This window comes from Juglans microcarpa x Juglans regia, chromosome 3D (assembly GCF_004785595.1).
Source record: "Juglans microcarpa x Juglans regia isolate MS1-56 chromosome 3D, Jm3101_v1.0, whole genome shotgun sequence".
Taxonomy (NCBI): domain Eukaryota; kingdom Viridiplantae; phylum Streptophyta; class Magnoliopsida; order Fagales; family Juglandaceae; genus Juglans; species Juglans microcarpa x Juglans regia.
Genome location: NC_054598.1, coordinates 24664028 through 24808206, shown reverse-complemented (window position 1 = coordinate 24808206; position 144179 = coordinate 24664028). Strand labels below are relative to the sequence as shown.

At 36.5% G+C, this 144179-nt stretch overlaps 9 protein-coding genes and 1 long non-coding RNA gene across 11 annotated transcripts; 5 read left to right on the top strand and 5 right to left on the bottom strand.

Annotated features, from left to right (window-relative positions):
• Window positions 1-11299: 11299 nt before the first annotated feature.
• On the bottom strand, window positions 11300-16181 carry LOC121256432 (AP-1 complex subunit mu-2). Its single transcript, XM_041157226.1, has 11 exons — window positions 15707-16181; window positions 15164-15310; window positions 14959-15021; window positions 14647-14823; window positions 14457-14560; window positions 13288-13395; window positions 12996-13092; window positions 12802-12899; window positions 12517-12658; window positions 12224-12346; window positions 11300-11634 (listed from the first exon to the last, which is right to left on the bottom strand). The coding sequence occupies exons 1-11, from the start codon at window positions 15830-15832 to the stop codon at window positions 11536-11538; spliced, it is 1284 nt and encodes a 427-aa protein (XP_041013160.1). The 5' UTR covers window positions 15833-16181; the 3' UTR covers window positions 11300-11535.
• Window positions 16182-27933: 11752 nt separating this feature from the next.
• On the bottom strand, window positions 27934-32284 carry LOC121256431 (lysM domain receptor-like kinase 3). The gene is made up of 10 exons (XM_041157224.1): window positions 31481-32284; window positions 30956-31159; window positions 30620-30759; window positions 30398-30487; window positions 30194-30299; window positions 29737-29888; window positions 29275-29372; window positions 29014-29152; window positions 28614-28712; window positions 27934-28337 (listed from the first exon to the last, which is right to left on the bottom strand). Exons 1-10 carry the CDS (start codon window positions 32136-32138, stop codon window positions 28173-28175), a joined length of 1851 nt encoding a protein of 616 aa, XP_041013158.1. The 5' UTR covers window positions 32139-32284; the 3' UTR covers window positions 27934-28172.
• Window positions 32285-54178: 21894 nt separating this feature from the next.
• Window positions 54179-55380, top strand: LOC121255172 (peroxidase 5-like). Its single transcript, XM_041155446.1, has 2 exons — window positions 54179-54421; window positions 54595-55380. The coding sequence occupies exons 1-2, from the start codon at window positions 54179-54181 to the stop codon at window positions 55378-55380; spliced, it is 1029 nt and encodes a 342-aa protein (XP_041011380.1).
• A 19-nt stretch (window positions 55381-55399) lies between these two features.
• LOC121255171 (protein POOR HOMOLOGOUS SYNAPSIS 1) lies at window positions 55400-58894 on the bottom strand. The gene is made up of 8 exons (XM_041155445.1): window positions 58499-58894; window positions 57497-57607; window positions 56832-56897; window positions 56582-56685; window positions 56263-56465; window positions 56128-56174; window positions 55906-55933; window positions 55400-55761 (listed from the first exon to the last, which is right to left on the bottom strand). Exons 1-8 carry the CDS (start codon window positions 58769-58771, stop codon window positions 55703-55705), a joined length of 891 nt encoding a protein of 296 aa, XP_041011379.1. The 5' UTR covers window positions 58772-58894; the 3' UTR covers window positions 55400-55702.
• Window positions 58895-63314: 4420 nt separating this feature from the next.
• Window positions 63315-68040, bottom strand: LOC121256430 (anthranilate phosphoribosyltransferase). The gene is given in 11 exon segments (XM_041157223.1): window positions 63315-63679; window positions 64098-64183; window positions 64315-64438; window positions 64649-64756; window positions 65046-65127; window positions 65889-65941; window positions 66058-66141; window positions 66427-66584; window positions 66690-67052; window positions 67055-67168; window positions 67508-68040. Coding segments are annotated over 11 exon segments (1770 nt in total). The 5' UTR covers window positions 67884-68040; the 3' UTR covers window positions 63315-63457.
• A 9061-nt stretch (window positions 68041-77101) lies between these two features.
• LOC121256429 lies at window positions 77102-82958 on the top strand. The gene is made up of 3 exons (XR_005938989.1): window positions 77102-77112; window positions 82283-82288; window positions 82782-82958. It is a non-coding gene; the product is annotated as an uncharacterized LOC121256429 (long non-coding RNA).
• Window positions 82959-87770: 4812 nt separating this feature from the next.
• LOC121256427 (glutamate--glyoxylate aminotransferase 2) lies at window positions 87771-93553 on the top strand. The gene is made up of 14 exons (XM_041157222.1): window positions 87771-88039; window positions 88835-89010; window positions 89658-89723; window positions 89860-89977; window positions 90372-90453; window positions 90571-90658; window positions 90853-91011; window positions 91376-91549; window positions 91645-91776; window positions 92063-92128; window positions 92270-92334; window positions 92603-92694; window positions 92781-92937; window positions 93292-93553. Exons 2-14 carry the CDS (start codon window positions 88894-88896, stop codon window positions 93419-93421), a joined length of 1446 nt encoding a protein of 481 aa, XP_041013156.1. The 5' UTR covers window positions 87771-88039; window positions 88835-88893; the 3' UTR covers window positions 93422-93553.
• Window positions 93554-96346: 2793 nt separating this feature from the next.
• LOC121256426 (cyclin-dependent protein kinase inhibitor SMR6-like) lies at window positions 96347-97197 on the top strand. Its single transcript, XM_041157221.1, has one exon. It carries the CDS (start codon window positions 96693-96695, stop codon window positions 97014-97016), a length of 324 nt encoding a protein of 107 aa, XP_041013155.1. The 5' UTR covers window positions 96347-96692; the 3' UTR covers window positions 97017-97197.
• Window positions 97198-115392: 18195 nt separating this feature from the next.
• Window positions 115393-117457, top strand: LOC121256425 (F-box protein At1g70590). Its single transcript, XM_041157220.1, has 4 exons — window positions 115393-115918; window positions 116042-116175; window positions 116378-116560; window positions 117290-117457. The coding sequence occupies exons 1-4, from the start codon at window positions 115393-115395 to the stop codon at window positions 117455-117457; spliced, it is 1011 nt and encodes a 336-aa protein (XP_041013154.1).
• A 3412-nt stretch (window positions 117458-120869) lies between these two features.
• On the bottom strand, window positions 120870-134468 carry LOC121256424 (copper methylamine oxidase-like). Of its 2 annotated transcripts, none has more exons than XM_041157218.1 (12): window positions 133891-134468; window positions 133149-133258; window positions 132703-133008; window positions 131889-132001; window positions 131432-131762; window positions 131133-131348; window positions 130777-131013; window positions 130263-130448; window positions 128249-128389; window positions 121837-122105; window positions 121401-121482; window positions 120870-121233 (listed from the first exon to the last, which is right to left on the bottom strand). In XM_041157218.1, exons 1-12 carry the CDS (start codon window positions 134120-134122, stop codon window positions 121111-121113), a joined length of 2346 nt encoding a protein of 781 aa, XP_041013152.1. In that variant the 5' UTR covers window positions 134123-134468; the 3' UTR covers window positions 120870-121110. The 2 variants fall into 2 exon arrangements, with proteins under 2 accessions (XP_041013152.1, XP_041013153.1); XM_041157219.1 differs by lacking the exon at window positions 133891-134468 and adding an exon at window positions 133496-133612.
• Between the last annotated feature and the right edge of the window lie 9711 nt (window positions 134469-144179).

Below are 144179 nucleotides of genomic sequence, written 5' to 3'. Positions count from 1 at the left end.
TGGAGGTGCATTTGCATCCAGTAGAAAGGCACATGCGTGAAGGGCAAGGCACGAGGAGATTTTTAGCATTGGAAGACCAATGAAACAAGTCTAGATAGAGAAGACGATGGCCACCTCCTTGAATGAAAGCAACCGAGACAAGGTGATCTACCCGCACGACAACACCCTGGTAGTGATGATGTTGGTCGCCAACTTCACCATTAGGAGGATGGTGAAAGAAAATGGAAGCTTAGTTGTCATTCTTATTTGGGAAGCGTTCGCCAAGATGGGCATCGACTATAACAGATTGCTTCAATCACAAACCTTGCTAAAGGGATTTTAGGGGAAAGAGTACATCCATTGGGTTACATAACATTACCCGTGATGATCAGATCTGGGATGCAAACAACCAACACAATAACATACTTCCTCGTGGTCAAGACCCCTTCCACACACAACACGATAATTAGGCGGCCAATGCTGAATAGCTTGAAGGCCACCATAACCTCTACCTACCATCTAAAAATGAAATTTCCAACATGAATAGGTGTAGGCAAAGTGCATGGTGAGCAGTTGGTAGCAAGAAAATGCTATGTGCAAGAATTATAGGGCGGAGAAAAGGATGTGCGCATGATAGGGATCGAGAACCAAGCCTCTTCCTCGCCACTTGAGTTCGTAGGCAAGGCCTAAAGCCGAGAAGGTCTATAGGTGCAGTAGAGGAAGATGAATGCCTGCTTGCTACGGGTTTGACAGGGAAGCACATCGCTTAGAGTTCATTGGCTTAAGAGTGCCAAAGGAAAATGAATAAATCAACTCAAGAAATATCTTTACTTCAGTAACACTCATGCATGAAAACATCCCGTCAACTCAATAGAATTGCTTTACATTTCATGACTCTCCTTTGTGTTTCACTTCTTACTGTCAAGTATTTATTACTGCACAAACATCACGGGAGCTACCCAGGGGAGTCGAGCACATCTCCCATTTGGTTCTCTAAGCCAATGCTCCCCTCTCGCACCCGGCAAACAAAGGAGGGAACACCTCTCCTAAGAGTTCCATCCCTCCTCGCCATCCAACGTGATTGAGCACATCTCTTGCATGGTTCTCTAAATCGATGCTCTGCATTTGCACTCGGCGAAAAAAGGAGGGAACACCTCTCTTAAGTGTTCCATTCCTCATTGCCACCCAGCGTGGCTGAGCCCACCTCCAACCTGGTTATTTAAGCATAAGTGTTTCTGCATCTAGACAATGACAATAGCCTTTTCATTCAAATCAAAGGGCATAACCCTCGAATGTACACAACAAGGGACGTTGGCCGTCACAATAAGTGGGCGCCCAAAAAAAGCAAGGGGAAAGAAGATGAATGAGTCAAAAGTATGTATAATTAGCAAATGCCAACAAAAATCTAAAACAAAATAGATGCATATCACTTAAAGCAATGGGAGCCAAAAACTTATGTACAATGCATGTATTGTCAAAAAACTAATCGTGGGCAGCAGGACGAGGGAAGGCGTTGGGCATAAGGTCTCTGCCAAGAGAGTCGAGGAACTCAACAGCCTCCTCATCAGGCTTGAATATCATAGGGCCCTCAATTCGACATGGGGTTTGATAGTAAGTAATCCTGCATCTTCTTTAGACCCAGAACGTGCCCATAACCCCATGCTTGATTACGGACCCTCTTGGCCTCCATAAGTTGAGGGGAGAGTTTTGCAAGATCCTCACTGATGGAGGTGAGCTTGGACTTCAGTTCCTTCACCCGCCTCTTATGCGACCTCACCATTTTCTTAGCCATGGCGCACCTGGTATCCACATCGACCTTGTCTTTCATAAGCGCAGTGTAACTCACCTCAAGCTCTTCTTTCTTAGCCTTGACACGGTCAAGCTCCAAGCACATATCCAGTCAAGCATCCTTGGCTTCCGAAAAAAAGGTGATATAGTTAAGGCAAGACTACTGGGTCTCCTCTAACTCCTTATCTGAACAGGACGCTCAAATATGCTCTAGATTCTACTCCTATGTTAGGGCTTCAACCTCAAGGCATTTTCAGAACACCTCTTCCCTGGATTGGCCTAAGTCCTTTTGCAGGGAGAGCAACATCTCCTTCCAAAGACTTGTTATAGTTGTCAACCATAATGAAAGCCCACTTAGTATGGTCTCTCTCGACCCTGAGCTTAAGTATCTCATGATAAGCCTGCTCAACATAGATCCATAGAACGCGAGCCTCCTCCTCCAACTCTACCTGATCATCCACGATCCAAGCCACCAGATCATTGACCCCCTATTTGAGAAAAGCCAACAAATCAATGATAGCAAAAATATAAGAGCCTGATGAGAGATGGCAAGAAAACCTACTAAAGAAAGAATGTCCTTGAGTTGGTTGGCCACCTCGCACATAGACTCGGCCCTGGCTTTGTCAGTACTAGGTCAGGAGTTGCGAGATCTAGAAGGGCCAGAGCGTCCAGAGAAGTATGCTCATCACCTTGATTACGCACAAAATAGTACACGGTGTTATAGTATAGTTCAAGATGTTGATTCACAGGGAGTCGGAAGAAACACAACAAGACGCAACCGTAAAAGAAAAGATCAAATTATAATATAACAAGAATCTGAAAATTCTACCTAAAGCATGTAATTAAAATGAGATTGGGGCACATATAAGAAGACAAGTAAGGCTTTGAGCTTCCATCAATCAGATCTAATACTCTGACTTTTTTAATCCAAATGATATGCACAGTTAATAATTATAGCACCAAATTCCAAATTGGAAGATATGACATTATATTTATTTACTTTCTCAACTTAAATTCTAGATCTATTCTCCATTTACAAACCATGGTTTTCGTATATAAAAATGAATATTAGATCTAGAGATAACGCTATGTTCACATATAATAATGTAGCAAAAGATCACATCAATAGCATGAAAAGTCTGTTTAAGTCACAATCATATATTCACAATCATATAGCTCAACAAAATCAAATCATAACAAGATTTAATATAATTGTCTCAAATTTATAATATCCAAAACAAATAGAGAATTGAATCCTAAAATCATAAATAATAAACTTTAATTTATTAATTAAAATAAAGTCAAAGTATTTTCACCGATCAATTTCTGCCCTAAGCTTTACCCAAGATTAAGTTCTCCATGAACAAACTAAAAGTAAATAAAAATAGTATTTTTCTCTTCTCTAGATCTGTGTCTCCTCCCTACAAAAAACTCTCAATTTCGTGTTAATGACATACTTATATAGGATAGGAAAGAAATCCTAATGTCTTCATGATTCCCACATAAAAAATCGCCTAGATTTTATGACTCATCTTCGCAGCCATGTATGTACTATAGGAGTTCGAATTTAGAAATCCTTATTATAGACAAATTTGTATCCATTTAGCATAGCTTTCCAACACATCAAGAATCGTATCAATCTAATATGTGAGTGAAAAGTTACGATAAAAATACTAAAGTATATCCAGCTATCTCCTAGATCATTTTGGACTCTAACTTTTTCTCTTGATCCAAATTACTCTCAAACCCCATCATTATCCTTATTTGAAGAGTTCTACACTCGTTGAAAGTTCTTAAATTGTTCCAACGTCTTGCCCACTTGAAAGTCTTTTAAATTTGAGTGGAGTTTAACTTGCTCAGACCCTAAAATTAAATATAAAAATCTGTTTATGAGTATCCCAATGTAAATAGAAATTCAATTCAAGAATACACATTAATTTCTATGATTTCTATTCACATTTAGCATTTTATTCCAATAATAGAGTATTTATAGTGCACTTTCGTACACTCATCACACCTTGACCAGCCGACCCCAAGCCCTAGAGTGGCCCAAGGGAAAACAGTCGAGGTGAGGGAGGTGGCGATGCTACCAAGGCTGCTTCAGGCCTTGGGTCACCAGCCTATGCTACACTTGTTTGGGACGAAGGTCCTATGCTTGTAAGGTCGACAAGACTTGGCTCATCCACTTTCTCCTTACTACCTTTAGAAGGAATCGAGGAAGATACCTCCTTAAAGACAATAGGTGAAGAAGCCCCCTACCGATAGAGGCACTAAAGGTTGAAGAAAGAATCTAAACCCTTTAGTTGAAGAGGGTGACGGGGTCATCAAGAGAGAGACCCTTGCAATTAACAAGAGTAACGGGCACCTCACTGCCAAGAACCGTGGAAGGCGCCTTGAAAATTGAGGTGCCCGAGTGAGTGATATTGCTTGAACAAACAAGGGTGTCACCTGCTTCATCAAGGCGCTTCGTGGGGGTTGGGCCTCAAGAAATCCCAAGAATTGGATTGAGTAGGACTTCGAAGAACACCATCTCTAAATCATCCTGGTCCTAGTCGAGAGCCCTCGTTGATCTTTGGTAACCAGGCGGGAGAAGAGAATCCAGAGATGGAGAAACGACCTGAGCATCTGGCACCGGAAACTCAAATTCTAGTGCCGCTTGTGCTATAATAGCATCGAAGACATCAAAGTAAGGAGAGTTCCCTCTAACCAAGACTTAGGTGACTGGTGATGGCAAAGCCTGTCGCGTGCAAGAAGTCCCTTGCTCGGACTCAGCGATCGTGTGTTTCCCTTGGTCTTCAAGTCCTCTCGCCCCCGCGGCGTGGTTTCTTTTCTCCACCTCCCAACGTGGCGATGAAAGGCATTTTCTTGTCCCAAGAACTGACAGGGTCCCTAAACAAGCGAAGACCAATCACAAGAGATCAATCCGAAATCACTAAGAACTGATCAATGTTTCTCTGGTCAAAAGGACGTTAGTCCATACCTTCTCTTGGTGATGCTCAACCCAGGAGTGAACCGTTTGTATACAAGCCTCCTTCTACTCTGAAAGAGTCACAAAAATCATCTTGTCATTTGGAGTGACCCCCTACGCAGCCCGAACGAGAAACTCTTGCTTATCAACTTCACTACCAAGGGACTCCCACCCCTCAATGGACAAAGAAGAATTTGCGTTGCCAATTTTTGGCATTGGAGTGACGACCCTTAAATCAAGCAACACGGTATTTGGACCAGGAACGGAAATTGCAGATATTGCCCCAAGGATTGGATCTCGTGCATGAAAACAAATTATCTGGCTATCAAATTCAGGTATTCCTTGCAAGCAAGCTCCAAGACCATGCGCCATACTACGCAGCACGACATTAGGATCATCCATGCATTAGAGTGCAGTTGAGCAAGGGCCATCCCTAGGAAATCTAGAACATCACATATGGGGTGTCAAAAAGGGAGTCTCAGCTTGTGCAAAAAAGTGCTAGGGTGCAGAGTGACCTTCTCAACAAGCCTCTCAGAGTCGACGGTCCCGTGATGGGAATCAAGGACCTCCAGGACAACCGAGTCTGGAACCCCATATGTGTCCCTCAATGCCCTTAGGTCCGCCGATTTGGTGGTAGAGGATTATTACATACAGGCCCTAAACTAGGATTTAGAATTAAGATTATTATTATTATTACTATTGTTATTATTATTGTTATTATTATTATTATTATTATTATTATTATTATTATTACTACTACTACTACTTTTAGTAATGTTATTATTTTTTTAAGATCTATTTTGAGATAGTGATTGTTTTTTAGTGAGATTCTTCCACCCTTCACGCCCATATGCCTCTCAGCATTTATTTCCTAGTTGGAGTAGTTTCATAATTTGTAGCCAAATTCAAGCTTCAAAACCGTAGCCTAAATCTTCTCTTTTAATTCACATTATTCCTCCCTCACGCCAACAACAACCATGGCTAGAACCCAGTAGAGTCAAAGTTTGCTGCATAGCAAAACCTCACAGCACCACCGTAGCCTTCCTCACAGCAACCAGGCAGCCATCTCACTGGAAACACCACAGAACACGCTGACGGTAAGCCTTCTTCTCTCCTCCGTCACTTTCCTCTCTCCCTCTACCGTGAATAACCAAAGAATTTTCGCGTGTTTCGTTCTGCCATCGTCGATCACCACAAAGAAGTATAGACACCTCTCGATAGCCCCAAAAACTACCAGCTAGTCACCCTCTGTCAGTTCCACACTTTTTTGGTAAGCCCTGACCGTCAATCACTTCTTTCTTTCTATGTTGTCCTTGGTCAGAGACCACAAACTATTTTTTCTCTCTCTAAATTCTCTCTCTCTCTCTCTCTCTCTCTCTCTCTATTGCACCACTATTCTGAGAGATCATCCAGTTGCCACCATCGAACTTGACTCACCAGCCACCACCGTCACAGTTAGTTCTTCTACTCACTTTCGGTGAGCATTGCACGACCCTCCTCTGCCATAAGCATGTGTTTCTCCTTTTATTTCTTTTGTTTAGGCATTTTCCAAAAAGCCATGCATTATTACTGGTGTTACACAAATGCCCTTAAAACCCTTGTATTGATAAGCTTCCGTAAATCTTCTTGAAGGAACTTTTGGTAATTACGTCTTTACCCTTAAATGTCTATGACCAACTTTATAGTTTAAATTTGATCATTTACATGGGTTGATTTCCCTTTGTGGGTTGTGCTTGAGGTTCATTAGACATGTATCATTAAGTTGGACTTGAGTTTTATATTGTACTTGTCTTAATTGTGGGCTATGTTTTAAGTGTTAGAATTAGCTATTACTCTAGGGTCACAATATAATAATGAGTGTAAAGTTTACAAACCATTGTGGAGCAGTAAGTTCTAATTAAAGGATTTAAAACATATATTATTGGGTATTAAATTATGGTTAGCCTACAGTATTATAAACCTATTTTAAGAAATTATTAATTATACTGTTATTTTATAGAATAGATAATCTATATATTTCCTATTAAATTATACTTAAAGGACTAGACCTGATATTATTATTTTAATAGCTATATGATATTAGTATTTATTGAATTCAATATGTAGCCAAATATTTGAGTAGATTAAAGTTCATGATATGTGTTCAATTGGGTAGAATGCTACAACACGTTTTCTAAAAAAAAAAATTAGTAACTACTAGTACCTCGTATAAGTAACGCGCTACAAAGTAAGAACAAAAAATGAGTGCTAAGAGGTAAGTAACATGATTATAACTTTACATGTGTGGTAAATTATTTTGTCTTCTTTTATGAACATGTGAGGTTTACCGTAACCTATACTACGTTACAAGTCAGTTCAAGGTTAGTCCCTATTCATGAACCTTTATGAATTTCAATGATACATGGTGAATGAATGAAACTCTGTCTACCATGCTGACATGGATTGCCGTTAGAATGGATGATACGTTATAATAACCACATGTATGCCATGTCATATTCATATAAAGTTTAGATCATATTATGCTATATCATGTAAGATAAAAAATAATATGCCATGTTATGTGTTATACCATGCACCGAGAGTATGTCATGTCATGTAAATTCATGAAGACAAATATGTTCACATGCATTGTGGAAGCAAGTAAAGAAACACATGAATAACAAATAAACTATAAATGGGCCTCATGTTAAGGGTTATGATGTGCGGTGCCACAGACTTAAGCATGGTTCACCCTATTTCTAGTGATATCATGGACCCAAGTGTGTATCACTACATGATATGACACGTTACACGGTGCCACGAGCTCAAGTATGGTTCACCTTATTCTTAGTGATAATATGGACTCAAATGTGTATCACTATATGATATGACACATTACATAGTGCCATAGACTCAAGCATGGTTCACTCTATTTTAAGTGATATCACAGACCCAAATGTGCATCAATACATGATATGACATGTTGCACGGTGCCACGAACCCAAGCGTAGTTCACCTCTTGTTACATTATGTATGCACAGTCAACGAAAATTGGACCGATGCTCACAGGTAATAGTGGTCACTAAATAAGTGAAAGATAAGATGAACAAGTCATGCATGATTAATAGGAAATACATAGGGCCAGTCACTCATGCATCATGCTACATGAAATTCCATGATTTTGTTAATTCTGCATATGTTATGAAACATTGAAGTTTTGCTAAAGATAAATTAAGTTACATTATGATATACTATTACTGAGTCTTCGACTCATTTGTTCTTGTTTTTATGTTTTAATGCCTCAAATGTTGATTATGTGGACACAAAGCTGGAATGTCAGAAGTAGATTAATTTCATAAACTTAGACTGGAATAAGTGTTATTTCCACAAGGATTTAGTTTATGATTAAAAGATTTGAATAAGTGATCACCACATAGAACTAATTATTCATTTTCATTATCTTCTAGCTTTATGTTATGAAAGACTGTTATGTTAAGTTAGTTGACGATTCAATAAATGAGGTATTTTCATAACTTTGAATATCTTTACTTGGTATTATGTTATGAATGTACGTAACTCTCCTAACCTACGAGAATGAGTTTTACAAGGATCAGCCATGCCCATCATAGCAAGGGAGCTCTCTTCGGAGACCCACCATGGCAAGGGGAGCGTGAACCCTATGAAGAGAGCCTAGACGCGTTTTTAGAAGCCATTGAAGACAAGTAAAGATGCAAGGAGGAAATGATAAAGAGTAAAGCTCCCAGGGAAGGGACAAATGGGGGAGGAAAGTGAAAACTAAAGAAGGTGAAAGACATTCAAAAGATAGGGAGGAAGGTTTAAATAAGGTGTAGACAATGATCGATTGTAACCCCAATAGGGGCTAACAGCTGTCGACGAACAAAAAGGCCTATGAATTCCCAGAATCCACGCTATGCAAGGTGACGTGGGTACAAAATTGTCATGATCAGTCTCAACATGTGGGAATGTGTAACGCTGAGATAATTAATGAGGATAATGACAAAATGATTGTGGGCATTGAAAATTCCCGCTACACCTATGTGACAAGAATGTGCAGGATAACTTGAAGGACATATTAGTCCCTCGTAGGGCTAGGCCTGTTCCAATTATTAAAGCTCAAGGCCCAGTGGTATAAAGAACTCAATGTGTGGTGAGGAAGAAGGCCGAGGCTAACACAAAAAAGACGAGACAGCCCCTACTTGGGCATGTCTCCAGCAGCACCACATTAATGACTAGATGTTGGTTGATATCTCATCGCTGACAAGGAGTGTCACATTAAATGCGACACGATGCCACCCCCAGGCGTAGAGGCCCGAAGTGGGTCGAGAACCCCGAACAAAGCGTATCGCATTAAATGCGATAAGATGCTGCCTCCAGGCACAAAGGCTTGGCGTGGGTCCATAAGTCCTAATAGAGGATGCCGCATTAAATGCGCAACATGCCATCCAAAGTAAAGGCAAACACCCTAGGTGCAGGGAAAACAGTGACCCCACCAAAGAGGGAAGTATAAAAGCCTTGGCACATGTATGATTTAAGGAGGATTCTTACTATCGTCTCTCTCTCTCTCTCTCTCTCTCTCTCTTAAGCATAAACTGACTTACGTATCAAATGTGTTTTTTGACACTCAAAGCCATCAAGACTTCTTGTCTCAGGTGATCGGAGGAGGATGACGGGGTGTGAAACGTCCTTCACACAGAAATATTTTGGGTGCCAAATAGAGAGAAACCATTGTCTAATCCATCATCTTCAAAACTCGAATTCTTCAGAGATGACACTTTGGTCCTGCTCGAAAGTTCCTCCAAGATATAATTTTGGTCCACGAACACCAGTCAAATTCAACTGAAGCAGTACTTCGCGATGACGGAAATTTTGTTTTAAGGGATATATCGAACCTGATTACTATTTGTGCAACATTTCGGGCGCAAGAGATCGCACTGTTTTAATACTAAAATGGCGAGATACCAATACTTGGTGAAAGGGCTTAATACCAAAAAATTGAAAGTGCATGTTTTAAAATCGAAGGACACGGAATGAATGACACATCCGAAAAGTCAAACTTGGCTTTTACACATAGTAATAGATATTTTTTTAAGATAAGTGTTATAACTACAAAAAAATTTATAAACTGACATAATCTTATATGATGTGTTAGATCTATTTTATAATAAAAATAATTTTATAATTTAACAAACCGTATCAAATCATGTCAATTTAAAGAAGACATGTCAGTTAAGTTGAATCAACCACTTTTTTTATTATTAATTTTTTCTTATACGTTTTTATCCCAATCATATTTACTGATTTGACATCCCACGTAATTTTAATACCATTCTGGTTGTTGTCTTTATATTTAGGCTTGGTTTTGGTAGTAATAATACTTGAGAAGTGTTGAGAATGTTTGTGAATAGTAATGAAAAAGTAATGAAAAAATAATAATAAAATATTGAATAGTAGTAAAAAGTAGGTAAAAAGTAATGAATAGTAAAAAAATAGGTAAAAAATAATAATAAAGTAAAAAATAGTAATGAGAATATCTCAACTACTCTCACTACCCAAACACACCCGACTCTTCCTTTTTAGAATAAATTTATCCAGCCCAAAATCTTGCTTGTTCTTTTGAGGTAATTTTTGTAGAACTTTTTCCTAAATAGAAGAACACACTTAATAAAATATTTATATGACAATTTATTTTATAAAAGAAAATTAAAATTAAAATCTCACAAATCAAATGTTACCATTTAAAAGATTTGAATGACGTACTCTACACACTGACGTGAGTTCATCAATGTTGTATTTCATAAAAGAGAATAGTTATAAATATGTTATTCCAAGAATAAATCTTCACAACCTCCTTACACTCCACACTCCACATTTTTTTTAATTTTTATTATTTTTTTCTTTTATCAAATATTTATTATATGAATAATAAATAGAAAATTTAAAATAATTTAAAAAGAATAAACTCAAAAAAAAATTAAAAAAAATGTAGAGTGCAGAGAAGATTGTGTAACAAAACTCAAATCTAATCTCGATTTTCAACTTTCACAAAATTAATATTTGAATTTCAAAAAGCTCGCAATTAGTAACCTTTCCCAATTTTGTTAAAAACCTAACAATGGATTGGTGCATGTCATACGAATACCATGTGTCATTCCTTGATTGGCTGACACATGCAACCAATCAAAGACTGACACGTTACATTAGTATGTCACTAGATCCCATTAATTTTCTGACGAGAGATTAACGAAAATGCCTAATTTAGAGTATTTAAAATTTGGGTATTAATTTTCAAAAGTTAAAAACCTAGGCCTCAATTTGTAAAAACATAAAAGCCCATGTACTAATTTTGCAATTACCCATAGATTTACCGCCGGTAACCACTAACCAGAAATATTTAGTGATTAACGTGCAAACTAAACGGGCCACAGATTGAAAGGTAACGTACGAAACAACATCAACCTAAGAATTGTATATATAATGCAGAGCACGACAAAGGGCCGAGGATTATAATCAGATGAAATAGATTAAGAATTTTCTCATGCAGAAATATTTGAAAAAAAAAAAAAAAAAAACACAAAAACAGTTTTTGAGTTAGAATATATGCTCTTTAATTCCAAACAAAAGAAAAGGAGAATAAAATGAGCTTTCTGGATATCGACCAACTAACAATCCTGTTAAAATAATGATCGATGCGCAACACCAAAATAGTGACACGAAAAAAAAAAAAAATTCTCAATGAATACTACTAACTCAATGAAGAAATATACATGATGGATGGGGAACACCAACATGTGAAACAGCTTTCATACAAGCCTTAGTTCATATTCACCGGCCATGGTTATGTACCTCACCCATGGAAGAGCTTGGTATCCACTTTTCTCAATAATCTTCAGGTAACGAACCTGCAAAATCACAAGATTTACATCATTTAAATGATATTAATTCTAATACGCTATATTCTGCCATGATTCCTGCTAATTTTACAACACTGTCTTAATAGGCAGTTAATCTCAACAATGTTATAATCTTTGGTGGTCCCTATTGCATATTAAGCCTTTCTACATATCTACCTTCAGCTTTATATTTTACTCAAGAAAGAAATGAAGCAAGAGCACCGAGAGAAAGTTCAATGTTGCAGAGAACGAAATTTATAAAAATCACATCTCTCTTTAGTCCGATCCATTTCATGAGGAGTTCTTTTAGCCTACTGTTTCTTTTTGGTCAATTTCTAGACTACCACATCAACCCTATGAATCTAGATTCTTTGACACCAAATATAGTAACACACAGTGTCCACCAATTAGCAATCGATTCATATAGTTGATAGAAAAATGCTTAACCATCAACTGGCACCCACTAATAAACAAGGTAACATTGCATTGCATTGATGAAAATGAGTACAAAGCATCTTAATCTTGGGGGGGGGGGGGGGGGGGGGGGGGGGGGGGGGGGGGGGGGGGGGGATATAGCCATATTCTGTAAAAAGCATACCTGTATTCCAGAAACCGTAAAATACGGTATCTCAAACTTCACACGTATAGGGGCTTTTCTCTCAGGAGCTGCTTCTTCTGCCGTTATACTTGGAAGACGAAACTCTGCTCTCAACATATACTCCTACAAATTTAAATTTGAAAAAAAAAAACTGAATGGCTAAATTGTAAAGGAACATGGACAATAGAATAATTCCTTTAAATTATGGCTATCAATGAAAATTATTTTTTGAATGGGTGTCAATGACACAATGTTAACACTGAAAAGGAGTGGAGATTAATGCGAACTAATACCTTGCCACCTGGAAAAGATCTAATTTTCCAGACCATAGCATCTTTTTCAGGTGCATATGTTGCAGAACCCATTGATGTACGAACATTTGGATTCATAGCATCTGCTGGCACAGGCAACTCAATCTCAACATTTGTGGCAGTGCTGTACAAGTTAATTTTCATTAATACTGAAGAAAAACAACAGACTGTGCAAAATCCAGAGCAATTGACTAAACTAGAGATATGACTAAGCAGCAATGACCCCTCCCCTCTCCCTAAAGAAAACAGAAAAGAAAATCTGAATACCTGCGCTCCTTGAACTGGCTCCGAGCTTTTACCATAATCTCAATACGACTTTTTGAATGCTTTTCAACTTGAGCTTCCACCCAAATCAAAGGCTTTACCTGATAGCCAAAATGTTATAATTTAGCTCAACAAAAGGCATCAAATAAGCAACTCAAACACAGAAAGGGGAAATGGCATTTGTAAACACAAGGTACCTGAGTACTAAGTCTATACGTCATGAGATCAAAAGATCCATCTGGTGGTATGAAGGATATTGTCCGATCATTTTCAAATCGGGCCAAACGCACACACCTAAACCAAAATTTGGATTTTAATTAAAAGAATTCGCGGGAAAAAAAATAGTAATCTTGAATCTTTTTTTTTTTTTTGATAATTAATAGTAATCTTAAATCTTAATTTATAAAAATGCATCATTTTCACTGAATGCTCATGAACACATGAATAACCAACACCAGAATTCAAGTAGACTAAAGTTAAGCTACATACTGATGGAATTTAATGTCTTCCAAGTCAATGGCCTTTCCCTTAGTTGACCGACCTTGTGCCTCCAATAATACTCGATCATTTAGGCCAAGCTTACACTCGGGCATGCCACTGCAACAGATAATAGAAGAATATTTTTAGGATCCAGCTAAAACTGACCAGAACATATAGATAAGTAGCAAAGCACAGATGTTCCTTTTAGGAGGACAGAGTCAAAGTACAGTATTGAAACTGTGGAGTTCTGTGGTGGTGAATTGACTGGAGTCGGCTATAGAGATCCTGCTAGTGTGAAGGAATATGCTAGATGAGCTCAATTGGGAGAAATTCTTCAACTAGATCATCCTCTTTTAAAATCCAATGGTTCTGTTCATGGTGATCCAAACACATGCTATGCTATCTCGACTCCTACTCGTTGGACACATTTCGCATGACACTCGATCTTGTTTAGAGATATGTTTTGCCACTACTGACCCAGATTTGATGCTGATGTAGAATTTGGAGCATACCAAAAACTTGGAAATCCAACTACAAGCAAAGTAGTTTACAAGATTGATTTCACTTTTCACCTTTATTTTTGTGATTTAAACATGAGACTAACATGAATCGAACCCTGATGCACTTATAACAGTTCAAACAGTTAGAGAAATTTTTTTCACTAAAGTACAAATAAAATTATAGACTTTCCTGGAAAGTAAAACTCTTGACAAGGCAGTTGAAGCTTGGTTCAATAAAATGTTATTTCCACAAAATAAGGCAGACGGAGAGAATGGCAGATCAATTAGCACCATTTGGTTGCTTGTCAACCCAAAAATCTGTACATAAATGTGAACCCTGATGCAAAACTGAAGAATAGCACTACTTGCTAGTTCTTATACTGCAGAGTTTAAAAATAAATTTCCCAATAGAATTAGAATCTCTCTATCGCGATAAAATACCTAAATCTGTCATTTCAATGCGATAAATCGTGCATTCAGTTGGCAAAAATGTCAATCCTCAGGCACAAGTTTGTTGGGAAAATGATGAGTTAACCACTAAAATACATATCAAGTCAAATAAAAATAGTAGCTATTATCTCTTGATGGCACTAAATATGAACTAAGCCACAATCTATATGAAGTTGAATAAATGTAGCAGCTATATCTCTTGATGAAACTAAAACTCAAATGACACACCTCAAATAGGTTCTCATCTTCAATGCCCCAACAACATCGGACCTAATTATTTGGCCATTGCTGTTGACAAGTATATTAACACTCTCCACCACATCCAAGAAAACCTGGCAAACAAAAAGAAAGGAATATCATCCAGAAGCTTACACAATCAATATACAAAAGCAAGTGTGTGTGTGTGAAAAAAACCTACTTCATTCTTCTTGTATTGTATCCCTTCACTGCGCCAAGACACTGCATTTGTTACAGCCATGGGAGGCCTCTGTGTAACTTCCATCCTGTAAGCATCGGTCTTGATGAATTCACTAAGAATCTTAGCCTCTGTGTACTGAGGGTAACCAAAGTCCATAATCTCATCAAGTAACTCATACTGCCAAACACAAGGTATTAACATAATGCCAAATCTTGCCTTTCATAAATCAAGTTTTCATAGCACCAATATGTGAATGAACACCACCAGATCAAGCTAAGAATAATATGCAACCAAAGAATAACATCCACCTACCACTACAACAAAGTTGTCTCTAAGTGATTCCTCTTCTAGCTCTTCAAAATAATGCTTAAACACCTGAACAAGGAGAAACCAATGAGAATGAACAATCTTGATCTTGCAACTCATTATAACAGTGGAAATAAATGTCAATATATTTTATATAGGCATTAATTATAAATCATTCAGGCATGGACCTATAATTACCAATAGCGCTTACATCAACGACACGGTGTAGGAAGAAAAGAAGGCTGGCTGCATTGCAATTCTGCCTCGATGCCGTCATCAGGAACACATTGTTATGCTGTACAAACATGTAGGATACACCACTATCATACACAACTGGATCTTGAGTCTCGGGATCCCCCTGAAGCATAACCGGGATCAGCTAAACTTATTCCGATAAAGATCATTTGTATTGTAAATAAACAGCTTAAGATGAAAAACGGATATAAAAAGCTTCTCAAAAGCTAGATTCCGTAAAATCGCTCAATTCAAGTTGAATTGAGTCTCTTGGAATTCAGGACCTCCACTCAACTGGCAATTCATAATTTTATCACTTTGTACCAAGTACTCGGTAACATAAACAACCAGAAACCAGCATGCAACCAAGTCAATTAGAAGAGAAATCTTGCAAATCGGAGAAAAACCTCTGCAATTAACACATAGGCGAATCGGCACAAAGAGAAACAAGGAAGATTTTGGAATGCAAGCATAAAAACAATAAAACAAAAGAACCAGAAAATAAGAGGGAGGGGATCACTTTCTCTATGAGTTTGGTGAAGAAGCGCTCGGCCTGGACGGCGGAGACGTCGCCACGGTAGTCGCGCCAAATCAGAACGCGCCCCTTGATGTCCAAGAGGAACAGTGCAGACACTGCCCCTGCCATTCTTTCTTTCCTTTTTTTTCCTTTGTCGCCTTTTCTTCTAAATATTTTCTAGGGTCTCGCAGATCGGATCAGTGTTTAGCGAGGATTACCGATGAGATCTGCTGTTCGATTAATCACGACCAGCCGATGGATCTAAATGCTGAGAGAAATTTTGGGCACGGCTTGCAATCCGCTCATTTCTCTTCGACGCAGAACCACTTGAAGCGTTTTCGAACGAAGTGTCAGAGTAGTGGAAACAAAAGGCTCCTTCCCGGCTCCTTTCTTTCTAACGAGTCTGTGTCTGAACAGTGAACTCTCCGAGGACTGAATGAAATGGCAATGGAGCTCCGCACGTGTAAACCCTTGAGGTCATGACATTGACTTCTCTAAACGGTGTCGCATATAATTATAGGATTTGGTCCCGGGGTTATGTTTTGGAAAAGATAAATCTAACGTGACTTAAATTGTGTTTGAGTAATAAGGTGATTTTAGATATTTTATAAATAATATTAAAAAGTAATAAAAAAAGTAATAATATAATATTAAATAGTTGTGAATAGTAAATAAAAAGTAATAACCCATACTAGCCCTTAATCTTCTGGTCGGTCGGACTGTTATTCTTCAAATTACAACTCTCCAATGGATGAGTACCACGTGAGCTTCTTAACTTAGCTACCGTGTGCCCCCATTTCAGGAGATCGCGCACGGTGACCCATCCCACATCCCCTCTATTCTCTATCATTAAACAAATTATCTACCCAAAGAACATTTCTCAGACTTTTCAACGAAGCAACCGATGAAGGAATCTCTCCATAAAGAAAATTAAGCTAACATTTAGCACTTCAAGAGACTAGAACCATTTGATCTTGGCTGGCAAAGGACCCCACAAGCCCAAGGAAAGAAGTGACAACACTTTCAAGTTTGAAAGCTTTGTTAGAACAATGAAGAAAGGATCAATGGAGAACCTTGCAGATAGAGTTTGTTGAGAAACAACAAATTCCCTAGGATCAGGTTTTGGGTTGTGAGAATGAGAGCTTTTGCTTTCAACAATAGACAATTCAGTTAGGCAATTGTTTAAGCAGACAATCCTGAGAGAAGATGAGGGAGGGAGGAAACAAAAATTGGTCCAATTTGTCCACCCTTGAAGAGCTTCAGGGTACTCAAGGAGTTTTTGAACTAGGGAAAGAACTTGAGTTTCACTTCAAGTCAATTGTATAATTGAAATAGGAGCAAGCATGGCAAGAATGAGTGTAGGAAAGAAGAAACGAAAAGAAATCCATAAAATCTCCATTCTTTGGGCAAAGCTAAGCTTCAAATTCCAATCCTAGAGCAAGAGAAACTAAGGCCATCATTGAAATGATGTAATTCTAACATAAAGAACCATAACATTTATTGTAAAGTTGAATGGGCTTTATCTCAAAGTTCTGTAAAGCAGAAATGATTACAAGAAAAGTAGGGAGTAAAAGGATCATTGAGGCCAATATTTATTATTTAATGAAGCGAGAATGAGTTTAATGTTAGCCATGAACAAACCCAGCAAACAACGAAGAGGATGGTGGAAGTCGGAGATGGTGGGCGAATGCGAAATTACTGGAGGGTGATGGAGTAGCGGTGGGCGACGACTGCAAGAGAAGATTGAGGTGATGAGGTTGAGGTCGAGGAATGCGAGGAACACGAGGAACGACTGGGGCTTATGGGTTTTGTTTATGCAGAATTCATTAATCGAGTGTGATGTGCCTCTTCTGGTTTATGTGGAATATGTGACGTGGCGAAATGCTATTGGTGTTTGTTAAAGCCTCAACAACAGCACGACTAGTTCAAATCGAAACTGGTATTGCGTAGTAATAGATTATACCAGAGGAAATTTTATATTTAATGTAACCACTTGGTTATTAAAGTACTTTTATTTCAAAAAATGATATTCCCAAACTTAAGAATCTCATTTTCATCATTTCAGCGTAAGAGAATTGGTTACTAAAATAATAAATAAATATTTTTTTAAAGAAAAATGATATTTACAATCTTGGAGTGTGCAATCTAGCGTACTCCATTTGTAAAAGTGAATAAATATGAAACTCAAATAAAAAATTATTTTTTTAATTATGGCACCTATTTTATAAAAAAAAAATACTCAGAGACTGGTATATAACATTAAAAATATTTATTGTCATATTAAAGAATATTTTGAGAATCATGGAAACTTTCAGAGACAAGAAATCAAACTTTCTCATCCCTGACATACAAAAAAGAAAGAGTAATTTCACTCTTTGAGGCTTTTCCCATGAGATCCAACGGGTTTTTCAATGTTAAATAGGATTTGGTTTTCTTTTCATTTCTCACAGCTTTGTTAGTGTAAACGAGGAGATGCCTAGTATTGGCAATGTGGCATGTGTCGTTGAACGGGCACTCTGCTCCATTTTTACTGTTAAGGACATGTTTCGTACTCCAGTTAACTGAGTCAATCAACCTGCAATACAAGAAACGTGAAGGCTCGGTAGATAGGTGACATCATTCATGCCTAAGTTAATATATCTCTTAGAGAGACCTTTTTTATCTCATCCTTGAGTCCAAATTTTACTTGTATTTAGGCTTTTATATCCCCCCCCTTCCTGGTCGGGCCCCTGTTTCCTTTGTGACAAGGGTGTATGTCGACTGTTCTAGGTGTCGTGCTATCGTATTTAATCCGACTGGTCCCATTAGTTGTCTCCCATGACAACTGGCGAAATGTGGCCTTTCTCTAGGTACCCTGCCAGGGACAAAATCTCCCTTTGGGATCTCCTGCTTGTGATCCATTTCAGGTCATCTAATGTGGTCTGGCTCCCCACGAGTTATCTGGGTAGAGGCAGTGCCGATGTGAATGCTATCTCATCTTCTTATCCTGGTCTGGGTTGCTCCTTGGGCCTTGGTGGGCCCAGTGGGAGATGAATATGTCAATCCAGTTACTCTGCAAATTCTTACCGTACAAGTTCAGTGAGAATTTCCTTTTTTATCCCGCAATGGTACACGTTCTCATGCCTAGGGTAACGTGTGACAGCTTAACTTCCATGATTTGTTTTCCATGCAGTAGGGACCACATGATTTGTTCCCGATGTTTCCTTCTTGGAAATACTTGTCACTTTTTTACTAGGAGTCGTCCAATCAACACTGCCTGCCTATTTAAACCCCACGACCTGGCTTCTATCACTTCTTCCCTATTGCTCTCTACTCATTCTTGCATTTTCTTTGAAAAACCCTAGCTTTTCTTCCTCCAACCTTTTCTTCCGCTGCTAATGGCACCCAAGAATTATTCCTATTTTTCATCATGCGACTCATACTCATCATGCCGTAAGGGGTCTTCCTGAAACCCTGGGGCTTCCGCCCAAGATAGACCTTAGTATTTTGAGGGATACCACTGGACTGTTGTCACCACCTTGTTGGATCTAGACTCGGTGAGGAGTTCCTATGGAGTGCCTGACTCTTTTTTCTTGGAAGTTTCGGGAGTTCGCTGTGGGGTCGTCGATTGGAGAGGTTTCTTGAGAAGGTCGCATTATATACCGTCATGTTTTCTAATGGTCTTCGGCTTCCCTTTTGTCGTCTTGTACGGGATTTCTTGGATTACCTTGTGTTGGTCCCATACCAACTTTATCCCAATGCATGGAGGATTCTATTATCGTGCTGCATCATTTGGCGCATGGTCTTGGGAGCCGAGGATGAAGATTATCCCAACCTGAGGGCAAGGGAGTTCTCTTTCACGCATGGGGTTTGGTGTCACAATGTAAACTTATGTAGCTTCTATTCCTATACCAAGTGTCGGGTTGCCCATCTGGAACCCCACTTTTCCTATGTTAAAGAGGCCGTCCTTTAGGAGTTTTCCATTCGAGCCGCATGGGGTATTGTTTCAGATGACAAGAAGTTTTCTTTAAACTTGTCCAACTGGGAACATGTTCGTTTGAAGATGGCCTACTCTTGGGTTGAGGGGCACCAAGAGGAATTTTGGACTGATGCTCTATTGACCAATGCCAACATTGACCAATTTTTGGTGATGCCGGACTAATCACATTTTAGTGGCCGCCACTTCTTAAAGGAGCCCTTCCAACACTTTAGTGGAGGGAAGTGGAAGAAGCCTCACATTAAGGATGAGGCGGTCTGTGAAACGATGGGAGCTTGCAGTAGCTGGAAGTTTGAGTTCGAGTTTGAGTTCGAGCAGGAAGTCCCCCTCTCATTCGGTGGCTCCAGCCACCTTCCAAGGGCTCAGCCTTCATCAGGGCCTGTAGATCGTCTCGTGGTGAATAACCAAGCGAAGATAATATTGATCAGATCCTAAAGCAGGCAGATACTGACTTGGTGACGACAATGGCTCTTGAATACCCTTTGACGGACCTACATACTGCTCCGTCTCCTTCGTTGGATTTGCATTCCATCTAGTCGGGAGACTGAGGGCTGGTTGAGGCTCTCAGCCCGGACGAGGAGGAACTCGAGATGGTTTTTTACTCAGCCTTCCTCGGATCATTCCTGGGGGGAGGAGGTTCTCATGAGCTCACTTTGGGAGTGCCTTTCAAGGACATTGCGGAGGTCCCTGCCCCTTGTGACGACGATGCCGAGGCATGAACTACTATCTTTAGGGTGTTAACTTTTAAGGACGTGTTTCGCATCCCGACTGATGGACTCAATCAACTTGCAATACAAGAAACGTGAGGGCTTGGTGGGTGGGTGACGCTCTAATGCCTAAGTTAGTATATCTCTTGGAGAGGATTTTTTTATGTCATCCTTGAGACTGAATTTTACTTGTATTTAGGTTTTATATCCCCCTCCCCTAGTTGGGCCTCTGTTTCCTCTGTGTCTGGGGTGTCGGGTGACTGTTTTGGATGTCGTGCTGTCATATTTAATTCCGCTACTCCTATTAGTCCCTTGGGTCACGTCTCCTGTGACAGGTGGTGGAGTGTGGGTTATCTCTGGGGCCTTTGCCAGGGATAAAATCTCTCGTCGAGATCTCCTGCATGCGATCCATACTGGGTCATTTAATAAGGAGTGGCTTCCTGGCAATTATCCAAGTAGAGGCGTTGCCGGTGTGAACGTTGTCCCATCTTTTTATCCTAGTCCAAGACTTCCTCTCCCTTGCCATTTGCTGGGCTAGTAGTATTTAGTCCTTAAACCTTGGTGATGTGGATTGGCCCAGCCCGATGGCGAATGAATATGCCCCTCCATCTACCTTCATTTTTATCATTTTTTTATTTTTTTGTCCAACATGAAAATATCTCGAATTTCTGACAGTTGTACCATCCCTAATGTTGGATTAAAAATCCACCAATCAACTATCTACAGCGACGAGACAAACCCAACAATATGACAGATAAAGGGGACCCATGGGGCACCAATATGCCTCCCGAACAAGCATTTGTTCTTGGGTTTATCCCATGTTCTACTCTACTCTCTCTTATTGAAAGTAGGCATGACTTCTTCTTTTTCTCTAAGAATGTGAAAAAAGTTTTACCAAATATTTTAATGCAATCAATTTTTATGCATTGTTATCTAATGGAGAAATGCTACAAGGTTCCATGTAAAATTTCTCTATTTAATGAGGATTTTATCCGCAAAAATACATGATGAAAACTTTACTGGTTTGCATCAAAAACCATTTCTTGGTAGTATTTTCCTCAATCTACTGGAGGAAACATGTGCTCGAACCAAAATTTTATCTCTATTGTTTGTTTTTAATTATTTTCGATGTATTGTTTATAACATATTTTGTTAGTGTTTCATATTCCTTTTATATCTCTCTATTTAGTTTAACGAAAGCGTATTCATAAAATTGAAAAAAGGAACAATTATGTTTGATACATTTTAGGCCGAGATCATCATTTCATGTGTCAAATCTCCTAAAGTTATAACAATACTTGTAAGGGGTTTTCCCCCCTTTCTTAGTGGGCCTGAGAGGAACAACTAAGGGAATAAGAAACAAAGGCCCAGTCTAGAACAAATAGACTCCTTGGCCAGGCCCACATGTAGACTCCCCTGGACGCAACCCCATGTGGGAGCATATTGCAGGGGAATGAGACTCGTCTTCCTGGAGATCCCTCGAATAGCATCTAGCCCTTGAATAACTGTCCACAAAAACGAGCGGGAAGTAAGGGGAACCACTAATCTTCTGACAAGGTGCTATCGACAGACGACTGAAGTCACCAGCAGGGTAAGGCAAATCGGGCAACCACGTTGCATTAATGATACCATTATCCAAGCTACACACTACATTAATGACGTTGTCGTAGAGGCACGCTGCATTAAAGGACTTTGACAAAAGGAACAGTAAAAAGGGCATGGACTCCATAGGGGTAGGCATGATCTATCCCCCCTAGGCTCCCGATATAAATAGAAATTTGCAGGTACGAGAAAGCTCTGGTCTCTAGACTCTCTCATTATTTACAAACCTCTAAAATACTTTACTAACTTTGGCATCAGAGACTCCCCGGTCCTAAGGTCGTCTTCTCCTAGCTGCTTTCTACTTCATTTTTGCAAACCCAATTCTGAAGACCTGAGTTGCTTAAACCTGGCTCAAAAGCTTACAAAACACGACGTTAACAGTGGCACCTTCTGTGAGATCCTTGTAGATCTGGCGTGTACTTCGTATGCTTGCGACAACCCATTCCAAACAACATGGAAGCTCACCGATAGTGCTAACAAATAAGGAAGCTCAGCAATAAGGAAGCAAAACTCCCGAGATTGGAGGAAAAGGCGTTGCGGAAGAGGGGCAAAAACATATCCAAGAAGGGGTGCCTCTGAGTGGTAGGGTGAATGCGGTATGCCCTACGGTGGATGGCTACACCTTACCACTGTCGCTCGTCTGTGCCCGAGCTCAAGGCAAAATCCGAGATGAGCAGAGACTTAGAAAGGTGGAACCAAACGAGCCGTTGGCGTTCGTTCCCTTAAACTCAAATAGACCAGAAGCCACTACAAGTATTGGAAGCGAGATGACGCCTGAGGTGTAGAGCACCATGCAACAACTCCTCCCCTAGTACCAGGACGTATTCGCTTGGAGCGACGAGGATATGCCCAAAATAGCCACCGAAGTCACACAACACAGCCTTAGCGTGGACCAAAAGGCCAAATGGGTGAGACAGAAATGCCGAAGTGTCAGCGTAAAAAAGAACGTTGGCTCCATGGGTGTCTGTGGCACCTGTTAGCCGCTAATTCAATTGAGAAGCCCACTATCCAGAATGGTTGTCCAACATGGTGCTTGTGAAAAAGTCGAACTGCAAATGGAGAATGTGTATCGACTTCACGACCTCAACAAAGCCTGCCCGAAGGACAACTTCCCACTTCCCCGTATCGATCTGATCATCGACTCCACGGCAGGCCATTGTATGCTCAGTTTCATAGATGCTTACTCTGGGTATAACCAGATTCGCATGAACCTGGAGGCAAGGAGAAGACCTTATTCATCATCGATTGAGGCATGTACTGTTACACAGTAATATCTTTTGAGCTGAAGAGCACGAGGGCCACCTACCAACAGCTGGTCAACCGTATGTTCAAAAATCAGGTAGGAAGAAACATAAAGCTCTACATGGATGACCCGTTGGTTAAGAGCGGGACTCTCGAACAATACTTGAACGATCTGAGGGAGGCTTTTGCAATATTGAGGCAGTACCAAATGAAGTTGAACTCGGCGAAATGCACATTTGACGTCGAATCAGGAAAGTTTCTGGGATTCATGGTGTCAGAACGTGGGATCAAAGCCATCCTCAACATGACCTGACCCCGTAGCATAAACAAGGTGCAGAGATTGGCTGGGCGAGTGGCGGCTCTCAGCAGGTTCGTGTCAAGATCCACTGACAAGTGCTTGCCTTTCTTCAAGGTTTAGCAAAAGGCACAGATATGGGACGACGAGTGCGACCTAGAGTTCGAGGCTCTCTAGAAGTACCTCTCAAGCCCACCGCTCTTTAGCCAGCCCAAGTGTGGGAAAACACTAACCTTGTACTTGTCGATCTCCCCCTAGGCAGTCTATTCGACATTAATGCATGAATAGGATGGAGTCCAAAGGTCGGTCTACTACACCAGTCGAGCATATTATGAGGTTGAAACCAAGTACTCCCGTATTGAGCAACACGCCTTCGCACTAGTGGTAACCGTACTTCCAAGCTCATCAAATAAAGATCCTCACAGAGACCCCTCTGAAAAAGATCCTGCAAAGGCCAGACGCTTAAGGCCGGCTCATGAACTGGGCAGTATAACTGAGCGAGTTTGACATTGACTACGCATCGCAGAATACCATCAAGGGGCAAGTGCTGGTAGACTTCGTGGCTGAATTTACTGGTTTCCCAACAAAGAGCGAATATGCACCTCTCGTGAAGCCTTGACAAGTTTTTGTGGATGACTCGTTTTGCCAGGCTAGAGGGAGAATGGTAGTGCATATCGTTACATCTGAGGGAGAGGAGTACATTAAGCCATCAAGTTGGTTCTCAAGACCACGAACAGCAAGGCGGAGTATGAAGCACTACTTTCAGGATTGGCGATAGCCAAGTCTCTGGGTGCCGCAAAAATTGAAGTGCGAGCCGACTTGCAAGTGGTGGTCCATCAAGTACGAGGGGAATTCGCTGTGAAGAGTAAAAAATTAAAAAAAATACTTAGCACTAGTAGAAGCCGAGTGTCCCCACTGCCATAGTAGACTGTGATCCTAACCGTCGAACGCCATAGGGATTGAGGTGATGGAGATACAACCTGAAGCCCCAGTTGATGCGAGGGACATCCTTAAGTACCCGGATGCCAACGAGGTGTCCGATAATAGGCAAGAAGCCAGAAAGATTAGGAACTGAGCAGCACGCTACACTCTGATCGAGGGAATTATGTACCGTAGGGGCCACTCGACACCTCTCTTAAGGTGCATCTTTCCTGAAGAAGCCCAGTACATGTTGGCAAAAATACACGAAGGAATTTGGGGCAGTAACTTAAGAGGAAAGGTGCTAGCCGGAAAGGTGATAAGGGTGGGGTATTACTGGCCATGTGCCTTATGAGAGGCCTAGGACTATGCGTGAAAATGACAAAAGTGCTAAAAGTATGCCAAAGTGCCCCACTTCCCGCTGGAAGAATTGACGTCGATCACTTAACCTTGGCCCTTCGCCCAGTGGAGAATTGACCTCGTTAACCCATTCCCCCTGCAAGGGAGGAGTAAAATTTGTGGTGGTAGCTGTGGATTATTTCACTAAGTGGGTTGAGGCCGAGACACTAGCAACCATCACAGCGAACAACATCACACAGTTCCTGTGGAAGATGGTGGTTGCAGGTTTGGCATCACGAGCACTATCATATCGGACAATGGGAGGCAATTTGATTCCAATCACTACCGTAACTGGTGCCGAGAGCTGAGGATCGAGTTCCGGTACTCATCTCTTGGCCACACCCAGTCTAACGGGCAGGTGGAGGGGACCAACAAGATATTGATGAGAATGCTCAAGAAACGACTAGACGACAGGAAGGGTGCGTGGGCATAGGAATTTCCTGGTGTCCTGTGGGCCTACCAGATCATAGTAAAGACACCAACTGGGGAAACTCCTTTCACCCTCACTTAAGGCCACGAGGCGATGCTGCCAGTGGAAATCGAGATCCCCACCTACAGAGTTTAGCACTTCGAGCAAGACTCTAATGACAAGCAGTTAGAAGAACAACTTGATTTGCTGGAAGAAGTCAGACTGGAGGCAAAGGTAAGGATCGCCGCCAACAAAAGGAGGGCTGAGCGATGTTTCAACAAACGAGTACCTCCAATAGCATTCAAGGTCAGAGACCTCGTACTCAAAGAAACAGGAACAACAATGCGAGACAAGCAAAAGCTGGTCTCTCGATGGGAAGGCACTTACATGGTCACCGCCACAATCTCTCGAGCTCTTACAAACTCTGGGACTCCTAAAGAAACGAGCTGCCGCACCCATGAATTGCCGAATACCTACAAAAATTTTATTACTAAAGCTAGCTTAATTATTGTAAATCTATGTTTTCATGCATACACTACAAATTCTAATGAAATAGGAGTTGTGTTTCAATGTCGAGTTTCAGGAACATAATAGAATCTTCATCAATATAATCTCCATCAACAAAGTCTTCATCCACTGTTTACCTCCGCACGGGACACCAAAGGGACGAGTCACACCAGAGGCTGCTCTGTCCCTCCTGTGGAGGAGTGCAGGTTGACCCTCAGCCACCCGAAAACAAAAACTTACCTTCCTCGTGAGTATCAACAGGCGGAAGCGAGTCCAGTTATAGACTGCTCGAACAACGTACCTCCCAAGATGCCTAAAGGGTGGAATGAGCCAAAGGCCACCTTGTCCCTCTCGTGACAGAGAGCAGGTCCAGCCCTGAGGCTACCTGAAAAAACTTACCCCAATTTTCTCCACGATGAAGTGTGAGATCAGAACCAGCCTAACCCAAACTTACCATTTCCTACGATGTCAACAGGTGGAAGTGGGTCTAATTCCAAACTGCTCGAACAGCCTACCTCCCCACAAAGGATGATATGTGAGCAGGAGGCTCAACCTCTTCGTCAGAGAGAGCGGGACTAGCCCCCCGGTGGCCCGAAAAACTTACCTCGTAAGTGTCAACGGATGGGAGCAGATCCAGTAGCAGACTGCTCGAACAACCTATCTGCCTCGGGGAACGAAGGGACGGGTTGAGCTAAAGGCTGCCTTTTCCCTCCCATGATAGAAGCTGCCTGGATACTTACCCCAACTCTTTGTCACATCATTGTCCGAATTATCTCCTCGGGGGGTAAATGGTCAGTTTGGCTTGAGGCATTTCGACCCTTGGAGTGCGGGCCAAGTCCTTAGACGGCCCGAATGCTGCACCAAGGAATGTGGAAATCAACAACATGGTAAAAAGAGGCAAGCACATCTCATCATAGGTCAAAGGGCCCAATTACATATCAAAATAAAGCACGGCAACACAAAATGGAAGAACTAAAGGACTAAGTGGGTTAAAGCGCACCCGAGAGATCAATAACTAAAAATGAGGAAATTGGCTTAAAGAAGAAGTAGAGAGAGATCGACCTCGTCAAACAATATCGCTAAAAGCCCTAAGGGGACAGCTGCCTAACAAAGGTGAATGAAGACAGCATAAGTAGAGAGTCGTTAGCCAGCGGGGTTGTCAGGAATATGGGGTGGATCGTAAAGCTCTAGATGCCCGCCTAACGCAAAACCCATAATTTTCTACGACAAAACCCCCAGGCCGGCCATAAAAGAAAAAAAGGGAAGAAAGAAAAGGAAACATCAGGGAAGAATACACAAAAACAAACAGCCTGACACAACTGAAAAGGCTCCATCAAATACAAGCATAGTAATCGGAGATGTACCAACAAAGGCAAGTTGAAGATTAAAAAGAATTCTTACCGTACGAGTCCGATGAGAATTAGCGGGGTAACTGTAAAGGGTTCCCCCCGTCCTTAGTTGGTCTGAGAGGAGCAACTATGAGAATAAGAAACGAAGGCCAAGCCTAGAACAAATAGACTCTTTGGCCCGGCCCACAGGTAGACTACCCTGGACGCAACCCCTATGTGGGAGAATACTACAGGGGAATGGGAATCCCCGTCCTGAGATCCCTCAAACACCATCCAGCCCTTGAGTTCTTGTCCACGTAAACGAGTGGGAAGTAAGAGTGACTATCGATCCTGTGACAAGGTGACATCGACGGACCATTGAGGACACCAGCAGGGTAAGGCAAATCGGGGAACCACGCTGCATTAATGACACCACTACCTGAGCTACACGCCACATTAATGACGTTGCGATAGAGGCACGCCGCATTAAAAGACTCTAGCAAAAGGAATAGTAAAAAGGGCATAGACTCCATGGGGGCAAGCACAATCTGTCCACTCCTAGACTCTCAGTATAAATAGCAATTTGCAGATACGAGAAAGCATTGGTCTCTAGACTTTCTCATTATTTACAAACCTCTAAAATACTCTACTAACTTTGGCATCGGAGACTCCCCGGCCCCAAGACCGCCTTCTCCTACCTGTTTTTTACTTCATTTTCACAAGCCCAATTCTGAAGACTTGAGTTGCCGGAACTTGACTTAAAGGCGTTCGAATCACGACGTTATCAGTACTAACAAACACAACAAATTAATTTGAACCTGTTTTATGTGTTAAAATTCAGTCATGATTACGAAATATTAAAAATAATACAGTTATGCGTACGTACATGATTTCCATCTTCACGCTCTTGAAAATTTCAACATGAAATTCGGAAAATAACAACTAAAAACACTCTGGATCAGCTGTTATGTTATGCTATGAAACATCAAAACAGCAATTGATTTTAAACTACTAAAAACACTCTCGATCACACCATAATTACATGAAAGCTCTGTTTTTTTATTTTTTTTTTGGCTTAATTTGTATTCATCTTCCATTAAACAGCCCACTGAAAACCTGGCTGTTCCCTCCTAGCGATGCTTCCCACTCTACGGAGGACATAACTATTTGAGACAACGTCATAACTATGTCACGCATCTCTGGTCTGTTACCTGCATCTTCACTCATACACCACTCTGCTATTTCTGCCATCTGCAACACCGCATGCATTTATAACATGATCAGAAACTTAAGTCGACGTACCTCAAAAATTTTATCCGAGAGATCAATCATTATTAAGTCTCAAACTCAGTTCAATTTCCAATCTTCCCATGATTTTATTTTTTGTTTTACTCTTGATTTGTTCTTTTTATAACCATTATTCCTTCCCGCAGGTCTGTCTATTTCTCCATTAAATATACTTTTAAACGGCCTACGGGAGATGGGGAGGAGCCATGCATGATCATAGGATCCTCAAATGTTGCAAACCTTGAATACGTCCTCAAAAGGGTAGCTGCTGTGAAGATTCCCATCTATGACAGCTTCCAAAGCAATCTCTGGGTCATCATCTTGGAATACTTTACTAATCTGCTCACAAGATCATGGAAATTAATTAAGAAAACTTAGCTTGTTCATCATATTAAGATTGCATGAAGTACGTACTGGCTTGCACGGATTTAATCATGGCAAAGTTACAAAAAATATATATAGCTACGAAACAAAATGGAGAAATAACATATGATTACATTATTGTTCAGTGTGACTCATTTTGCTAGCTAGCTATCACTTCTACCTTTATGTGGAATGATGTTTCTTATCAACGTTGATTGAATGCAGCTTAATATATAATTAGTTTATCTTTCTATAAAGATCGAATTTGTTGACTTACAATGCTAATTAGTGATTTCATCTTGCTGGGCTCCCCATTGTCACAGATAAGTGCTCGCAGCCCCGTTATCAGTTCTGCTAGAACCACCCCAAATGCGAATACATCAGTTTTTGGGGTCACCTGGAACTCCTTCACAGATCTTCGATTCAAAATTTAGTAGGTCAGAAATACGATAAATTGCCCTTGAAAAAAAATTCAGTACTAACGGCCGTTGCTTTATGGTTGTACGTACTACATAAAGAGAAACATGATAGTACTCACTCGGGAGGAAGGTAGCCTGGCGTTCCAACAAGTCTTGTCGCTAGGAAATCTTCGTCATTGGTTCGTCCAACTAGCTTTGCCAATCCAAAATCTGCTACCTTTGGATCAGCACATGCTAAGTTGGTTTTAGTTCTTTTTATTTTCAGTTCGGAAGGGTACTAAGTTATGCTTTGAGTTCTGCATGATCAGGGTTATATAACACTAGGAAGATAGATAATATTGGCACAGATTCTTGGAAGTGACACCCATGATATATATATCCAAAGAAAATATGATGTTTTTTTCTCGTATCAAGCACGTACGTAATCTTGTCATGATGAGGACCAAGAGAAGTACTAATTCATATCATGCGACATGTGTATGGTAAAGAAATTGGCAAACTATGTATGCAATATAATTTTGGAAGTAGATAAATTGATCATGAAACTGTCATTAAAGGGAGTACTAGCTTGGTTTTGGTACCTTTGCCCTGAGCCCTTCATCAAGTAGAATGTTACTTGTCTTGATATCTCGGTGCACATACCGTGCTTTTGTGTGGTCATGAATGTATTCAATACCCTTTGCAGCATCCAGTGCAATCTGTGCTCTTGCAGTCCAAGAGAGAGGCTGATGACCTGATTCCATACCCATTTTTGTGAGGACCTCATTGTTCATCCCAAGTAACCCTATGTTCCTAGTTTACAATTAAATAATTTAATTCCAACATGTCTAAGTACTCCTTGGTACCCATTGAAATTATTGTCTGAGTGCTGCTGCTGCTGCTGACTCCAAGTAGATGGGATTAAGGTTTTCTTAAATCTCACTCACTTTAGTTTCATTGAAGTTCAATTCCCGGCCGTGTAGACAGAAAATAATCTCAATCTATATATGCCTCAACTGAAGTAAGCGATATGTGTGCACCGAAGCAGTAGTAAAGTACCTTTTTGGAGTGGATCATGCAGATGACCGCTGAGTGACCCGTTCCGAACAAATTCGTAGACCAAATAGAGATGGTCATCTCCGCTGGCGTACCCCAAGAGCTCTACCTACACCAGAGAATTTGCTAGTGTGAATATGCTCAAACCCTTTATTTCAAGCGAAGCTAGGAGCTAGCTGTAAGTTCTTAGTACTGATAATTACTCACCACATTTATGTGATGGATCTTGCATAAGATCTTTAGCTCTGCAAAGAACTCTTTGGATTTACTAGATCTCATCTTCTTTATTGCAACTTCCTGAAAGTTGAAGAGGCAAGCTGTTACCTTTCTAAGTTTCATTAGTGATGTGAATATAGATACTAGGTAACCATGCATGTTGAAGTAGAAGGAAGAAAAAGTGATGGAGACCCAGGCCCCTCGTTCCCATACCTGGCCCCCAAGTATTCCTAAGTACACGCTCCCATATCCACCCTCTCCAATTTTCTTAGTTTCATTAAAATGACCGGTAGCCTTTTCAATCTCCTCAAGACTAAATATTACTGGCCTTTCTGATTCAAAACCTGTCACATCTGCACATTAATGTAAATTTACTATGAGGGCCTCTGTTCGTGTTTTGGTCCATGGAGAAAACGACAAGAAATACACTCTTTCTTATCACTTGAAACAATCTAAGTTACATATACTTTCCCAGAGATGTAGAACTAAGAGAATAGTAGGTATGTGTCTTCTGTTTTTTTTTTTCACGTTTTGGAATCTTTTTCTGACCTTCCATGTTATCCTTATCCTGGTACTGACTCTGCAAGTGAAAGATTGTGTTGGCACTCGAGATTTTGGCCACAGCTTTTGGATCTTCCACGTTCTGTTGGGATCTCTTTCTCCTGACAAGAACAGCAATCAATGCGCTCATTGAAATTAATGTCACAGCCGATAGAGTGACAATGATTATTGTCCATATATGTGTCCTGCTTCCTGATGACAAAGGGCAAATAGAACGCAAATTAACTAGCAAGAAAATATATGATCACATTGATCAGCTTTTACTGAACCATATGTTTTTCTCATTCATTTGAGCATGTATATATATGTATATTCGCGATTAAATTCACAATCTGAGGTTGAGATCAGCGCAGCACACCTAATGAAACTCGTTGCAAAAAATATATAACAAAAACCATGTATTCTAATTCTATTCAATTTTCAGGGTGGGTGGGGGGAAGCTGCGAAGATGAAAAGTCATGGCGCCCCTGGGGTTGGAATACGTGAAAATCACATAGTTCCAAAGGATCTCACCTGATGATCTATCTTGTGATGGAAACCCGTTCTTCTCCATGGGTACGAACAACACCCAACCCACGTCTATAAACGTGGGGTTTTCAACCAGTTGTCTGTTCAAGCCCTGAATGCCACTCTGCTGAGCAGACAGCAGCTCAGCAATACCTGATAATGTGTCGTGCTCCTGAACCGTGTATGTGACGACAGTTTGAGCGTCACTCTCTACGCACCCACATGGAAGCTGCACAGATAAATTTGTACCTGGGGTTAAATTTAGGTACTTTCCTTCGACCTTCCAAGCTTGCCCGCTGTAGATCTTAGCAGAGACATCATCAAATGTGTCACCTAGTTTGACAGGGTAGGATGTATTGTAGAAATATCCGGAAGTTACATTTACATCCATGCAAGAACAAGGTACACTGATGAGGTAATCCGTTTTGCCATGCGTTATAGTTTTCATCTGGGATAAATCGACAGAGTAAAAAGAGGCAATTTCTTCTTCTTTCAGATCGTTGCCTATGTGGTAGAGCGAGGCATTACATGTCTTGATCTGAGCAGAGCAATCAAAAGGTTTTATAAGGGTTGATTTGATGGATGTGTTGAACGCAAGAATCGTAGCAAATAGAATTGCCAATAGGGGGAGGAGATGGGTAAGAAAACTACGATGAGAAGCCATGGTTGTGGAGTTGTGGTCATGGGAATTTAATTCCCTAGTCTAAGAAATGAAGGAGAAATGTTGAAATCCAGAAGTTGCAGACATTCCTTTCCTTGTGTTCTCTTCGTCATTGGTTGTTTGTCCTTTAAGAGACACGAACACTTCGTCTACACTGACAGTTTTCATATGGAAACTGCCAACCTTCGTATTGGTTTTGACAAAGGGACGTGATAGTTATTCACTATAAAGATTACTTTTATAGTTAATTATTTACTATCTCACGCCTTCTACTCTATATCTTATTAAAAAACATCTTTATATCCTACGAAAAATATATCTACACCTTATAAAAAAATTATAAATATGAAATGTGAGTGTGAACAGTAACTTATGTAGAGTAAATCTCTATTCAATAACTTCAAATCTCGAATTAATGGGTTTTCACCATAGAGATCAATTTTCCTTGATTTTCACGATTTACTGGTTTATCTAAGGTTCACCTGAAGGTCGGCTCAAAATGACGCATAGGATCTCAAAAGAAACATGAGGTATCGGTTAATAAGTCCTAATATTTAATTAAATAAATAAAATACAGAGTCAAATTAAGATTCAAGATTTCTTAAATTATTATTAATTTAAAAATTTTAAATTAATAAAAAGAAGTAAATTTTAATATTTATATTTATGAGACAAATCATCCAAATATAATAGTTAATTTTTATCATCAAATATTGAGTATGAGTAGGGTCAGTAATATTATTCATTTGTGAGAATAATCGGCAATAATTAATATTGGATCATGAAGTGGGGAAAAGGTGAGTCCTACACTTGGCACAAGCGTATGAGAGTCTAGTTTTCATTTTTCAATCATATGTCTGATAGGCTAAGCTCATTGAACATAACGGAATCTGCCAGTCACTTTTATATAATGTAATGCAAAGCTATGGATGTAGTATTTGGAGCACATACAAACGCAGTCTATAAGGTAGACATTTTTATTTTATTAGGTTTCCTTGTTTTCTTCGTCTGCTCGGTTCGGTATGGATGGGCGTTTTGTGCAATAGGTAACTGTCTCTTTGGACTGTTTGAGAGTTGTTATCCTACGTTTGCTAGGTGTCTCATCTTACCTTGCACGCCTACGCCTATGCCTACGCCTATTTGTTTAGTGTTGTACAGAATATATGTAATTATTTTGTAGAAAGGATAGCCCTACTACAGCCTGGGCGTGTGCGACCCAGCCAGCAAGAGAGCGCCCAGCCCAGTCACTTGGTGGGTTTCGAATCCGTGTGAGATGGTTGGTAGGAAACCAGCATGACCGTTGGACTAAGTCCAACTTATGTGTTGGTTGGCAGCAGGTGTAATTCATATACCTGTTTACATCAGATTACAGAAAAATGAAAAATTATAATTTTTTATTCATATCATTTGGCCTTCTATAAATAGATCCATTGGCCTACGAAATATAATATACAAAATGAAAAAAATGTAAGTTTTCTTTTCTTCAAAACTTGTTATTAAGATCTGTTCATTCTGTAGAGAACAGATTTCTAATCTTTTGGTTGAATAGCAAAATTTGAGGGTATTCGGAGTCTAATTTCGTGTGTGCATAATGCAGTTAGACAAATAGACTTGTTCTGGGCTTCATTGTATCTTGGAGGCAAATTCGCTTGAAACCGTGTGCATACCGTTATTGGTGGGGGCGAATATTATCTTAAGGAAAGCAATATTCGTAACGCGCCTTGAAACAAACTTTTCTCTCACTATTTTATGTTTTGCAGCCCCTTTGCTCCAACACATCCACCCAACCCTTCGTTCCCAATCTGGCCTTTAGTCGAAAACCGTTCTCACAGATGTTACAAAATGCACAACTTCAAGGCAGGTATAGAGCACCCTTGAACATATGTTTACCTCCTCCTCTTGCGCTCGTTCCATGAATTTGCACAATCAACTTTCCAACCTCAAGAAAGGAAACACTTCATCTTAGAATACTTTCATAAATTCACCAGTCTAGCCAATACTCTCACAACTATAAATCATCCCTTAAATGATTTCGAAGTTGTTTCCTTCTTGCGGGTGGGTCTTGGATCTAAATATGACTCGTTTGTTACCTCGGTCACCACCAGAGTTGATTCGATTTCATTGGAATATTTTTATGGCCATATGCTCGCTCATGAGCTTTGCTTGGAACATCATCAACCATCTGTTGATCTGTCTCTTGCCAGTGCCAACATTGTTGCCCACACCAGTGGTTCTCGGGGTGGTCGTGGCGGTTGATTTCCCAACTATGGTGGTCGTGGCTCTGGCTTTGGCTCTAGTTCCAAATGTTCTTCTTAAGCCTAATGGCATGGTCGTGGACCACCCTCATCCTCTAGACAAAAGCCTGTCTTCCAGGTGTGAAACCAAACAAGGCACACTGCCATTCAGTGCTATCATCGCTTCAATGAATCCTATCAAAGCGATTCTCTTTCCAAAGTGCAAGCCTATTTTACACAAGACTCAAAAAAAGGGGTTAGATTCAGGCCGATTTTGCCGATTCAAATTGAGTCGATAAGAAACCAAATCGATATTAGTGAGATTTTTTAATCGTTTATTGAACCACTTCAATCGAAAGATTGAAGCCATTTCTAGCTGATTTTAGACGGATACCAACCGATTCAAAACTTTATTTATTTTTATGTTGTCTGACAACTAAGTTTTTTTGTTAATTTCTTGCACAAAAATATGATAGAACTAATCATTTATTAACTTTTTTTTCATCATTGTACTCAATAAGAATCGTACGAAAATTGAAAGATAAAACATGTGGTTTATTATTTTCTTGAGTTGAACAAAAAATTAAGAGATGAATGAGTATATTATATTAAATTTGTGGTTGTGCATAAAATACTATATTTCTATGTACTTATAATTTAATAGTCTTTATCTTCTTCGTACATGAGGTAAAAAGATGTGGACAATTGATGTTAAATACATAAATTACATATTTACTAAAACTATTTAGATTCATATAATATTTTATAGAAACTAGTAAATGAATTTATATTTTATAATATTTTTTACATGATATAAAAAGCTTGAATTTCATTTTTAATACTTTTTATCGACCATGATATAACCGATTCAAAATTGTCATGAGTCAGACGATTTAATTTGTTGAGTCACCTGGTTCATTGAATTGGTTCTTACCTGATTTTAAACCCAATTCCAATTTGATAGCTTCCTCGCAACAGTCAGACAACAACTGGTATCCTAACTTGGGTGCAACTCACCACCTTACATCCGATTTGGCCAATTTAAGTGTCAACTCTGATGAATACAATGGATTTGAGCAGATCTGCATTGTTAAGGGTACTGATTTACCAATCAAAACACTTTGGCACAATCTGGTTAACCATGCCTATTTCTTTTCTTCTCCACAATATTCTTCATGTGCCATACTTTAAGAAAAACACAAACCAACTTGCTACACAACAGCAACTAGATCATCGGAGTGGCGTGTTGCCATGAACAAGGAATTCCATGCACTTTTAAATAATGGAACATATTATCTAGTTCCACCCTATGTCGCCTGTTATGTCATTGGTTCCAAATGGGTTTAATGCATCAAACACAAGGCCAACAGTGAGAATGAATAGTACAAAAGCAAGGTTAGTGGCCAAGGGCTTTAGGCAACAATCAGGTATTGACTACTTGGAAAAATATAGTTCAGTGATCAAGCTGACAAAGATATGCCAAATTCTCTCGATTGTTGTTTCTTTTGGTTGGATTTTTTATCTTTTTACACGCATCCGTCTGAAGAGGTTTACATGGCCCAACCATTTTTTACATGGATCTGTTTGAAGAGGTTTACATGACCCAACCCCTGGATTTGCTCATCCTCAATTTCCTCATCATATATGTAAATTACACAAAGCCTTGTATGGCTTAAAACAAGCTCAAGCCTGGTTTTCCCAACTAAACAATAGATTTATGGACCTTCGTTTTCATTATTGTCAGTCTAATTCATCTCTATTTATTCATGTTTCGCGTAGCATTACCATATATATTGTAATCTATGTCGACGACGTTTTCATTATCGAGTTAGATAAGAACGCCATTTATAGTTTGTTGCAAGCCTTACATTTTTAAATTTGCAATTAAAGATATGGGATCTCTGAATTTATTTTTGGGCATTGAGGCTATTCATGGCCTAGCAGTATACTTTTTATCATAGCAACACTATATTATAGGTATTCTCCAACAAATTAAAATGGTTGAGGCAAAGCCGATTGAGAATCCCATGGCCACATCCACAAGTCTCACAGCCTTTGATGGTGAGGATTTTACATATCCTAGCCTTTTCAGAAGCACCGTTGATGCCCTACAATATCTTTCAATTACCAAGTCAGATAGTGGATTCACAGTCAACAAGATTTCTCAATTCATACACAATTCAAAGCTCACTAATTGGCAAGCTATGAAATGCCTACTGCGCTATCTCAAGCAAATCATTTACTTTGGTCTTCTGTTACAAAGATCATCATGCATACAATTGCAATTCTTTTTAGATGCAGATTGGGCTGGATCTCGAGATGATCAATGCTCAACTGGTGGTTTTTGTTTTTTTTATTTTTTTATGTAGAATCGTATTTCTTGGAGCTGCAAGAAGCTGGCTACTATGGCCCGCTAAAGCATGAAAGCCAAGTATAAGGTTGTAGTAAATAATGCGGCCGAACTTCAATGCCTACTCTCATTTCTCAAATAGCTTGGCATCTCAATTACTAAAGAACCAATTATGTGGTCTGACAACATTAGCGTTACTTATCTCTCAGCTAATTTCGTGTTTCATGCTCGCACAAAACATGTGGAAATAGACTTTCATTTTGTTCATGACATGGTGGCTCAAAAGGTCATGGAAATTCAGTTTTTGTCCACCAAAGATCAACTAGCTAGCAAACATTTTTACAAAGCCATTGTCTTCAATTCTTTTTTCATTAATCAGAACCAAGCTCAATGTTGTTTCTCCAACGTTGGGTTTGTGGCTGTGTATTAAGGACTTTCTCCAAGATCTTGATCCTAGCTATCAAGAACGAGGCTATATCTCTACAAGATATGGTTGTGCATTATCTATCTTATTAGTATCTATTATACTTAGACTCCTATTCAAACGTTGTAATTTTGTTTTAATAAGTAAGAGATAAATATTATTGATATGAATTAAATAAGCATAGCCCGTGTACACAGAAAGTATACAGAAGAACACCTAAATACATTCTAAGAGTGATAAATTAAAGACAGGAAATCATGAACATTGTCCACATTTAGTACAATAGCTGAAAACCAAAGCAGTAAAGTGTAGAGGAAAAAATTCTTCAATTCCGCCATTATGCGTTCCTTATCTTCAAAGTAAGCACATTCCTTTCCGACCAAATACACTACATAATACACAGCGGGATCATCTTTCACACTATTGTCACTTGATGATAGCATTGCATCTTCCTCCAACAACCCAACAAATCCACTACCCTTAAAGGCATAACCCAAGCAACATCAACCATTTGATAGATCTCATCCCACAACACCCTTGTTATCTCACAATGCAGTAAGAGGTGATCTACAGATTCGCCATTCTTTTTACACAACATCAATCCATCACTACACCTCCCATCTTCCACAGATTGTTCATGGTTAAGATCTTTTCAAGAGTGGCATTCCATACAAAAAATGTTACTTTAGAAGGCACACGAGACCTTCAAATATTCTTCTAAGGGAACGGAGTATGATCTAGTGTTGACAAAATTTTATAGTACGCCTTAACTGTACATTTCTTGTGATTATTAAACTTCCACTTCAATCTATCACATTGTGCCATAAGAGTCACCATAGAGTATAGTAGGCTGAAAAAATCTAATACAGTAGATAATTTCCAATCGTGAAAATCCCTATTAAAAAGTATATTCTACTGATGAGAGCCATGAGAAAATAGCCGCATGTCCGCACTGAAGCCTCCCTATTAGATGCAATACAATAGAGAGCTGAAAAGGCCCTTTCCAATTCATGATCTCCACTCCACACAATCTGCCAAAAACTAATTCGATTGCCCTCTCCAGCTACAAAGCGAATATGTTTTTCAAAGCAAGGTTATCCCCTCCTTATAAACTTCCATAAACCACCCCCCCAACCCCGTCTCATTTTGTTGGAGCACCAACCACCCCAAGCAGTTTCATATTTAGTGTCGATAATTTCCTTCCATAATGATTCCCCTTCCGAGTGATATCTCCATAGCCATTTCTCCAATAAATTTTTATTAAAAGTTCTCAAGTTACACACTCCTAACCTCCCATAAACAACTGGAGCACATAATGTCTTCCAACTAACCAAATAGAACTTCTTCTCTTCCCCCATGCTCTCCATAAGAATGCCCTAAAGAGTTTCTCAATCCTACTCTCTACCCTTGCAAGCATAGGAAACAGAGATAAAAGAAAAAATTGTGAAAAGGTTAGTAAGGGTGCTCTTAATAAGGGTGTGATGACCCCATTTTGATAAATACACCCGTTTCCACCCAACCAACATTGTCTCTATCTTCTCCACCACCCTATCCCATATAGCCCTAGCCTTAAAAGTTGCTCTCAACAAAAGGCCCAAATATTTCATTGTCAAAGAGAACACCCTACAATCCAAAAGGCTTGCTAAACTGAGAATATTTGAGAACACACCAACCGGAACCATCTCGAACTTAACAAGATTCACCTTGAGCTCCAACACTGCTTCGAAGCAAAGTAACATTACTTATAGAGTTTGGATCTAGCTATTATCCGTTTCACAAAAGAGTAAAGTATCATCTACAAATAAAATGTATGAGATGATAATAGAGCCACTAGTGCCATTACCCATCTGGAAACTAGATAAGAAACCTCCACCAACAACGGCCTGCACCATCCGGCTAAGAGCCTCCATAACCATAACAAACAAAAGACGAGATAGAAGATCTCCTTGCCGCAAACCCTGGGAACTATAAAAAAAAATCAGCAGGTGTACTGTTAACTAAAACTGAGAACTGAGCAGTAGAAATACAATGATGCATCCAGGAAATCCACCAATCACTAAAGCCACACCTCCCAAACAGGTATAAAAGGAATTCCCAGTTCACGTGATTATAGGTTTTCTCCATGTCAAGCTCGCAAAGAATACCTGAACCTCCCTCTCACAATCTGTGGTCTAAGCACTCATTTGCAATGAGCATCGAGTCAAGAATTTGTTTCCCATGAATAAATGTGTTCTAAGGCTTGGAAATAATATGTTGCAACACAGGGCTTAACCGGTTGGCAATAACTTTTGAAATAATCTTGTATACACCCCTAACCAGGCTTATAAGGCAAAAATCTTCAATAATCGAAGCCCCATGTTTCTTGGGGATAAGAGCAATGAACGTCGCATTAAGGGATTTTTTAAACTTTTGAAAAGAGTGAAATTCACTAAAGACCTGCAAAACATCACCTTTCACGATGTCCCAACAAGTTTGAAAGAAACCCATTGAAAAACCATTCAGGCCCTGCGCTTTATCCTTAGCCATACCAGATATGACCTTATAGATCTCATCTTCATCAAAAAGTCTCTCCAAAACACTCACACTCTAAGAATCAATTGCCTCAAAGGACAATGCATCAAATTTCGGCCTCCAACTAGCCAGTTCTGTGAGAAGGGTCTCATAATAATGCATAATATGGTTTTCTAGCTCGGGAGAAGAAGATAGCACCTAAGTACCTAAATGTAGCGACTCAATAGCATTATTGTGCCAATGTGAATTAGCCACTTTGTGAAAGTACTTCATACATTTATCATCTTCTTTCAGCCAAAAGGCCCTGAATTTTTGACACCATGAAGTCTCCTCCGACAAGAAAACCCTCTCCATATTTGCTATAATAGTGGCCTTCCTCAATAGCACCTCCTTCGAAGTATCTTCCAATAATTCCTTTCCATCTAGATCCTGCAATTCCTCCAAAAGGGTAGACTTCTGATTGTTAATGTGACAAAAAACTTCCAAGTTCCACTTCTTCAGGTCTTGTTTCAAAACCTTCAGCTTACCTGCAAGAATAAAACTTGGAGTGCCAATAAATTGATATGATGACCACCAAGCACGCACCATATTTACAAACTCATTCGCTGTTAGCCACATGTTTTCAAACTTGAAATACTAGCGACCCCTGTGGATGCCCCCACAATCTAGTAGAATAGGAAAATGATCTAAACTGACTCAAGCTAGCCGTTTCTGACATACCTCCGAATAATGGCCTTCCCGCGAAGGAGAGACAATGAATATATCCAATTTCGACCAAACCCAACCATTTGACCAAGCCCCCTACTAGGGGGAGATCCATGAGGTCCAGATAAAAAATGAACTCGTTGAACTCCTCCAAGGCGACAAAATTCTGATAATGCCCCGATCGCTCCCTAGGGAAGTGGGTAATGTTAAAATCACCCCCCATGCACCATGGCACATCCCATAAGGAGTATAGACCTGGCAACTCCTCCCATAGCCTTCTCCTATCCCTGTCCACATTAAGACCATAGGCGCCTACAAATGCCCATTCCCATCCATCAACAACGTTTCTGAATAGAGTCACTACTGATAAATCACCAATACACTCCTTAATCGCCTCAAACACTCTTTTATCCCACATTAGTAACACTCTGCCTGAGGCTCCCAAAGAGGCCAAGTAAGACCAACCCATATATGAGCACCCCCATAAGCTCCGCACAATTCTTTTTTCAATTTATTGCAACTTTGTTTCTTGAAAACGCATCATATCACCCTTCCACATCCGTAATAATGATTTGATACAAATGTGTTTATTGCGATCATTAAGCCCCTGCACATTCCAAGATATAATCTTCGGCTTCATGTAAACATAGATTGCCCCTCTCTTTTGATCTATCACTTCCGCCATTCCCTTCCTTCACATCATAATTGATGGAGTGGGTTAGCCTTTTTAGTTCCCTATCCCACTTTGTGGCTGACTTCGAACGACTATCTTCAATTGCCACGAGAAATGTGTCAAATTGTTCTCCATAGCCTCCACAAGAAACCCCATTAATAGCTTGTAACTCCTCCACCTTCTTGAAAACCCAGTTTGAGGAACAACTCTCATATCTAGGATTGTGAGGGAGTGTACACAGAGGGTTAGAATAGCCCCCTCCCTACCAGCATGATCATTATCAAACAAGGCCAATTGCATATCTGAATCGAGAACTAAGCCACAAATTAATTCAGATTCATCTCTAGGTGCCACAAAAGTTTCAGAGATCCTCACCCCAGCTTCAGATTCACCTTTGTTGCAATCCCCCAGCTTGTTCCCATCAAAACCACCCATCTCTAGGGGTGGAGTGCCTATCGCAAACCCCAAGATCGAGAGACCACGCTCCGACATTACAGACAGCACAAAAGAGATAACGAAGCCTCCAACCACCACGCACAACTGTTTATGTGCAAACTCTGGCAATGAAATGAAGTTCTTGACACTACACAGGCTCAGATCTGTTCTTCTAAGCTCTACCGGCGCACACTCTAACACCCCAGACCTCGCCGGCAAACCCACCACCATGGCTACTTCTGTACAAACTCCGACGACGAAATGAAACTCTCGACACTATGCAAGCTCGAAACTGTATCTCTGAGCTTTGTTGGCATAAACACCGACACACTAGACCTCGCCGAAGAACCCACCACCATCGACGTAGACCCCTATCCCATTGCTTGCGGTGGGGGTTGAGGCCCACTCAAAGACAATGGGATATCAGCGCTCAAAACCCTACGTCTCCAAACAGGCTTCACAGCCTGGGCCTGAGGGACAGGCTAAGCTTGTTGCTCCACAAGGACACTCAATTGGCCCTACGTGATAGGCCATTAGGACACTTGAGGGAGAGGCCTTTGTTTGAGGCCCGACTGAAACCCAGACCTTCCCCTTCAACCCATGAAGCCTCTTGACCCAACCTTAGGTGCCTGTAACCCAGCTACTTGACCCAGCCCGATGCGAGGGCCTTCTTCCTGGCCCAAACCCAAATTTGTCTTCAACCCCTCCTCAACGCACCGTTTAAAAATCACCATATTAAACTTCAGAGTACCTACTTGCTTCTTGATTTCAACCCGGCGTGAGTAAAGTTTCCATATTCAGCCCCGACACACTCCTGTCATCCCCTTCACAATGTTACGCCTTCACCAAAGAAGAAGAATCACCTGCCCTCTCTGCGTTTTTTGGAGATCGAGACAAAGCCTCTCTGTACGAAGAAAAGGCTTGGTGCCCTTGCAACGACGGAGAAGGCAACTATGGAGGACTCCCTCTGTTATCCCCCCCCCCCCCCACCCACTCAAAAAAAATAATAATAATAAATGAAGTTGTAGAGAGTTCCTTCAGCATATCTCCAAAGTTCCTCCAACCTACCCCTTCCTCCCTTCTAGTATTACTAGCAAACCACACCTCTTCTCTTGACCGAACTCCAATAAGGAGAAAAAAAAACTCTCATAGGAGTTACGCTGCCTCTGGACCATGAAGACCTGAGACCCACTTTTTTCGTGATCTAAGGAAGACAGGAGACCCCCTAGAGGCTACACCTTCCTTCACCATGATAGCTATCCATCCCTAAGATTCTTGATCAATGGAGATGTGTTTCACAGCATGACAACTACTCTCTGTGATTCTCCACCACCTTTCGTTTACCTTCTTAAACTCAATACACTTTTGATCAATGATAACATTCCTACTCGACCCCATCACAACGCAACTACTCATAAAGCAATGAAAAAAATGGGCTAAACACCACTATACTCAACCACCATTAACATAAGAATAGCACCATCGAAATGAAACATCGTTTTTTCTCAGGTGTATGGAGAGACAAAATTAAGAGAAAAAACATTGTAATTAAATGATTCCCAATAATAATATATGTTGCACCACAATTGAGTGTGTTGAAATTATTCAATCAAGAATATACGTTGATTCGGAGTATAGAGGATCGATATGCTAACACTCTCTCATCTGACAAAAATGGAAATCTTCTTTTCTTTTTCTGGTATATATGTATATATGTACAAATGGCGATCACCACTTAGATGAAAAATGAAATCTGGCCGGACTGTTCTTCCAAACTAAGATCCTAAAAAGTCCAATAAGTACTGGTGATTTCAAATTTATACAAGAAGTACCTTCATTTGTTTGTTTTGTCGCAACAAGGGAGGAAATCCTCACCATTAATCTTTCCAAATACATGATCAAAATCACGTGACGTACGTTTCAAACTAAAGGTCAACCTCACCCTGATCACCTCTCTAATGGGGGTGGAAGTATGGAACACTATTCTTCTCCATGGGCACGTACAACACCCAACCCACGTCTATAAACGTGGGGTTTTGAGCCAGTTGTATGTTCAAGCTCTGAATGCCACTCTGTTGGGCAGACAACAGCGTAGCAATACCTGATAATGTGTCGTGCTCCTGAACGGTGTATGTAACAACAGTAGTTTGAGTGTCAGTACTCTCTACGCACCCACATGGAAGATACACAACTAAATTTGTATCCGGGATCAATACCTCCTCTCCTCCAACCTTCCAAGCTTGCCCGCTGTATATCTGAGTAGAGACATTATCAAATGTATCACCTACTTTTACAACGTAGGATGTGTTGTAGAAATATCCGGTAACGCCATTTACATCTTTGCATGAACAAGGTACGTTGATGAGGTAGTCTTGTTTCTCGCCATGCAGTATAGGTTTCATTTGGGATAGATTGACAGAGTAAAAAGAGGCAATCTGTGCTTCCTGTAGATTGTTGTTCATCATGTGATATAGGGAGGCATTACATGTTTCGATTTGATTGGAGCAGTTGAAAGGGTATATGAGGGTTTCAGCTTTGATGGATATTATGTTGGACGCAAGAATTGTTAATGTAAATAGAGTTGCTAGTAAAGGGAGGAGGAGATGTGGAATTAGGAGATCAGTGTGGGGGGAAGCCATAGCTCGTGATTGAAATTTTCGTTGCAAGCATTGCTTAAATCCTAGATACTTTATAACTAGGGGAAGTGACCTTGTGAATTCCGAAAATTATTGATCTAATGATTACGTTAAGAGTTTCATGTCCCATCGTCAAAACCAATAAGAAGGCCATCTGTCCATCGACTAGACGATCGAAACTTATGTTTTGTGACGTTCCTTAAAGAACAATTAAGATCAAGCGAGGACAAAGAGATGATTTTGGTACGGGTTCTCACTATATATTGACAATTTCTCCGATGAATGTTAGGTCGATCCATTAGCATCTTGACAATTCCAATGTGTTGGTATTTAATTTATTCCAATAAAATGATTTATTATTTAAAATTTATTTTTGGGTATAGTTCGCTTTTATTGACCAGCGGATTAACATGGCCCTTGGTTTTATAATTTAATGAAATTCAATGAGATTGATGTGCATCGATCATGATGAGTATATATTTGTTTTGTTCATGGAATTGGATCGAGCTTCCTGATGATCGACATGTATATATGTTCAATGGGAGATTCTTGGGGCACAAACCCAAGCACAAAACAGAACAGTACTGCAGCTAGGAGGGGTAAAAAAATACGACGTTCGGTTCATAACTTCATACAGACTAATGTTCAAAATACTAAACAAGATTTCTACTGCTGACAAGACTATTTTAGAAAGTACATAAGAAATTCAAATAGCAATATATATTATATGTATATATGTGTATATATATATATATATATATATATATATATTTGTGTGTATGTGTGTAACACTTCACGTGGTATGGCATAACTCAAATATAAATACATAAAGAAACTAGTAAGCCTGGTTTGGATAGAAAGATATTTTCATCTTATCTCATCATATCATATTTTATGTTATCTCATCTCAATATCACCACAAACACAAACATTTTTCGATTTCAAATTTTATATTTTTTCATCTAATCATCATAACCTAATTATTACAAATTTTTTGAAACTTCCAAACAAAATATAAAAAACAATACAACAATTTTTCAAATCCTAAAATAAAAATAATATTAAAAAATATATTCTAATAATATTTTAATTTTATAATATTTTTATTCAACTTATTCTTTTTCCTTTTCCAAAATTGCATAAAATATTTTAACTCAAATTATTTCTAATTCATCTCATTTCAACTCAAATATATTATTACTATTTATAAACTATATCAAATCATTTCATCTCAACTCAATATCAAATCAGGCCTTAGAGCACTCCTAATGGCTTTTGTATTATACAAAAAATGTAAATAACTTGAAGAATTATTCTAAAAAGAAGCTTCATCCGATTATGTAAAATGAATTGTAAAATACAATTAGCTAGCTACAGTACCCCGCTACATGTAGGGGTACTGTTCATCCTGTAAAAATTTTTTTAATGTTGATATTTCATTTACTCTGTCATTTTTATTTACTTTATTTTTATCATGTAAGCAAAATCTTTTTATTGTTCATCATTTAAAACACATATATTTCATTTTCTTCTCAAAAATATCTTGGAATTATTTTTAAACCAATTTTTTCATATTTGATCTTATTTTAAATTTTTATTGGCTTATATATTTTTGTTTTACTTGTATAGGACTGAATTATTTTATATTGTATATAAAGATAAATTACAAATAAAAAAATATATGGATATTGTAAATTTATTGGTAAAAATGAAATATTTAAAAAGAATAAAAAAAGAATATTTAAATGATATAGAGAAAAAATAGATAAGCTGGTGGATGATATATTGTAAAAGTCAGTATGTAAAATAGAAAAAGTGAATTTTGATGATATATTTTAAAGGATAAGATAAAGAATCCATTGGTGGTGCTCTTAAATAACTATCAATCCAAGAAGTTGATCGAAAACAAATCAATGCATTTAATTGTGGATGAAAAAGTATTATAATATTTAAATATTTCTTTATGTTTATATTACATTGTGTATAACTAGTTGCATATAATGAGCCGAGCTCGAGCGAGTTGTAGGTGTCAAGGTGATCCAGTCTCATTCGTTTAACGTTTATTTGAACACAATTTGAGTTTCTAGCTTTTCATGGAATTGGATTCGATATTAACGAGCAACTCATTTAATATTTGAGTTCGAATTTATTCACGAGTGAGTTGTTTAATTTAGAAGTAATTATTTATATTGTATTATACTTTATTTAAAAGTTTTGACAAGCAAATTTTGACTTTTTGTTAATATCTTCGTAACGCTTGTACATACATATATCTAATAAATTTAGTATTATGATATTTACTCTAATTTTTTTAATATTTTTAACATTTTCATTATACATACAAAGGTAATATTATAAAAATAATAACACAAAATTATTCTAGCTTATCCGAGTCCCCGAGTTTTGTACGATTTATATTGTTTAATAATCAATCATAATACGTATTCACGAATAGCTTATTTTAATAAACAAATCGAGCCAAACTCGAGTTTGACCAAGCCGATCTCAAACGATTTGTCTAAGTAATATTATTTATTTCCAATCTTATGTATAACACAAACAATATTAAATAAGCATAATTCAAAATATAAAAAAATATTATCAAATATCAATTTAAGATTATAGGATGTACGTTTAACGTTGTAAACATTTTTTTTCTATGTGAGTAGACCTCATTGCGCCTTCGACTTTTAGAGAGAGAACGTCTCCCTTCTCTCTAGAAAACTCAATCATTCTGAGTATTTCTGTCGGAGAGGAGAGTGGAACTGTGTCTTTCACCCTCCTTTTCGTTCCCTTTCTGAAACTGTTTTGTATATATGCTTTTATGGTAGTTCTTTTTCCTCTCCCCTCCACCGGTTCGGTTTTGGTAGATCTACCGTTCATCAGCAACCAACTGTCGACACGCGCACCATCACGCAACCCTACAGCTACTGATCTACTGGAACGACGCGGAACCGTGGTGAAAATGTCGATGCCTTGACTCGCACATGCAGCTTCCTTCTGCACATGGCATTCACGAGCCCCGACGAGCTTGCCAATTACACGTGTCACACCAGCAGATTCCCCACCTCGAGATCTTTCAAATCTGGCCCACCTCACCTCTCAACTATCAGCATATGCCTCCACGTGCCACTACAGTTGCACAGGAATACAGATGATCTGTCGCTGACCAGTCCATCCGATACCATACTTTCTACAATATTAACGCTTTCTTTAACCGATGATCTTGAAAAAGTGAATATGTATCCCTCCAAGAAACATCTCAAGACAAAAAACTGCAATGTACCTACTTCCACAGCCTCCAACGGTGTTGCCACAATTTGCATGGCTATCCAAACTGTAAAAAACGTCTTTAAGATGACACCCTTCTTGTAGGGCAAGGGTGGAGATCAAGAAATTGGTCCCAAAACTCATTTTTTTTCTTCTTTTTTTCTCCACCTTTGCACTATGATTATTGTACTGGAGCGTTTGTTGGGAACCTCACTCCCTCTTCATGTACCATCTTTTCCTTATCTAAATGAAAATCTATTTGCTTAAAAAAAAAGTTTACTTTCTATCTCTCTCCACCAATTAATTGTTAGAAGCTTTCTTTCCTCTTTCATCAAAACTTATACATCCAAATTGAACCAGTTTCGTTTGTATACTAAACATCATGCTAAAGTGGCACTATATTTTAATTTAATTTAAATATATTTTGTGACGCCCTCAGCCCCTGCTTGGGATTGGAATGTGAGTGAAACGGCGAGATATACAACACAAAACTACATACTCCTTGTACATGACATATAAGATGCAATGCACCTATGTATACTAGCAGTATGCAATAAATAATGCAGCAAAAAATATAAAATTCGTATAAGACTAAGCAACGCCTAAAGAAGTTGTCTTAGCACATGGTATCGTAGGACTACATATAACCCAAACATTACCTTAACATAACATCCTTTTCAAAAATATTGGATAATAAATATGTTTATTGTCTCCCAAAACATAAGTACTGAAAACTTTTTTCCAGAACAAAGGGACCAATCACAAAAGGCCTTAAATCTATAGAAATCCAAACATGTTTCCTGGCAAAGGAAAACAGTCCCTTTAGCTCGTCAATGAGCCTCAGTGCCTCAAAAATGTGTCAGTCGGTGTTCTATACCCTATCCAACAAAGAGGGCTCCGACGAGCTCTCATTGCGTTTCACCATGGGGTGATCTTCTATACTTGTCATAACTTCTACCATTCCAAGTAAGGAATGATAGTGAAAATTACCACAATGAGATCTCGAAAAATCTCAGAGTAAACATACAGCATACAACAGTTAACATAAGCATACAAATGGCCAATCATAGAATGCATGCATAAACATGTACTTGACATATGACGTGATCGAAAACCTTATTTGTGCACTTGACCTTTTCGAAAGACATGTAACAGAGATCTTTAAACTTTTCGAAAAATCATCTTTGACATCATTTTTATGTTGATCTCTAAACATTCATATCATATCATATAATTCATATTATGTGATTCATAACATGTAAGCTCATATCATGTGAGCTCATTGCCTAGTTCTTATGACACCTGATGGATATAACACCGCTCTCCCAAGCACTGCATATTCTTGCTAGTTACCGTACCACCAACAATTCATACATCATGGTGAATACGTCTTATTCATATTCATTTTAACACGACAGTATTTCATCAAGTTATTTGCCTTAGTCATGGCACTCACTAGCGTTAGATACTATATCGTTTCGGTATCCTTTTAAAAAAGATCCATTCGAGACACATTGAAGGTTATTTGTCAACCCAGGGGTTACCACTCTATTCTTAAGCACTCTAAAGTGGACAGAGGAGTTCCACCGAGACATTCTCTCATCCTAGCATTTGGGATCATGATAAAATATTTACAAACACTTCGAAAAAATCATTTACCCAAATGCATGTGATATGAGACTTAAAACTTACTCTTTCTTACACTTGACATGTGACGTATGAAATGCCGTACATGTAATAATCAAGCATAACACATTCGAATCATGGCATGGTAATATATGAGCATGGCATAGCATAGTTCATGAACAAAATCTGAAACATATTTCACATGGAATCATCAAAACACTTAATTCAAACATACACAAACATGCTTAGCTGAAACATATGGGGTTCATTAACATGTAAAATTTCATTTTAATCATGGACTAAAGCCGAACTACAATAGACTATAGATCATGGCAAAGATAATCACATAATCCGAAACATGAAAACATAGCAAATCATCACATAAGTTGAAACCCTAATCTCTTCAAATCATGGTGTATCCTCATGCAAACTGAAGCATATAATCATGGCATGTTCTTGTACTAATTACAACAAGATACTTATTCACAGATCACCAAATAACAAACATACACACTATCAAGCAAGATGAAAGATTCACACAAGTATACACATTTGTTAACTGAAAATAGGTTGAGGGTTTACTTACAAAAGTCCTTCAAAGAGAAAGTTAGCAAGTTGTAATGGACAATACAACTTGTTAGAACAAGGGTTTACCCTCATCCGTGTGTGCGTGAGTCAAGGGACAACTAGAGTTGGTTATTTCACCCAAAGTAGCACTTTCCAATGTTCGGTCCATAGATTTTTAGAAGATGAAACCTTTGAGTTACTAAACCCTTGCTAGGTCATGAACTTGTAATAGATGTGCAAGTGATATGGCCGATTGGTTTGAGGATTTGGCTCCTCAAACTTTCGATCTCCCTTCCTTGGAAACCTTAGGTCATTTCAAAGATGAAATAGTCCATTAAAACCATGTGTGTTAGTGTGTTCTTCGGAATCTCAAACTCACTTTAAGATCTTCTACACCTTGGAATAGGAGTGTGTGATTGTGAGAAGAGAGAAAATCGAAGTGTAATGTTCTTATCGTGGAATTTCTCCTAAAGCAGTGGCCTTCCCTTGAGCATAGAAGGTGTATGGTCGTTACTTGGTTGGAAGGAAAGTGTGGAAAAATAGTGTTTGAACTTAGAAAATCCTCTAAGTGGCATGAGAGTGAGAGAGATGGAGTAGAGAGAATGTCTTAGGAATCTGAAAATGAACAAGAAGAAAAACGGGTGGTCGTATGGCATGAGATCTTTATATAGCCTACCTCCTTAAAACCAATTGGTCAAACAAGAGCCAATGCATAATGGGCATGTGGCATGACTCCCTTTTCTTTCCTTGGCCGAAACCCTAATGCCTTCTAAACTCCCCTCCAATCGTCTAGGTTCAATGAATCCCATGTGCATTTGTGTAATTTTTCACAAAACCTTTTCATCTTCTCAAGAAAGTGGGGTGTTGCATGCATGCCAAGTGGCATTGGCATGTGGAGTCCCTCAATGTACCACCCCCTCCTCTCATTTCCCCATGAGGATCTTTCCTCTTCCCCATGGTGTCCCTTACTCTTCCCCACGTGTGACCCTTACTCTCCCCCAAGTAAGAACTTTCTTCTTCTTATGCTCATTCCGTGACTCTTCCACTTCCCTATGCCTCTTAAAAACTCTAAACATGACATGTGGCAAATGATTGGATGTGGTGACCGAAACCCTAGGGTTAAATTGGTAAATTTTGTGTGATACTTCTTCTAGAATCTTTCCTTCTCCAATGTATGAATAAAAAATGGCACAAATTCTGAAAATCCTCTAGAGTGGACGGGTGGCTTAGGGATCCTAAAATCTCTTAGTGTTCCCCATGAAATCCTTAGAAAAAATCAGCCCTTTAGTCTTCCCATGTGCCACTTCCTTATGCAAGATCTCTTAAAACTATATCAAATTGATAAGTGGCGAGTGATGGGGTTCTTGGTGAGTGTGGGGTGTGTTGGGCTGAGTGACTCTTGGCCTCTCTTAGGTGAATCTCATGATTTTCCTTCTAGAAGCCTTCATGCATGAATGTCATGTGGCAAGTCCAATGGCTTGTCACTAGGGTAGGCGTGCAAGCCCTTTGGATTCCCAAAACCCTAAGCTTCTCTCTCCTTTAGTTCACTATCACATCCAGATTTATGGACTACGCATGCACGACAAGTTGCACAAGTCACATGGTGTGGGGCTTGACTAAAATCCATGGGCTTAAATGGCCCTTCTCTTAGGTTTTGGTTGCATAATCCTAAGGCCTAAGGTCTTAATCATTCTATACCTAATCTATGGCCCTTAAGAAAATAAAAACTTAGGTAAAGAAAAGATAAAAGTCTAGCTAAGTTTGGGTTATCACATATTTTCATTTCCATTAAAAAAGAAAAGTGATCTTTGATTAGCTAAAGGCATGTTTACACGTTTTGAATATATCAAAATTTTATAGATAGTATTGAAATTGTTTAAGTGATTATTAGGTTTTTGGAAATTAGTGAGAAAAAGTTAAATAAAAATATTATAAAACAAAAATTATTTGAATATAAGTTTTGTTTTGAAGCTTGTAACAATTGTATTAATTTTTGTGTTTAAATAAAAATTAGGTAATAATTAGATGAAAAAAATTAAAAATTAAAAATTAAAGCTTAAAAGTGTTTTGTATTTGAGTGGGAATAAAATTATGAGAAATTTTGAAAATTCTATACATTCTTATAGAGACATTGTGTAATAGTTATATGAGAAATGTTGGGTTAGAGATCATCTAGAATTCAAAGGACTTTCTACGGGACCGAAAGTTGTACCAAAGTGTTCATGTCATGTTTCGCACGTCTTTGGGCTAAATCCTGACAACTCAAGTCTTTAGAACTAGGCCTCCAAAAGATATGGAAGAAATCAATTAGGAGAGGGTGGTCTTGGGGCTGACGAGTCTCCGATGCCAAAGTTAGTAAATTCTCTTGGAAGTTTGCAAATTCTCTTGGAAGTTTACAAATAAGTGAAAGAGTATAAGGATCAGAGAGCGTTTTCTCATATCTGAGACTTGCTATTTATACCATAAGTTTGGGGAGGACAGATCGTGTCTGCCCCCATAGAGTCTGTGTTCTTTGTACTGTACCCTTTTGTCAGAATCCTTTAATGCAGCATAGCTCTGCGGCGGCATCATTAATGTGGCGTGTAACTCGGGTAGTAGTGACATTAATGCGGCGTGATTTTTCGATTTCCTTCTCCCTGCTAGGATCCTTGGCGGTCCGTTGATACCCCTCCTGTCAGAGGATCGAGGGTCTCCTATACATTACGTCCACTACATGGACAAGCACTCAAGATGTGATACCGCCATGTGATAAGGATAAGGATAGATGGTGTATAGGATCTCACATTGCTTGGGAGGGAGAAGTTCTTGCTCTTTATAAGGTCTCAATAGAGCTCCAATTGTATCATAGACTAGTCCTTTTATAGTATAGGTCATGTGGTTTGGGCCTTTCATTGGAGCGTTACAAATGGTATCTGAACCTATCTCAACCAGAAATATGAGATTTGAGCCGTGCCACCTACGACGGACCGGCCCAACGAGGACATTGGGAATTTAACAGGGGTAGATTGTAATACCTTCATATGATAAGAAGAAGGTAGGTAGTGTATGAGATCTCACATTGTTTAGGAATGAGAAGTTTTTGCTCTTTATAAGATTTCAATGAGGTTTCAATTGTATCATTAACTAGTCCTTTTAAAGTATAGGTCATGTGGTTTGGACATTCTATTGGAGCGCTACAAATGGTATCAGAGCCTATGTCAATAAAAAATGTGGGACTTAAACCATGCCACCTAAGACAAACTGGCCCGACGAGGACGTCAAAAATTTAAGGGGGGTAGATTGTAATACCCCATATGATAAGGATAAGGGTAGGTGGTGTATGGGATCTCACATTGTTTGGGAATGAGAAGTTCTTACTCTTTATAAGGTTTCGATTGAGCTCCAATTGTATCATTTACTAGTCCTTGGTGTATAGGTTATGTGGTTTGAGTCTTCCATTGGAGCGTTATACAAGAGCTGGACACTACTCGAGGGGTTTGTAGGTTAATGAGTCCCACCTGTGGCACGTTTCCTCCTGCAGGTTGCATCCAAAAAAGCCTTCCCATGGGCCGGGTTGGAATCGTTCTATGCTGGGCCTTTGGTTCTTATTTCTTTAGTTGCCATTCTCAAGCCTGCTGGGACCCAGGGGGGGAAAAATCCTCTTACACAAACTTTAGCATTTTTCATTGTTAAAATATTATGCATATAATTCTATAAATAATCATTCATCTAAAATTATATAAAATGTTACGAATGTTGTTGAAAATATGGAGTTTTATAAAAAAAGATTGGTTTTAAGATAGATAAATGATATTCTTCATTTTTTATTTTGTTCATTTTCAGTCTCATTGTTTACGTGGTATATTATAAATTAGTTTATATGTCAACCATGTAAATAAACAGTGGCTTAAAATGTGATACATCAATAATAAATATAACTTAATTAGAATGAAAAAATCTAAAATAAAAGAATACATTCCTCTTAAAATAATTCGAAGGTATGTCGCAGTCAATCAAATATCTGAGAACCCAAATAATTCGAAACTAAAACAGTATTTGCATCCACTTATTTTTGTGGTACAGGAAAAGTCAAAATACAAGCTAGCGTGCAACGTACGGAGGACCTCACATTAATATATCTCATCTGACGTAAAATGGCAACCACCCTTTTTACACTCTGGTATGTTTGAATGGCAATCTAGACATTTCATTCAAACAAGAGCCAAACAAAATCCAACCGCTGTTTATTATAACAAATTATAATCTTCAACTTCGGACTTTTGTTTTTAACCGTAACAAGAATCTCTTCGAGTGGCTTTTCCTGATCTCTTTGAAGAAGCGTCGACTCAATATTCAAATTAGATCCTAATAATTAGAAGATTCCTAACATCTACGTATCATGTTCATGCATGTTTCAGACATATAACCGTCATGATAACCGTCTTCCTGTTGGAAAGCCTACGAAACTCTACCTGGCCGGCCTAGCTCCCTTAATTGTCAAAACCTACAATATACATACAACGTGGTTTTGGCCATGATATATGGATGAGCCTCCACCAGCTGATCTAGTTCTCTCGTTTTAGGAATCTTTGCTACAAACAACAGCCATTAATATAAACAATCTATCATGAAAATGGGAGTTGGCGGCCATGTCTCTATCTCGACAATCTTCGTCTTCGTCTTCTTCTCCATCCTTCTTTCTTCTTCGGAAGCAGCAATTAAGCCTGACGGAAACGACTTCCATGTGGGATTCTACCGCAAAACTTGCCACCGAGCCGAGGAAATTGTGGCTGATGTTGTTTTAAGGGCAATGAGTAGAGATCCAGGCATTGCTGCTGGCCTCATCCGCCTCCTTTTCCACGATTGCTTTGTCAACGTAAGTCTGTTTTCCAGCTTTCTTAGAAAAGAAAAAAAAAAAAAAAATGACCCATACGAAATAAGACTACTTGTTTTCAAAGAGCCTATACTGTCTAGCATTACTCTGTGTTTTTGTTGGGCCCTGAGTAAGTGCAATGATCTTGATAATCATATACATACGTGTGTGTTCAGGGATGCGATGCCTCAATTCTGTTGGACTCAACACTGTCTGGGGCACCTGTAGAAAAGGAATCACCAGCAAATGGTGGCACCCTTCGTGGGCTTGAAGTAATTGACGAGATCAAGGCTCAGGTCGAGCAGGAATGCCCTGGAGTTGTATCTTGTGCTGATATACTGGCATTTGCAAGCCGGGATGCCGCTCTGCTGTCTGGTCTATCCAACCATCGTGTCCCAGCTGGCCGCCGCGATGGTCTCTCTTCCCGGGCGGCTGATGCACTCGGCAATCTCCCTAGTCCATCATCATCTATCAAAGAAATTGCAGGAGTCTTCGCCACAAAAGGATTGAGCCTGGAAGAGATGGTTATCCTCACAGGTGCACATTCGATCGGTGTTTCCCACTGCAGCTCCTTTGATTATAGACTATATAATTTCAGCTCAACTCAAAGGAAAGACCCTGATCTGGACATGCTCCATGCTAGTTATTTGTCAGCAAATTGCCCACGTCCAGAGTCATTGCTTGGAAAAGTGAAGGGTAATCGTGCAGTGAACTTTGATAATTTATCACCACACAGGCTGGACAATGCATTCTATGTACATCTATTGCAGGGAAAGGCACTGCTTCAATCAGATCAGGCAATGGCTAATGATCCCAAGACCAGTCGGATTGTGCAAAGGATGGCATTTCATCCAATATCATGGTCAAGGCAGTTTGCTAAGGCCATGATTCGGCTGGGGAGTGTGGATGTGCTCACTGGAACAGAAGGGGAGATAAGGAAAAACTGTCGGTCTGTTAACTAGTTTTTTTTTTTTTTTTTTGCTTCATTTCTTTTTTGGTGAATAGTGTTTTGTGATTTATTACAAACCATTTTTAAGGGATGATTTTTGATTGAATTCAATCTGAATCTCTCAGTCTAGAACATTAAAGAAAAAAAAACACACAAATTTAAAGCTACTTGATTATCTACCATCATATTAAAAAAACAACAAAGGAAAACAGAAGACTAATACTGCCAGAGAATGAACAAGGGATTTAGCTTTAGCCTGTTTGAGGCAAACACCAGCTCATGGCTGGGGAGTTCAATGAAAGGCGCGTTATGCCCTAGACATCACATGCAAAGCCCTACAGGGTCAAATCACCTCCCATTTCGCTGATAACTTTCTCCACTGTAATCAACATATCTGGTAAAATAGCAAACAAGCCTTCAACAAAATAGCATCTTAAAGAACAAGATGGAGGAAATAAATTTTTTTTAAAAGATAGTAGTGCTTAGCTAGCAATCCGCTTTCTTTCCATATCAGGCCTAAAAAGTACAAAACATTTACCTTGGAAAGCAGAATCCTCCATGTATTTCTGCAGCAAAACAAGCAACATGTATCAAAAAATCAGTGGCAACATAGAGCATCTATCTCGCATGTATGAAAGCAAAAGGTGATTCCAATGTCAAAAGCAGTCCATGTAATATTAGGCACCAAGTTACCACGTATTTTTCTGGTTATTAATCACATGCATTAACAATAACAAACCAAAAGGTTTTGGAAGGATACCACAATTTGGGATTTGAGATCAGTTTCCTTGCAAACAGTTGATTGGGCTGCACCAATACATGTTAATTAAGAAACGTTATCGTCATATGGGATCAGAATAGTCTCGACTGCTAAAAATTAGAGCAATCTACATACCCTGGTTGACTTCAGAGCAACAGTTGGTCAGCAATGATGTAAAGCTGGGCGGTAATGCTGCAACAGTTTCTTCAAAGTCATGACGAAATGCAGTATCCTTTTCATGGTTAGATGAGTGTTGCTCAATTTCATTGTTTAAGCTTGGTGACATTTGTGGAGTATAAGTTTGCTCGGGAGGCATAAAACTCAATTCCTCACAAGCTCTGCATACACAGTCAACTCGTGTCAGAACTTTTTTTCACATTTATATCAGCATACTGAAATAAATCCTAAAGGGAGAGGAAATAACTAATTAACCTACAACAGATCTTCATTTCACCTATTGGAGTGTCGGTTAGAAGACATCAACTCAGTTTGTGATAAGATTTCAGATCCAAGGTCATTATTTAAAGGTGCAATATCGCTGACATCATTCAAGATCTCCTGAAAAAGGAACACGACATAACCTTAGTGCATGGGAAAAGGACAAAGTGCTGTAAAAGTAAGTGTGAGCATCGCCTTCGTGAAGTTTTAATGGTATTTATACTATACGGACCCATTTAAACAATTCAAGCAGCAATGATTTTCACCTTCAAAGCATTTATGAATATCTCTGTTTCACATGTTGTTGAAAATCGCAAAGCAAACTTTTGGATCTGCAAAGAGGTAAAATAATTCAATGGGCTTGAAGCGATAACGAAAAGTCCTAAAATAAATGTTCTGTATTCGACTATAAACATTCATTAGACTTCTTATATGTAGTTGGTAATGTCAGAGCTGTAACGGCTGGCCTATGTGCAGAGTGAGATACAGAGTTATGTCAGCCAAAAAAAATTCGCTTTGAAGTGCTCACAATTTTACCGTGCCAAATTTACAGATATTATGCCAGTCACTGAATTTTCTTAATTGGGAATAAAATTGCGACCTGATCGCATTAAACTAAGTGTACGGGAGCTAGTTCTCCCAAGTCCCTAGTCCTGGTGTAAGCTATAGCATAGATACAAGGGTTTTAATAGAGGTTCCAGTGCATACTTAAATTGATGGCGGTTCGCGTAAGCTAGATTTCTGAGTTGCTATAGGCTGCTTAGTAGGATATTTCATTTTTCTTCACCAATAAATATATTGTTGAGAAATGAAAAGCAAAATATAACTCTCTCTTTCCACCGGTAGCCTGCCTAAACTACCAACTATTGTTTCATTTAGTATTGACAGCCTATGATACACAAAGCAGAGATACACAGAGTAAGCAGCTTGCCTCTTGATCCCTGTAGCTCACAAAAACAGATCTCGTACCCCTGGCAGGAAATCCAGAGACGCATGACACGTGAGGCCAGGAGAAGTGCAGCTTCGATACGTAGTGTTGTTCCTGAGACATGTTTGAACAATAACGGAAGTTAAAATTAGTTCTGTTGACCAGTTTGGAAATAATCTTCGGCGTAACATTCAGTTACTTCAGTATATAAGTTGCAGAAAGAAAGCATGAATAAATAACATATTGCTACTCTTAGAGACAAGGCTTTCCGGATTCTAACCATTTAAATTGGAAAGGAATTCATCTATAGTATCAGTGGACCATTCATCTTGAAGAAATGAATTTTCTGTATATGAAAAAACAATTCAATAGCTAAATAGATATGCATTGCCAATTCACAGAAGTTCCAGAAGCTCGAGTCAATAGACATAGCCACCATAAATCATAGTGTTCGTTTTTTTTTTTTTTTTTTTTTTTTTTTTTTTTTTTGTTGCTTTCTTTTCTCATAATTTCAAGATTTAGATCAGTCCAGCTAAATACACAAATATACCAGCACAAGTCATGAGCAGTGCCTCCAAACCGAGAGACGGAGAGAGTAATTTTTTTTTTGCCAAAAAGAACTGGTGCACCGTAACCATAACTTCTAAAGTAATCATCTGAAATATTAAGAGCAGAATAAGGAGGACAAAGGGATTCGTAAAGTGTAATCTTATAAATCTATGGAAATCAGTATGTAATTCTCACCACAGCAAAGACAGACGAAAACATAGCATGAATTACATAAAATTTGAATGAGCTTATCTAATTATTACTTCAGAATCAGCTGTTTGGTTGCCCGTCTGAATGCAGATAAATTATATTAAACTAAAACTTAGTAGTTTCAAATGACAGCTTGATTTTGAATTTCCTCGATTCTCTCGGAAATCAAACAGAAGCGATGTGTAGCAGTTAGAAGCTATAGAAGGAGAAGCAGCTAGCCAAAAAAATAGAGAATGGAAGACTCACAAGGATCTTTCCTCTCAAAGATACGGTGAGGATGACATCGGAATTGGAGTGATCGTTGACGAGTCGTAGAAAGGCGGAGGAAGAGGAGGAGATCCAAGTGCCGTTGGGACGACGTTTCCGGAATTTGGGAAGGAGAGGAGAGCGATCGGGACAAGTGGAGGAGAGAGGAGGGTAGCCGAAGAAGCGAGCGAATTGAATCTCCCACTGGTCGCTAACGGCGGCCACCACGTCCTGTGCGTCTTCGATCCGTACAATTGCCAGAGATCCCGTCATTGTTTTATCTCTTGGGCTTGGCCTTTACAATTTGAAAATAGCTAGACAATTAAGAAACATTATATATAAACGGCTAGTCACCTCCCGCGCGCTTGAATAACCGTAATGGCCTGTATTTCCCGACTTACCCCCGGTCCTAAAACACGAGCGACTAGTCTTGTATTTACCGACTTTAGGTGGCCGGATCGATTAGGCTGAAAACAGGCTTCTTGATATTATATGTTAGGAAAATGTTGTTAATTTCAAATATGCCGGTGCCGTTTGGATAATATATTGAGATAAAATTTAAAAATTGAATAAAATATTATTTTTTAATATTATTATTATTATTTTAAAATATGAAAAAGTTAAATTATTTATTATATTTTTATGTAAAAATTTAAAAAAATTGTGATGATGAAATGAGATTAAACACCTTCATTATCCAAAAGGGGCAAATGTAATATTTTTTTTATTTTTTCTAAATGGTTAAAGAAGTGATTATTAGGCCTCGTTTGGATAATGAAAGTACTTAATCTCATTTTATCATTACAATTTTTCTAAATTTTCATACAGAATATAATAAAAATTCAACTTTTTCAATTCTTAAAATAATAATAATATTCTAACAATATTTTATTCAACTCATCTAAAACTATTTCATCACATCTCACTATTCAAACCGTATTTTTTTATTTATTCATTTATTTAATGATTAAGGATGTTTAAAAATGCTTAAAAAATAAAAAAGAAAAAAGAAAAAAAATCATTTTTACATTTTTAGAGTGCGCACCTAACATTATCCTATTATTTAATCTTATCATCTTTAGTCATAATATATCATATTATAAATAATTTTATTCGGAAATCACTTAAATTATATCTACATAAAATAAGTTGTAAAACATCAAAATCTTTCGAGATAAGCTCTATCAAGTTAAAAATCGGTTCGGTTTATTTGTTAAATGAAATATGAGCAAACAGCTAGGGGTTGTAAAATTTAACCAGAAAATCAGACCGGACCGGCTGGTTCGGAATCTGTTTCCGTAATTTCAAAACCGGCCCGTACCGGTTCGGTTCCGGTTCTATACTTTTTAGGACCGGATCGATTCACTATGTTATATATTTTAAATTAATTTTTTAATATTATATATAATATTTTTTACATTATATAAAATTTACATATATAATAATATAAATAATAATTATATATAAGATAATGTTATTATAATTTATAACATAAAATTTTAATATTAAACATAAAAATTTATTTGATCATATACTTGAACATAATATATATATATATATATTAATAACATTTTATGGCATAATTAAATTCTCGACATTTTGCGTTTCTCTTTTAATTAATTAGTATACATTATTAGTATGTATACTAATATATATTAATTACATTTTATGCTCTAATACTAATACTATTAAAATCGAAAAATCGGACCGGAACCAATAAAACCAGAAGTAGCAGTTTAGAAGGGTAACCGGTGCGTAATTAGTTTTCGAAAATGTAAAACCGATACATACCAATTCAAGCCTAAATTTTGTCTAAAACCGAATCGAACTGGACCGGTTACACCCCTAGCGAACACTAAAATTAATAACAATTTTTTAACAATATTGTATAAAACTCGTATAGACGTGTAGACTTATTTACCTTCGTATTTATTTTGATAATAAAGTACCAAATTATCAACAAGATTGCAATTACCTCTCCTCGCAAAATTTGGCCTAAAAATATATTGCAAATCAACCAGCCGAACCAACAATTGACCCGCATAGTAATATTTTTGTTGAATATAAAATAAGATTTGGGTTATGTTTATTAATTGGATATTTATTATCAAATTTATTTTACCATAATATATTTGTCCTTTTGTATAATTCATAAGTCATGCTGAAAAAAATATATTGTTGTAATTTATCTTTAAGAAAAAAAAAATTTGAGATGAAATGAAACCATCTCTATTTCCAAACAATAGCCATGTTTGGATTGGCGGTGGTTTCATCACAGCCAAAATATTTTTCATAAAGATGATCTTAAACTCCCAAACATTCAAATCTTACTCAAATTTTCATAAATATCAAAATTCAAAATATATTTTCGGAAATAATATTTTAAACAAAGAAAATTCAGAAACAGCAGCCACTCTCTTGTGCCGGCCGAGTTTTGCTGCCAGGTACTCTGGAGTGCCTGTCAGCCACGGCCATAGTGCTTGGTCGCTCATAGGCAGCCTGATCTGGGCTGCCGTAGGCAACCAAACGATGGTAGCCATGGCTGCCACTAGATTGCAATATATTCATTTTTTTTCTTAGGAAACTTTAATTATTTTTTTTTATTATTTATCAAACATCTGAAAACCAAATCTCAAACTCGTCTTACAATTACTCACCAGCAATCAGCATTTCTCACTGATTTGCATCTCATTTTACGTTGGCCATACATCCATAACTTAGCATGGCACTAACCAACGCAAAAGCATGAATTGCCATCCTCACTAAGGTGGTTGAGTTAGACTACAAGGTTTCTTTTTTTTTTTTTTTCAAAAAGCCATTGCTAATAAAATACTTTTAAAATCTAAAAGAATGCCATATTTTTTTTTTTTTTTTTTTTTTTTTGGGCCATAGCAAGACTAACATTTTTTCGAATCAAACAAGTTTGTTTAGGTCAATCAAATTCAGGTTATGTATAAGTTAACCTGACCCAAAACCAAATAGCTAAACAAGTCAGACATTTTAACTTCAATCTGACAAATATATCAAGTGATATGACAACTCTTTTAATTTATCAATGAATATATTAATAAATAAATGAGTTTGGGCCGACACAACACAGCCTAATATGATAGATTCGATTCAACAGATAACTTAGCATGACTTTGTTCCCTCCTAAAGATCTTCCCACTACTAATCAGAGGGGCGTTGGAGCTTCAACCAATGTTTTGAATACCGTACCGGACACCGTACCGGTCAAGGCACTGGAACGAAATATTTCGGTATCGGTACCGTTTCGGGGTAGCGTTTCGGGATAACATTTCGGGATAGTCGATCTATAAATAAATTATATATATAAATATATATATAAATTATATTCTAAAACAATAGTCTATATATAAATAAATTATATACAAATACATATATATATAAATTATAAATAGTCTAGTCTGAATTGAGGGTTAAAAAATAAGTTTGTAGTTTGAAAAACGAAAAAAAAAAAAAAAAACACAGGCCGAAATATCGGCCGGTACCGGCCGAAATATAGGCCGGTACAGACCGAAATTTAAGCCGGTATGACCGGTACCGGCCGGTACGGCCGGTATTTTGGCCGGTACGGAACAGGTATAGTACCTGTACCGGCCGGACGGCCGAAACGAAAAATTTCGGCCGTACCGGCCGGTACGGTACGAAATTTAAAACTGTGGCTTCAACTCCTCTCCACCTATCCGGTCTTCTCCGTTCCGTTAGTTTTTTTTTCATGTTTTATGGAAATAGCACAAAGATGGGCCGATCTATTACTTTCTGGCCACCTACAAACGTCACGTGCTGCTCCACAGCACTCCCCAATTGTCAAACCTTCGACTTATGGAAGAAATTCATCCATACGAGTAGCGCGAGTCTCACGTGCGGCCTAAGTTGCGCATGAGATCCACACACCGCTGAGCCACGATGTGCATTCTACCACCATGCGAAGCATAAATGGGATCAACAACCACATCCAACCAACTTCTCACCAGCTATGGCGTGTGATCCCCACTCGTCTTCATGGTCACTGACGACTGTTGCCGACACATCGGACCGTCTATCAGATGCTATTTTCCTATATTTCCACTTCTCCTAACCAAAAATCATGAGAATAAAGGAAGAGTTTCTTTCAACCAAACCGGGCCAACAAAGTGTAGCACAACACAATCTACTGCAACTTTTGGTCGTAGTTTCACAGTCCAATTTTCATACTGCAAAAAAAACCGCTTTAAGCGATTTTCCCTCGTGTGAAATGAGTGGGAGCCAAGTCACTAGCTCCATATCCCCCTTTTTTTTTTTTCTTTTGCTTGTGTTGTATTAGCTGTTTGGGACTATTTTTGGGGCCTCCCACCCTTGTGATTCTTATATCTTGTAATTGTTTAATATATATACTATACTTGGTTATACAAGAAAATGGTTTACTTGAACTGAACCGAAAGTGACTCTAGGCATTCATATCTAATTTATCGATCTTGTCAAATTAGCAATATTGAAATGAAAGAGAAAAGATACGTGGAAAGTGAGTCTCTTTCAAAGCTAACACAATAAGCAACCGTTCATTGGCCACGATCAACAAGGCAGATAAATGTAAACAGGCATAAGTCTTGCCACCTGTCACTGGATAATAAACTTAAAAAAAGGAACAAAAATACTAGAGAGATATTTTAATGTGATTGGCACCAGGTGTCCGAAACAAAGTGTTGACCAATCATGGGTGCACAGGCATTCAGTAAAGAGTTTCCCACAAGAACACCTCGAGTAACTCAATGGAAAATTCCCCTAGGTCCCTAGAAATTGATTACACTGCTAGAGAGACAAATAACAAAGACCTATTATTCACCTTTCCCTTTCATTGTTTATCACATTGTCGACTGACATGTAAAAGACAAAATTACAGAGCTAATTCTACGGTAAAACATATTTCAAAGAAAGCAAGCACTAGTTGTGCATAGTTTACCTCACTTTTAGAGAGATCTTTATGTAATTTAAGAGCCTTTTTAAAGCCTTGCCACTGTCAATGGCCTCTCTGGCTCTATCCAGCGCCACAGATATGTCCTCTGCGCCATCACATCCCAGCAAGTGATCCACCATTCCAGCATTTAAGACAATACGATCATATGTGGGTCCCTTTTCACCACGAAGAGCTGCTAAACCCAACTCAATATTCTTTGAGACCTGAACTCGCAGAATTTAAACTAGTCATACAACCAGTGCCTTATTAAAAAGAAAAAGGCCAGAAAAAGAGAATAAAGGCTTTGAAACAAAAAAAAAAAAAAAACTAAAAACAGAAACAAAAAGGGAGTCATGGAACCCACATCAGTAGAACTACAGAATTATAATTCATTCTACTATATAGTAGCTAGATTCTAAATCTACCCTCATCCAGTTGAGTAATTTTTACAGTTCATAGAACCAGTTCCTTTCCCTTGACTGTCCAAATGCAAGTTTACATATATAACAGGTTGGGAGGTAGAAGACAGAAGTATTTATTGTTGGGGGTACAGCTGTGAACATATATTCATCAAAAGCAAGGTTGGATGATAAGCTATGCAAGACGAGAAAAGAAAACACAAAAGAACTAAAAAAATTCTACCGATCTATCGGTTCTTGGACTATCGGTAGGCTCGAAACCATAGTCCTTGGCATTAACCTCAACATTGAAACTCTCACGTGACACCCCTGCAACACCGAAATTTCATGTTTCAGTATAAATGCTAGAAGAATATAAGCTGGAATCTCAATCTATATATACACACAGAAATGACAACAAATGGCAAGTAATGAAGATAAGGTAACAAAAAGATGCAAACCATCAACTTCACAAGCAGACACCATGCTCAGTGACCGGAAACCTGAACAGTAGTTCACTGGGAAACCTTTAGTAATGTGTGCTGACCGCAATCTCGTTGTCATTGAGAGGGCACCTTCCTCCCCCTAAACCAACAACATAACCAGCTTATAACAAGTTATTTTGGACTCAATGGTTCATCCGAACTTGCTAAATTATGCAAACCATTTTGACATTAAATGTGATGAAAAAAACCTACTTTTAATTAGAAGATTAGCTTTCAATGCAAGCTTGATAAAGTTTAGTATTTCAAAAAAAATAATGGCACCATACCATTTAAAAGGAAAATTTCTGACCTTCACCACCAAGCCAGAATGAACACCTCTTCTCTTCATAAGCATCAACAGTGGCTCCTCATAACCATCATGATAAAACCCAGCAATGATTGCTTCCTTCCCTTGAGCCTATCAAAAAATGACACATTTTTTACATTCTGGACAGCCAACCTCTTTATACCTATATCAGGTGGCAGTCAATATTATCTTAAATAAAAGTCTGAAATACACATGTAAGAGACATGCATATTGCATTAAACCAAACTAATTTACCTCAGAATCTCAGATATTAGTAGTAAACCAGTGACAAATTTTTGAAGTGCCATTCAAGTTTCCCCACTCAGCAAAGTATTTATCAAGCAGAAATGACCATCAGTAAAAGCTAATAACACCAGCATTAAATAATAGTGTGGCTCACCTTAACGAATTGCTGAATCTTTTCAGTTGTTGCCATAGGGGGACGCTTTTTTATATGCTCCCTCAAGCCAGTCAATGAATATCTGCAATAATAGTATTTTTAGTACCTATGAAAATCTGCAGCAATCATAAAATATTGTTATTTAGCATCATTCTCTTTGGATTCAGAAAACATTTTTTTTTATAAGTAAACAATTTTATTAATCAATGAATAGGCATAGCCAAGTACCTTTGGATTCAGAAAACATGACTGATTGAAACTAGAGCACACCTAGATAATGCTGAAAGATAATGTTTTTCTATTAAGGATGTAGTAGGAAATCCCTCGCAACACCAATCTACATTAGAAGACGGGAAATAACTTAACTAACAGACCACCAAGTGAGTGCATCCATAACTACATTTTAAAATTAAACTAAGGAAAGAGATATGTTGGAACTATAGCCTAAGCAAGACAGACCAGAAAGGGATTAAATTATTGGTGGTTGCATTCTCATCTTTGACCTAGTTAATTTCAAGAAAGACAATTTCTTGATGGAAAGAAAGAAAGCGCCAAATTCAAAGAAGGCGCTCTACTAACATGAGGAAAAGCAAGAAATTTTCGTTATAAGAGAAATAGAAGCAAGAACTTTTACGGATACATAAGTTCTCGGAGTACAAATCTCAGCTCCTTAAAGTAGCCAGTGTGCTTTAAAGCCAGTGGAAACATAGTCAAATTGAGATGACATTACAGTTGTTCAAGCAACAGGAACCTCACTCATCTTCATTATCCAATTGAAACTGCCACACAAAAAAGGGCAAAGAGAAAGGCTTGAAATATGAATATATGGTTAGATTTCCATACAGAGATGGGCGAGCTTCACGTTGACTTACGTAAGCAAAACCAACCTCCTCATCCTGAAATAACAATTTCATAAGTTCAAACAAATAAATTAATAGAATAACCAAGGCCCACAATACAAAAAGATGTATGATCGTGAAGGATGCAAAATAGAAGTTCGAACCACAGAGACCTCAAGAAGATATTTCGCCTGCAATGGGGATAAGCTCGTATTTGCACCCATAAAATTCAGCATTTGTTCTTCTGTTATGCCCCCTGAACAAAGAATGGCATTCAAATGTTCAACAGCCGAACCACGACAAGCTAAAAAGAGAATGCTTTTCATTCTCCAAAGAAAATCTACAATGAAGGCAATGTTCTCATTGCAGGGGAAGGTCAAAAAGGGTAAGTTACAGGAGGCTTTCACTCGTCTGCATTCATTTCCAATGGAAAATTCCTTTATAAATTGAAATGCATTACTGGCAACACGAATGCATTATAAAAAATTCATACTTTAAAGAATAAAAGAGAATAAATTAATTCAGGTACGCTGAGGGCTGACCTTTGGTGGCATCCATTCAACTCCATGAAGTAAGCAAGCTTCACCATAACAGGATCTAACTGCAGCAACAAACAATGTGCTCCTGAAGTAACGTGTGTTCCCATCATAAGGTTCACCATAATGAGTCAACGATCTAACATCAGCAACAGGAGGTGGACCTATAATTAGATGAATAATGAACCAAAGGAAAGTACATATTCAAATTAGAATGCCCAACTATTGACAAGCCAACTTTAACTGACTAATGAAAGTAAAACATATACCAAGTTCATCATCAAATGCTAGGCAGTATGCCTTTAATTCACGATCAGTTTCCCTGTTCATACGTTGACCGATTAGAAAGGCTGAAAGCAATGACTCACTTACTCCTGAAGACTCATTTTCTACGTTCAATGGAAGAACATCATGTAAAACACCTTGGACCTCCTCATATCCAAGATGGCCTCCTGCCAAAACTTCCCTTAGGGCACCAACCAATCTCATTTCACTAGAGCTATTGCCGAGATATTGTGGCCCAATAGAACTCCCTACTCCCATTATAGAGCCCTCAGGATCGGCAATGAAGATTACATCATGTGGAAGCACTCGAACCAGGAGCGGCCAGAAGGTGTCCATAGCACGCCTTTCCCTTCACTCCATTGGGTTGCTTCTGGAAAGGCATTTGTGCGGATCGTCATTGCCGCAAAAAAAGCCCCAAGCTGTGATTTGGAAACTTCATCCTCATCTTTGAGATCTCCCTTAGCTATTACACGGAAAACAATAAAAGCACATTTAGGCCTGATTAAAAGCTAAGTGACAATATCACTATACACAGAATTTAAGAACTATAGCTTAGATATCTCGGACCCATATCGATCCATTCTAGTATTCCGTTTAGTTAGCCATAAAGAGCGATATTGTCTTAAGAAATGCAGTTTCAGACGTCAAGTCCAAGCTCTTGAGTCATAAAATCAGTGGTAATTAGATAATGAAGTTCAAGCAATACTCGCTTAATTGAAACCGGAAACACCATCAAACTTCTGAAAACAATGAAGTTTTCCAGGAAATTAACCTAGTATCAAATTTAAAAAATATACATCACCTGATTTTAAGATGGTGTCCAAGACCTTAAAAGCCTGGTCCTCGCCGAGCGGCCTGGTCTGTGTGGGCCCGGTGCAAACCCGAGCTTGGGCATCAAGCACCGTCTGATTCGGCTTCGGAAACTGCGAGCGACGGTAGGAAGACGAAAGAGCAGGGTTCCGGATATCGGACTCCGTGAGCCCTAATTGGTCGATGGTGGCGGAGTCCAATACGGATTTAACGATCAAAGAGGGCTGTCGTGGAATCCGAGGGCCGAGATATTTTGAGGAGAATCGAAGAGAAGTTCGGATATGCGACTGTGTGGAATCACGAGGTCTGTTGTTGTGAACGGTAGAGATGATTGGGAGAGAAGGTTCTGGATTGAGAAGAACTTTCATGGTGGCCTACCGGTATGCACTCTCTCTTCTCTGTCTCGCTCTAATGGCAGGGTATGCTTAATCCTTGAAGATCAGGTGAGGAGGTTAGAAGAAGTTGGTTAAATCTACTCAGCGTAAACCTTTGCTTTTGCCGTTCGCAGGAAGCCGGACGCTGTTCAAAAGTGATCGTCAGGACCGTCTAGCGGACCTAGCCAGCTCCGCACTGTATCCGCCAGCTGGATTGAAATGAAAACGAAGAGCGTCGAAACGAGATAAAAAGAGATGAAGTAAGATTAAAGTTAAAAAATTAAATAAAATATTATTAAAATATTATTTTTAATATTATTTTTTATTTTAAAATTTAAAAAAATTAAATTATTTATTTTATTTTATGTGAAAATTTAAAAAAATTATAATGATGAAATGAAATGAAATAAAATATTTTTTGAAAAATGAGGTAAAATAAGGAGCGTTTTTCAAGTCTCTTTCTACTTTAATAAAGTTAAAATAATTTTGTATTTATTATTTTTATATAATGGTTTTTCTTTTCCTTTAAAAGTTAAAAAGCAGCCTATAACGGCTATAAATATGAACCAATGAAGTCAATTTCAATTTCATCATCTTAATTACTTGTACCACGCCCACTAGCCCTTATCTTCATAACCTGTACGGTTTGAAATCACCAAAGTAAAGATGCCACTTTACTCTTATTCAAAATCAAATTCACATTGTATTAACCATCATTTTCTCTATATTAATAAAATATTAATATTTAATTATTTTTAATATATTTTTAATGCATATATTAAATCTATCAAATCAGTTTCATTTTGATTATTTTTAAATGGTAATATTATATACAGTTATAAAATATATAAGTATCGTACAATCGTTTTGAAAAAGAATAAAATTTACTATTAAAAAATTAATATTTTTTCATACAGGTCACGTATTTATTATTTTTTGTTAAGTTATGGAAAATGATAGGAAAGTAATCGGTGCATAATCAGTTCTTGAAAATGCAAAATTGGTGCATACCAATTCGGTCCCAAATTTTGTTTAAAATTGCACCAAACCGAACCAGTTACACCCCTACTCCCACGCACCCCATCAGTTATTTCGTCCATGTTTAGAGCGCAAGATATTACCAATCCTAAAAACACTTCAATCAGCCAAATCACTTGGTCTTGGAGGCAGCAATAACCCATACGCCTTAAGAGCGCTTTCAATGGCTTTTGTATTATACAAAAATGTAAATTATTTAAAGAACTGCTCTAAAAAGAGTTCCATCTGATTATGTAAAAAGAATTTTAAAATACAATTAGCTACAATAACCCGCTACATGCAGCGGGTACTGTTCATCCTGTAAAAAATTTTATTATTGATATTTCATTTACTCCCTCATTTTCTTTTACTTTGATTTTTATCATGTAAGCAAATTCTTTTTATTGTTCATCATTTAAAACACATATATATTTCATTTTCTTCTAAAAAAATGTCTTGGAAATATTTTTAAACCAGTTTTTTCATATTTTGATTGTATTTTTAATTTTTATTTGGCTTATATATTTTTGTTTTACGTGTATAGGATTGAATTATTTAAAATTTTATATAAAAACAAATTGCAAATATAAAAAATATACGGATATTGTAAATTTATTGGTAGAAATAAAATATTTAAAAAGAATAAAAAAGAATATTTAAATGACATAGAGAAAAAATAAATAAGTTGATGGATGACATATTATAAAAGTCAATATGTAAAATAGAAAAAATGAGTTTTGGTGAGGTATTTTAAAAGATAAATAATCCATTGGAAGTGCTCTAGTTGATGTAGACATATTACATATAGGGTAAGGAATGGCTTGATCTTCTGTAAAGCTTATGTGCATACTAACCTTGCATTACAAACTGTTTTAAACAGGTATGAGCTGGCATATAGATAGAAACAGAATATGGAAAAGACTAGTATGGTGTTTAACAGAAATGTTAGTGATACTATGCAAGAGGATATCAAGAATCTGTGGGGTGGAAGTGTTATATAGCAGTATGAAAAATACTTAGGTTTGCCACCAATGATTGGGAGGACGAAATCTACTGCTTTCTTTGAAATCAAGTCAAGAGTATGGAAAAAATTGTAATGTTGGAAGGAAAAACAACTATCCCAAGGAGGAAATGAAGTGTTACTCAAGGCAGTGGCTTTATCCATACCAACTTGTGCTATGAGTTGCTTCAAACTACCTGATTGCCTCTTTAAAGAACTTGAGAGTTTGATGGCAAAATTATGGTGGGGCAGAACTAACAGCCATAAAAAGATCCACTGGGTTAGTTGGAAGAAAATGTGCAAATCTAAGTTCCAAGGGGGGCTAGGTTTCAAGGATCTTAAACTGTTCAACACAGCCCTTCTTGCCAAACAAGGATAGAGGCTTGTTACTCAAACTGGTTCCCTATTGTATCAAGTCTTTAAAGCAAGATAGTTTCCTAGAACATATTTTTTGGAATCAAAGCTTAGCCACAATCCTTCCTATGCTTGGAGAGGAATTGGGGAAACAATATCACTTCTCTTACTAGGATGTCAAATGAGAGTAGAGAATGGAAAGACTATAAGGATTTGGCATGATCCTTGGATTCCTGGCTACAGGAACTTGCTTTATGAGCAAACAAGAGTAGAGATGTAGGAAGGAATATTAGAAACTGTGGACTCTCTTATTAACTTGGAAACTGGATGGTGGGATACTCAAAAAGTACGAGCTCTCTTCAATCCAATACTAGCAGAGAAGATTCTGAGAATAGTTATTTGTCCTGTGGGATATGAAGATAGGTGGATGTGGACTGAAGAGAGAATGTGAGTATAGTGTTCGAAGTGCATACAAACTACTACAAAATGGCATTAATGACTTAGAAAGGCAGAGCTCAAACAACAGCAATCTGTATAGCTTATGGAGAGCAATTTGGAAGATGAAGGTGCCATTGAAAATTAGGATCTTTGCGTGGAAACTATGCAAAGATTGTTTGCCAACCTGTTCTAACCTACTTAAGAAACATGTTGACCTTGATCCCAAATGCAGTATGTGTTATGAGCAGGTTGAAGACTTGAGCCATGCCATTGTTTTTTGTCCTCAGTTGGCTGAGTTTTGGAAAGGTCGTCTGCCTAGTCTATTTGATATCCCAAAACCTATCTATTTCATTGATCTAATCCAACATGTGCACAATACTGGTACAACAAATGAATTGCAGAATTTCTTCTTGATAGCATGGAGTTTTTGGTTTAGGAGAAATAAAAAGTTACATGATGTTGTCATCCTTTCTACCAAAAAAGTTGTTGATCATGCCTTATCAATCCAAAGTAGTTATGTTTTTCTCTCTCAACAAAAAAGCACAAACCTGACTAATTATCATTGCCATTAGGGTCCTCCTCCAACGGGTTTTCTAAAAATTAATATTGATGAGGCTTTTTTCTTTGATCAAAAGAAAGCAGGAATTGGAGCAGTGCTTCGAGATGAAAGAGTGGATGTTATCTTTGCAGCCAGCAAGGTAGAATTCTATATTGAAGAACCAGAAACTGTCGAGCTAGTGGCAGTACTAAGAGGCCTTCAGCTATGTCTCCAATCTGGTATCACAAAGCCGATGGTGGAATCAGACTGCAAGTTGGTAGTGGACAATCTGCAACAAGAGTCATCACAAACTGCATGAAGTCTAGAAAACTTGATATCAGAAGTTAAAAGATTAATGTCTCTCTTTGATGTTTGTTTATGTCAACATGTTAATCGATTTGGTAACTGTGTTGCTCATAAGTTAGCTAGAATGGCATGGAATGTGGATGATTTGATTGTGTGGGGGGATTATATACCTGAGTTTATTGCCCATGTTATTTAAGTTGATAAGATATCCTGTAATCCTTGATGAAATATAGATGAAAGTCATTTCTTATTAAAAAAAAAAAACCTAATTACAAGGGGAATGAAAACTAGACAAAGCTATACATGAAAAGAAAACAACTGATGCTAACGGTTACATTACTTACACAATATACTAGAATTTCATTGGAAGAAGATCTCAGCAGTGACAATGATAATTTTCTCTTCCTTCCTCCCTCAAGCTCAAGGTAGAACAAGACTGACACAGAGCTTGTTTCGATTTGGCTCAAACTTTGGCTTGCACAAAGCTTTGGTGAAAATATCAACAACTTGATCTTGACCGTAGATGTGAGCCAAGGAAATGATACCGCAGACAAGTTGTTCTCTGATAAAATGAACATCTATCTCAATGTGTTTCATGTGATGGCGGAAAACTGGGTTCTTAGCTATATTGATTGCACTGATGTTATCACAATACAAAGTGGGTGCAGGTATCATATAGTCGAGACTGTAAAAAAATGTGCATAAACCACATCAATTCATATTTGTAGTTGCTAAAGCTTGGTATTCAACATTTACCATTAATTGAGATACTGATTTGCTTTTAGGCTCCCCATGAAAGTAAATTGTTGTCCATATAAACAGCACACCCCTTCATGGAGGGGTGATCATCTTTGGATCCTGCCCAGTCAACATTATAGAAACCTTATAAGGCAGAAATTGGAGAGAAGAGAAGACCAAGAAGAATTATTCCCTTTAAATAATGGAAAATATGCTTAACAGCAAGAAGATGAAGATCACTTTAACTTTGCATAAACTAAGAAAGTGGACAACATAAGCAATGTCCAGTCGTGTTAATGTGAGATATTGAAGTGTCACAACTATTTGTTTGTTGAGAGTGGAGCCAGATAAGGGAATGCCATCGGTAGCAGAAATTTGAGCACCAGACACCAAAGGAGTGGAAACAGCTTTAGCACCATTAAAACCAAAATGTTGGAGGATAGAGAAAAGATAATGTAATGACCAGGCCCAATACTTTTAAGGTCGGAATATTGTTAAATTTTATTGGGTCTAAATTATATTTAATGGGCTATATTGGATAAGCCTACGACCGATAAATTATTGAGGTTAATCAGGAGTTTTAATTAGGCTCAATAACTAGGTTAAGTCTCATTTATTTTTATTGAACAAGTTAAACTCCTTTTAGAATTTAAAAATTGACTAGTAGAAATTTATTTCAATTTAAAATATCACTGATTGAAGTTTTCTACACAATCTCAATCACTCACAACCATACGTTAAATGAACTATTTAATTGTTAAAGTATATCTTTATTTTAAACTCATGAGCACTATCCGAGTCCAAATCGAACTTTACAACACCTCTCCCAATTTCTCTATATACCTTTTCCCTTTCCGTTTGTTAATTTCCCAATCCGGAGCACCAAACTCTCGTCCATGCCATTGCACACAACCTAGCCTTCCTCCCTTCTAATTTTCTTCTTCCATCACACGGTCAGCCCTCCTGTACTTCTTGGTTTGATATTTGTCACACTTCAGCACATCTATCGGAATGGGTCGAGGCCACTATAGGCTTTGGTTTGGGGTAATAAAGATTTAGAGGTATGAGCTCAGGAGCTTTTATGGGTCGGACTAGGATGTTTAACGTTTTCTTTACTTAGTTTTATTGTATTTCTCTATATGGACTAGGTTTGTCTTAGTAAGCCCAATTGTTTTATTCTCATTTATGTTTATTTTGCTGTGAGGACTTAAAAGGCCCATGGCCTCTACTTAGCTCTACGTAGGATTTGTAGGATTTCCATGGGAGTATATATACTTAAATGCTTAATAGTGTAATGCATCCTGGAATGTTCAAGAACTTATCTATTTTCTCTCAATTGTTCTCCCATTTTCTCTGGAGGAGCTCCCCTCGAAGAAAGCAAGCTATTTTATTTTATCTTTTTAAGTGATCTGTTACAATTAGTATCAGAGAGACACCGATCTCTTTGCCATCAAAACCTATGAAAGAAAAAAATCTTGCATCATTGCTCAAAAGCAAAGAACTAATAGAACAAAATCAACAACATTGTGAAGTTATCTTGCAAAATTTAAGAGAATATCATAACAATTTCCATGAAAATCTAAGCCATTTGGAGCATGAAGTTGGTGTGATGCAGAAAGATGACGAACCAACTACGGTTACAAATATAGAGAAAGGTCCAAACGCAATTACCGACAATGGCACAGTAAGAATGGCCTCGTCGAATACTTCATCGAGGAAGAGGAAGGCCGAATATCTAGTAAAACCTCTCTTCCTCTCTCTCTAGCATGGTAGAGACATTAGCTTTTTCACTCAAATTCCCTAACAACCATCCAAGTCTTTACCACCCTCCGGAACCCTCAGCTGAATCCATAACCCTCTTCTACATAACCTCTTTCTCCACCATCAGAATCCCGACACTTACTTCCAACACCCAGATAGGAGTTTGACCCCGATGGTGGTATCGACTTTCTGTTATTGCCACGAAAACCTAGCCGAACAATATTTCAACTCGTACATCTCCCTCATTTCTGTAGAAAAAATGATGGCTCTAACACTAGTTTAAGCTTTACACTTCACTTCACTCCATCACCCCACCGTTATTTTCAAGCGCCTCCTTCCATCACCGTTATTTCCACTCCATCACCCTCCTTCCATTCCCACTGCTCGCAAAATCTTGTCATTGAATGTGTCCCCAAATACCAGTCAGTGCCTTTAGACTCCAACCCCTCCCTCTCGTCCAAAGACTCCAAACCTCAAGCAAACCTACACAATTCTCAGAAACTGGAACCCTAACCCTCCACGATCCCTTTCTTTCTTATGATTCGCTCCAAATAGTTCTTCAAATTAAACGGTGGCTTCCTCAAGGTCACTTAGCCTATCTCGAAGGAAACCTTCTTCTTCTTCCTCAAGGCCACCTACGAATTCTTCCAGAGTGACACATCGCGTACTGATGGTCTAGAAAAAGATGTCTCACTTTTGGAGTTGCAATCGAAGGTTGCAACCAAGGTCTGGGAACGGACCGACGTCCTCATGTGTTGGCGTACACAGATGATCCACGCCGTCGAGAGGAACATGGCCTTCCTGGTAGGTAGAAAGAAGGGGTTCACCAACTAGTGCATCGTTGCGGCGCAGCCTGACTTCATCAGCCGCAATATGGTGAAGTACGCCCCTGGGTTGAGCTACGAGTCAATCGTGGGCACCGAATGGGTAGTCTTCATGCCCACTATTCCTAGCAAAGGCGCCAAGCAGAAGATTGAATTTCAAGTGAGGAAAATATTGTGTGTTAACAAGGCCCTGCCAACCTCACCCATCAATATTGAAGATGCTACTCGCAGTGAAACTGAAATTGAGAAGGCTTTGCATGCTGGAATTGTGGAGCCTTCCATTGTTTTTCTTCATTTGGTAAGTCCATTTGTTTTTCTTTCTGTGGTAAAAAGTTTGTTGAGGCTAGATTTCCAAGTTGCAACACAAAATTGTTGGGTCAAAAACTAGGATGCAAATACAGGGGAGGTTAGTGCAGAAATGCTAGTCAATTTGGGAATTCCTTGGGAATGGTCTTGTTGCATGCCCAATGGGTTGCATTTGTGTCTTGCATCTGCTTTTGATTTCCATTTTAGAAAAATAAATATACCCGTGTTTGATAGGAATGGAATTAGTTTAAGCCAAGCCTTCTCCTCTTCCAATTTTCTTTAGAAGCAAGATCTAAAAATAGGTGTGCATTTGAGAAATTTATGTTACTTGGGTCTTGACAATGACAATCTTGAATGGACTATGCCTGTGGAGTTTGGACTTTTGAAGAGCGGGTTTGATGAGAGAATTGGGATGGTTGATGCAAAAGGAATTAAAGACTAGAGTACAGCTCGCAAGGTATTTGATGACATGTCGGATAAGAGTGTGGGTTGTTACTGGACATTCTATCTCGTGATGTGTTTTGCTAGGATTAATCTATTTGCAGTGTCGTTTCTCTTGTTGCTTTTTAAGAGAAGTGGGTTCAATAGAAGTCGAACGGTCTATCATGAAATTTACGGCTCCTGGACCATTGATCCCTTCGATGCTTGAGAGGTTGTTTTATATAGAGTTGGGTTAGAGACCGCTACCTTGTCATTTGTTGTTTCTGCATCAGCTTTTCTTTTACTTGAAAACTCTATGTCAAGTGATATTATCAAGCAAAATCTTAATCTGTTTTACACAGTTGATGCTGGTGGGTTGTGTTTGTTTTTATTTTTCATTCACATCTATATTACTAAGATTAAGTGCACACTTCAAGCACTGTGGGGACTTGGAGTTGTTGGATCTTTGAAAACTTACATAGTTATTTCTCTTTTGGCCACTATGCCTTGGGGAGAACTATTCTTTTTCCACATAATTCGGATTCAAAAGATAGTGCAACTTATGAGTATGTTGTTGCCATTAGAACCCAAAGTGACCCATCTTGTCCATTTCTCCTCCTTACCCACCACCCGCTTGCATTTGATTTCATCAATTGGGCCTCTCAACAACCTGGGTTCACCCACACTTCACCTACCTACCAATTAGAAGGGAGAGGAAATTGCACCTCAGCTGATCGTGGAAATATCAATTAAGAGTTGTGTGGTTTTGATGTTTGGGTGTAAACGAGTCTTTGAGATGGAAGGCAAGGAGAATATTGGTTATGGGATAATTGGGCAAAAAAATTTGTTGTTGAGGAATGTGTGGCCAACTAATTTACAGGTTCCTTTGGTTTTGAAAGGGCAAGGTCTGGGTTTGGCAAGAGTTTTGGTTCTATCAGCATTATTTTCAATAGCAGTTGTGGAAAAGCATCAATGGATCATTGTTGATAAGCACCTTATGAGTTCTAGTTTATCATTTAAGCATTGTGATGTGATGAGTGGCAACAATGTTAAAAGTGAGATTGCATGCTGGCAGGAGCGAGGTGTTCTTCCAGGATTTAAAAGCCTACCAGCACCTTGTGGGCAAGGTGCTTTAAGGGGGGAGGTTTCTCACACTTCAACACATCTACCAAAATGGGCCGAGGCCACTATGGGCTTTGGTTTGGGGTAATAAAGATTTAGAGGTTTGGACTTAAGAGCTTTTATGGGTCGAACTATGATGATTAATGTTTTCTTTACTAAGTTTTATTGTATTTCTCTAAATGGGCTAGGTTAAGCCCAGTTGCTTTATTCCCATTTATGTTTATTTTGATGTAAAGACTTAAAAAGCCTGTGGCCTCTGCTTAGCTTTACGTAGGATTTATAGGATGAGAAAGTCTATTTTGCCTCCCTAATTTGACACCTTTATTTGATACCTAGTCAAAATTTATTTTTTTATTTTATTTTTTTTTTTACTTAATGGTTAAGGAAGTGATTTTAAGTGTATTGGTATATTTTTTTATTTTTTAAATATATTTAAATATGTTAAAAAAATATGAAAAAAAAAAAAAATTTATGCTGAGCGGTATGCCCAGCAGTCAAAATGGGGCGGCATAGTAGCCGCCCCCTTTATAGGATTTTCATAGGAGTATGTATACTCGAATGCTGAACAGTGTAATACATTCTTGAACTTATCTATTTTTTCTCAATTTCTTTTCTACTTTTTCTGGAGGAGCTTTCCCAAAAGAGAGCAAGTTATTTTATTTTATCTTTTTTTTAAGTGATCTGTTACAATATTCCACGAATAAACGCCTCAGCTTGTGTGAGAACCGAATGCCTCTTTGTGTTGAAATTTACCTTACAGTACCTTGTTCCTGTCGGCATGTTTTGGCCATTGTTATCGCACGGTTTTCCTACACGCATGACATTAGCTTCTCTCAATTGATTTCTGTATTCGATATTTTGTCTTAATTGAAAAAAAAAAGGGGGTTTTTTTTTTTTTTTTTTTTTTTTTTTTTTTTTTTTTTTTTTTTGCCATTCGGTGCATGTGCAGTACGTCGCAAAGGCCTATTAGCCTATATACGTGCCTACACATCCTACTTTAAATAGATCATGTTCTTTAAATTTCGTTTTGAATCTTTAACTCTTTTCAATTTATTATTATAATTTTTTTAAATTTTAACATAAAATATAATAAATATTTTAATTTTTTTAAATTTTAAAATAATAATAATATTAAAAAATAATATTTTAATAATATTTTATCATTTCAACTCAACTCAACTCACTTCAACATTTAAACGTAACTTAATAGTTTGCTTCTAAGCAAATATGGGAGCCCCTCTGGAAGAATTCATGCACAAACCGTAGTGATTAAATTAGTTATGGCCCTGAAGTCATAAACGGTGTCATGGGTTTGGTTAGAAATCGTATAATTTGAATAAAGTCTAATTATTTATTAAAGTTAAATAAAGGGTGTTAAGGGTATTTAAATGATAGTAGTATTTATTAAATTTATAGATCGAAAAATCATCTCAATCATATGATTTTTTTTTTAATAGGATATGAAAATTTAATTAGTTTTCGGTAATATAGTATGTTATGGCGCTGCCTAAAAAAAAAAAAAAAAAATAGTATGTTATGGCGCACTCTTCTAGAACTGTTAGTGACGTACGGTACTTTATATAGGTGATAAATTGCAAAGAAAGGGTTTGAAAGCAGTGCAACGAGATAAGTAGAACAGTTACGTATCTACGGTAAATAACATATCTTTATAAAACTATTATATATAAACCAAAGTTTTGAATACCGTACCGGAAGTCGTACCGGTCAAGGCACTGGAACGAAATATTTCGGTACCGGTACCGTTTCGTGTACCGTTTCGGGATAATATTTCGGTCCCGATACTGTTTCGGTACCGGTACCGGTACCGGTACCGTTTTGTATACCGTTTCGGAATAATTTATACTTGAATAAATTATATATATACAAGCATTAACTGTATTCTAAAATAACAACAGAATAAGTCATAAACTCAATACTTCTCAATACAAGTCTTAAGTTTTAAGTTACAACTAACATAAAGTTATAAACATCAACATTATCATGATAAAGTCATTAACGTCACCACGTCATCAAAGATACTCATCCTCATCAAAAAGACAATAAGGATCAAGATTCGACATGTTAATCAAAATATTTTCATCAACGTCATCACTGTCATCAACATCAATACCAACATTATCATTGTCTTCCTCATTTAGTGAGGCTAATGGCTCCTCAATATTTGCCCAATCCAAATCTTCTCCATCAAGAAGCTCAGATTCTTCACCCACCCATTCTTCCATCAAATCAATGTTTTCAAGATTGATTGGATTTAAAGCATCTCTTCCCTTTTTTATGCTCCTGTAAAAATAAAATCAAACATAAGTGAAAATATTATATATTTTTCAAGAGTGAAAACATTAGTATTAAAAAAATTTACCTCTCTCTCAGCTTCAAGTTATAACGAACAAATACTAAGTCATTCAAACGTTTATGCACTAATCTATTTCTCTTCTTTGAATGAATAAAATCAAATGTGCTCCAGTTTCTCTCACATCCAGTTGCACTACAACATTGACTTAGCACTCGAACAGCAAACCTTTGAAGCGTTGGAACCTCGCAACCAAATTGGATCCACCATGCAACTATAACAATAATGCAATTATAAATTATTAATCAGTAAAAATAAAATAAGATAAAATTTAAAGTACAAAGTCACATTATTTAACAAATGATATTGATAAATGATAATACCTGGATTAATCTTATCACGCTGGCGGATTGCTAAAGAATGTCCAAACTCACCTATTGCATTCTTATACAAGTCAAGTTCTGCAATGATCTTATCTTGATTATCGGGATCAAGTTCCATCTTCATAACACAACTGTTGAAGCCTCTTACAACATCATTTTTATTTTTAAAATTGGGGCTATAGTAAATTCCAGGATTAATAAAACAACCCGCCGCATGTAATGGACTGTGAAGCTGCCTATCCCATCTTGAATCAATGATCCTGGTGAATGGACTGAATAAACCAACTTTATTATTGCATCTTGCTTTTATGTTCTCTTTGGCTCTTTCCATTGCATCATACAAGTATCCCATTGCAGGTTTCTCATCCCCGTCAACAAGTCGTAGAACACGAACCAAAGGCTCACTAACTCTGACAATAAATTGACATTGAGCCCAAAACTCTTTATCTTCTAAAACGATCTCAGCTATCTCCTTCCCTATGTTACTCTTAGAATGACTTGATGCAATCCATTTATCACAAGTAAACATTTGTCTGAGTTCTTTCTTAAACAATAGCAAACATTGGATACTTAAAAAATTTGTCGCAAATCTTGTAATTGCAGGACAACACAAATCATGACCTTTGGTAAAGTCTTTTCTCATCAATGCCAAAACCCAACCATGGTTATAGATAAACTTTGTTATCTTTTTTGCCTTTTTTATAGCATCATCAATAAGGGGAAAACATCTTGAATCAGAAAAATTCTCCAACATTAAATCTATGCAATGAGCTGCACATGGGGACCAGTAGAAAGAGCCATACTTCTGTTGTAACTTTTTTCCTGCAGCTTTATAACTTGCATCATTGTCCGTTATGAACTGCACAAGATTCTCAACTCCAATTTCTTGAACAACCTCATCAAAGATATTAAACAATGTTTCAGCATCTTTTCGAAGGCCAGATGTATCAACAGACTTCAAAAACATTGTACCTTTCGGACAATAAACTAGAAAGTTGATTATTGATTGTTGCTTCTGGTTTGTCCAACCATCTGCCATTAGTGAACAACCGGTCTCATTCCAAACCTTCTTAATTTGTTGCAAATAATCTTGAACCTCATCTACAGCCATCTTTAACAAATTTCCTCTCAACTCATATAAAGATGGGCCTTTGAATCCTGACCCGATGGCAGTCATGGCATCGATAGCTGGTTGATAAAACTTGGATTGAGCTGCATTGAAAGGCAGATTAGCATCATACCACCAACGTGCTACAGCCATCTTTGCTTTTACAATCATCTCATTTGAAGACATAGAACTCTTAATTGAAGGTTGGGCCCCAGGAGTTGTTCTTGGAGCAAAAAATCTACTCAATCCACCCACTAACTTTCCAGTTCCAGATTCTTTCGACTTCCCCTTACCTTTTGAAAGCTGAGACTGTCCCTCTATACTATTACCATCATCAATATCATCAGATGTTAAATCTATATCGCCTCCAATCTCTGAACTTATTTTTCTTTTCTTCTCTTTACTTTTTTTCATTTCATTAAGCAACTCATTCATTTGCCATTTTACATCTTCAGTGACCTTTTTACATGCTTCTACATCGCCTGGAATCCCAGCTAGATGATACTTCAACCGAGTGATTCCGCCACCTCTAATTACTTTATTACAGTATAAACATTCGGTATTATTTCTTGCCCCTGGCACTGCACGTGCATGGGCCCAAGCTGCATCTTCTGATCTTACAGGAGCAAGTGCTGGAGTTGAACTTGAAGTCATACTACCGGTTGATTGACAACTAGACATTTATAACTATTAAAGTATAAAACATTAACACTTATAAGTAAGCCATTAAGAAGAAACTCAATCAAATCTAAACTATAAACAAACATCTATAAAATATATAAACAAACATATATAAAAATATAATCTATCAAAATATAATCTATAAAAATATAAACAAACATCTATCAAACATCTATAAAAATATAATCTAAAACATTTATAAAAATACAAACAAACACTATAACAATATAATCTAAAACATCTACAAAAATATAATCTATAAAAATATAAATAAACATCTATAAAAACATAATCTATAAAAATATAAATAAACATCTATAAAACATCTATAAAAATATAATCTAAAACATCTATAAAAACAAATACTATAACAATATAATCTAAAACATCTACAAAAATATAATCTATAAAAATATAAACAAACATCTACAAAAACATAATCTATAAAAATATAAACAAACATCTATAAAAATATAATATAAAACATCTATAAAAATAAACACTATAACAATATAATCTAAAACATCTACAAACATATAATCTATAAAAATATAAATAAACATCTATAAAAACATAATCTATAAAAATACAAATAAACATCTATAAAACATCTATAAAAATATAATCTAAAACATCTATAAAAACAAATACTATAACAATATAATCTAAAACATCTACAAAAATATAATCTATAAAAATATAAACAAACATCTACAAAAACATAATCTATAAAAATATAAACAAACATCTATAAAAATATAATATAAAACATCTATAAAAATAAACACTATAACAATATAATCTAAAACATCTACAAACATATAATCTAAAACATCTATAAAAATATAATTATGATTTATTTATAAAAAAAGTAACAAAAAAAAAATCAAACTAAGTAAAAAACAAAAAAAATAGTAAAATACCGGGATGAGGGCGGTGGTCGGCGACGTGCGGTGCGACGAGACGGACGGCGGTGGACGCTGGCAGCTGGCTGGCCGTCTGCGGTCTGGGACTCGGCTGCTGGGCTGGCGCTGCCGCGCTACGCTGTTTGGCTATGGGACTCGGCTGCGTGTGATGATCTTGAAGGAAGAAGTAAGAAGTCTGAACGTGAAAGAAGAGAAGAGAAATGTAGGTTTTAATTTTGAGGTGAAATTCCAACTTTGCCCCTAACTATTTGCCATAATTTTGAAAATGCCATCAGCCTTAAACTCGACTGACCCGGCCGAAATATGTACCGGCCGAAATTTATGTTTCGGCCGAAACATAAAATACCGGCCGGTACAGGCCGGTACCGGCCGATACACCCGGTTTTTAAACCGGTACGGAATAACATATTTTTGGTACCGGCCAACTGACCGGTACGGTATGTACCGGCCGTACCGGCCGGTACGGAACGGTATCAAAAACACTGATATAAACACCTTAGAAGCCCCTTTTCTTGTACTCAGTCATAAATATTATGTTTTTATGCATAAGTTTCGTATTAGTTGCAAGACATGCATTAAATATTTTATAAAAATTTATGATTTATTTGAAGATTTATATATTCAATTATTTATGAAAATTGATAGTTTTGTAAAAGGAGTTATGCATCAAAACATTTATAAAAAATCATAATTTTATGTGAAAAAACATATATAACGACATTTTATGAAATATGTGATTTCACTTGAAATCTATAATATGAGAAATATGCAAGTATAATTATGATGAAGTATGAATGATAAAATACGTAACGACTTATGTTATGATATGAAGAATGTATCATATATTATGAGTATATTGCATTGCCAGGTTATACATGCTGGTAGTGTACCCACAATTGCCAGGTTGTACATGCTAATAGCGAACCCAGTGTGTCTACGTAGTGAAATACAAGTTGTACAGGTTATATATGAAATACATAATGCACCTAATGTGTCTTTTTTATGTATAGATTCTACAATCTGTGGTTACGGGCGAAATCGAAATCTACTTAAATTCGCTAATCCTAACTCACAGGAGTCAACAGTGAATAACGACCTATGACAAGTGAAAGATAAATTCATATTTATGTTATTTACATATGTATTTATGAGTATTCATATTTTGCAAGAAACCTTATGTTTATTATACTCACTTTTTTGTATGTTTTATGTTTTAACCATCGTAGATGATGATCTTTATGAGCAAGAGATTGCAAGACAGAACTTGACCCAGGGAGGCGAGACAGAAGCCTAGACAATTTATATTATGCTTAGTTTTATGATTTTAGTTTAATAAATTATTTTGATAAGCACATGAGATTTTATTAATTTTAAATAAGTGTTTTTGCATATTCTTTTTTAAACTTTAAGTATTTAATAAAGATTAAATTTATTTATTTATAGGATCTTTTGGATCTGGCACTTCGTTAAGAATAAAAAAAATTTTAAGTTCTAATTTAGTAGCCCATCTATTCTTAAAAAATGTTAAAAAATGACTTTATTGATGAGTAGGGTGTTACATGTACCGAGTCGAAGTTATAGTCATTGTAGAGTCATCCAAGCAACTTAAGCCCAAAAAGTAGTGCAACGCAACGAGGTCTTTCATGTGGAACACGTTAGAGAGATAGGGTCGGCTCAATAGATTTTGAGGCCTACGCTCGTAAGTTAAAATGAGGCTTTTTTCTTGGGTCAAATTAATTAGTTTATATTTAAAATATATTTTTATTTAAAAACTATTCTTCTTATTTTTTGAGATGCAAAATTGTTAATTAAATTTTTATATTCAAGTTTTTCTAATATTTTATTTGCAATCGATAATACGGCTAATCCATTTAATCTTTCTTGTAAAATTGATGATCTTAAATAAGATTTTATCAATTTTAATTTTGAAAAATTTTTTTATGCAGAAGCAACAATAATAGATATTGTCAATAAGATTCTAAAAGTGATACATGCATTTGGAAAATATTCAAGTCTTTTTGTATAATCTAATATATCCATCAAAGTGCTTTCTTCTATTGGTAAAATTTCTTTTAAAACTTTTAATTTTAAAAATAAATCAAAACCATTAATATCATATTTTATAAAGCTTTCATGACTAAGACAATTTTTTATTTTTTGCAGACTATCATATTCAAGCGATTTCAATCTCTTGAAATTAAATAAAAAAACAAAAGTTTTTTCTTATATTTGAAATTGTTCAAACCTGTTTTGAATTTAATAAATTGCTTGATCTATTACAAATAAGAAATAATTAATTCCAAAATATTCTTTAACACAATATAAGAAATAATTAATTCCAAAAGATTCTTTAACAGATTGTGTTGTCTCTTTGTTGACATTTTCATCAAACTATTTATTTCTATGAATTATTCGATTTTCTCTAAATATATGTTCTATTTCCATACTAATTGCAATCTCTTTCAATGAAATCATGGAAAATTTCAATCCATTTTTTCTATTATCTTTAAAAAAAAAAAAATAAGACATTTTAACTTAACAATGGCTACATATATATGCATAACTTTGGATTGAAGACTTTTACTTACAATATTGATCACAAATATATCATGCCATATGATAATGCCTAATATGAATTTAAAGTTCTCAATTTCATATGCTACTAAACGATTAGTTTCAATTTTTATTTTAGGGTCTTAGTTATTTTTGCTAATTGCAATAAAGCTTCTCTTATTTGTGGAGTTTGAAATTTTATTAATATGATACTTTCAATTTGACTTTCCGAGCGTACTTGTGAGAGTGACTTAAAAGTTAAACTTGACACATTATCTTACAAACTTTTTCATCACCACTTACTCTTTTCCTTTCATATTAGACCCATTATTATAATCTTACTCTCGAACATTATTAATATCAAGCTCAATACTTTTTTTATCAAACTTCAGTTCACTATAAGAAGTTCTTGTCTTTTATGATAGTTATATCAAAACTTCAATTATAATTTTGGTTATTCCTTTTGAAATACGGAGTACATATGTGACTTGGATCGTCTTTAAATCGTAATAACTAATTAACCCTATCATATACATTCTTATACTTATCGTAATAACTAATTAACCCTATCATATACATTCTTATACTTAGTTACTAAAGGTTTCTTAGAAGCAAATATTTGTTGGCAACCACACAAACCCCAAGCAGCCATAGTAACTAGAACATCATCAAATTAATAAAAACAGGTGATCAAATGTATTTGCCTAATTTTCTCTACTAGAAGATAGAAAAGAGTCCCTCAACTCTTGATTATGTTTAAGATGCATGACTCAAGAAGTTACCCATACACTGTCATATCATTCAGACAGATTTTTAATAACATAAAAAAAAAAGGAAAGAAAATAAAAAAAGAAAGAAGCTCGAATCACATATGGGCTTGTTCCCGAAAGGATAATTCAATATTACAATTTGGACTTCTTGAAGAAAATTTTTTCTCATCATATACTATTTACCATCTCACATCTCACATTCTATAAAAAACAGCACACTTTGTATGAAAAATATCCCACACTCTATGAAAAAGTTATAGGTGTGAGATGTGTAATGTAAACAGTTATTGATTTGTAAAATAAAGTCTTCATTACAAATGGGAATAATTTATCCCTCCTAAAAGTATTCTCATCCCATGCCCTATTTCAATGTTATCCCTAAATTATAGGAAAGAATTTAGGCAAAAGCTTAAAAACCACGTCCCATCACATTCCTTATTTTAGAATTTTGATTTAGGGGATGAACAGTGATTTTTCAAATATAGGGAATCGCTATCATCTCCTAAATCATCTTTTATCAATATTTTATTATAATAAATAAAATAAATTCTTCTTCCAATCATCTACAATTTCTCTCATACTTATATTTATTACAGTTTTAAATAATAATTTTAAAAATTATTTAAATAATTACTAAAATATAAAAAATTTAATTTTAAAAATATTATCATACCAGTAAAAAAAATAATTTAAATTTTTGTTTAAAATATTCACCAGAGTAATAGTTCAAAATATAAGAAAAAATATTAAATAGTTAAGTTTGTAAATGGATGTGAGAAAAAAAAGTAATAAAGAAATAATAGAAGAATATTATTTTAATAAAATATAGAAATGATAGGAAATAAGATGTAGAAGGTTTTTTGAATATGAGTAAAATTTAGAATAAAATTATAAGAAGTATCATTTTTAACTAAAATTTAAAAAACCGGAGGAGAATACTCGAAGCAATAAAATATCTTATTCACCACCCAAATCCTCAATTTGAGATATTATAATCCCCTTAAATTACTATTCAAAGTCCCGCGTATATTGTTGAAGATGTAGACTTTGATATAATTCGTAATGACTCAAGAAAAGCACAAGTCATATGTAAGCTTATATTTCGAAATAACTCATTAATAATTAATATTACGACCGTAAACCCTTGAAATCATTACAACGGACAAAAACTTCTATCTCGATCCTGTTCACCTATGGCCTCATTTGGCATTGAGCCGGCCTTGTTCTTGATGCCTTGTTTGCCAAATAAATAATCAGATGTAGGATAAAGCGAGGTCAGAATTTTCAGCACAATAAGATTGGTGATAAACCTTCTGAGGACCCTTTTTTATGGTTGTGCACTTCATAACAGATTATCAGACTAAAGGATATAAAGCTTTGTCAAAAGTTCAACCAAAATCTTGGCATTTCAAACATACTTCGGCAATACAAGTTTGGTGACATTTGTAGTTGTTAGGATCCTTTGGTGGTGCACGTGAAAGCTACCGAATAAGGGAGCTTTTGAGCTCGAGTTCATTTGAAATGAGTTGAGCTCATTGTCGCTATGAGTGGGCGATGAGCCACCACAATGAGCCACCGCATCCGATTCGTCCGCCTCCTCTCCCATCCGTCCCCCGCATGAGGCTGCCGTGAGGGCACCCGCTTGGCATGCAAGCAAACCTTTGCATGGTTTTGGGAGCTAGGGGTGGGGCCCGCCAGCCCGTTTGGGCTGAAGCATGACTAGGGTTACCTCCATCCGCCTAAATATCTATATATCTATATATATAACAAAATTTTTTTACTAAAACGACATCATTTTGATATAAGAATTCGTTCTAAATGTGAAATTCTCCTCCCCTTTGCGTTTCTCTCTCTCTTTCCTCTCTCAATCTCTTTTTCCTCATTTTATAGATCTACCTAATTGTCCTCGCCCCATCCGGTCATCATTTGCAATCTCTCTCTCCCTCTCGTCATTGCTCTACCCTAGGTATCTCTCTCTCTTTGGAAGCTCTCTCACTCTCTCTGAGATTCGCCCTCTAACCGTCGTTATCTTTGATATTTCTTGGCCCGTGGGTGGGCGGACGACTATGAGAGCCAATCCGTCTCCCAACATCCAGATGATTTTATCACGAGTTAATAATAATAATAAAATCATAATCTAAAGTTTAGATGGAGACTGTGACTAAACCAAAGTTGGAACGCTTATATGGAAAATGACGAAACATGACTGAAGTTGAATGAAGAAAAAAGTAGAATTGAACAGAAGGACCACCACTTTCTTTAGAGAGCGCGACAAACGAGTTTCGATATCTACCAAGTTTGAAGCTAGACCACACTTCCTGCATGAGCTTTATCTCTTCGGCTTAATTTTTTTTCTATTTAGGCATTCCAATAATCCACCCACCATTTTTTCAGTGGCTCTGGTGTTGCCATCGCGTTCACGTTGTGCCACATGATATCCCCTCCCATACGACAACAAGGTTCCTGATTTTTGTCATACGCACAATTTATAACACTCCCCACCTTGTGCGTGCGCATCTCCCTTTTGGTGCTTGAGCACTGCTTCTCAAGTGAGTCTACCCGCTAGTCTGCCTCGGCCCGAGCCTAATTCACAGGTAGCTTTTTCGACTGTGATGATCCTCATTTGAAAACCACTATAGAGAAAAATTATGATTCGTCAATCCTCATGTACACTAACAAATCGGGTTTTGTTTGAGAGACCAGCGGTCCAGCATCTCTTAATTGGGTATTCGTTCTTTGGTTTTCATTGTTTTTTTTTTTTTTTTTTTTTTCTTTTGTAACGAATACGGGCATTTCTGTTTGGGTTCTAAATGGAGTTTGTGGCTTCGTTTGTATTCATATTTTGACTATGAATTTATTTTACGAGGATCATTGATCGGTCGTCGTTGGCCTTCTTGTCTCTGTCACATGGATTGGTTTATTTCGGCCATGGATACTATCTTGTACATCCATTCTGTTAATTTTAGATTCTTCCTCGTTACTCAGACTTGGGATTTCATGTTTGTGGTGGCTTATGCATTGGTCCCCATTTATTGCATATTTGCTGGACGAGTTTTTAATATTTAAGTGTATATTTGATGTCTGCTGATTATTTGCTTCAGAATCAGAGGGATATTTATTTGCAAAAGTCTAATCATGCACCTTTTACATCTTCGCTTTAGCAGTTGACGATTATTCGTTTAAGTGAAATCTGGGTTTTTTCTACATTTGAGTTGATTGGCGAAACTGATTAAGAGTGTGTAGCCATCCTCATATTTCTGAATTTAAATAAGTTGGAATATGCATATTATGTTGCTTTTTATGTAGTTTTTCTCCATGATAATTTTGGGTTGCCTTGTTTCTAGCTTATTTTTACTTTGAAATTATTTTCTAAGGAACTGAATTTACAGGTTACTCTTTCAACTACTTTGTATTGGAGTAACACTTGTGAGAAAGTTACTGCTTCATCATGTCTCCAAAGGCACTAGACTACGAGTCACTGAATGAAAACGTGAAGAAGGTCCAATATGCTGTTAGAGGTGAACTGTATCTTCGAGCTTCTGAGCTTCAGAAAGAGGGGAAGAAGGTATACATACTCGCTCTCTTTGGCTATTTTGTGGTCATAAGGGGCTGCGTTTCTTGCACCTTGTTTTAGAGATTTGATTAGGGATGCTTTTTGTGAGGTTAAGTTATTTCATTTTGCTGTGAGCTAGTTATGTAGTTTCTAATGGATTTAAGGGGTACGAAAGTATTTCATAAAGATTAATATCCACTTTTTTATTGGAAATTATTGACGAGTTCTTGTATTTCATGTCAAATAGCAAAACCTCATTCATAGTTCTGACATAACATATGATCACGATATCGATTTGCACTAGAATGCCTGTCAATACTGTCTATGTGGCTTTAGTCCAAATTAAAATTCAGTAGATGTTGGTTGTGTAGTGTGTGCACTTTCATATGCTTATTCTGCAACTGCTGAAAAGAAAAATTAAAAATAATTCATAATTACTTTGTGTTGCCTAGTCTTTTGCACTGTATCTTTAGGAACTTGTATTCTGGGCTAGAGTTTAGTATTGTAGTATTGATACTATCTTCTAATCCTTATAAAGTATGCCGAGGTATGGTGCCAATGCTTGAGGAATAGCTTAAATCAATTTTGTTCTTTTTAAATGCCACTCTTCTGGGTGTATGTATTGAATTGTCTCATTATTTTTGTATTTTAATGTACAGATTATTTTCACAAATGTTGGTAATCCTCATGCGCTAGGACAGAAGCCACTGACCTTTCCTCGCCAGGTTCGTCACAATCGCTTTATATCTTAATCCAGGGTTTACTTCTCTCTCTTTTAACATACACCTATGGTCAAGCTGACGAGTTTCAGAATTCATCCCATCATACTTTGTGTTGAGCCAAAGAATCACTATGTTGCAGGTGGTAGCTCTGTGCCAAGCTCCATTTCTGCTAGATGATCCAAATGTTGGACTGTTTTTTCCTGCTGATGCAATTGTGAAAGCAAAACATTATCTCTCATTGACTTCGGGTGGTCTTGGTATTCTCTTTGCCCTGCCCTTCATTTTTCGTTCTGTCAAGAAAATGAATGAACAATCTTAGATAACAATACTAAGTTACTAATATTCCAATGCATATTCAACTTAATTTTGAAACCCGCTCCCCCCCCCCCCCCCAAAAAAAAAAAAAAGGAAAATCTCCTCCGTATGTGCATTTATGGGGAGTAATCTAATTAGTTCCCATGCAAAATGTCTTGGCCTTTATAGCTGCACTTTCAGTTGAGCTGTCAAATCCTTTTTTCTTTCCCATTCTTATGCTCCCATTATCATCTTTTTCTCCTCGCGACTTTCCACTTCAATTTACTGATTTACATCTTGTTGCTGGTTTATTCAATAATGAACTTCAATTATACAATTCTTTCATGTTATATGTAGGTGCTTACAGTGACTCCCGAGGTCTTCCAGGAGTAAGGAAGGAAGTGGCAGAGTTCATTGAAAGGCGTGATGGTTATCCAAGGTACTAATGCACCACATTAATCTTTGTGCAGGTCCTCTTTATATTTTAAACAAGAAATTTTTGTTTTTTATCTACCAAGTTGTGAGCTGAAGGTTTCCTCGTTTTGGACTCTGACAGTGACCCAGAACTCATATTTCTCACTGACGGTGCCAGCAAAGGTGTAATGCAGATCTTGAATACTATCATCCGTGGTGCAGGGGATGGGGTAATAGAACAATTTAAATGAATTTGTATACGTAATTGTCCCCTTTTATCCTATGCGGTCTCTTAATTCCTCCACTTTGTTTTTTCTTTTTCCTTAATTGTTATTTTCTCTCTTGTCGATTACTTAATTTGCTTTCTACATTCCCCATTTTTTCACTGGATAAACTTCTTCCATTAATTTTTTTATAATGCTAGGTTTTGGTCCCAGTACCCCAATACCCACTTTACTCAGCTGCAATTTCTCTATTTGGTGGTTCTCTTGTTCCATATTACCTAGAGGAGACAGCAAACTGGGGCCTCGACATTAATGACCTTCGCCAGTCAGTTGCTGAGGCTCGCTCTAATGGAATAACTGTGAGTATCCGTTTGCACAGAACCTCTTTTTCTTTTGTGAAAGAATGTTGCAAATTCATTAGGAAAGTTAGAAGTTGATAAAAATGGATGGGACATGGGGACCTGAACTTGAGTTGACGTGTTAGAGTGCCAGTAATAAATTGGCTGTTTAACTTTCAATCGCCCTTTCTTCACTTATAAATCTGGGCATGTTCTTGGGAGAGCATTTTAATTACAATGTATAGATCCATTTACCTCGTGAATATTGATTTATTGTCTACTTTCATTTGTGTTACAATATCTTACTAATAATTAAGTTGCTGACTTTCCTTTCTTGTAATGCTTAGTATCGAAATTAAATCTCTTAATATTGGAATATTATCAGGTAAGAGCAATGGTGATCATAAACCCTGGAAACCCCACAGGTCAGTGCCTTAGTGAAGCTAATTTGAGAGAAATACTGAGGTACTGTTACCAAGAAAACTTAGTCTTGCTTGGAGATGAGGTTTATCAGCAGAACATATACCAGGATGAGCGTCCCTTTGTCAGTGCTAGGAAGGTATATATTCTCCTGCTGTTGAATCTATCTGTGTCTGAGCTTCTGCATGGGCCATCAAATTATATTTACACTCTAGTTTCCAAATTACTCTGAAGGTTCTGATGGATATGGGGCCACCCATAAGCAAGGAAGTACAGCTTGTCTCTTTCCACACTGTGTCCAAAGGATATTGGGGTGAATGTGGACAGCGAGGTGGATACTTTGAGATGACCAACATTCCTCCAGAGGTTTGTCTATATACTACTTGCATATTTGGGATTTGCTCAGATAAGGGATAATTTTTACATATATGTTTCTTTGTGAAGCACTTGAAATAAAAAAACACAGAAATTAAATATTTTGTAAATCACTAATAAGAAAAGGCCAACAAAAAACAATGTTAAGATGTGGGCTACTAGATGTTGGAACTAAATATTCTTGTGACTTATGTAGAAATGCAATGCAAGTGCAATAGTTCTTTATTTCAGATGGTATTTTAGATTTCCTCTCTTATATCATTACTTGATGTTGCAGACAGTTGATGAGATCTATAAAGTTGCATCAGTATCACTCAGCCCAAATGTCCCTGCACAGATATTTGTGAGTTAGAGCTGATTTTTTTTTTTTTTTTACTTTTTTCTTTCTGGGTTGTATTATTCTGCACTGAACAGGGAACACCGAGTTCTGCTTTTAAAGCCTAACATCTCACGGTGAAAATTACTTTTCTTTCTCTGTTTACAGATGGGCCTGATGGTGAACCCACCCAAACCTGGAGATATTTCGTATGAGCAGTTTGTTCGGGAAAGGTATGATTCAGAATCATGCTTGATAATTGGTGGTTAACTAGTACCATCATTTTGTAGGAGCTTTATTTAATTACTAATAAATCAGTTACCCAAAACACGTGATCATGGGATTGAAAGGAAATTAAATATCTGATTGTGGATCTTTACTTGTTCCACATAACTGGATAAAAAGAGATGTTTCTGTTTGGGATGTTGATGTTCTCTGGTGATGAGCTTTTGCCTCTCTGAGGGGTAAATAATATTACTTTACGAACCATGAAACATGCAGCAAAGGAATTATCGAATCACTAAGGAGAAGAGCAAGGATGATGACTGATGGATTCAATAGCTGCAGAAATGTTGTTTGTAATTTCACAGAAGGTAAACTGTTTCTCGAAATACGCAAGTAATATTTTTTTTATATCAAGTGACTGGTTATTGTTGACAACTGAGAAAATTGGCTTTAGGTGCCATGTATTCATTCCCTCAAATACGCTTGCCACCTAGAGCAATAGAAGCTGCCAAAAGGGCTGGAAAGGTTCCAGATGTTTTCTACTGTCTCAAACTTTTGGAAGCCACTGGCATTTCAACGGTCCCTGGCTCAGGATTTGGACAGAAAGAAGGGTGATTACTTTTTTCTCCTTTCTCTGTGGGGCTTGGTTCTTATTTACCTATATTCCAAAGGCATCTTCTTTCTATTTTCTTTTCTAAGGCTAGAATAAAGGTCTTCCTATCTTTACAATGCTTCTTCTACCATTTCTGTCTAACCATATTCACTTTTCATTGAAAAAGTTGAGTCTCTCCTGGTTCTATTATCTACACGAATTGGTTTTTGTCAGTCTCTACCCTGAAAGCTTTTTTCACACGATAATTGCTTTTAGGTTTAGACATACATAAATAAGCTAGACAACTTTAAGGTGCTGTTCCTGATAGTTTCTTAAATATGGTGGTATCAAACTGAATACTTTTTCCATATAGGGTCTTCCACTTGAGGACAACAATCTTACCGGCCGAGGAGGACATGCCGGAAATCATGACCAGTTTCAAGAAATTCAATGACGAGTTTATGGAGCAATATGAAGACCACAGAGGTTATTCGAGGATGTAAAGAATGCTTCAAATCTCTAAGTTGTATCATATTTTTTATTTCCGGCTGTCACAATCCATTTCATGTATACTTCTCAAACTTTTATCATTTTCCTCTCTCCCTGGAATATAAACTTCGCTCTGTTGAAGATCATTCTTGCATTTCCCAGCTTCCCATATCTTCTGATGTCATATTTCAATCTTTTTACTGCAACTCTTAACTTTAAGCTAAATTTGTAGCCATATATGCTTGAATTGATCAAATATTGCCAAGGAATTCCCATATTTGTTTCTGAATTATTATATTTTCAAGTCGGTGTATAAAACACATTTAGTAAAATTGTTACAGGTAAATTTTAAATTTTGAATCTTATAAATCAAATCTGACCATTTGAAGTAATGTGAATGATTTGCTCTACACACCGGCTTGAGAATAAAATAACTCCTTGTTTATTCATGTATTTTATACACCGACTTAAAAATAGCATAACTCTTTTGTTTGTTCCTGTGCACATTCACACTTTTGAAATATTACGCAATGCATCTTACCATTTAATATGCATCCTAAATTATCAAATTTTAGTAATGAGAGCACCTTGGTTAAAATATTATTGTTAGGATTTTGTCACATATCCCATTTTTATCATTCCTAACAATTAAATCATAATCGAGGATGGGTTTATGATGTGAATTACTAGTTTTGATCATTTATGGTGTAAAAAAGAAAAAGAAAAAGGGTGATGGTAATTTGAGCCTCAAACTTTATAAGGATGGAGATAATATCACCTTTTTAAGACAAAAATTAAAGTTATTTTGCGTAATTTGAAAGTTGGTGTTCATACACCTTTTTTAGATACATCCCATCCTTTGGTTTTTACTTTCCAGGAAAAAGGAAAGAGAGTGGCGTTCTAACTTTACAGGCACCCTTTTCTCATAAAAAAAAAATGGAGTTGTGGTGTGACTAACGATATCCAGTCCTAAACAAAAGTCTCCCAATCATTTTTAGAGTTAAAAACTTTTTTGGGTGTAATGCTTTGGCATCAAATCATCATCATGGATGTTGATCTTCTCCCAAATCCCTTGAGAATCAAATCTTAAAAAGCTGCTGATATTAATGGCTTACTCACCATTGAATTTATCATTTTTTTCTTACTATCTTATTATCTTATAATGTGGTCTATTTATTGTGTTTTATTTATAATCTAATCATTTAATTCACATTAAAAGAAATATTAAAAAATTTGATAGTAAACAATTGATAAATATATTTTTCTTTAATAATATATAAGAAAGTATTTTTTTATATCTGCAAAGAAAGAATCTCTAATCATCCCACTACTGTTTCAAACTCCAAAATAATCTCTAAAAAGATTTCTCAATCAATCCTAATATATTTTTAATGAGTTTCATTACTTTCACTAAATCTAAAAGAATAGAACTACTTTTTTTTTTTTTTTAGATAGAAACCCAATTGGGAATCAATTTCAAGATTTAATTGTACTTAAAAATCAAAGAAAGAGAATAATGCAGGACATGGTGGTGATCCCCAGACCCAATAATCCGGCAAGCATCCCCATCCGCATCTCTATATCACTATTATCCTTAAATTATAGGAAAGAATTTAAAAAAAAAACTCAAAAACCCCCTCCCATCCCATTTCCTATTTTAAGATTTTAGTTTATGAGATAAATAGTGAATCCTTAAATATAGAGAATTACTATTCATCCCTTAAATCATCTTTTATTAATATTTTATTCTAATAAATAAAATACATTCTTCTTCTAATCAATTACATTTTCTCTTATACTCATATTTATTATATTTTTAAATAATAATTTTAAAAATAATTTAAATAATTACGAAGATATAAAAATAATAATTTTAAAAATATTATCAAACCCGTAAAAAAATAATTTAAATTTTTGTTTAAAATATTCACTATAATAATAGTTCAAAACATAACAAAAAATATTAAATAGTTAAGTTTGTAAATGGAAGTGAGAGAAAAAAATAATAAAGAAAAAATAGAAGAATATTATTTTAATATAATAGAGAAAGGATAGGAAATGTAATGTAAAAATTTTTTTAAAAATAAATAAAATTTAAGATAAAATTATAAAAAGTATTATTTTTAACTAAAATTTAAGAAAAAATTTAGAGAATCAGATATGAATGCTCTAAAGTGACTCTTCTCCGTCTTCCCCCCTAAATTCACTCTGCCCCCGGACACCTACTTTCACGGGCACCCTTCTCTCTCTCTCGTCTATACTAGTCTTCTTTCATTTTTTTTTTTTTTTTTTTGGGTACTTTAAGAATAGGAATAATTTGAGATTTGAATCTCATTATCTCTATACATTATACACTATATATTTTTTATTATTTTTATTTTTTAAATTCTTTTTTGTTTTATTTTTCTTAAATTTATTAAATTATTCCACCCATCATCTATATAACACATATTTAGTAAAAAAAAAATAAAAAAAAAATATAGTATGTAGTGTGTGAAATAATGAATATAATTTTTTAAATAATTTTGCAGTCAGAAGTGAATATAAAATTTATATTAAAAAATTATTTTTTAATAATAAATTATATATATTTTTTAAAAGATATGCTCATATTTACACAACTCATAACTTATTTAATATTATTTTTTTATTTATGAATGTTACTACTGTACCACCCAGCTTTAAATATTTTTCTTTTTCAATTTGTAAACTTTTCCTTTTTTAAAAAAATATTTAAATATCTATACACTAATAAATAATTCTTTAATTATTAAATTAAATAAATAAATAAAATACATAAACTGTCAATTCTAGAGAAAAACTAAAGGACACAGTATCATTTTCCTTTATTTATTTGTTAGTGAATAGGTCAAGTGCTTCTGTCACGGGGGCCGGAGTCTTCTTCCTCGGGTTCCCTTTCTCTCTCTTTATTTCATTGGGTATAAGCAAACATTGAACCTGTTTTTCCTCTCTCTCTCTCCTTCCTCATAATTTAAATCCTATTTTTAGAACTCCTTTTGTTCTCTCTCTCTCACATGAACTCCTTCAAACAGCTTCTTCAAAACTCTTTCCATCTAAAACAACCCAACACAAAAGCGCTTCCCTTTTCATCTCCCACCTCTCACCCCCTTTCTTTTGATTCTTCCTCCTCACCACTTTCCTACTGCTTTCATTTTATTCCCTCCCCCCCATTACCGATCCTCTGCACCTAACTTTATTCCCTTATTCTCGAATCCTTTATTTATTACCTTAAGGATTTGGCTTGGCTTTGGATCAGTCATTAGCATGGGGTTCTCCGGGAAAGCACTGCAACTGCAGGCTGATGGAGGCTTGGAATCGGACGGGAAAAAATGGGTCATTGCTGGAATCCCCTTACGGGCTCCGTTGAAGCCGATATATACCAACCCCGTGGAGGCGTGGGCGGGTAGTGACGGCAGCGAAGAGTGTTCGACGACGCCGACTGGGGAGGAAGCTAGGATTCCGACCAGGTTGACGTGCCCGCCAGCTCCGAGGAAGCGAAAGCCTTCTTTGAAGTGTAACTACGGCGGTGTCAGGGAGTTCTTCACGCCTCCGGACTTGGAGAGTGTGTTTATACAGAGGGCTAGCTAGCTTGATAGTTTGATTGTGGGATTGGGGAGAGTTTTAACTTGTTTTTAGTCAACCAAATTGTGCTATTCTCCTTCGTGTCTTCTGTTTCTCTCTCTCTCGTTGTATTCTCTGACTATGTTAGGCTTCTTTTAGTGGATTAATTAGGTCTTTCATGTACAGGGTCGATCTCACAAATAAATGAGAAAAAAGACTTGGAAATTTAGCTTCTGCTAATGAGTTTCTTGAAGAGCTTTCTTTCTTGCTTGTTAGCTTACTTCTTGATTTACTAGAAGAACAAACATAGTTCATTACCTTTATGGTTGTGTAACACTTTAATGGCCAAACTAATTCATTTCTGCCAGAATTGTAAAAAAACAAAAAATGGTATAGGTAATGCCACTTTGAAGTTGAACAAGGTAGTGATCTGAATTTCCTTTCATTTTCATTTTCATTTTGATTTTTATTTTTCTTCTTCATTTATCCATCTTAATCTAAAACTGTTCATGTTCATGCGTACGTATGCAAGTGCAAGTCAAAATCAAGGTAAGCAGCCAAAAGTTGTCAAACCCAAGTAAAGAAAGGTAAATCCTTTTCTAGGGGTAAGAAGATGCCGCAAGGTTGCAGAGAGATTGACAAGGACAATTCCTCACTTAAGCCTTAGCCATAGTCCCCTCCAGCAGTACTTTTATGCTCTGCCATCATTCCCCCTTTAGACTTGAGAGCTTGGTCTTTGAGTGTCCCCCACATCCATGACCCCCCCACCCACCTCGGACTCTTATGATAGTGGGAAGGTTCTCTCTAATCCTTTCTGTGATTGGTCTTAATAAAAAGAACAAAACACATGTGGGAGGGAAGATTAGAATCCTATGTCACTTGAATGGTCCTTATTTAGCACTTTCGAGCTCATGTTTTGAAGACAGACTCTTTTTTCATTTTTACTTCGAAAGTGTAATTGGAATGTCCATCAAGAAGCTAGCTAGGTAGCTAGGAACCACCCCCCAAGTGGATAATCAAATTTTCAGCCAATTGCAGAAAGAGGGATAATATAATTTTAAAAATTATAGTTGTACCTGTGAGTATGAAAGTGTCTTACTATTATTTTAAAAAAAATAATAAATATAAAATTTATATAAAAAAATTAATTTTTTAATAATAAATATTATTTTTTTTAAAATAATTACAAGATATTTGTATATTTTATAATTTTATTTAATATTAATCTAATTTTTAAGACGCTAGGTAAGGGAAGTTCACCTAATCTGGTATTTATAGGGAGATTGAAAAACAAAAGTTTTATTGGGATCAGAGCCATGTCAGGAGGCAATAGTGGTGCTACACGTCTTGAAATCTTACTTGGAATGTAGTGGGTCATTTTTGGATTAGAATACTCAAAAGAAAGTGTGAAGTATTTTTTAGGTTGAGTTCCATTATTGAAGACCACGTGGATGGAGAGATTGAAAGTGCAATTACCATGGATTCATTAATGCATGGTCTTAGCTTTTACATACCCTATTTCAGTTCAGTTTTAATGTTTTATCATTTACGCCTTTACGGAGACAAGGGAACAAGACAACTTTTAATAGATATTAATGGATGCAGGAATTATTTACTTCTATTGCCACGTTAGGTGTTTGCATTATACCTACTTTATCCTGAAAACTTGGCTAATTTCTCTCTGGCACTAATCCACTTCTTCATCCATTAGGTGAAAACAGATTAATTATAACAATAGTTGGGTCTGCCTAATAGTTTTCAAGATTCGTGCTAAGCATATTTATTTTATAAATTTAGCATCACTTGAGTCCTACACGACACTGCAATGAGCAATCATATCCAGATTCGTGTGTCACCAACCTAGCTATTATATTGTATTGTTGTCCATAATATATTCAAAAGAAAGCTTAAAATCTTGGCAATATTGCGGTGCATTGAGATATTAGAATGCCGAGCCTTGCTAGGTACAAGCGGTTCGGCACAATCATTTCCGTCTTCAATTCGTACCGTTTTATTAAATAAATGTTTTACATGTCAGTATCGATAGGCGATTTGGTACGCGAACTCGCTTGCAATAAGACTTTTCCAATAAATAAATGAGAAAGGATTATTTAGAAAAAAAAAAAAATTAATTTCACTTTTCTTATATGTAACATCAACTAGGTTAAGATAGAATATCAAACTCTAGCTTATGGACTTGCACTTATCAATAAATAGGAAGATATGTTTTTTTAATAGTCATTATAGAGATGCTGGGCTCGTGGTCATGATTCATCTCTCTTTTAACTTGGTGGTCAAGGTCTTTCTTATACCATCTTTCTTTGTCCTGTAAGGAAAATCTCCCAAACACACCTATATGCCTGTATATGTATGCACGTAAATGAAATGAGGAATCTTTGCTCGACAGAAAGAATTCATAGGATAAAGTCGCAAACTGAAGTAACTTATTGTGATATATCGTATTTTAGTCTAAAATAAATATTATAATGTATCACATCTAATCACATTAATTTATAAATATTCTTTTCTAAAATCTATTTTTACTGGTATGGATACTGGTATTAAATTTAGTCATTTAAGTGAAATGATCATATATATATATATATATATATGAGAGAGAGAGAGAGAGCATGCAATCGGCAATTTCTGTGTTTTCATTATCTCTATCTACAAGTACATATATCTCTAGATAAATAAGTACTATATATATATATAAGTTATACAGCTACAAAGAAATTTTACAAACTGTCATAATTTTATGTGATATGTTAAATTTATTTTATAATAAAATTAATTTACAATCAAACATACACTATCGACCCACGTTAGTTTTTTAGTTTACTTCTGTAAAATTCCTTTATATTTAAACCATTTTTCTTATATATAACATTTTCAGAACTTATATCAGCAAAAAAAAAAAAAAAAAAAAAAAAATCCTATTCAATTATGAACAAAAGATTTCGAATAAAAGAGAATGCTATAATTTATTTAACGAAACTAACTCCTAGAATTATTTAGAAAAACATATAAGATGGTTACGATCAGTGTTGTGAAATTAACCACTCCATGTTCACACCAACAATGCTACAGACAAACAACAGGTAACGAGAAAAAGTAAACAATCAATAATCATACGACATAAATTAATGTGATTCGAGAACATGACTATGTCCATAGAGTTGTGGATGATTTTTTTTAGAAGAAAGTAGGAATATAGTGGAGCAATACAATGTCTCTCCCTCTCTCTCTCTCTCTCTCGCTCTCGCTCTCACACACACATACAAGAAAGGGTGACAATATGTAACACAACTCGTTAACCCAACACGAACACGACACGATAAAAACGGGTTAGAGTTTAGCCTTAACGGGTTCAGGTCAAAACAGGTTGACCCATTAAGACACGATTACTTAACGGATTGATAATGGGCTAACCCGTTATGACCCGTTAAGAAAGTTAAAGTTACAATTATACCCTTATACCTAAAAATAAAATTGTTGAAATTTTAATTTCGATATTTTTATTGTTTGAATTGTAATTTTGGACTTGTAATTAGTTTTATATTTTTTTTTAAAAATATTGTGATTTTAACATTTATATAAAATTATGCTAAATTTAACTAGGTCAAACGTAGGGATGTGTGTAACCGGTCCGGTCCGGTCCGGTTTTAGACAAAATCTAGGGCCGAACCGGTATATACCGGTTTTGTATTTTCCAAAACCGATTACGCACCGGTTACCTTCCTAAACCGGTACTTCCGGTCCGGTTCAGTCTGGTTTCCCGATTTTTTTAAAATGTAAATTTCACAGTTTGTCATTAAAAATTTGTTTATAAAAAAAATTTGTCTATGGAAATTAGTTAATCACTAACTCTATGCAAATTATAATTGCATGCATGCTTGGATAAGAGAAGTATTACCAAAACATCAGTTAAGAGGCCGTAACCTAATCGAAAAAAATAAGATGAGTTATTTCGATGGTAAAAACTAGATGAAGAACCAGTTATATACACACACACACACACACATTCACCTCTCGTATAGCCTAGCTGCTTGCATCTCTCATGCATCAAGCATTACAGATTCACAAAAAGAGCTAGAGCTGGATGATAGATGTAAAGGCAAATTTAGAAATGGAAATAGTGATTTTAGCAGCAGCCATATTGACAATTACGGATTCACAAAACCCAATCACAAAACCCAATCAATCCAATCGGCAATCACATATTCACAAAAATCTCAATATCACAAAACCTAATCACAAATAGAGAAAATCACAAAACCCAATCACAAAAATCATAGTAAATCATAGTAGGCTAGTATGGAATTTCAAAAAAAATAAAATACTTACCGTGGGGGGCTGGGGGCATATCGACAAAGAGACTGAGATAGGGGCCGAGAGAGTTGAGAGAACAGAGAAGAGAGATTGAGAGCGATGACGAAAGAGTTGAGAGACGAAAGAGTGAGAGACGGGACGAGAGACTGAGAGGGCGAGCTGCGAGAGGCGAGGGGCGAGGCTACGAGAGCAGAGGGCTGAGAAGTGAGAGACGAGCGGCTGAGAGGTGGGAGAGTTGAGAGTGAGAGACGAGAAGAGAGACGAAGAGAGTTGCGGGGGAAAGTGAAATCAGTGAATCACGGATTCACGAAGGCGGAAGGAGATGAAGTTTTTAGATAGACACATTTAGGATTTTCAAATAGATGAAAACGGCGCCGTTTCCTTTGACCCTTTCCTATTTAATTCAAATATAATTCTTTTCAATGTGTTTTTATTTTAAATGATAATTAAAATTTATATATATTACATATTTGTAATACATTTAATAGATTATACTGATTATACTGATTTAATATAACTATATATATATTTGTAATACATTTAATATACTATAGTCAAATATTTTATATACCATAGTCTAATAGTATTAAAATTAGCATATTACTATAGTTATATATTAGTATTAGTTATAGTGATTTAGTATAACTATAACTATAGTCTATAGTCTATATTAAACTATTAGTATTAATTAAATAGTTATAGACTTATATATTAGTTTAATTATAACTATATAATATATTAAACTATTAATATTAGTTAAATAGTTATAGACTTGTATATTAGTATAGTTATATAATATATTAGACTATATAATAGTATTAATATTAGTCTATTAGTATAGTTATATATTAGTATTAGTTATAAATTTTTAGTAAAAACTTTTAGTATTAATTATAAGTATAACTATAATTTATAGTTTATATTAGACGATTAGTATTACTGTATTAGTTAAATAGTCTATAACTATTAGTTATAGACTTATATATTAGTATAGCTAAATAATATATTAGACTATATAATAGTATTAACATTAGACTATTGGTATAGTTATAAGTTATAAGTTATATATAAGTATTAGTTATAAACTATATATTTAATATTAGTATTAATTATAAACTTTTAGTAAAAACTTGTAGTATTAATTATAAGTATAACTATAGTCATTAGTCTATATTAGACTATTAGTATTAATTATAAAATTTTAGTGATTTAGTATTAACATTTTATGTAATAATTTATAAATTATAATAACAAATTATTTCATATATGATATTATGAATATATATAATTTAATATATTATATATAAAAATTTCACATAAAAATTTATAATTATACATAATATATAAAACTTATATATATTAATTATTAATATATATATATATATATAATATTTTGTATAAAACTTATATATACAATAATATAAATATTATTATTTTTATATATATTTTTAATAAACCGGTCCGGTGGTCCGGAAAAATCCAAAACCGGAACCGGACCGGAACCGGCCGATTTTTACATTATAAGAACCAGTCCCGGACCGGACCGGTTCAAAACTATTACACCCCTAGTCAAACAGGTTAATTTTGGATTTATTCAATTCATTTACATAAACAGATCAAAACGGGTTGACACAACACGACCCATTAACACGATAAGTTTCTGATTTTGACACGATAAGCTTAACGGGTCGGGTTAGGGTTGACCCATATAGTATAATATACATGTCTTGACACGATACGAACACGACCCATTAACACTATTTGACACCCCTACACACAAGGGTTATTCTCTTTGTTTCTACCGTTCTCACACACTCAAGATCATCAATTCAAAAACCTATATATTACATATATATATATAGGCTAGTGGCAAAAACCCTACAAAAATAGATTGCATGACTGTTGAGCGAACTTTCTGTCTTAGATTCTCTCAACTCATAAACCAGGCAACATAAACCCAATAATCTCCTACTCGGAGACTGGTTCATCCACAATCGTCAACTACCATCTCCAGCACAAGTCCTTCACACTCTGCAGTTCACAGCTCATATTTTCAAGGTAGAAGACGAACTGAAGTCGTGCAGTTCCTCATGTGTAGCTCCCTCAGTCAATGCATCAGCAAGGTAACTCACAACTCTCATATCAACCCTGGCACACATTAAAGAAACAATAGTTGAGGTCTCCTTCTCTGACTTGGACGACTGATCCCTCCTCCTGCTACCATCATGTTCAGTCTTCAGTCGACATGCCCACTTTTTGTGCAGTGCATGCTTCCTCAGCTTCTTCGCAGCTAACTCTCACTTACTTGAACTCCCATCTCTCAAGATTTTTCTGTAGTTTTGTAATTCACCACCTTCAGTTAGCAGGATATAGTTCAAGGTAGGTAAGGCTGTATAAGAAATCGAGAAATCGACCTAGACCGACTTAGACCGGTTGCCGGAGCTTAGAACCGGCCGAAACCGGTGGAGAGCCGATCGGCGTGCGGCGGAAAATAATGTAAACCGATATCGGCCGGTTCGGCGTCGATTCGAACCTAATTCAAACCGCTGAACCGGCCGATTAAAGAAATGTTATTTTTTTTAATATATTTTGTACTCAAAACGACACCGTTCCACTTAAGTTTAAGTGGAACGACGTCATTTTAAGCATGTAGTTGTGTTTTAAACTCAACTGAAATGAAGCCGTTTGGTATTAAATCAAACGGCGTCGTTTTATTCATAACATATTAAAAAAAAATTAAGTAGAATGACGCCGTTTGGTCGTTGTTTCGAAATTAGGTCGTCTTCTTCCTCAGGCGTCTTGTTCCCAATGCTTCAATCTCATTTCTCATCCTCTCTCTCTCACCTCTGCAACACACTCTCTCTCTACTCTCTCAGACGAAGCTCACCAATGAACCAACCATGAACCACCAGAGAACTGCCGATGTCGAGACGGCCGGTGTTTCTCCTTCCCATCGACTAATTTCGGCCGGTTTCCTCCCCCAAAAATGAAGTATCGGTTGGCGTCCGTTTTGCCCCAAAACCGCGCCAATGGGGTCAGTTTTCACCCCTAAAGGTAGGTGAATACCACTACGAATGTCTAATTGTCCTAGCAGCCCTGCTAGTAGCAACTGTAGATGTAGGCGACCCTGAATCACCAAACGCTCCATCCTTATTTCTCACACTTTTGTTCTGCACTGTGGTCTCAAGAACCTTCCCCAGGCTTATAGATTTAAAAGGAACAGCAAAATTGACTCTATTTTGCTTCTCCATTCTCACATTAACGTGACCAAGCCTGCTTTGCCACAAGTTTGTATTCTCTTGCACATCATTAGATCTGGATGTCAAATACAAAGTATTTGTTTACTGACCACGAGCCAAGACCAATGCACATTTTGTGACCTTCCACGTACCTCCCGAAAAAACTATCGAATGACTGCTATCGTCAAGTTGTTCCATAGAAATTAGGTTTCTCTTCAACTTAGGAGTGTGTCTGACTTTCTGCAAATTCCAAACGTTCATGTTTGAGAGTATAAAGCTCAAAGCTCACATCTCACACTCCCACTACATCTAATGCCATGTGCACCTTACCAAAATCAACAGTAACGTAGTTCTGCATGATCTCTTGTTGTGATGTGGTATGGAACAAAGCCCTTGAATCCAATACCCAATCGTAAACCGGACTATGTATTGTAAGAAATAGAACATCCTGAATCTCTTCTTTCACCACATTCACAACATCATCCTCAGCCTTTTTGGGATTCCGATAGTCTCTTTTGATGTGCCCGTCTTGCCAAAATTCTAGGAAGTCGTTTACTACCAAAACCTTGACTTGCTTTTGCTCCTGTTCCTAGACCCTAATCCATCATGTCCCCTACCCTGAGTGTCAATGTTCAAGCCAGAGTCAAACTTGAGATCTTGCCAGAATCTCTTATGCGTACCTCCTCAGCAAAAATTAGACTTTGGATGTCATCATTCTTCAGTTTCATCTTCATTGTAGAATTACTCACGGCCATCGCATGGCCTCCCAACTATTTGGCAATGATACTAACAGGATCAATGCCCGAATCTCATCATCAAACTCAATCTCGACCGAAAAAAATTGATTTGTGATAGTGTTGAAATCATTCAAGCGTTGGGCAACCACCGTACCTTCTACCATCATGAGGTTGAACAGTTTCTTCATCAAATGCACATTTTCATTTCCTGACAGTTTTTCATACATATTTAACAAAGTCGCCATAAGATCTAATTTTCCATGATAATATTATGTGCAATTGATCTCAACAAGATCAGCTGAATAACTCTCAGAACCTGTTGATCTAACAGGTTCCGTCCAAATTGTCCGACTTCTTTCCCAACGGAAGAAGATGGAGCTTCTTTCTGTAGAGATAATCATCGATCTGCATCATTTAATACCTAGAAATTTTGCCGTCAAACTTCTCAATTTTAGCCTTCACTTCGTCTCCTACTATCGTTCTCCCTTACACCCAAACCTTGGCTCTTGATACCAAGTGTTGTGAAATTAACCATCACAGGTTCACACCAATGATGCTACAGAAAAGTAACAAGCAACGAGAAAAGTAAACAATCAATAATCACACGACACAAATTAACGTGGTCACATCTACAGAGCTACAAAAGATTTTATTCAAAAGAAAACAGAAACACTGTAGAGCAATACAATGTCTCTCATTCTCTCTCTCACTCTCTCATTTACAAGGGTTATTCTCTCTATTTTTGCCATTCTCACACACTCAAGATCATCAATTCAAAAATATATGTATTACATATATATAGGCTAGAGGCAGAATTCCCACAAAAACATATTCTAGCTTATTTGCTCAAGCGGAGTATCGAGTGCATCTCGAGTGAACTCTCTGTTCGATGTTCGCTCGAGTGGCCTGTCTAGTGAAATTCAAGCGAACTCTCTACCTGAGCTTCACTCGAGCATCCTATAGTGCAAGTCTCAAGTGAAATCTCTGCCAGATTTTTGCTCGAGCGGCCCATCGCGTGACTGCCAAGCAAACTTCCTATCTGACGTTTTCTCAGCTCACAAACTAGGCTCCACAAACCCAACAATAAAAAGATCCTAATCTTTGGTAACACCCATATGCACTTTAAAATTGAAGTTTGGAGTGGAGTGGAGCCAATCTTGAATATTAGAGATCAAGATATGCATCGATGCTACAAGTATAGATGTTGGAGGTGCAAATTTGCAATGGCGCTTGTAGACTTTATGTAGTCGAATCGGTTATATCAAGACATTTTCGACCTAGATGGAAGTAAAAATAAAGGAAAAAATACATGAAACTTGTAAATAAATTAGAGAAAAAAAAAGGATAAACAAAGGGAAATGGGAAAGAAGAATGTTCCTCTATGGTAATGAAAGGGGATCGTCTTTTGTTTCTATAGAGGAATATAGTGTAAGGAGAGAAGTTGGGATTTTTTATTCCCCTTACATTGTTTTTTTATAAGCGAGTTTGCATTGAAATTAAAATAAAGGTATAAGAAGATGGGGTGAGGTGTTCCAAACAAATGCCTAATGCATGTAATGTTTAAGAAAATACAAATAAAGAGAAAATGGCAATGGGCGAATGGTTTGGGCCTTTGTTATTTGAAAAATGCTAATGAAGGGATTGTTTGAGATGGTTTGCTACAGTTTACCGAGCAAATTGAAATGTGGTTGTCAAAAGCCATAACTAGTAAATGAGTGTTGCAAGCAATTATTTTGATACTTTTGCTAGATAGTCTCATTTTTACTACCTTTATATTCTCTAATAAAAGTATGGACTTAATAGGATGTCTAAAGTCTAAAATACAATATCCTTAATGGCACATGGCTGGTGTACAAGGGTATACTGGCGTGTGCATCACACACACTGTTGGTAAAAGAGTAGTGAAGGGTGGTGCACGAGACTGTGATGACATGTACATCACACACACCACCCCTTTTGGCTAAATCAGAGCTGTTTGAGCTTTTCTTTCACCAATATTTACTATTTTCATTTCATTTTGCTATTTTTACAAGGTTTTCCTTTGTTTTTGTGCTTTGTTTTTTTACTTGTTTTTTTACAAAGACTTTAGAGCTTAGGTCAGTGCTATACATCACCACGAAACCACCCACGTGCCACCACATAAGATTACTACTATTGCGCTCCATTGTCCACAATGGTCAACAACTCTTTTAACCAGAGTGTGTGCTCCCCACATGCCACCAAGCTCCATTCCTACTCTCCTACCTTTTGTGCTATGCTTTTCCAGGAGCCCCATGCTTCTCCCTCTAACTATATTGACTTCATGTTTTACAATATTTACCTCCAACAAGATTTTACATAGCACACTTCATAGCAATCCACCAATAGATTATTATAAAAGGAGTAATGCTTTATTTAACTAGATTATATTCAAAATAAATTGATGTCCAAAATCACAAAAAGAAAAAAATTAAAACCCTAAATTCCCTCTACTCTTTTACGTTTGTGTTTTAAATTTTTTTAATAAGCTACATGTGGTGCCGCATAAAGAGAGCAAAGTGAATGGTATAAATTAGAGGGCATAGTACTATTACTCTTATAAAAGTCACTTAGTGGAGATAGACTCTTGGAATTAGCTTGTAATTTCTTTTTCTGGTTTGTTTGGTTTTAATTTTCACTTTGTATCAACTTATTTATTGTAAGTGAAAATCTTCCCACATGTCAGTATGATTTTCCTCAAATAATAGCCCTCCAATGGGTGTTTGCCACGTAGGTCTCCCATTTCACATCTCATATGCCTGTATACAGTTGATAAACGTCCTGACAAAAGATTCCCTCAACGTTTCTCTTTGCCTTGCCCTCCCGTAACCCTTCCCCTTCCCCTCTTCCACCTCAAAGAGGCCCTCCTACCCTCCCTCTCTCCCATTGACCCTTCCCCTTTCCCTGAAACAGATGTCGGCGACCTCCCTCAACCCCGAGCCATGACCCTCCCCCTCTCTCTCTCTTCCAGAACCAAATTCCAGAGCCGTGACCTTTATTTGCCTCTTCTGTCGTGGACTTCTAGATTCAAGCCATGACCCTACCTTTTCTGTCTCCATCTCTCCAAACCCTCGACAGCGTGACACTCGGACGACGGGATTGGTGTTGTTGCCGTTCAAAGTCGACAAGATCTAAGATCTCTAGTATGCCTTTCTGTAATTTTGGAATTCACATGCTTATTTAAATTTTTGCAATTTTGGAATTCACACACTTATTTAATTTTTTTTAATTTTGGAATTCACATGCTAGTTTTGTCTAAAAATCTTCATCGGCCAATATGTTTAGCTGCGGGTTCTAGATGATGAACCATTGAGTTCTAATGATTTAGTTAAACAATAAGTTTTTTTTTTCTGAAATTTGTTAGTTGATAATGTTGTCTGTTGAGATCTAGTTCAAGTTTGAGAGAGTGGTCATTTCTTTGTTTGTGGTATATCTTTGTGTCCAAAGACCCATTTCAATAGTCTTTGTTTGTGGTAGATGTTTGTGTCCAGAGACCTATCGATGGCTGTAAGCTTCGGTTCTGAATCATTTAGGACTAATTCCACGAACATACCTGACCATAGAGAGGAAATGTTAGTTAAATTCCAATGATAATTCTTCCAAAGACTTGAAAAAGACATCAAGGGAAATGTTTGTTAAATTACTAGATCATAGAGATGAAATGTTTGTTAAATTTCAATGATGTTCTGCATAAATTTCAATCAAGGTTCTTCTATAAACATCTTCAAAATATAGAACTCAAGCCTCTAAAAAGTTTCAAAACTCCAATTCTCAAACACAGAATACCCTTATAAGTATGGTGTTTTGCTGTTTGGTGGTTTTTTACTCATTTTATTTAGCAAGAGAAACCAAATTGTAGTGTCTGGTCAAGAGAGAACCAAAAACAGCAAAACTGAAAGGTAAAAGCAGTAAAGTATAAGTTTTGATGGTTGACCATTCATTGTACCTTGTTTTTTAAGATTGTAATTTTCATGTTTTGTTTCATTTTTTGTGTTATTGGCATAATATATATGCTAAGTCTTTTTAATGAGTCTTTTTAATGGTTTTGTCCTAAATCCACATATTGAAATTATGATTTCTTACAATTTTTTATCACAAACGTTTCTAAAATTCAGAGAAAATAAATACGATATGTCAACCATTATATATTAATGTTAGAACTTAAGATGGGTTGAACAAATTAAGCACCTATGAAGCCTACATGGGGAAAATCTTGAAGTTAGGGGACAAAGAAAACTAAAAGTCTAAAACTGAATGAACATGAATTTTGTGAAATTCTTAAAGGCAAATCATTCTCATTATTTTTTGAAGGAGGAAAAATATATATAACTTTGTGAACCTCAACTAAACCCACAGTTCTTAAAGGCAAGACCCAACTCAAGAACCTCAACTGAACTCTGATATGTGCATGCATGATCTCTTGTTTTCACTTCCATTAATCACTAAGATATTATTTCCTCTCACTTGGTTGCATATTATTTTTTCTTGCTATGAAGAGGTTCTTATGTGTTATGGTTTTTGTATTGTATCTATCTTCCAACAAATGACAATTTCAAGTATCAATACCGGTTTTAGTTCGTGGACTTCAAGAGGGAAAGATAAAGCTAGTCTGGATAGGCCACTTTGCTATTGTGGCATTCCATTATTGTGGCATTCCATTGAAACTATGAATTTTTGGAAAGAATAATAGTTTGGGCAGAAGATCTTATAGCTTTCCAAACTATAAGATCAATAAACAATGTAAATCTTTTGAATGGATTGATTTTGAAAGTGAACAAAATTAATGCTGCAAGATGACGTTAGAATTAGCTCAACAAAGGAATAAGAGGTTACTTCAAGAACATGTAATGATCAAATAAGCCTAATTTAAAACAATGGAGAAGAAGTATAATGAAATCTTGAAAGCGTTGTTAGCATCGTGGTTATTTTTTATTGTGATTTGTGTTGTAATTTTTATGTATCCAAAAAATATTAGTGTATGTCAGATAATGCTATGACTCATGTAACATGTTGTACTTTGTATGTCAATTTTTGGACAGTTAATTGTAATGAACATGTGATGTAATAAGTCATGTTTAGTGTATGTAATGGACATATTATGGACAGATTTTGGAATGTAATGAATGCGTAAAGGAAAAGTTTAGGAATGTTATGGACAGGTTTTGAATATGTTATGAACTTGTTTTGGAATGTTATAAACAGGTTTTGAATATGTTATAGACAGGTTTTGCAATAAGTACACAAAGCTAAAAACTAATCAAGAAACATCCACAATCCAAAACACATGGATACGTCTTGTAAATTAGTTCAGAATTACATATATTCAATCCACAATATTCATGTTCAGAATTACGTAAGTTCAAAACACATAGTGTCAAAGACATAATCGACATAATTGTCTGTCAATACACAAAAAGAAAGCTTTACAAGCTACAATCCACTCCTCCCAAGTTTCACATGATTCAATCCATAAAAGCTTCACAAGTTTCATAATCTGAACATGAATTTCTTATTACATTAAAAACAAAAGACTTAATCACATACAAGTTAAATTTTAAAAATTTACTATCACATATTAAATTTAAGAAATATTCTCCATAGTATAAGAAAAAACAAAAGACTTAATCACATACATAGGCAAATTTTGTCTAAGAATCTAAGTTTTGACAATCGACCTCAATTGTATGCCCAATATCCCTACATTAAACCACAACAAAATAAAAGAAAAAAAAAGTTCTTTGATTAAAAACCAATAAATCACAAAAATTTTAAAACTACAATACCTCACTGAATGACAGTTGTTCCTAGCATATCCCTCATTTTTACAAATGCTACAACGCATTTTCTATATTGCTTGCATCTCTTTTGGGTTCTCTGCTCTCAAAAATTTTGGTCATCCTTTTATTGGCACCCGTAAAGGATCATGTACCGTTTGTGAGAATTTTGAGACAACTGGACTTTTTAAAATATGGGAATCATTGGTTGACTCCCCCCTCCACCTGGATAATTTGTATCCTGAATATGTATATGATCTTCTATCAAAACTAGTTCTTTCTAAACTTTGTCTAAGGCAAACGAGAGGTTGTTGAATTTTTCTGTTGACTATGACCCAAGTTTTACAAAATTGCATCATCAACTTACTTTTTCTCATTGTTGGATCATCTTGTAGCATTACATTCTCTTCGGGACAAGGTATGTCAATAATAGTTTGACTCTTAGTTGTCCATCTTTTTAGAATATAGTGTTATGACAACCTATCTAATTTTGATTTCTTGCCAAGTACACATAGGATATGCCTACAAAGAATTCTCATAAACTCAAACATGTGGCATGTACATGTCGCCTTCTCTTTTTCACTCTCCAAGGTCACATAATAAATAGGGGTTTATATGCTATGAGATGCTACTCCATATATCTTACTTTCGCTCTCTTTGAAAACTTTAGTTGACTTTTAGTGTTGACTATTAAAAAGCTCAACTTGGAAGATTATGAAAGACTTTCTTGTGTAAACTATAGTTGCATGTTCTTCAATTTTGTAACGTTTTTAATATCATCTATGTAGATTTTGTTCACACGTCATTTTCTTTTTCTTTAAAATAACGTACATCTAAGACTTTCTCATATTGATGCACAAAGTCACTAATCATAATGATTGAACGAACATAATTCTTGAAAAACTTATTCATGCTTTCACTCCTTCGAATTGTTGACATTCTGGCACAAAATGTTAAATGCAAGTAAGCTAAAACCTACTTTTCCCATCGGATGTAAAGATTCTGCAGCCAAGTATTATCTCCTAACTCATACTTCACTTATATTGAACTTCATTCCTGCTCAAACTCATCAGTTGTAATTGTCTCATGGATACAATAACGAAAATCTTTCACAAATGTTCAATAAATTTGTTATATACATGAGATAAATGTTCAGGAAATTTCTATAAAACGTACCACAAGCATAACCTATGAGTAGTATTTGAAAGTACTTCTACAATGGTCTTTGCCATGACATTGTCATCATCGGTAATTATGGTTGGAGTGGCATGTCCAAGCATTGCCACTTGTCATATTCTCAATAATCATGTATATAACTCAGTTGTTTCATTAATTAACAAAGCACAACTAAACATTATGGTTTGGTATGATGGTTAATCTAGGAAACAATACAAATGGCATCTTATAAATTTTGTCAAGTACATAGCATCAAATGTGACAACATTTCAAAAATATTGGTATGCAGCCCTCGATCTTGCATTTGTCAAAAACAACTTCCAATACACTCATTTTCATCAATTTGCATGGAGTACACAAACCCAGATTGTTTGCATTGTCGATCAAGAAAATAGGCATATAATCTTTGTGCATCTCCTTCTTCAAATAATTTTCTCCTTTTGTTCCCCAAATAATTTTTCACATCCTTGGCCAATACAACTAATGTTAAAGTCATCTCCTGATTTTTTACTCAATATCGACATTATCTTCATTGTTGATACACAGACTCATTCAAAGTTATAATAAATTTTTTTTTACATGTGTGACTCTCCTATGTCCACGGAGCAAACTAGTGCTTCTTGGTGTAAGTGGCACGTGGTTATGTTCAAGCACAAGCTTGCATATTATCCACTTTTCACTATATTTTTTTATTCACATTATTATTTTACATCGAATCTTTGTCTTAACAAGTCCCGGAATTGTTCTTTTCTTTTCTTTTTTTTTGCTCATTTCTAGCCGAAATTCTTCCCTTGAGCAAATATAGTCTACTGTAATTAGTTTTCTCTCCTTTTTTGACAATCGAGTATGGTTGGTCTGAATGAAAAAACATGGTTGGTCTGAATGAAAAAACATTTTTCTTCTTGCGTATACCTTGTAAAATGATTGGGTGTCTTCTATGTCATCAAAAACCATACTGATGAATGGTTCCAAAGGACAACTACTCGAAGAAGAAATCACATTCACTCCATCATCCAAACTGACTCCATCATCCACACTAACTCCATATTTCACATTCATTCCATCTTCCACACTCACTACATCTTTTACATTCACATCAGATTGTTCTTCTACACTTTCAGTCTAAGGCCGTAGATCTTCACCTTCTAGATATGTATGACTTATCATTATCTCAACTTCATCGCTATTAGAACTCCAAATTTGATCATTCGTTACAAAAAAATATCCTTCAACAATCTCATTCAACTGATTTAAAAAAAAAACAAAACAAAAAAACAATATGAAGATAGGCCCAATATGAAATACATGTAGTCACTTATTTGCCAAGTTGTGCATGTCGAAGATGGTGTAATACAATGAGTTAAGCCTTGTTTGGTTGTTGAACTGCACTGAGATTAACTTAGTTCAGTCTAATTTTAAGCTGAGTCTAACATCTAAACACTAAACTCTCAAACCACTAAATTTATCTCAACTCAAAACATCTTTACATGTAGAACCTATAATCTTTTTCAACTCAACACTTCTTTACATGCAGGACTCACAACCTTTTTCAAATTCTCATAAATATATTTAAACTCATTTTAACATCTAAATTCATCTTAAGGTTGCCCTACAAAACTTGTTCCACAATTTCAACTTTCTACTATTCATAAAAAACTCAACTCATATCAACATCTAAACGTAGCCTTAATTTTAATAAATTTTTAGTGCAAAATACAAGAAAGATAAATAAAAAGCAAGTTATCCCTCCACCTCCGACGACACAATGCAAAAAGCTGATCAACCTCGATATCAATTGTTCATGGGTAAACCAAGAGACGTAACGAATCAAGTTTGGTACATAGTGAATAGTAAAGTCTTTTTTTTTTTTTTCATTTTTTCAAAGGAATTAGATATTTATTTTTTAAGATTATTTATATAATATCTTATAACTTTATCTACAAATTTTTCCAAATAAATATTCATAAGATTCAAGCAACACGAATAGTATTAGGAAGATGATTTATTCTTAATTTTTTAAATATTTAAGATATTCCCATTGTAAAATTAAAGATATACTATAAAAATAATAAATATTAATTTATTTAATCTTATATGAGCTTATACGATTTTGAACGAGTATTATACAAATTGTATCGTTTAATAATCGATTATAATTTTATATTCATAAATAACTTTATTAATAAATGACTCAAGTTGAACTCGAGTTTGATCAGTTCAACTAATCTTATTTATTTACAACCTCTCTTGATCTCGAAAGATACTATTAATCATTATTTTAATCACTATATTTTCATAATTTTTTAACATGACATCAATTAATTGTCAAATGTGCGAGAATTTATAACAAAAAGATAGTGTCATGTTAAAAGTAGAATAAAAAAAATTCTCCCAACTCAAAGGGCTTCGCATGGAAGGATCCTCCACCTCACAAAAGCCACTTTTTCTTTTGATTATTAATGTAGAATGGTTTTAACTTTGTTTCTAAAATTAATTACTTTTTCACCAATTGGAGGAGCAAAACACACCCATTCTTCATCTCAAAAACTTCTTTTGAAAATCAAAAGCAATTTTGAGAGGCCTTTTTGTCGATAATTATCTAACAATTTATTTACATCAATCAATGCAATCATGACAATCTCATGTTTGTTTGTTTTAAATTAAAAATAAATTTAATTTTACAAAACCATCGCGAATATCTTGTTTGTTTGTTTATTTTAAAACTCGTTTAATAATGAAATGAAATAAGATTAGATAATTTTAGATGAGTTAAATAAAATATTATTTTTTAATATTATTATTATTTTAAGATTTTAAAAAAGTTAAATTATTTATTATATTTTTTTATGAAGATTTAAAATTGTAATAATGAGATGAAATAGATAGAGAGTGTTTTAATATTCAAATGAGCCTTAATTTGATTTTAAAGAAAGGTAGGAAACGACATCGTCTCTTGAAGTTTTGAAGCGACTTGCTGAAGTGGTGAATCTGAGCAGTCCACTAAAAATCAATGGCTGAGATTGCGGGAGCGCCAGAATATCCAACCGATGTACTCTCTCCAGTGTCAAAGCCACATTTCGGCGTTTCGCAGACATCCTCGTACGTCGCCGCTGCTGGAGAACGAAAAATGAAGCTGCAGCCAACTTGGCCGGGTCGATCCGACGGCTCTCGCTTCTCATCCATTCCGTTATCGAAAATCAACGGTTCAAAGAACAGAAACATATCAATTCCATCTTCGAGCCGGCAGATTCCGTTCTGCTCCAGACCGTCGGAGCAGGTGCACGATTTCTCTACCCTACCGTACGACGTCGTAGCGAAGATCGCAGGTTCGTTCAGCCTCCAAAACCTGCGATCGGCGTCGCTGGTGTGCAAGTCGTGGTGCGAGGCTCTCCGGCCTCTGAGGGAGGCGATGCTGTTCTTCCGCTGGGGGAAGCGGTTCAAGCACGGCCGTGGTGGGGTTCGCCTAAATCTGCACAAGGCTCTCGACTCCTTCCTCAAAGGCGCGGCTCGTGGCTCTACTTTGGCTATGGTCGACGCCGGTTTAATCTACTGGGAACTGGGCAAAAAGGACAAGGCCCTAGCTTTGTACCACAAAGCGGCGGCTCTTGGCGACCCAGCTGGACAGTGCAATTTGGCTATTTCTTATCTGCAAGGTATTTGTAATAATCAATAACCATTATTATTTGGGAGTTTCTGGATCTCTGACGTTGATAATTTAATACATTATCCATCGTCTTTTTACAATCTCCTGCTTACGGAAATTATCACGTATGTAGCGGAATCTCCAAATACTAAGGAAGCTCTTAAATGGCTATATAAAGCTTCCCTCGCTGGCCATACCCGTGCTCAGTACCAATTTGCGCTTTGTCTGCATCAGGGTCGTGGGACGGATCCCAATATACAAGAGGCCGTATGCAATTCTTTCCCTTGCTTATATTGTTCATCATTTGTAACGAACTCTCATTTTGCTTGTGAAATTGGTGTAGCTCTCCGTGTTTACTAATACGAAATGTGATTGTTTGCTTATAGTGGTACACTTTCTGTTCCTTCGTTGGTGCTGCAAATGCAAGAGTTTAATTCTGATTATTATTATTTCTTTAATCTTGGAACAGGCTAGATGGTATCTAAAAGCCGCCGAAAGTGGGTACAAGCGTGCCATGTACAACGTCTCGCTGTGCTACTCATACGGGGAAGGCTTAGTGCACAGTCATCGACATGCGAGGAAATGGATGAAGCGGGCAGCTGATCGCGGTCACACTAAGGCTCAATTGGAGCACGGACTGGCTCTCTTTTCTGTATGCAACATATCTTTACTACTAAGTTTCTCATATAGAATTACTTATATATAAAAAAAAGGTTTCTCACATCAATGTTATCACAATGAAAGGTCGAATATAGAAGAGAGCAGAATGGACAAAATTGGGAGACCATAATATGTTTAAGCATGAAGCTTGGTTGTACAATTCACAAGTTCTAAACTTGGCTCAACACACCCGCCATCCTTGCATTTATTTCTACATTGCCTCTTTTCCAGGCGAGTCTAATTCTTAGAACATTTACCAGTTCTATGTGCAAGATTGGGAGAATCTAATGTAAACAGGCCCAAACCTTAGATGTAGAATCTACAACATCAACTTTCATGTCATCCGCTGGTATTCATGCTTGCATTCTGAAACAGAGACTTCCCCCAGGTTAATATTAGGAGAGTCTAATGCAAACAATTTTAAAGAGCTACCTATTAAAAATAACAAATTAATCCTACAGGATGTGATTCTTCACATTCACTGTCTTCTCAATTTCTCTGGTAATAATTACGAAAGACGGCAATTTGCCTCCTTTTTGTGACTCTCATTGTGATGAATGACCTTTAATGACTTACGGTGTGATGATGCTCCAATTTTTCCAAAATGGCCTTTGCTATTGCAGGGGTTTTATTTTTCTTGTTTATCAAACAAATGGAAAATTTGTATTAATGGAATAATTTGTTCAACGTCTTGGAGGTTCTGATGGTAACAATTGGGCAGGAAGGGGAGATGATGAAAGCTGTAGTGTACCTGGAACTTGCCACCCGTGCCGGTGAAAGAGCGGCAGCTTCTGTCAAGAACGTAATTCTCCAACAACTGTCAGCAAATTCACGCGATCGAGTCATGTTTCTTGCTGACAATTGGTGTGCTTTGCCTTCATCTCGCTGAGCAGTAAAGCTGTATCTGAAATGGTTTGCATAGTTCTACATTCTCTGATCCTTTCCATTAGGGAACATTTTTCTGTGGTCCTCTTCTTTGTTTTTTGAGAGATGGTAGTTGTTCAGGGTACGCGTTAAGAACATACATCCATTATTTCTCTCATCTCGGGTATCCTTTCCTGCTGTTTGTTTTTCATAGTGAAACTGTGAAAGTACTATTCTAATTGAGCATTTAGGCCTCGTTTGGTTACACAGTTCAGATGACATGAGATGTTTTGTTAAAAATTGAATAAAATATTATTATAATATAATTTTTTAATATAATTGTTATTTTGAGATTTGAAAAAGTTGAATTGTTTATTATATTTTGTGTAGAAGTTTGGAAAAATTATAATGATTATATGAGATTATATGAGATGAGATGGTTGCCTTGTATTTGGAATTTCACAGTTTGAGATTGCTAAATCAGGAGAGTGAGAAACTAACCAATTGTCTTGTTTGAGTTCTCAGTAGCATCATTGAGGGACATGTTACCCGTTCTATCTTCTAAACATGGTTGGCAGGTGCATGAGATTGTTTTAGATGGTAATCTGATGTATCAGAGGAACTGTTGATAGTAATTAGTAGTTGTTTGCAGTAAACAAAATTGTACTAACGACCAGTGAATCGCCCTAAAGGTCAGCTCATCTACAAGTAAAATTGAACTACTTCATTTGCGGGGCTGTTAATGTCCCACATACTACTGAACTTGGCAATTCACCATCTGGTTTTTTTCACCTATGATCAGGATATGATGATTATGGAGATTCAGCAGGGCAAGAAATGATTTCCTCAAATGTGTTTTTCTCTCTCAATTTCAAAGTTCAGAGCCGACTGTAATCGTGTATATTATTGTACATGACTCGAATGAGAGAAAATTACTTGCTATATTGTCTCCAGTTTTTCATTCTCTTTTTCGTCCTCGTTTCTTGGCAGTGGGGCATAGAATTCATGTTGTCTCACATTTCCAGTAGCGTAGACTCAAGGGATGGAACATCTGGGCTAAGTTTGTTTTCTCATCTCTTCTAATCATTCAAAAATTTTCAAACTCCTAAATAAAATATAAAAATAATTTAACTTTTTTAAATTTTAAAATAAATTTATATTAAAAAATTATATAACTTTTATCTTATCTATGTACTAAGGAAAATTCTGTACAACATACTATCATCTCACTTTTATCTCATTAAATAAGATGTAGCACATTTATCACTATTAAATGATTATTTATTTCATATTTTTTTATCATTTAATGATGATGAATGTGTTACATATTACTTAGTAAGATCAAAATAGAATAAGAGTGTGGTGTATAGCATTACTCAATAAACTAAACAAAGCTCTGCGACTAATCCTTGTAGGATCCAAACTCATTTCAACTCATCTCAGCTTATCATTATAATTTTTTTAAATTTCAACATAAAATATAATAAGCAATTCAACTTTTTCAAATCTCAAAAAAATAATAATAATAATAATAATAAATAATATTCTAACAATATGTTATCATCTCAACTTAACTCAATTTAACATCCAAACGTAACCTAAATGTCACAGCTGGACGTTTGAAGCGTGCATATAATGGTGCACTTAGGAAGATGTGTTCTAGGAAAAATGCTTTCATCCAACAAAGCAATCTCCTAAAAATAAATACGTAGTTGATTGCGATGTATCATATTTATTTTATTTTAAAATCTTTTTTATAATTTAATATATTTTAACAAATCATATTAATTTATAAATTTAATATTATAAAATATTTTTAGAGAATTGAACATTTTTCTAAAATTAATAGTCTACGGTACTCTTCTCTCTCTTATGTTTTTTCTTCCGTCCCTTACCGTAAGTAGAAAGTACAACTGTTACCATTAGGGGTGTAACGGAACCAGTTTGGTTCAGTTTTGGAGAGATTTTGAAATCGAACCGATATATACCAATTTTAAGAATTTAAGAACTAATACGGACCAATTCATCACCAAAATCAAAACTTCCAGTTTTTCCAATTTCGGTCTGGTCTAGTCTGATTTTCTGGTTTACTATTTACATGTATGACACTATATATATTTAATATTATAATTTTTTTAATACCAAACTTAATTGCGAGAATTTAGCATTTAGTATTAACAATTACTAATTCTTTAATGTTCAATTATAATAGTATAATATAAGTAGTGTCTAACTTATTAGTGAGAGTAATAAACTTGAATAACAAGATTAAAATAATATAATTAGTGTCTAATTATACTACTATATTAATCTTATGTTAAAAAATTAATAGACTTGAATAATAAGATTAGATTTTCATGTTATATTAATTAGAAATGTAGCATAGAATATATATATAATATAAAAAATTAAAAATATATATGTATCAGTCCGGTTCAATTTAAATTGGTTTTCAAAATATAAAAATCGGTACAATACCGATTTAGGACTTGTTTGAATCGGTACGCACTGGATCGATTACAAACCGGACTGAGCCCACTAATTCAGTCCGGTCCAATTCAACCAATTTTTTCTTAAACCCCAAATTACCGTATGTAGAAAGTTGGAATTCCACAGTTTGGACTAGGGTTGTACACCGATGGGTTTCGCGTCGGTTTCAGTGCAAACCGATACATCACCTATGTCTGCCATGGGTCTATGGAATCAGTTGAATCATTGGGTTTGGAGAGAGAAAATCGATCATATCGATCTCGACGTGTGTCGGTGCGATCTTCAATCCACCGTCGACGTCTTCTATGAAGGAGGGAGTAACTGAGGTTACGAGGAAAAAGCTTCACGCCATCGCTGCCATGGAAGAAGAAGAGAGATGCAGAGAAGAAGAATACGACGCAAGGAAGAAGAAGAGGGGTTGGGAGGGGGGGATTATTAAGTCATTTTGAAACGGCGCCGTTCTGTTATATATATTTTTTTACTTCCAGCCTCTAAAACATCTTTGTTTCACTCATTTAAGTGAAACAACACCGTTTTATATACATATATTCAAAAAAATATATATAAATAGACCGGATCGACCGGTTCAGCAGTTTCTCAGCAGTTCAAACCGGCACCGAACCGCCGATATCGATTTTCTCTCAATTCCTCTCGACTATCGACCGGTTCTTTGCCAGTTCCGGCCGGTTCCATGCTCCAACAATCGGTCTGATCAGTTCACGGCCGGTTCCAACGATTCCTGTACACCCTAGTTTGGACTGCAATCACGAGGGCGACGATTGCATCACCCACAGGGGATGCATGAGAAATATTCATGACATGTCCCAACCTCACCTGTTGACTAGCATGCACGTGAAAGTGAAACAACTTTTTCAAGTCATTTCCTCGTCAAATATCACCTTCAAACAATTGGCCACGCCCACTAACACCAATAATTACCAACTCTCTACACACAAACACCTAGAGATCAGATTATTTCGAAGTATTGCCCCTTGTTTTTGAGTGAGTAAAATACAACACGTCCCTTAAAAATGTCATCACTATGGATACCATCCATAACAAAGGCCAGACATGCCTCCATGTGACCTATATTATTTGAAAAACAGGGTCCAAATACACATTATTAGAAAGCAAATTAACCTTATTTTTAATAGATAACAGCACCAAAATCCTGCTTGAACATTCCTTTCAAAGCTTAGCTATCAGTCCATTCTGGATAGGCTTTACTGCTATCCCATTGTCCTTGACTTCCACATCACCAGCACTCGGAGGGACATCCACTGCTGGCGAGCAGTTAAAGAACCCATGCGGCTGCATTACAAACGACATGCAAGAAATGGATTTAGACAATCCATCCTGATAATAAGTGCTAACAAAGTATGCATTCTCACATAGGGCCTGTTTCCGAGTAATAGTGATAAATGTTGGAAGCAAAATAGGCATGAGTTAGAGAGATGTGGATATGAGACGAGTAATACCATAAGCATAAAACCAATGCGTTCCACTGGCATAACAGGCCAGTCTTCCAACCGAGGAATGTGTGTGATTCCAAATACATACCTGCAATGATTTGACAATACACAACCAAATTCAGCAAGTGAAAATTACATGCATACAAACAAGATAGATCATTTTCCCAGGAAAGTCTAGATCCCTTCACTAGATTTTTGGTTCAAACAAACAAAAACCTTTATTTCACTGTGAGCTTAAGTTTGGGCTTGAACCACGTCCAAGACTACATGTTAAATTTAATATAATCACATTAAAAATCAAAATAGAATTTACATCAGACGCAATATATGGATGTGGATTACATATACATAGCATATAGAGCACAATTCTGAAAATAAACATGCACACAATCCCGAGTTTACCGTAATATCTCACTAGTAAAGCAAAAAGAAAAAAACTAACCAAAGAACTATATCAGCTTCTTCCAGTGATCGATTTTGCTTAACCCAAGTAGCCAGTCCTTCCCCAACACGTGGATTTTGATTGGGAAACTCTCCTCCAGGATACATTTCCTCACGTGCATAAGGAGTCACCCAAAGATTATGCTTCAGGAATGCGGCTCTCCTAAGAAATTTTGCCTCAGAGCCAGCTAATGGTAAACAGTTCGAACCAGGTACAAGTTTGTACCCTGTCAGCTGTCCAGTCCGGTTAACATTTCTTGTGTTCCTGACCTACATTAAAAACTCCAATGCATCATTAAAGCAATTAATCTACTGGATAACTGTTACATTGGCATGTCCTCCAACGTAAGAACTCCCTGCTAGAGAAAAAGAATTGAAAAACAAAATACCAAACAAATTATCAAATCTACCCCTTCAACAGTTACATTTTACTCACACATGATTGCATTCCAGTTAGGGATTTACTGACATGTTTACAAATTATCAAAGCAATTGCAAGATATGTGCATGAAATCATGGAAACAACATAACATTGAACATCGAGAAATTGGAACACCCCACCCACTGTATCACACGAAAACGAGAAGAGTTACTTTGTCCTCTCACTGTAGAGGCCCCCTCCTGTGCTAGTACATGCCTTGCTTTTTCTTGGTGCCAATGGCTAACGAATTGGAAACTTTATACAAAAACATGTCCTTATCTGAGAAGGAAAAAGGGAAACTGCTGGTGGATTCAACCATCATTGAGCCTACGATTGCACGTGGGGAGAAATGTTTAATTGTATCCCTTCTTACTAATCAATATTACAAACGAGAAGCCTTCAAGAATACGATGAAGAAAGTTTGGAAACCTGTTAGAAAACTCGCATTCAAGTAGTTGGGATCCAGATTAATGCTGGTTGAATTAGAAGATTACAGAGATAAACAGCGTGTCATCAAAGAAGGGCTATGGTCATTCGATAGGAACCTTGTATTGCTAAAATCAATGGAAGATGAGTTACAAGTTACAAAGATTCGTATTGTAGAAGCCTCCTTTTGGGTAAGACTATAAGATATGCCATTGCATGCCATGAATGAACGGGTGGGGAGATTGAGTGGAAGTGTTATTGGAACTGTGGAGGAAGTGGATGTAGAACAGGGTGATGTTGCCAGGGGGAATATCTGCGGATCATAGTGAAGATGGATATAATTCAACCTCACATGCATGGTATAAAGATCAATCTGTGGACGTTTGGTTCCTATTGGATTAGATTTGCGTACGAACGTTTGCCTAACTTTTGCTATACATGTGGGAGGCTAGGCCATAACCACAAAGAATGTAACATGCAGCACACACAGCAGGACATACAACAGGATGATCACCCACCATTCGGTCTATGGTTACATATAGGGGGTGTGATGGGGCAGGGAAGAGAACACAAGGTGCAGAAGGGTAATGTTGGCCAGAACTCCTTGCCGGAGTCAGATTGGAGGACTGCTGAATTCACAGCAGGAGTCAGGGAAGATTCAATGAGTAAATATGTTATGCAGGATTCCCAGGACTTGATTTCTAGGGAGAATATTATGGATGGAAAGTTGACTACTGAGCAAGCAGAAAAGGGGACGAAAGAGCAGGTGATCCAATAATCTCGTGAATGATGCTAGCCACATTATTACGGTGATTGAAGAAAATGCGACGAGTATGGAAGGTGGAAATACATTACATGCTGACATATTGAAGAAAGATCAGTTAAGAGTGCATGCAGAAAATGGAAATGAACGTAAACTCTAAGGGTGAACATGCAGAGAGGTCTGAGAGGGCCGTTGAGGAAGGCCCACTAGCCCAATTCATCAAGCCCACGAGGACAACACAAATGCTGTGATTCCAGTGCAGCAAAATTTGAAGGGGAAGAGAAAATTGTATTGCTCTGAGCCAACAGATGGAGAAAGAGGAAGGAAAACACAAAGGGTTGAATTAAAGGAATCAAAAAATTTACAATCACAAACGGTGGAGGTTGTTGATCAACCCTGGCAAGAGCCATGAAAACCATAAGTTGGAACTCCCGTGGGCTTGGGAACCCTTGGGGAGTTCGAGTACTTCGTGACTTAGTCGGGAAGGAAGTTCTCATAGTGTTGTTTATTCAGGAAACAAAATTATCTGCGAAGCAAATGAAATTCAAAAGATTTAAAGTGGGTCTTGAATGTTGTTTTGCAGTGGCTAGTGAAGGGAAAAGTGGTGGTCTTGCTCTATTGTGAAAGCAAGAAGTTCAAATAAGTATTAAAAGCTTCTCTAAACACCATATAGATGCTATGGTTTGTAAACTGATAGTGGCATGGAGTGTCATTTAACTGGTGTTTATGGGAATCCTGAAACTGAGAGAAGATGAGAAACTTGGAACCTTATCAGATCACTTAAGGGAGAAAGGGATCAAGCATAGTTGGTTTTTGGAGACTTTAATGAGATACTGTGTAGACAGAAGAAGCTAGGAGGAAGAGTAAGGCCTGAGAGACAAATGAGGGAATTCAGAAAGCTATTAGATGACTACCTTCTTAGTGACCTTGGCTATGAGGGCCCTAAGTTCACATGGTGCAACAGGAGGGGAAGGCAAAATAGTATTAGCGAAAGGCTTGACAGATTTTTGGCAAATGAGAGTTGGTGTGATACATTTCCTTCTGCTCGAGTTTTACACGGAATTGTTGCTCATTTTGACCATCTACCAATTATTCTGTTTGACACAGATGAAATATTGAGAAGCAAGAAAAAATCTTTCAGATTTGAAGCTATGTGGGTGGAAGATGAAGAGTGTGAAGGTGTGATTGCTAGATCATGGCAGGGGGGGCATGAAGGACTATCTATGGACAATGTTGTTACTAGAATTGCAAGCTATAGCCAGAGATTAGAAGCATGGAATAAACAAAAATTTGGTTGGGTTCACAAAAAAAAAAAAGCAAGCTCGAGATCAACTTCAACAGATTCAAACTAGTGATCCACTTTGTACTAGAAGGGAGGCTCATTAGACTGCTCGTGATAATCTCCAATGTTGGTTAGAAAGGGAAGAAATCCATTGGAAACAAAGGTCTTAAGCACTCTGGCTAAAAGAGGGTGAACGTAATACTAAATTTTTCCATCATAAAGCTTCCCAAAGGAGAAGTAAAAATTGGATTAAATACTTGAAGGATGAGGATGGAGTTTGGCAGTTTGAATAAGCAAGGGATCAAGTGATTTTAAATTACTTTCAGTCTTTGTTTGTTGCTACTAATCAAACCAGTAACATGGATTTTCTAGAGGGTTTGTCTGAAAGAGTCACTGATGATATGAACAAGGAGTTGTTGAAGGAGTTCAAGAAAGAAGTGAAAGTTGTACTTGACCAGATGCATCCTACTACGGCCCCAGGACCTGATGGAATGGCGCCTATTTTTTTCCAACAATACTGGCACATTGTTGGTGATGCTTTCACTAATGCTATTCTTCAGGCATTGCAAAGTGGTACCCTTCCCTCTACTCTTAACTACACTTTTATTACTTTGATTCCAAAAAGAAGGAAGCCTGAGAAAATTACTGAGTTTAGGCCTATAAGCTTGTGTAATGTTAAGACTTATGTATAAACTGATTTCTAAGGTGTTAGCTAATAAGCTCCAGCTTGTCCTTAATGAAATTATATCTAGCTCCCAAAGTGCCTTTGTATCAGGGCGCCTCATTGTTGATAACGTACTAGTAGCATATGAAATAATTCACTTCTTGAGGAACAGGAGAAAAGGCAAGGATGGATACATGTTCATTAAGTTGGACATGAGCAAGGCTTATGATCGTGTTGAATGGGGCTAGTTAATGGGCAAAATGGGATTTCAAGCTGAATGGATTGCACTCATGATGATGTTTATCAAGTCTGTTACATTTTCAGTATTGATAAATGGTGAGCCTAACAATCCTATCATACCTTCAAGAGGTATCAGACAAGGGGACCCCTTGTCTCCTTACCTTTTCCTATTGTGCAAAGAAGGTCTTATCACTTTACTTCACCAAGCTGAAAGAGAAAGACAATTATCTGCAATCCAAATATGCAAAGGAGCTCCTAAGATTTCACATCTACTTGTTGATGATAGTATTCTGTTCTGTAAGGCTACTATTGAAGAAAACACTCGGATTCAACAATTGCTGGACAGATATGAAGAGGCTTAAGGGCAGAAAGTTAATAGGGAGAAGACTTCAATAGTTTTAGCAGGAATGTGGATGCAGTAAAGTAAGAGGAGGTAATGTCATTCTGGGGGGTGCAACAGTTGTTACAATATGAGAAATATTTAGGCTTACCTCCCTTGGTTGGTAGATCAAAGAATAAAGCCTTATCTGATATCAAGCATAGAGTGTGGAAGAAGTTGCAAAGATGGAAGGAGAAGATGTTATCCCTGGGTGGAAAAGAGGTTTTTATCAAGGTTGTAGCTCTCTCAATCCCTACTTATTTTATGAGCTGTTTCAAACTCCCTGATAGCTTGTGTCATGAACTTAAAAAAATGATGGCAAGATTTTGGTGGGATCAAGGGAAAAAAAAAAAAAAAGGAACACAAAATTCATTGGATTAGTTGGGTCAAAATGTGTGAGACCAGCTGGGAGAATGGGTTTTAAGGATCTTAGAACTTTCAATGATGCTCTCTTAGCTAAGCAGGGGTCAAGGATCATGCAAGAAACTTCTACTTTGCTCCACCAAGTTTTTAAAGCTAAGTAACTTTCCAAGAGTCCAGTTCTTGGATGCCAAGTTGGGCTATAATCCCTCTTTTGTGTGGAAAGGAATATGGGAAGCACTTATAAAAAAACAAGGAATATGGGAAGTAAAAAAGTTTCTAGCACAGGGGTGTAGATGGAGGGTAGGTGAGGGTAAGTCCATTAATATATGGAGGGATCATTGGATTCCTAGTTATGTTAATCTAGTCAACAACATGCAAGAAGAGGAAATTAGAGACAATAATGCAACTGTGGACAGTCTAATTGATCACCATACCAAGTGGAGGAATGTGGAGAAGGTGAGATCAGTGTTATCTACAGATGCTACTAATGAGGTGCTGAATTCTCAGCCCTGGTACATCAGTTGATAAGTTAATTTGGGCCCCTGAAAATAATGGACATTTTAGTGCGAAGAGTGCATATAAATTATTCAGAGCATCAAAGAAGACTAGGATGGAAGGTGAGTGCTCAAAGACTATGTCCCTGCAGAAGTTATGGAAAAGTATATGGTCTATGCAGCTCCCTTATAAGATCAAGATATTTGCTTGGAAAGCTTGTAAAGAGAGTTTGTCTACCAAACATAATCTGAGAAAGAGGCAGGTTTTGGATGAGGAGATGTGCCAATTTTGTGGTTCTGAGATTGAGGATGTGACACATGCACTTTGCTACTGCCCTACTATACAAGAGTGCTGGATAAACACTTGCCTATTGCTAGAGCAGACCATTCTTACAGAAATTACAGTGATATTGCAGGCCAACTAAATGGGATGGGGAGGAAGGATGATATTGAACTTTTTTTTATGATATCTTGGAGCTGCTGGTATAGAAGAAATATAATGACTTTCAAGAACAAGTGCTTACATCCTGAACAAGTTGTTGGGCATGCTCTGGCAGTGCAAAAGGTGTTTAAAGAATCCAAAGGGAAACCTTAAAGCAGTGAGACACTATTGCAGATGGGAACATCCATCTCCAGGAGTGTTTAAATTAAATGTTGATGGAGCCATGTTACCAACACATCACAGTGCAGGTATTGGAGTAATTCTTAGAGATTGTAAGGGTGAGGTACTTATGACAACTAGCAAGAGAGAGCAGAATGTTAGTGATGCAGCAAGAATTGAGATGCTGGCGATACTCAGGGGCCTGGCCCTTCAGCTTAGTGTTCACTTGGGAATCAACAACCTCATAATTGAAAGTGACTCTCTGATCATGGTAAAGGAGCTGCAACAGCCTGAGCCATCCATGTCTATGCTAGGCAATGTCATAAAGGATGCAAAGGAGTTGATGGCAAGATTCAGCAGCTGTGAAGTTCAACATGTAGGAAGGATGTGAAGTTCAACATGTAATGAAGCTGTGCATAGGCTTGCAACACTTGCTTGGAATGTCAATGACATTAGCTTGTGGTGGGGATCTTTCCCTGATGTAATTTCTCAAGTCCTTTGGACTGAGAGACAGTTGTAAGGTTGATGTCTGTTAATGAAGTTTGGTTTCAATAAAAAAAAAAAAAAAAAAATGGAACACCCAGTGACTGTTAATTTCTACAACAGCTAAAGAGGATTGAGGATTATATGCAGGCTACACCGAGATTTCACAGTAGTGACAATCAAAAACAACAATATTGACAAATAACATCAGTTGCATTTGAACTATCAAAGCAAATCCAAAACCAGCGAGGTTACAGACAAGTCAAGACAAATTTCAGCAAGGATAAGCAATCTTACAATCCAGTGGCGAGCAGATAAAGTATTACAATCTCGCATTGCTTGTAGTTCAGATCTCAGCAATTCTTCTTCAGCATAGAACGCATTATTATGAACGTTATTTTTTCCTGGCTCTTGGATTTTAACATTCACCTCAACAACCTAAAAGAAAAAGATTCAAAACTATTAATCATCATAGGGCCAAATCTGAAAATTATTTTTTGAAAGAGTACTTCTACTTATAAGCCGGCATGGAGAACACGCTCTTTACACTATTGACATGGCAGGATTTAATTTGTAAGAAATTTGAATTTTAAATTTCTCTTGCAAATCAAATTTTGCCATGTCAACAGCAAGGAAGGTGTGCTTTACAGCTTTACACACCAGCTTACAAATAGAATTTATATTTTTGAAATGACCAAACATATTATTAGTCCTTATAAGAGCAACAAAAATAAATAAATAGATAAATAGATATAACATAAAAGCACCCATATAGAGCATTTTGGGATGATCAAACAAAACATAGTTATGTAGGACCTTATCACCGAAAAGAAAAATCCTCACTTCTTTCATCTTTTGGCAACATATCCAAAGCTATTTCAGTATATCTGTGAATTTACCAGAGTGATAAATTTAAATAGACTGAAAGCTCCAAAACCCTGATACAAGCAGGCTAAGCTCTCATGACCACAGCAATTCTGCTGAATTTACACAACATCACCATACCCTTCCCCAACTCTGAGAAGGGGCATATGTGATTTTGAAGGTTCTGAAACACATCAAGTCACCTCAAGACTAGGATACATTGTACTTCAAGCCATTTTTTTTTTCCCTTTTTGATAAGCTCTCCAAGCCATGTTAACTGTAATGTCCCAGATTTAGTATGAGAGGGTGGTGAATGGAATGTCGCATTGTTCAGAAGGGAGAAGTTCTTTTTAACAGTTCCAACGTTTGGGGTTGGAGAATAGCCCAGATAGGTCTTGGGCTTTCCTTGGGTCACCACATCAAGTGACTAGATTGAACCATAAAGCATTGAGAGAACACTAATGCTAAGGATAGGTTCTGCCACAACCCCATAATGCACTACCACATATGTGCAATACCCTAAAAGGACTAATCACATTTAAACTCCCCATAATCACTTATATAACCCAAATCAACCTAACCGGCACACATTTGGTGTTGGACTACACACCCACACAATGCTCTCACAACACATAATTTGAGATACCACAATTTCCCCAGCTTAGATATTTGATATCCTTGTCATAGGAACCCATGTTGAACACTAACACCCTAAGTGCAGATTGGCACCAATACAAATTGTTACTACCAAGTGATGGATCATATCTACATGATAACCTAAAAGTCATAGTCACAATAAGGCTTTCTGTAATTACTAGTCTAGCCTAAGGGCTAGTTTGGGTAGTGGAGTAATCATTATTTTATTATTACTTTTTACCTACTTTTCACTACTATTCAATATTCTATCATTACTTTTTCACTACTATTCATAGAATATTTGATATCACCTCACTACCCAAACGCAACCTAAGTCAATCTATTGTGCATCCAACATGACTCAACATATGCTTGCATAATGAGGACGCAATCTAATCTAGCAATATTAGGTTAGGTAGCAATATGAAACAACAATGATAATTTTACGTAATATTATTATTAAAAAAACGAATCACAAACAAAACCCAGGACCTCAAATGATTCAAGACTACAGTATCCATCAAAACACTACTCAAGTGGAGAGGACCTCATCATGAATGTTCAACTAAGAAGATATATATCAATATGTCACATCACAGTTACGAATCCATCAAAATGTCACCCAAGTCCCAAGATGACCAGCCCTAGGAAGGAACTAGTCATAAATGTTTTAGTAACATGCAGAGAACAATCAAAACCTCAATGAGTGTTCAACAAATAATCACAGGATGGTTAGCTATAAACTGCACGTTATATAACAAAAATGATCAAGTATAACAGAATAAAACAACAAACATATATATAAACCTACCTGATTAAACCCTTCACCAGGCTTGCAATCCACTGCCATGTCCATACGAGCTACAAAAAAGTGTTGATGGACGGGAGCATATAAGCCAGGAGCAATAGTGGTACCATATTTTCGAGTTTCCCCTGGTTGCAGTGCTCCTAAGCTAAGAACTCCTGTGAGTTTAACCTCAGCTTCAATCTTTCCATCCTATAACAAAAGAAATGCAGACAGAACTAATCATGAGTTGCATGCTTCAAAAAAACACAATCAAAACGTAAGACTGGCCAAAAAAAAGGTGGCAGCACACTGTTAGCAACAAACTCAATATCAACTTATTAAGAACAAGGTGGACAACCAAATGCTGCCAGCCTGCCACCGTGAAGGTACTGAATCCCAATACAGCCCTCAGTAGATTTTGTCACAATTTAAAGGAGTTACAGCTGTATTTTAACATGACAATATAGTGATTCTGCCAATGAATGCAACACAATCAAATTTAATACACAACTTGATTAGGGAGGGTTGACTAACTTACTTGATAAAAATGCCAGAAGAATCCATACTCATAGTTAGCCACGGTACATATAAAAGAAACAGTCAGCCTTCTAGACCGCCGAACTTCAGCCAAACCTGATCTCCAATCTTGATGTTTCCACAAAATCCCATGATCCTCTTCGTGCAAGCAAACACAGTTCTCAATTGTTTCAACACCACCATTGAAATTTGTAAGGTGTGCATCAAAGTACTTGATATACCCTAAACAATCACAACCCTGTAATGCTAAAATTATGTCATACAGATTCACTTTTAAACCACATGAAAGTGCAAGTTCTAAACAACCCTGCAAAGGAAAGGGCAGAAAATAAGCAGGCACAAGAAAACTATCCTGACCTTCTTAAGTGAATGCGCATTTTTTCCAAGCCCATCTTCCCCAGCATCAAATGCATTCTTCCTGTAATGTGGTTCATTCGGATCTCCATAAGGAACCACCATCTCAACAAAACTTAACCTGTGGGCCACAGGTCGTCGACCTCTACTACCATCAATATATGCAACAGAGTAAATTACCAAACCCTCCCTGGGAGTGAAACCAATACGAAAATTCCACTGCCAACCAGATAAGTAAAATGAAAACCAATACAAAGTATTGAACTTATGCTAATCAAGAACGTAATTCAGTGAACAAGCACCTTCTGCCATTGAACAAAGTGCCCATTAACACGAAAACTTGGACCCTCAGGCTGAATGATTTGTAAAGGTTTAACATCACTCCGATCAACACCTCCTCGTGTTTCTCCAGGAGTGTAGTTTCTCAATGGGTCAGCAGGTGGCAAGGGAACAAGTTTACGGTCTTCAAACTCAATAACCACCATGTTTTGCATATCAACAAGTACATGGATTCCTTCAACCGGCCGAGCATAACCATTTTCCATGGGACAGTCACTCTCAGTTCTACAGAAGATAAGCGGTTTAGCAAGCCTGCGACTAGGAGCATCAGCATCACTGTGATATCCAGCACACCTGTAAAAAGAGTTAGCACACCAAATAGTAAATTGAGTGCAAAAAACTTATAGTTCATAAATTCATGCATTTAAAACATGTTCCCACATAAAATCCATGTAAAAGAACATAATCATGATAACTGACCATGTATCAACCATTACAAGATCCATATCCTCAATACCCCTTCTCTTCATCGCCTCCCTAAATAATGGAAAATCCTTCACAACAGCTTCACATTCAGCATATTCAACAGCATCCTGTAATGTTAGAATCAACTAAGAACCATCGATGTTGGATGAGCACATAAAGAACTGATTAATATGGAATAATTGATGATGCTTAATGCGGGAGGGTATAGAAAATTGAAGCATGAAATCTAAGAATCAATGAAAGAGACACCTGATCATTTTTCATACATTATCTGTACACAAGATAAATCATAAGCAAGCAAAATCTATGATAGGAAGATGAGGCGTTCGAGTAACTCCGAAGGGATAACATGTAATGGCATGAACTTTTTAACCTACTTCAAATCCTCTCTTGAAATCATGATCTGTCCAAATACATAATAATTCATTTTTCAAGATGGGAGTATAGAACATTTTCTTTGTAGTTTTACATGAGAAACCCGCTAATAATCCAACCAAATCAATGGCATATTACAGCACATGGTATTTGATAACAAAAATATTAATCTCATACTCAAGAAAAATATTAATCTCAAATGAAATTTACATTAAGGTGATGGTCCAAATTTTCTTAGTGACCCAATAAAGATGACCGATCTTACTTAAAATTACTACTCAAATTCCAGTGGAGCCATTTAATGTACCATAGAAATGTATAGCAATTGATATTATTTTCAATTTGCATTTGAGACAAATACTAAATCTTAATAACCAACTAGAAATTCTCAGCGAAACTTCAAGTGAAAAATACAGTAGCACATGATATATACCATGGGAGGCTGAACATCCGGAACAACTTTGGACCAAATAACTTTTCCCCTATGATGACCACCTCGAGTTGCTGCATGGACTTCAGACAGTTGAACAATCCATATGCTTGTCTCGTTCGACTTTTTGTTATACACAACTAGCCTGGCTCGCCTTGGGGGAAGCTTACTAGGAATTACAGGCCCACCTTTTGTTTTGGGAAGTAATGATGGCTGGAAAGGAGGAAAGAAATATGCATCTGCCAAGGCAACAACATTTTTATCTGGTTCCACCAAAGCTACTTCAAAAAAGCGCATGCCATCCCTAACCTAAAAGTAAGTAGCAAAATCACTTACAAGCAAATACAAAGACATCAATAGTTATTAGAAAAGCCTGTAAAAATGAACTCCATGGTTATTTGATGATCACAAGCATAATTAGTATTAACAAAAATAAAAATTCTATTTACCTCAGGCGTTTCTCCAGCTGCCCTAACAGTTGCCACTGCCACAGATATTTCGGCAGTAGATAAAGGGTCCAAAGGGTGACTGGTTTGAGCCCTCACCATGATTGGAATTCCTATGCAAGCAAACAAATCAGATTCATAAGCAACGTGAGTGAAAGTAATACTCTCCAATCTTGCACTGCTCAAAGAAGAAAAGCCCTTTTGTAGGTGGCAATCAAGTTTGGAACTTTTTGAGATGCCACTTTCCTTGAGTCAACAATTGAAAGCAGAATAATTAAGCATCCGTAAAATGTTTGACAACTCAGGAATCTAAAATATTTTAAAAAAATCAAAACGACATTCAGAACGACCTCAAAAGCATCAGATTTGACTCCTCAGGGATCAGGTCCTATTATTTTAGTGTTTGGTTGCCTAGAAAATGAAGGCAATAAAAATAAATTACAAAGTGTGAGTGTTAGAAGTGTAAATTATGGTCCCCGAGAAGACAAAAAGTCCACTCATTTGACCCCACTTCGCTTGCTTTAGTTGATCCTGGAATCCAAAAGAAGAATAACTACGTTAACACGCCCCCCCCCCCCCCCCCCTCTTTCTAAAGAGTCCATATGTTTCTTCTTTCCACCATTTTCTAGGAAACCAAACAAATTTTAGAGAAAATCACTGTTCAAAACTAAGATCAAGCTATAAGGTCTTCAAAACCTTATTCAAAAGTAAACAGAAGAATATATATTTTCTTTCTTGTCTAAACCTTTGGTGGAAGCAGCGTTTGTCGTGGGGGAGTCAGTGACGGTCTCAAAGGAATGGATCATGGTTGCCACGGCCGACCTCTTGCGGCTCGGATCCACTGATGGGTCGGGCGCCGCGACGGCCCAATCGTCCGAGGGCTTTCGAAGCAGAGCAGGAGGAGCTTGAGGTGGTAAAGACTTGGCGGTATCGTTGTGAACACAACAAGGCGTCGTTTTTTCCTGAGTTGTGGCCATTGTAAAGGGTTGGCGAGCTCACCGTATCCACCGTAGTAATTGTCACTGTAATACTCTACTGACATACAGCAATGTCTAGAGACAGACCCCAACGTTGTTCACTCGCTTCACTATCTCACTCTGTCTCTCACTTTCTCGGAAATATCACAAGAAAAAGTAGAAAACGAACGAGAATGGAATCGAAATGCTGAACGTGTCTCTGCTTTTCTGGGTTTGCTGAGAAGATGCACAGATTGCAGTTGAGGTTGTATTTATACACAGAAAAGGCGAAACGGGGTCTGCGTGAGAGACGAAATTATATGGAAGAAGAAGGGGCGGGTTTCACACTTTCACTTCAACTTTTGGTTTTTTGGTAGATGATATAGATATACATGAATTAATGAAGCTCTAAAATTGTATTACTTTATTTATTACAAAAAATAAAAACAATTTATTTATTTATTTTTATTTTTTATTTAATCTGGTTTTCATGTCAAATGCCAGACAAAAGTTTGAGGATGATATGATCGGAGCAAGTATTTATCAGAGACGTCAAACAAGCGATCAAAAGGATTAGGATTTGGGGACCCATACCCAAATTTATCTAACATTTATTGCATATCTACTCTTTTATTTTTATTTTTTTTTCTTGTATTATATCAATATATAAAAATAGAAAACATTTGCTTACTACACTCCAATCCCGTTTGCAACTCGTCATGATGAGCTGATATTATTCATCAATTTTTAAAATCTTTTTTAAATAAAAATAGAAATGAAGTACAATATGTAATATTACTCATAAAATATATATATATATAGTTATTAAATGGAGCATATGCTTTTATATAAAAAAAAAATCATTTGTAACGTTTTTTTTATGTAACATAACTAATGTGACAAAGATTTGTGTCAATTTTTAGTGTGGACGAAATGATAGATTTTGATATGTATACGTCAAATTCAAGATATTATGAGTAAAAACATTAATAAATAAGAAATGGAATATACTTTCTTCTCATTTTAGTATTAAGATTGTGTTTGGATGTTGAACTGAGTTGAGTTAAGATGATAAAATATTGTTATAATATTATTTTTTAATATTATTATTATTTTAGAATTTGAAAAAATTGAATTGTTTATTATATTTTATGTTAAGATTTAAAAAAAATTGTCATAATAAGTTGAGATGATTTTAGTTACCAAACGAAGCCTAAGTCTTTTAATAGATTGATTTTCACAATATAGTACATGCTTAAAAAAATGGCTTTTAGCCTTTTGGGGGTTTTTTTTTTTTTTTTAATACACTTATAGATAGAATTAAGAAAGGATTTGAAAAATACTGTGCATGCGCAGCAGAAAGTGCGTACAGCTCTCCTCGCATTATAAGCATGGTTTTTATATATTTATTATTTTTTTACACACATTATGATTATTTTACACTTTAATAATAATGATTTTCTTATTAATTAAATTAATTATAATGGTAGTGGTTTCCTAGTAATGGCGCACTCATGAAACGTGGCAGCAAGAACTTTCTATTTTTTAAAAGATAAAGAGCAATTTGGATGAGGGTGATAAATCATAAAAGAGATATAGAAGAGTGTGGTAGTTAAGGTGGTAATTAATATTTATTAATATAGAATAATACTAGATGCAATTTAAGTTGTATAAATTTTAAGGTAGTATGCAAAACTTACATACCCTATATAAATCGTTTTATAAATTATAACATAAGTTTAACAAGCTAAATGTTTAATATACTTTGTTTAGAGAGATTATATATTTTTAGTTATGTGCCATTTTGACAATATTTAAGAATTTTTTTAGACTTAGTCTCTATCAAGTTTTGGGTAATTATGGAGAAAATCCTAAATAATTTTTTTTTCTAAAATAAACTTTGTATTATAGTTTGTGAAGGTAAACAGAAAGAATTGAAAGCTCTAAAATTAAAAGCTCTCAAATTAAAAGCTCAGTACCCACGACGGCCCGAAAATTGCTAAATGCATAAATCTTTTCAGGTTAACGATTTTCTTCCAAATTTTTGAGAATGATCGATCCACGAGCACAGTTTTAGACATATAGCTATTTCAATGCTTTTACACAACACTTTATTCATATGATATATTTTTATTTGTAATATTTAAATTTTAAAATTTATTTTTTAAATTAAATTATAACACGTGGATCATATATGTTGTAAAGATTTTTAAATAAAATGATTGTATTTATAATAATTAATTTAGTAATTGATGTGATAAGTGCAGCATTGTAACATTCATATACAAACACCCCGATGCATTCTCCTAGTGGGATGTTTAGCTTATAAAATAGCAGAAATTATAAAAATATTAAAAAAAGGTGGACGATTGACGAACAGAAGAGAGCCCCATCATAGCTGTCTAGTGGCCAAAATGCAACCATGTAGATATTATGCGCCAAGGAGTCAATTATATATATATATATATATATATAATGAATAATATTGCTTTCAAAGCCCTACCCCACCTCCACCAACCTCCATAAAAAAGGGGTAGGAAGGAACTTCATTTTCATGTCATGCCCGGCCTTGTACCAACTTTTGTTACCATCATTTAGTCATAGGCATGAGTTGACAGACAATTACTTGTTCAGTGAGTTAATTAGTCATACAACTAGAACAGAAAAAAAAATGCTTTGTATAATCCGAATGCATGTTGTGTCTATGGTATTAGCTAATTGACAAACTACAACCTAAAAATGTAGCTGAGGGTCGTTTTCATTTGAAAGTGAAATAGATACTACCTGTTTAATGTAAAGTACGAGATATTCTTATCATTTTATCGGTGAATAAAATGCAAGATGATCAAATTAACTTGTATTTAATACTAAGGCTACATTTGAATTTTTTTTTTTTTTTTTTTTATACATTGGGGGAGGGGAGTCGGACCCATGATCTCTATTTTGGAGATGTGGGTCTTGTGCCATCAGGCCACATGTCCTTGGTAACTATATTTGAATGTTGAGATTATCTTAAATGATCTGCAAATAATAATAAAAAATTAATGAATAATAGTAAAATATTCTTTACTTTTGAGATTACTTTACATACAAATTAAACACGACCTAAATGGATTGTAAAGAGTCATTTTTTTATGAAAATTAGAAGCGTTACCAATGAAGAGATGATAACAGGAGGAGAGAGGGGGGTTGGAAGTCCATCTAGGGTGGTGCATACATACATATATATATATGTATGTATGAGTGTTCATGCTAAGTACTCCCACGTGTTCACACGTGTACAAGCCAATATATATATATATATATATATATGTATGTATGAGTGTTCATGCTAAGTACTCCCACGTGTTCACACGTGTACAAGCCAACACATTTGAGCTTGCCTATAAGTAGCCACTAGTATTTTGTACATGGATAATTATTTATATATATATATATATATATATATATATATTCCTCACGCCGGTTGTTTGTATATTTAAATTAATTAATTCTTACTACTATTTGTTTATTACATATATAATTAGTGGAGAGTTGAGAGTGAGGAAGATATATATACTTTAATTTTGCCAGCTGGTAGTGCGCAAAAAGATTTGGAAGACAACAAAGAAGGACGTGGAAAGTGAAAGCAACCTTCTGCAACCACATTTCTTTTATCGAGTTTCCTGGATTTCTTTGCTTGTTCTTCTTTTAGCTGGGTCATGTACATTTGATTCCACAACCTCATGTTCCGGATTCATTCAACAAAATCCAAATTCGATACGTTTATTAAATTTCTGTTCTTCAATACAAAATAAGGTCGGTTGTTTAATAATATAATTCATTTAAAAGTTTACTCAACTCACATGAATTCAGGCAACATATAATTGATTATTGAACATTTAATATTGTCCGTTAAAATTCAATAATCTAACACATATTTTATCTTTATTCTTTAGGCCCAAGAGTTATTGTCTGAATTCTAAGAAATGTAAATCCTCATATTTAATATATTTTATAGACAGTTGTACTCGGTACTTTCATATATAATATTTTCATTTAAAAGCTCGTTTAAATAGTGAGATGAGATGAGATGAAATGACATAAAATAGTTTTAGATAAGTTGAATAAAATATTATTAAAATATTATTTTTTAATATTATTATTATTTAAGAATTTGAAAAAATTGAATTGTTTATTATATTTTGTATGATAACTTGATAAAATTATAATAATGAAATGAGATGAGATGAGATGTGTTGATAATATTTCTGTATCCAAACCGGGGTAAGGCTTAACAAAAGTGTTGACATGCCTATCTTATATAATTTTGCAGTTTCTTCTGTGTTATTAAGTTTTTTTTTATTATTCATTTTGTTTCTTTACTTGTTAAATTTATAGATGTTTTTTCGTTTTGAAGTCTTATTTGTTTATTTTCATGTTTTTATATTTTTTATGTTTATTTACAACTTTTCCTTTTACGTTTTTTTTTAAAAATATTTTTACTATTTAGTTTTAGTTTTATGATTTTTATAATCTAATGATTTTAAAGTTTATTGCATTTATTCAATCATTTATATTTTATTTATATTTTTTATTAGAATATTCCCATCCGGGCTGAGTATGAATGAGTTCTTTGGCTAAGATTTAGTCAAAAATTTTTACTTTTGACAAAAGGGCATCTACATTTTGCTGACTATTATGAGTAAAAATCTTAACGTTTGAAAAATAGCTCCCAAATTTACGGAGCTACTGTCCATCCTTAAATAATTCTTTACAAATATTTTATTTCACCAATAAAATAAAGTGCAGGTTTTTAACTTAAGGTTTATAATTATAGAGCTTAAGTAATAAACTCTATTATTAAAATGTTCTTTACTGTTTAATTGCCATATATCATGTGAAGCACTTTAAAAAATGTTACATTTGTTTATAAACAATATAAAAAATAATAATTCTATTTAAAAACTTTTACACCACACATATCAATAAAAAAAATTATTTTTTGAGATAGAAATAACATAAAATATCATTTGAAAGTTGTGTTTGTTATAAGATCAAAGGGCAAAAATTTAATTATTTAAAAATTGTGTAGGTATTTTCGCTCATTAAAAATCTTTTTTAAAATTGGAACTACGTTCTGCATTATCCAAAAAAGAAGGTTTGAAAATTTTCCTCAAACTTATTTGATATTAAAAAATATTTTAACATATAACACCCAACTAATCTAATTTTATCAGTAAAGAGCTTTTAAAATTATTTAAGTACTTTTTAAGACCTCTAAGGCAACATCAAACGGGCTCAAACTCTTCTTCTAATCATCTATACATTTTTTTTTTTTTTAAATCCATCTATACTTTCTATTGCACACATATTTGTTAGATGGATTCTACTCATAATCTCACACCACATACTTTACATATTTTAAAATTATTTTTTTATTATTTATTATTTTATTTTATTCTTATTAAATTAATTGAGTTGTTCTACTTATTATCCATACACCATATACTTGTGATATGAAAAATGAAAAAAATAAATAAAATAGATGTGATGCGTAGTGCGTGAGAATAATAAGTAAAATTATTCGTTGGAAAAGAGGATGTGATTTTTCAAAAGCACTCATTTTGAAAACATTACCGTTTGGAGAGATAAATAATTTAAACAAATTTTGTTACAAATGAAAAGTCGAAAACACAGGCACAACAAATAATTAAAGAGTTACAAAAATATGAAAAGAAATAAGTTAGAAAATTTCTTCTGCTCTTTCGCCGAAAGATAAAAACTTGAGTAGTTAAGGATGTATAAAGAAATTGATAGAAAAAAATAATAAAAAAATATTATGTCAATAGAATAAAGAAAAAATATAGAGTGAAATATATAAAGTTTTGGAAAATGAGTAGTTAAAATAGAAAAAAGTTGATTTTGGAGTAAATTTTAGCAAAACATTTGTTCAAGTATGTGAATGCTGGGACACATGACGTGTCACTGGTCTATTAATCACCAGCATTGCATTTCTCAATAGTATTTTCATTAAATCTTAACAAAAAATTGACATAAGGATACATGGTCCAGACCACTTTCGGCTTTTGGTGGGGAGGAAGGTTCCTCTAGCTCACTCACCAGGGACGAAGTTAGGATTATAGGTTTCAAAACGCGATGGTACTTTTAGGTCTAGAATTAATAGTTAAATTTAAAATTTTTGGTAAAACCTTTAACAAATTGCTAAAAAATGGAGTAAAAAGTAAGAATAAATAAATAAATTTCAAACTTGCATTCTTCCACGAATACCATTAATTTTACATCTAAACTTAATTCTTCCATAAATTGAGAGAAGAAGTTGAACTATGTAAACAATCTATATAGCAATTGTAAAAACAGTTCCACTGGGTACAAGCGAGGCATACAAGCGGTAAGCAATCGGCATCCTATGTGGAATAAAAAAAAAAAAAAGTCAAAAAGAACTATTTTTATGGACTACAAATCAATAATATTATATAGAACGGTGTCTAGCTCCGCCCCTATCTTCTTCTCTCTCTTTTTTTTTTTCTTTTTCTTTCTTTTCTCCCTGCTTCTTTCTCCTCTGCCCGTAACCCCTCCCTTCATTTTTTTTCTCTTCTGCGTCCACCGCCCAACATCAGGTTTCCCTCTGCGTCCGTCGAGTTTCCCTCTCACCCAGCACCGGCTTCACCCACCACACTGAAGCTCTGGCCACCACCAGGCGGGCCACCTTTTCAACGGCACAAGCATCGGCTTTATCTTCCCTCTCGCCTAGCACCGGACCCACCACATGAGCACTGACCCACTAAAGCTCTGCCGTCCACCACCAGATGGCCCATCCATCCAGTTGCACGAGCATCGGTCATAGTCCAGACTGGCGTGCGTGCTCTCTGGACCACTGCTCATCGAGGGTCAAAGAGAGGATCTGTGGGCTTGTGGGTTGGGTCCGGGGACAAGGAACTGCAAATGTTCCTTAGAAATGTAGAAGAAGAAATAGAGACAAATGTAATGTTGAGAATGAGATCACCAGAGAAATACCGCTGACTGGTAGGGATCCACGGGGAGAGACTAGAGAGGGATTGTTTCCTTAATCTAGTCTTTTAGTTACTCTGTGCACAAATGCAAACAAAGAAACATTGAAAAAGAAGAAAAAAAAATAGTAATTGAAGTTTGTTTAGAATGATGGCTATCTGCTTATATGGAGAGGGAGAGAGAAAGGAAATTGAGAAAGAGAGGGAGAGGTCGGTTGGAGGAGAAAGAGAGGGAGAGGTCGGTCGATTGGAGGCGAGCAGAGGGAGTGATTACAACTGAAAATTTCTATAGAGAGATAGAAGGAAATTAAGAGAGAAGGAAAAATGAAAACACTGACGTGGCTACGCCGATTGCAAGCCGTTTACACCGTGCGCTTGCAAGTAGCATTTTTCTTGTAAAAAAAGGGTAATATATGTAACGTCATAGAAGTAATGTATAATGTGTAGAAGTAAACATTATTCAGAAAATCACAGTTCTTCCCCAGACAAATCCACAAATAATCTAGCAAATCAAGAGTCAAACAATATATATACAACATATCTCATTAATCAGAACAAACCCTCATTTTCAGATAATGCAAGAATTGCCACAAAGCTCAAATGGGAAAGTAAAAATGGTAAAAAAACTACAAGGGGATTTGACAATCAAGTTTCCAGTGCTAAACACAATGGCACTTACCTGCAGAAATAGCAAGGCACCACATAAATCATCTTAAAACATTTTCCTCCAATCTGAAAATTGGAAAACACTCAACTCTCTTCACCTCCTATATGTTTTCCGATAATACATGGCACTGATTCACTGTTCCACAACAGATACTTGGCTAAACTTAATTCAAAGGACATATTCTCATCCTCAAACCATAGCCTCCAAGATCAACACTACAAGAAATTCGCCTGAACCACTCTGCCTTTTATGTGCAGATACATAGGCTCCCACTAGATCACATGACTCTTGATAATGATCCCGCCTCCGCATATGTGGGTATCTCCCATAATGTATTAAAGTTAGAAGAAGACACTTAGTTTGGGATAGCATGCAGGAAATTCATTAGAAGCAAGGTAGAAATCAACATCACAACTCCCCTTAAACAAGGATTGACACTACTTAGAGCTTTCAACATAGATACTTGGGTATCTTTTAAATATGAGAGGCTGTCAGATTTCTGCTATGCGTATGGAATATTAGGACACTGTTAGATTTCATGCACTTTCCTCAAGTCTCCACACACTCATCTTCCCTTTGGCCCACGGCTATGGGTGGAAAATACAAACCCAATTCTTCCCAGACAATCCACAAACAACCCAACAAATCACAAGCTAAAAAACAGGTATACTGCAGATCTCATCAATCAGAGCAAACTCTCATTTTCAGATTATGCAAGAATTGCCACATAGCTCAAACGGAAAAGAAAAAATGGTAGAAAAACTACAAGAGGATTCAACAATCAACTTTTCAATGCTAAACATCATAATGGCACTCACCTGCGGTATAGCAAAGGCAGCGCCAAAATCATTTTTAAAAATTTTCCTTTAGTTCGAAAATCAAAAAACACTCAGCTCTCTTCACCTCATATAAGTCTTCCGGTGATACATGGTATTGATTTACTATTCCACAACAGTTACTCGACTGAAATGAATTCCTCAACACCTATCTCCTCAAAACCGATTAGATCTAAAATAAATTTCATCCCTGTTAACCCCAATCCATCAGTCAGACCATGTTTAAAATTTACATCAATGGGAGTTCAACATTCTTTACCTGAAATGACTGATTTGGCATTGAATGAGAGGCTTTTATCACAAACCTCAGCAAGGAAGAATTCCCTCTAGAGATTGCAATGGAAGCAAATGCAATCTGTTATCCTCGAATTTAAGGCTCAACAAGCAAAACACAAGGCTTGGCAGCACCTGGCTCAAAACAGTGAGCCCAAGTCTTTATTCTCAAACCTTATCAGGCAAGGCTCATTTTTTAATAAGCAAGCCCACCCATTTCCCCTTCCCAAACTAACTAGGTCCAGCCCGTCAAGCCCACATAATCTACCTAAAAAAGACTACACTAACTGATGCAGTAGGCGTGACTCTAGGAATGGAGGGATTATCAGAAGATTCAAGCTACTTGCCGATTTTATGTCCATTCCAATAAAAGTTGCCTTAGTTGTTAACATTGCAGTAGTCTACTCTCCACTTTGAATTACTTTCCTAAGTTGCCTAAGCTTCCCTTATAAAGGAACCAAATAATGTAATGAGATGATTATCTGAATTATTGTAAGCATTACAGAGTTTATCAATAAACTTGTGACTCATTGTTTGAGAAGATACAACTTTTCTTGAATTTTCCTATCTTTGTACGTTTCCGCTACATTACTAACATTGAATTAAACCCAGTAACATCCTAGGAAGGCTCACACTCAGCTCCAACTATTACAGAGCGCTTCACCAAAAGGTAGTGCACCCCATCATCTTCAGATGAAATCCAACCCATGAGGAAAAAGTCAAAAAAAAAAAATTTGTCCATAGATGTGGCCAGACCAGCACAGTAACGGAAGAAGTCCCCATTCAAATTTCAGAGGAATCAACAATGGCTTTTGAGATGCAATCTGGATCAACGGGAAAGATATTAAAAAAAAAAACTAAAGGGCTAGCTCGATCATCCCCATATCATAAGTCACTACCACCTGCATCTGGAAAATCCAAAAAAACTAAAAAGGCAAGTTCAAAACTACCTCAACTAGTTACATGAAGACAATGCATGGAATGGAATTGCAGGGGATTCATCTAGCCTAAAGCAATTAGAAGCTTAAGGGCCAATATTAAAAAATATAACCAGGAAATCATCTTTTTGTCAGAAACCATAGTGCGAGAAGAACGCATCTTATCTATTGTGAATAATTTTGGTTTCCACCATTTTTAAAATTTTCCAGCTTGAGAAAAAAAAGGAGGATTACTGCTTTTGTGGCTTTTGGGTGTAGAAGTGGAACTTGTTAATATTAATATGAATGTAATCTCTATTTTGATTTTTTTTTAACCTCTCTGTCATCCTTAGTTGATCACATATGTATATGCCC

Excerpts from the sequence above, each read along its gene's own strand:
- LOC121256432 (XM_041157226.1), bottom strand. The coding sequence starts at position 15,832 with ATGGCAGGGGCAGTGTCTGCACTGTTCCTCTTGGACATCAAGGGGCGC. Across the intron at positions 14,824-14,958 it reads GAGACAACTTTGTTGTAGTG|TATGAGTTACTTGATGAGAT; the intron begins GTAGGTGGATGT and ends TGTGTTTGGCAG. Across the intron at positions 14,561-14,646 it reads TACAATACAAGAAGAATGAA|GTTTTCTTGGATGTGGTGGA; the intron begins GTAGGTTTTTTT and ends TTTGTTTGCCAG.
- LOC121256427 (XM_041157222.1), top strand. The coding sequence starts at position 88,894 with ATGTCTCCAAAGGCACTAGACTACGAGTCACTGAATGAAAACGTGAAG. Across the intron at positions 89,978-90,371 it reads ATTGACTTCGGGTGGTCTTG|GTGCTTACAGTGACTCCCGA; the intron begins GTATTCTCTTTG and ends TGTTATATGTAG. Across the intron at positions 90,659-90,852 it reads TCCGTGGTGCAGGGGATGGG|GTTTTGGTCCCAGTACCCCA; the intron begins GTAATAGAACAA and ends TTATAATGCTAG.
- LOC121255171 (XM_041155445.1), bottom strand. The coding sequence starts at position 58,771 with ATGACGGGATCTCTGGCAATTGTACGGATCGAAGACGCACAGGACGTG. Across the intron at positions 56,686-56,831 it reads TATTCATAAATGCTTTGAAG|GAGATCTTGAATGATGTCAG; the intron begins GTGAAAATCATT and ends TTCCTTTTTCAG. Across the intron at positions 56,175-56,262 it reads TTGCTCTGAAGTCAACCAGG|CCCAATCAACTGTTTGCAAG; the intron begins GTATGTAGATTG and ends GTATTGGTGCAG.
- LOC121255172 (XM_041155446.1), top strand. The coding sequence starts at position 54,179 with ATGGGAGTTGGCGGCCATGTCTCTATCTCGACAATCTTCGTCTTCGTC. Across the intron at positions 54,422-54,594 it reads TCCACGATTGCTTTGTCAAC|GGATGCGATGCCTCAATTCT; the intron begins GTAAGTCTGTTT and ends GTGTGTGTTCAG.
- LOC121256426 (XM_041157221.1), top strand. The coding sequence starts at position 96,693 with ATGGGGTTCTCCGGGAAAGCACTGCAACTGCAGGCTGATGGAGGCTTG.
- LOC121256431 (XM_041157224.1), bottom strand. The coding sequence starts at position 32,138 with ATGGCTTCTCATCGTAGTTTTCTTACCCATCTCCTCCCCCTATTGGCA. Across the intron at positions 30,488-30,619 it reads TAGGAATACTTGGGGGCCAG|GAAGTTGCAATAAAGAAGAT; the intron begins GTATGGGAACGA and ends TTCAACTTTCAG. Across the intron at positions 28,713-29,013 it reads TGAAATCACTAATTAGCATT|ATTAGTAAAGTATTCCAAGA; the intron begins GTAAGTCAACAA and ends TCTTGTGAGCAG.
- LOC121256424 (XM_041157218.1), bottom strand. The coding sequence starts at position 134,122 with ATGGCCACAACTCAGGAAAAAACGACGCCTTGTTGTGTTCACAACGAT. Across the intron at positions 133,259-133,890 it reads AAACGCTGCTTCCACCAAAG|GAATTCCAATCATGGTGAGG; the intron begins GTTTAGACAAGA and ends TTGCTTGCATAG. Across the intron at positions 131,014-131,132 it reads ATGCGCATTCACTTAAGAAG|GGTTGTGATTGTTTAGGGTA; the intron begins GTCAGGATAGTT and ends TTAGCATTACAG.
- LOC121256425 (XM_041157220.1), top strand. The coding sequence starts at position 115,393 with ATGAAGCTGCAGCCAACTTGGCCGGGTCGATCCGACGGCTCTCGCTTC. Across the intron at positions 116,176-116,377 it reads ATCCCAATATACAAGAGGCC|GCTAGATGGTATCTAAAAGC; the intron begins GTATGCAATTCT and ends ATCTTGGAACAG. Across the intron at positions 116,561-117,289 it reads ACGGACTGGCTCTCTTTTCT|GAAGGGGAGATGATGAAAGC; the intron begins GTATGCAACATA and ends ACAATTGGGCAG.